Raw genomic sequence first — 128,754 nt, 5'->3', positions numbered from 1 at the left:
CTCTTGTACTCCCTCCTCCAGATATTGTTTCAATCACCAGGCCACACACACACACACACACACACACACACACACACACACACACACACACACACACACACACACACACACACACACACACACACACACACACACACACACACACACACACACTTATATTCCTGTGAGCCAATTAGGATGTTGTTTAGTGTTGGTGTTGATTAAAACCACACAAAAGCAGGAATCTGAAATGTCTCAGGAAGGCAAATTATTTGTGTGATAACAAACCCAGTGTTCCTGCTGCAGTAATTACAGGAAGAGGAGCACCTTTAGCTCTCATCACGCTGACAGTGTGGCACAGGTGCTGAGGACAGATCTGCCAGCCTTTGGTGTGGCTTCAGTCTCATTAAAGCTCGCTCTGGCTGACCTCCAGTCTGCTGTTGTTCAGTCTGTGCCAGGCTTGCTGCACCTCCACCCGGCCAGGTGAGACTACCTACAGCTCAGCGAGGCCGTGAACATCAAGTCTTGGCTAAAACATGCCTTGTGCTCTTGGCACGATGCCGCTTAAACCCACAGTAGTTTTTGCTTTCGGTGCACATATCTCCTTCAGTTTTCTGCTAAATGTCAGGGAGATGTCTTCACTGGACGGTTGCGTCTGCAGAGGTGCTGTTCAAACACACGGCTGACAGCGGCTGTGGTTCCCTGAGGGACACCGGAGGAGCTGTTTGGCCCCGGGTCAGACTCTTGGTTCAGGTGAGATAATACCTCACATGCCACACAAACACATCAAAACCACACAGACAGGAAGAGGGGAGGTGTCCAGAGAAGGACAGGAAGATGGAAACGGTTATTATGATCACAGAGCCTTGAATCTGTTCTCAGTGACAAAACGTGACGCTCGGAGCCGTGAATAATGCACACGCTGCCATGAATAATGCAGCCCAGAGAGCAAGGTGTGCTGATGTGACAGACCACATTTGAACTTGAGTTTCTCCAACAGAGGAAAGCAGCCCGACCCGGGGCAAATACTATTTGCAAACATTACACTTCACTGTTTGGGTTCGGCCTCCTGCAGAGCTGGAGGGTGGAGTCAATGGAAATCACAGGAGACTGATTAAACAGTGAATCAAGGTGTCTAAACACTTAAGTTCTGACTGGGACTCTTGATACTGTCCTTAAAAACTACACAGGATCATTTACCCTCCATATATGGACAATGTAGAGCTTGCACTTCAACTTTTAAAGACTAATTTGCCTAAAAAAGGTGTAAATATATCTAATTGAACCACCACACACACCAACTTCTTTGCATATGATGGTGACACAGCAAAACAGAGGCTGATTTTAAGAAATAATTCTGCAGGGATTGGGGGCATTACACAATTCATATTAAGCAGCCTATTGCATGTGATGGCTAATCCAGTGTGAGGCGTGAAAACGGCCAATGACTCATCAAGTTTTCCTGCTCCTTCTTTGTCACAAACCCGTACAGAAACACAACATGACCTTTCATCCAGTGGGAGAAGTGTTTTATCGGCACACAGCTCCCTCTTCAGCCCGAGCTGCTTGGAATCGGACTGAATCCACGCCCATGTTTGATTTCTCGTGCCACAGTTTCTGTCGAGCACGAGCGAGAAGTGGTTGAGTGGAGTTTTACCCGCGTAAGTCCCCCCAATTACTGCTTTAAAGCCTCCTCCTGTCTGAATGTTTTGTAACATTGTTAGACGGATTAGAACGACAGAATAATCACGCACAAACATATAAGTAGTGTCAGGCTCTCCGTGTTGTTGTTCCACAGAGTTTCCTGCCCCACAGAAAACCGACCGTACCACAACTCACTGTGGTTTCTCCCTGGCAGGTGGGCTCTGCATTCAGGCCTTTATGCCGGTCTGACAAACCCTTAATCTCATGGACACACTGCCTTCTGTCCCGTAGAACATGTGTACTCTTTTGTCAGTGTGATAAAGTTTGAATAATATTTCCTCTAAGTGGTTTATCTAAGCCGCACGCATCGAGCATTATGCAGTCAGCTGAACAGATTCAGGTGCCCCGAGGCTCCTCTGTGGAGCACAATGGGACATTTCACAATACAGTATCTGGAATCACAGCCCTCAGCGTGCCCCGGAGTCTGTAAAGGCATTTTATTTGCACTCTCCAGCCGCTCCCAATACTTAAACATTAAACGCCAAGGCTAGACAGGCTTTGAAACCACTTTGAACTGCAGTGCAGGGTGAACTCAGTGGGTGGGGAAAGGAGGTGAGTGAGTGGAGAGCGGGGGGCTGGTTTGTGTGCTATTTACTCCGCCAGGTGAGTCAGCGCCGGCCATCGCAATCTCTGCAAGCCGAGCAGGGAAGGGCTCAGACTCGCTGACACGTGGCTGTTTACTCTCAGACAGAACAGTACACACGGCTTCTGAAATACTCATCTGGTTAGCCTAGCTTAGCATAAAAACAGTTGGTCTGGCTCTGTGTATTCTCCTTATCGCCATTGTGAGATTACCAGGCAACCAATTCAGACACGAGGAAGGCAAAGAAATAGTCCTGCTTCTGGTTCCGTTTTCACTCTTTGTGCTAAGCTAAGCTAGGCTATGCTAAGCTAAGCTAATCATCTCATGGCTTCAGCTTGTCACCTTTAAAGCAGGGATATAAAAATGATTTAGATCCTCTCATCTTAAATCCTGCAAGAAAGTGAATAAGTGCTGAACTCTTCCTGGATAAACGGTAGAATATGCATCAGATTCTTCTCTTTTTTAAACCCTAAAATGTAGTTTTCCTGATGGGATATAAGTCAAAGTACTCGCAAGAGAAGGATAAAAGTAAGAACAATCAAAGTAAACGCAGCAGAAGCCAAGATATCCCAAGATTTAGCTTGATTCAGGCTCTAAAAACACTGGATATCTTTACTCTTTTGAGTCTTCGTTGCCTCAATGGTTTCCCATACCTAAACACCTCCCTGCAGAGCCTCGGAAAGCATTAGCATTTCCACATGCTGTGCACTGAACTACCCCTTTAAAACAAGCCAAAAGGCCGCATCTCTTTCATTGTAGTTCATTTTATTGGCTTCCAGGTTGTTGTTTCTAGATGTCGACACTCAAATGAAATAGCAGTCAGAAAGGTATGTTAACACGGCTGCTGATAACCGTTTCGATCACACAACAGCACTTGAGAATCAAAGACAAAGCCTTGTAAAACAGTCCGACGCACCGACTTGATCAGCTAAATATACTTCTTAGTGACAAGATATCTGCTCCAACATGATCTCTGCAGCTCTCTTTCTTTCATTAAAGTTAAGGACACTGATTGTATCTCCGTAATGAGTGCTTTGAGTCGGTGCCATTTCTCCCCCTGGCTGAAAAAAAAATGGAGGTAATAATTCCCCCTGTGAGTAAAATGAGGTGCAGGAACACAACAAACAGCAGGGGAGTTAATCACACCCAGAGAGCAGGCTATGCTAACCACACTAACCACCTGAGCGTCTCATGGGCCGCTTCTGATTGGCCGACACGCTGGGTAGGCATTCCTCTTTTCACTCATCTGCCTTTAATGATATCTGCACAACAGTGTGTCTGTCACCGAGCTGACATATGGCTGTTTGTGTTTGCCACGGTTGGTTTGTTTCATTGAGATGACGGGCGTATTTCTGAGCATTTTCCCTCACATTTTCCCCCTCCGATTTCACCCCAATCACCAGGTGGATTTGCCACCATGATATTACCAAAAAAGGAAGTGCTCAGTGAGGATGATAGCGATCGTTTCCACAGTCCATTCAAACTTCCCTAATCCAGGGAATCGATCAAAGTTATTGACTGGAAGGAACAAGGAAGCTCCACAAAAGGTTTTTTTTTTTTGGGGGGGGGGGGTTTAGTGCATGTAAATGGTCTGCAAAGGCTGAAATGCGTGTGTGAAGACCAGAGAAACTCATCCCTGATCTTCAACACAACATATAAGCCATAACTATGTCTTTAAACCAGTCCCTCCATGTATCCCTGTAACCTGTTACTGATTACACATAAAAACATTGTGCATTATTCAGATCCAGCTGATTTAAAGGGCCTTTTTGTACTTTTTAGGGGGGGGGTTAGTGCATGTAAATGGTCTGCAAAGGCTAAAATCTGTGTGTGAAGTCCCTGATCTTCAGCACAACATATCAGCCTTAATATCTTGAAACTCATCCCTCCATGTGTGTGTGTGGATTACTCAGATCCAGCTGATTAAAGGGGCCTTTTTGGTTTAAAAAAAATAGTTTTTAGTGCATGTAAATGGTCTGCAAAGGATCAAATGTGTGTGTGAAGACAAGCAATCCCTGATCTTCAACAACCATAACAATATCTTGAAACACTAGCAAACCCATCTCTCCCTGTGTGTGTGTGTGTGTGTGTGTGTGTGTGTGTGTGTGTGTGTGTGTGTGTGTGTGTGTGTGTGTGTGTGTGTGTGTGTGTGTGTGTGTGTGTGTGTGTGTGTGTGTGTGTGTGTGTGTCCCTTTAACCTGTTACTGATTACACATCAAAGGCATTTTTTAATGCAGGTCAATAGCCATTACCCACATTTTCTCCCAGGGATCACAAACAGAAGCACTCCACGCTAAACAAATCATAAAGACAGGTATGAGAGGAGAGAGCCCGGAGTTTTTATGAAGCTACCATAAAGGGGACTGGAAGCATTTGAAGTTTCTCGGGGAGTTTCTGCTTGTTAAAGAGACATGAAGGAAGACGTTTCGAGGAAGGGGTCATCGAGCCAGAGCTGCAGTGCACTCTGGGAGATAATCAGTGTCCCATCAACACGGTGGCTCAGCTCAGCTCCCCAACTAGACCGTCTTCCATTTGTGTTGACACAGGCCGCCAGTCGCCCGCCTCGTTAACTCCTGTTGTTCCCAGAGAGGTGACGTAGCTCTGGAAGACGACCCGGAAGTATATCTCCTGCTCATATCCGTATGTTCTGTCTCCATGCTTTAATGTTCTGTCCCAGTCTGCTTTAATTGGTTAGCTCTGTTGTGATTGGTCAACCTGCTCAGAGATGTCCCGCCCCCTTTTAGCCTTATCATGTGTTGGACTGCAGTGTTCCGTAGTGATGTCATCGTGTTCCGGAACTAAAGAAAGCAGACCCTCTACATGTGAGGTGTTGCTTGTTAATATGTTGATTTCTGCAGCTCTAAGTCCCCCCCCCCCCCCCCCCCCCTTCACGTGTGTTTTAAAGGAGGCCGGTCACATTCTTTCACGCTCCGCCAGGGTTCACGCGGTCCAAAAGACTCCTTCTGCTGCTGCTGCTCGACACGTCTGTGTGCAGCTCGGTAAGCCGGGGACTAATCCCGTCCTGCCACTGCAAATAAAACCCCCGAGAACTAATACATTTCTGCTCTGCAAACAGGGAGCGGGAACAGTGTTTAAGGCAGGACGTATGGAGGCACGTCAGAACACGTCCCACACGATACTCCGTGCTATCAGAGGAGGTCAGACGTTATGGTCGTCCTGTTTCCAAATGAGGATAAGAACAATCCTGCCTGTGTCTGGCTAGTGCAGTGAACTTGTCCCCACTTCCTGTCTGCAGGTGGGGAACTCCTCATCCTTTATCTTTACTGCCTGGGAGCACGGCTGCTCCGTTGGTGGAGGAGGTGGAGTTTACGGGTTGAAAGTTGTTCTGCCCGTGCTCCTGCAGAGGTTTATAAAAGGCTTAGATCACAGGTGAGGGGATCACAGGGCGTGCAGGTGTGTGAGGACTGATCGTAACGTCACATCGTACATTATCTTTGTGAAGATGTGCTCTGTGTGCAGATCAAAAGCACAGGAAACGGACTCACTCCTTACTACGCCTTGCAGTGCAGCCAATCTCACAGAGATTACCTCGCTCAGGGCTTTTATTATTTAATAGTAGCACGGATTGATTATTGTTTAGCGCTGCTCAAATTGATGTTTATGCTCGCTTCTTGCAGAGAGGTGTTTTCCCACCTCGGATCCTCTTTTGTTTCTTGAGTAACCTCGCCTCACGCCACTTCTCCTACATTCATATTTTAGGATATTTCTCAGTAGCTAGCTTCTTTAGACCCTCTTCTGTTCCTCTATAATCTCACCCAACTATCAGAGGCCGGCTTCCACCGCAGAGTTTTTTGGGGAAGGTCGGGGCCGGTGTGAGACTTCGCCACATCCTCCGCTTGCGTAGCTCCCTGAAAACTGACGGAGCGGTGTGTAAAAGCTCACCCACTCGCTACATAGTGGAGAGAGCTGCCGAAAAGACTGCAGCTCGGCGCTCAAAAATGTGTTGAATTTAAAGCCCTGGAAGCTTCTCTTCAAATACAGACGGTCCCAGACTGTCCAAACAACACTCTGAGTTCAAGGAGGTTTAAAATATGCACAGATAATAAAGTTTATACACATCTGTAGGAGGCAAAGGACATTCACAAGTCTGGAGGAGTCATTTGTTTCCCTGTCGGGCTGAATCAACGTGCGGTTTGACGCATAGCAGGCCGATGCATGAAGCAAGGCCACCGATACGCTAATCAGACATGGCCTCCTTCCATTGGTCTCAAATGTCCTTTGATGTGCATCAAGAAGCAAAATGAAATGCATTTCATTCAAATTAAAGAGCTTTTATTGTGAAATCGAAGGTAGATTATTGCTTTTTTGTACCTTGAAGAAGCCTTAAAACCTAAACTTAGTCATCTTTCATCCAATGTTCTGTATTTAAAAGATATAATCATGCAAGAAAAAGGACCATTTGTATAAAGTATACATGAATAATGCACAAAATGCTAACTAAGAGATCCATTTAGTCTCTGAGTGACTAAAATGCGTCTTTATTAAGTTGTCTTTCTACCTGAAGAGATGAAAGTAAAAGAAATTCAGCAAACGTTAAACGGTGCTGCTTTCACACGCCATCAGTGAGTAATAATAACGTGAGGTCAGCGCCGCTCTGATCCCTTAGCTATGTTAAGAGCCTTATTTTGCATTGAAAAGACATTTAAGGCACTCGTACAGTAGAAGCGGAGTGAATGAAACGGAGGTAATGGAGGCGGATCGATCCCCGTTGGAGAAGTTTGCATAAAATCATCCTGTGATTGTTGAAAAGGTGGTTGTTAACAGCTCAGACTTGCAGAGTGGCGACTGCCGCAGAGCTCAGAGCACTTAAAGAGCAGTGAGTGCATCGCTGAAGGAAAAAATAAGAGTGAAAAAGGAGAAAGTGAACAACTTTAATGAGGGTGTGATCAGTGTGCAGCCGCCATTTCTTGACGTGGAAGCTGGCAGCGATGGAGTATAGACGTCTCCCCTGCTGATAGCCATAATTTCCTCTTATAAGAGCACCTTACCTCGCTTCTGCACCTATACATCAGGGAGAAAAGTGAGAAAGCAAGCAGTAAAAAGAGGAAAAAGCTTTGTGTTTCCCTGCGCTTGTAATACCAAAAGGAGGTTGCTTCTTCTGCACCTGTATGTCTCTGAGAAAAGGGAGAAGCAGGCAGCAAATACACTAGAAAAAGACATTAAAGCGTCATGTTTTCTTCGTCTTTAATACTAAAGGAGGTTGCTTCTTCTGCACGTATATATCCCTGAGAAAAGAAGGGAAGCAAGCGGTAAAGACACCCCAAAAAAGACATGTTTTCTTAGATTTTCAACCCCAAACGAGGCTTCTGTTTAACTCGCACAGAGCAGTCTTGTTTGTTTCCTCATGATTGTAAAGGATCAGTGTGTGAGAGGATCAACAGATGATTTGGGGGCCAATAGGGGGCACTGGGGGCCTAATCCACAAGTCTGGGAGCAAATACACATGCCTTTCCCTTTCTCTACTTACTCTTTATTAGGAGCGGCACACACACAGTCAGACCTGCATGGAAGCAGCTCATCATGTCATGCAATTCCATTCAGATACACGTGTTTCTGTTTCATGTCTGATGCATCCACGTCGTGTTTGATAGCAAACGGGTAGAGATGCAAACTTGGTGACTCCTGTGTCATTTAGCCGAGATTAATCTGGGGCGAGGGCGGCCTTGTGCAATCAATCCCATCTGAACCGCCATCAACGAGCCGCTGATGTCTAATCAGAGCCTGATTGGCACCCTGGGGAGAAACGGCCTGTAAATCAATCAGATGTGAAGTGTTGTTTTCAAGGAGAACACATCTTCACAACTTTTTTCGAAGCTCATTATAACCGCTTCCCTTCGCCGTGCTGAATTATGATAACGCTCGTTGTTGTCACCAATTATCCCGCTCAGAGAGACTGACCTTCTCTACTGCGGTTACCAATGGAAACAGTGCAAGGCTAACATTTACCCTCACTCCTTTGTGTGGTGTATTGCAGTACGGGAGAAAAAAAAGGATGAACAAAGCACAGTCGAGTGTGTGTGTGTGTGTGTGTGTGTGTGTGTGTGTGTGTGTGTGTGTGTGTGTGTGTGTGTGTGTGTGTGTGTGTGTGTGTGTGTGTGTGTGTGTGTGTGTGTGTGTGTGTGTGTGTGTGTGTGTGTGTGTGTGTGTGTGTGTGACTCTGCAATGGACTGAACTTTCCCAACTAATGTACCTTGCAACGTCTGGCGGTGACAAAGATAAATTAGCCAAAGAAAGAGCGGGGCGACGCTTCAACAGCAACCGACCCTCCGACACCAATTAGCAGATTGATTACGCGCCTGAGAGGAGCGGACGCTTGTCAATCAGCGCCACAGGAAGGAGCTGCTGTGGATGTACCTGGAATGTTAAAGGAACAAGAGGCTGCTGCAGGGGATCCATACAGAGGCACTGATCCATGGGACGGTGCAGCGCTCAACACCGACACACTGAAACAGCAAAGGTGCAAACACCACTATGCGCCGTGGAAATACCTCCAGATACCTGTATGGCGCACATGCAGGGCCTGTTGTGGTGCACCCCGCTTCCTGCTAGATCTGAGTGTGCTAGCTGTGATAAAAGAAGGAGGGTGTTTTTGTGTGGATTATTTGCACACATGTATGTTCTTGTTCTGCACGTTATCCATCAACTCTCCGAGGGGCCGGGCCGTCCTCTGCCCGGTGACAGTCCCGTTCGCCTTCATTTAGCAAGGACACACCGGACAAGGACAGAAAGTAAATAAACGCCGGCTAGCTAAATTTAGTGCTGCCTGACACGTGCAAACAGCAAGAGAGAGTTAACTGGAGGAGAATGTTCATTTGAGGTTCAAACCAGGTTACCTCCAGCCCAATTACATATATAACACACACACAGGGCGGTTAAACTTCCAAGATAAGGGCACAATTAGATTCTGCAGGGAGAAAGGTCTCTGCCTCCCGCTCACAATATTCGGTCACTGTTAAGAGGATGAGACGATGACATCACCGCCATATTCAGAATACCTCCTGCGCGGAAAAAGAGAAGGAGAGGAAACAGAAACCAATTTGTTAGATTACACATTTCCCCGTTGCAGCCGCATGATTTAGAAGGTCTGCTGACCGCCGCCGCTCCGGGTTCTCCCTCCCCTAAAGACACGGCGTTCTGTCAATCTGGAACGGCACGAATTCTAATTATAGGCTGCAGACGCAAGAAGGTCAAAAGCTTATTAAAAGTCAAGATTAAAATTCCCAATGCATATTATAAGCTACCTCCTCCCCTGACTGGCAATTATTTGCCAACTCATGCCGGTGCCGTGATATTTCTCTGGAGGAACGGGGGGATAATGACAGTGTAGATAAGAGGAAATATTTACCTGTTTACCTGTTTACCTGTTTACCTGTCGTTGTGTGGTTTGTTTCTTTAAGAGCATTTCATCCAATCAGGGCCTTCCTTAAAAGACTGTTAAGATATCTTTAAAAAGACCCTTATCCTACTTTTAAGGATTTACCCTTCCCTGGTTTTTTTGGTGCATGTGAACGAGGGAGAGGGAGTACCACTTCAGAGCACAGTGACATCACTATGTAACACTCGCGCTCCTATTGGCTAGCGCTAAGGGGCGGGACATCCATTGAGTCTCAGTGTTTTAAGTTGTTGCTTTTATGGGGTTTTCCCTCTCCTGAGCAGGTTGACCAATCACAACAGAGCCAGCTAACCAATCAGACCAGACTGGGCTGTGGTTTCAGACAGAGGGTGAAAAGAGGAGCTGCAGCACAGGCAGACACTACATACTGATATACACCTGAACATCAGCAGGAGAGGACTCTTTAAAGTAGAGACACTACATACTGATATACACCTGAACATCAGCAGGAGAGGACTCTTTAAAGTAGAGACACTACATACTGATATACACCTGAACATCAGCAGGAGAGGACTCTTTAAAGTAGAGACACTACATACTGATATACACCTGAACATCAGCAGGAGAGGACTCTTTAAAGTAGAGACTCTACATACTGATATACACCTGAACATCAGCAGGAGAGGACTCTTTAAAGTAGAGACTACATACTGATATACACCTGAACATCAGCAGGAGAGGACTCTTTAAAGTAGAGACACTACATACTGATATACACCTGAACATCAGCAGGAGAGGACTCTTTAAAGTAGAGACACTACATACTGATATACACCTGAACATCAGCAGGAGAGGACTCTTTAAAGTAGAGACGCTACATACTGATATACACCTGAAGATCAGCAGAGAGGACTCTTTAAAGTAGAGACTCTACATACTGATATACACCTGAACATCAGCAGGAGAGGACTCTTTAAAGTAGAGACACTACATACTGATATACACCTGAACATCAGCAGGAGAGGACTCTTTAAAGTAGAGACACTACATACTGATATACACCTGAACATCAGCAGGAGAGGACTCTTTAAAGTAGAGACACTACATACTGATATACACCTGAACATCAGCAGGAGAGGACTCTTTAAAGTAGAGACTCTACATACTGATATACACCTGAACATCAGCAGGAGAGGACTCTTTAAAGTAGAGACACTACATACTGATATACACCTGAACATCAGCAGGAGAGGACTCTTTAAAGTAGAGACTCTACATACTGATATACACCTGAACATCAGCAGGAGAGGACTCTTTAAAGTAGAGACTCTACATACTGATACACACCTATATATATTTTATTTATAGCCAAGAAATCCCAGATGGAAACGTCCTGTGATGTATATTTTCCGAGGCCTCTGCTCATCTGAACGTCGTTGCATGTTTTTGCTGTGAGGAAGCCGCCCCACGGTGTCAAGCGGGGTCATCACAATAAACATCTTCCTCTGCTTCTTTCTGCGAGCGACTGCTTTAAAGAAACCCCCCCAAAAGAAGTGTGGATGGACGCCTCAGTGGACCGGCTAAGCTGTTGCTAGCAGACATGCTCTGTTATGAACCAAAGGCCATTTCAGTCAACAGGATCGATCTCACCCTCTGGAGAGAAAGAAAAGAAAGAAGTCTCTCTCTCTTTCATTCTCCCTTCTTCTGGAAAGCATCGTCCAATCACGGCGTATAGATCCGATCCACCTCGGCGCTGCGTAGCCTGGATCGTAATTGAAAAATTGATTAGAGAATAATGACATGACACTTGTCTAATCAGCTCACTTGGAGGCAGGAAAGTGTGTGTGTGTGTGTGTGTGTGTGTGTGTGTGTGTGTGTGTGTGTGTGTGTGTGTGTGTGTGTGTGTGTGTGTGTGTGTGTGTGTGTGTGTGTGTGTGTGTGTGTGTGTGTGTGTGTGTGTGTGTGTGTGTGTGTGTGTGTGTGTGTGTGTGTGTGTGTGTGTGTGTGTGATGAAAGCTGCAAGGTGAAAAGCACTTTATCAAATGAATGGCTGAGCGGCTGCTGCAGACCTTAGTCATTATGGGTCCAGGCTGGAGGCTCCTGTGAAGACCGGGAGAATCTCTAACTGGATTTAATTGCTAGGTGGGGATGATTCGGGGGGGGGGGGGGATTGCCATATTTATGAAAGTAAACGTGATACCTGGCGTCCATGCTGCCTCCTCACATGTGGTTTCTCCATCTCAGGTCATCTTCCCTGCATCTGCTGGGGGAATGGAGTATTAATTATGGCAGTGCGGTTGAACGGTGTGTCAGCGTGGCAGCACATCTCGCCCCTTCATAACTCCTCCATGTTGCTAAGCTCACACGCAGGACCGGGCATGTTTACAGTCTAGCGTTGATGCATTCAGGGTCTTAGGAGGAAAAAAAAAACCCTGTGTGTGATTTGTATTCATGTATTCAGGATGAACAACAATGACCCTCTCTGTGGCTCCGAGGAGGGGATAACACACTGATCAATTCACTGCTCCAGACAGACTGATATTCTGCGGTTGTCCACATCATGTACGGCACCTGCTGGGAAAAACAACCCATTCCCATTATTCTTGTTTCCGGGTAGAGCTTCTCATCTGCAGGCTCTCGGTTTCTGAGTTTTAATTTGAATCCTCTTTTGATGTGTTCCTCCACCTCTAATGCACAGGTATCAGTAGGAATTACAGGAGGCTGCTGCTCAGCGTCAGCCACACTTTCTTGTGGCGTACTAAGTAGAGCTGGCTGCTGCCGAAGATGAAGGGCCACTGTGAAGTTTTACATAGATGATCATGCCTGATTTTTTTTATGTTCTCTGCTCCAACCTTTGAACACAGGATGTGTTTCAGAGTCGAGTAATTAACTCGACTCTGAAGAAAAACAAAAACCAGCCTGGGAGGAAAGTTCCCAAATAACAAAGATCAATACTTTGCAATATCACCCGCCCCCCCCCCACCCTGGTGCATTATTCAAATGCATGAGCAGTGATTACTTAAATTGCGTAATGAGGTCATCGAGACTCAAACGGAGCCAAGATCTAAAACCGTTTGGCTCATAATTCAGAAATGCCTCGGTTGAACCCGTTGCTCCGCCTTAGCCAGAGAGGAAAGTATATTAGGGATTATAAATTGCAGAAAAAATAAATGACAGAGCAATTTTTGCAATGGAGTCTGTCTGAGAGTGCGTGTGTGTGACTGTGTGTGTGTGTGTTTCATGATGTGTCAGAATCCGCCCTGAGAATCAGCTTATGGTCGTCTTTTTAACGTCTCATCTGTCAGCTTTTTTATCCCCTGTCAAATTCTCATTGCTTCAAAGTCATCGGCTGTTATTAGAGCATCGATTCCTCTTGTTGACACGTCAAAGATGAGTTTTATATCTGCAGTAAGGGCTGGAAAGTTAGCAACAGTGCTCTGTGAAGCCATTGTTGGTCCTTCGTCTGGTTGCTGGTTGGAATGTAGTCACCATTCCCTTGGAGTTTTGCTAAAAAATGCACTTAAATGTGGCTTTATCTTCCCATATGAGCCTTTATTTGTATGCAGATTTATTCAATTCTGCTAACTCTGCACCTAAATGCACTGTTCAGTAAGATAGTAGCATCTAAACTCCTGGATAGATGAAAAAATAACAGCAATTCACTGCTCATAATGAGTGATGATTGTATGAATTCTCCATTTGTCCTCATATCTCAGATCCTTATGTGACACTCTGAAGCAGACTCATGCACTGCAGATGCAGATCCTACTCCTGTGAGCGCTTTTGGACGATCCATAACTCCAAGAGTCCTCTGAAATTACCTGTGATCTGTTAAAGCCTGCTGACATGATTCTGTGTTTTTCCCTCTCCTGTCGTGTGTTCTGGACGTGTTTAGTGCATGTAAATGGTCTACAGAGGCTCAAATCCCAAAGTTCCGGAACACAGTGACATCACTACGGAACACTCGCGCTCCGACACATTGTACGTGTGTGCCTCAGATCACACTCGAAGCGACACATTGTGATTTATATCGGACCACGGTGTTTAAAGAGGAAGCTACTTGGCCCAGTGTGTGTGTGTGTGTGTGTGTGTGTGTGTGTGTGTGTGTGTGTGTGTGTGTGTGTGTGTGTGTGTGTGTGTGTGTGTGTGTGTGTGTGTGTGTGTGTGTGTGTGTGTGTGTGTGTGTGTGTGGCTGCGTTTATGACCCGTGTCTTCAGTTGAAATACTACAACGAGTGTAAATGGAGTGCAGGTCTGATTCCAGTGAGCGTGATATCATGCATTCAGTCTGCCTGGATTTGGGTTCTTTTTTATTGGTGCCCATATAGTGCTCATAAAAATCCTGCATTAGCACAAATTAGTTCGGTAACTTTATGAGGAATACTTAAAAGAAATACACAGATGGATGGATGGAAGAAGCATCTCTTAAAGTTAACGACACTCAGAGGAGCTTTACAGCGATTTCTCTGACGTTAGCCAGTGTAATTGTATTTTAGCAACGCAAGGTAAATATTATCTCTCCAATATATGGAACCTCATCCTTATCTCTCGAGTAATTAAACTACATGCTTCATTTCCTCCTGCAGCTCTGCACCAGCACAGATAAGAGTGGGGAGAACGTAGGCGTCCATACGAGGAGGAACAACGTGCTACACTTTCATTTAAATTCATTTCATGACGCTTTACCTTTTAGGTACTGCTACTTTAGTATTTCCATTTTCTGCTACTGTGTACTTCTACTCCACTACATGTATTAAACACCTTTAGTTGCCGGGCAGATTAGGATTAATGATGTGAACCCTTAAATCAGACTTTAGTTAAAGTACATTTGGCTTACATACTTTGACTTGTAACATAGTATTCTTACACTCTGGTACTTCCACTTTTACTCAAGATCTGAGTGGGCATTGAACCGGTGCTATACATAATTGACAATAAAACAACAAATGACAGTAAAATAATGTAAACAAAGCAGTTTTTTGACTATTTTCTAGATTGTAAAGTGAATAAAAACCATTTCTCTTCCACATAAACTATCTCTATAGGTGTAAAAGTAATCCCGCGTTATTGATCTTGTCTTGTTTGTTGTCAGATGTTTAAATCTAATTATGAGAACACTTTGACAGCACTGAGAGCTTTTAAAATGATTTACACGTGTCATGAGTGGCGTTTTATCTTGTCAGCGCCTCATTTCCAACATGCGAGGACACGTGAGGAGCGTTTAATACCCTTAAGCTTGTTATGAAAATAGAGCCCTACACTCTCTTCAGAGCCCGAGTGGAAACAATGGCCCGACGTCTCTCCACCACATTCGGTGATTTTCCAAAGCACAACATTAATTATTGAGATGTGTTTTAGGGGAACTAATGGCACTCTTTTCCCCAGACAGATGTCGATATGGAGGATGAAGAAAATAGATGTTGCACTATAAAACTGTCAAACAACTCTTCAGGGGATATAATTGCTTCTTCCTGCACCCTGCTCTTGTCATTCCCACCCCGAGTGGAGACACATTGAAAGCTTCCTCATTCCCTCCCCCCAACCCCACCAACTAACCCAGAACTCCTCCAGACTCTCCTGAGATCCTCGGCGTTGCACATGATTGAAAAGCATCTGCTCAGCGATAGAAAGGCAGCGTCGACGCCAAATTAGCGCCACATTCAAAAGTTCTGAAAGGCTGCTGAGTGTCAACAATGGAGGCTGAGCAGCACAAGCTTAATTATGCTGTGTGTGTGTGTGTGTGTGTGTGTGTGTGTGTGTGTGTGTGTGTGTGTGTGTGTGTGTGTGTGTGTGTGTGTGTGTGTGTGTGTGTGTGTGTGTGTGTGTGTGTGTGTGTGTGTGTGTGTGTGTGTGTCTACCCACGATAGCGATGATGTAATATCATAGATCTGTGTTAGGCTCTGGAGGAGCATTACATCATCGATTCCCTGCAGAGACGCTCGGGCGACACTGAAGGCATCACTGCGGCTCAAACTGCAAAGGCTGCTGGGAAATCACAACTTACACAGAAACCCTGACTCGTGTGTATGTGTGTCTGTGTGTGTGTGTGCGTGTGTGTGTGTGTGTGTGTGTGTGTGTGTGTGTGTGTGTGTGTGTGTGTGTGTGTGTGTGTGTGTGTGTGTGTGTGTGTGTGTGTGAACCCAGTGACTGACTCTGCACATTAGTTCCTTTATAAAACTGTCAATTTTAACCTTTGCAGACCATTCACATGCACACAAACCCAGACTACAGGAGAGGGAAGCCCTCGTAGTTACTGATAGAGAAACTTATGGAAAATTGCTTATTTTAATGCAAAATAAGTGTGTGTGTGCATCATCACTCACACTTTACAAAAAGATAACAACAAGCCTCTCCTTATATTGTCATCAGAAACATCTTATATTTTGTTGTACTTGTCTTTTTAGCACCCTTAACTAAAAGTTTGTACCGTTTACATGCATTATTTACTGCTATTTTGCAGGATCTGGCTTGGAGCTGCTTAGATCAGATGGGACATTTAGATTGAATACACTTTATTAATCCCGATTTGGGACCTTTTTACATTTACAGGACGATTTAAACAAGGCATTGTACATCCATTAGCATGGACAGTGACAGCTGTGTATTTATAGAGCATCTGTGTGCAAAGTGATTGACTTTTTATATTACATTTAAATATACAAGCCTAAATAAACGTGACTTTAATTGAAATAGGGATTGAACCGTATCAGAACCGTATGCTCTGTGGTTTAGTTTGCTGTGTCACAGAAAGGCATGCATCAGACCAGCTTTGTCGTCCAGAAGTAAAGCTGCAGGAAATGCATGCAGCTGATGGATGCAAGGGGTCTTTAAAGTGACATTTCTGCAGCTTTTTGCATCAAAACACACTTAGTTGTGAGTCCAAAAACTGCTCACTCTGAAGTCACTGCTCTTCAAAATCCCACGGCTGCCGCAGCTGTCTGGCCTCAGCAATCATATCGTGTTCGAAGTTGCCTAAATCACACGTCTTGCCCATTCTCCAATTGGGTAAAATAGAAAGTGCTGAGTCACCGTCTGCAGGATCAGGTGTGTGTGTAAACAGGAAGACGTTCCTAATATAGTGGCCGCAGTTTGAGAGGAGAATCCTGACGTTTTCCCACAGAATTAAACTCCCATCGTCGTGACGCACAAACGTCGTGGTGCAGCGCAGGCGTCGATGCATCGCACCTCTCACAATTACCCGAGTGTCATCACTGTTTAGCAGAAAACCCTGTAATATTATTCCTGCTCACCGTGAATTAGGGACTCTGGAAATTACAGGCTGGAGGTCTGCCGCGCAGTTTTATGAACTTTAAGTGCTGATATTGATGGAAGGGTAATGGTAGTCCTCGGCCCGAGTGTAAATAGTATCTAAGGTGATTGCTCTTTTATCACGGGGGGGTGGGAAAGGTGGAGAAGCACTTAAAGGTGTAAAATACGAGGCAGGGCCGCAGACTGGGAGCGCTTATGCTGGGTTTGATGGTTTATCTTTATCTGTTTTGGATATTTTTATATGTATTTTAGACTCCCGCTACATAAACCTGACAGCTAATTGAGATCTTACAATGAAAACACAACATGAAGTACTTTTATGGCTAAACACTCCTGTAGGCTAATAGTGTCAAAAGTCATTACAAATAGCTCCACGTAGTAAATGACCAGTTTTAATCGAGTGATATAAAGATGGACACTTTTTGTATGTAGTGTCTGTCCTGGGACATGTCTCCATGCTTTAATGTTCAAAAAGCTCTATATTTGCACCTCTTTTCACCCTCTGTCTGAAACCAGAGCCCAGTGTGCTCTGATTGGTTAGCTGGCTCTGTTGTGATTGGTCCACCTGCTCAGAGATGTCCTTCACATGGATTTGAACCTCTACAGACCATTTACATGCACTAAAACCTGTACTACAGGAGAGGTAAACCCCCATAAAAGCCAAACAGGGCCTCTTAAACACTCGACTGGATTTAGATTTGTATTGCTGTTGTTTAAAGTGATTCTAAGACAACAAACCAAGTCCTTAAAGTAGTGAACTGTATCTCCTCTGAAGGCGGTCCATGTGATCTTCAGATCTGGCAGGGGTCCACGATCGGTTCAGCATGGCTCCCCCGGTTCCTCTCCTCTGCCTGATCTCAGATCCATCTGCCTGGCAGCTCCTCTGTTCGTGCTTAAGCAGCTGTTAAATTATTTTGGTTAATTTATACGCAGAATCCCCTCTCTTGACACCCATGTCGAGGGGTTAAGATTGTTCTGATGTGCAGTGAGTGGTGCCCCCCCTCTCCCTGAACATATAGCTGATATCTCTCAATCAAGACCCCTTCTGTCCTTGCAATCACAGTATCATTGTTCTTCTGATGTTGTGGAAAAGTCCTTTGACAGAGCGCCGTGATGAATCACCTGGCTGAGGCTCAGATCCCATCGCCCTCTTTCTCATAGGGAAAAAAACAACATTCAATTCATTTCTCCTGCTCTTTCATGTCCTTCATGTGTTTCTAAAAAGTTATTCACTCCTCTTTTCTTCTCGCGGGGCTCCGCAAAGCAAATATCTGCCGGGTTTAGCTCATAAAGGAATCGCTTTTACTTGCTCAAGGTGCTGACGGCAGGGCGCACCGTGTTATGTTGGAGGGTTAGAAAAACAACAGGGTGAATCCCAGCCGGCAAATTAAGTGTGTGGAAAAATCAATCCCCTCACTCTTTTGTCCGAATAATCTGTGGAGAAACTTCACCGTGTCATTCTGATGCTTCCACGCTCTTATATCAACTCTAAAAAGTGAAAAGAGGGACAAATATAAACTTGCAGGAGCAGCGTGTGAGCACATGATCCGGTCCGGGTGAATGTGTTTTTCAAAAGGCTTGAACACATCATAGGAGAAAACCGACTGTGGGAGAAGTGACACTCCCTCAAACCCGGCACAAGAGTGATTTAGAGCACCTGTGATTCCTCTACAATGTGCTTTCAGAGCCTGTCAATGATCACTCAGTCACTGCGGCGGGCCGATTAAAAAACGCCGTTACACACATGCAGCATGTCGGTGTTTAACGGGTGACAGGCGGGGGATTAGCAGGAGCATTTTGCTGCGATTAGAAAGCACCTTGTAGCTGCTCTATCAGAGGGGTTGGGTAAAGGTGAGGGATGTCATGCATGGCAGCCGAAGGGAATTTATAGATCCAGACGCATTGTACCTGCCAGCTGTGTAGCGATCACTCCGCCCAATCCTCCAAATGCAGACATAACAAGCTCCCTGAGTGATGGGATACAAACCTTTGGACTGGCCTCCAAAGAGCTTAACCTTAACCAAACACTGCAGTGACACACACTCATCAAGCCATAAAAATACTGATGTACGTCATGAGAATCCTGACCACACCAAACGCCCCGGGGAATCAAAACGCCTTACTGTGTTCAATGAGTGTGTTGTTAGAAATGTACGGTAGCCGACAGGTGCTAACGTGCTACAGCGGTCCGATGCATTTCCATCAGGAGCTTCAGAAAGGATGCAAAGATTAAAACACCAACACATGCAAGTGAGGAAACATGAGCAGCGTTTACTAAAAGCTGCAGAAACCAAACGCTGCAAGAAGCTCCAAACCCAACGGAGACCAGGGGACACTAAAGAGAGACGCACACAGCTGGAGACTAGGGGACACTAAAGAGAGACGCACACAGCTGGAGACCAGGGGACACTAAAGAGAGACGCACACAGCTGGAGACCAGGGGACACTAAAGAGAGACGCACACAGCTGGAGACCAGGGGACACTAAAGAGAGACGCACACAGCTGGGACCGGAGCGCTGGGTGACCTTCAGGATCATAAAGCTGGACAACTGTCTCTGTTGGCAGAGTGAGTGTCTCAGAGCTGGAAGTGTTTGTCCGTATATCTGAAGGTTAACTACGTTAGCGAGCTAGCTTTATAATCCTGAACGTCACCAAGCGCTCCGGTCCCAGCTGTGTGCGTCACTCTTTGGTGTCCCCTTGTCTCCGTTGTGTTTGGAGCTTCTTGCATCACTTTTAGTTTCTGAGGCTGCATAGCGTTCCTCCTAATGGAAATGTTTTGCACCTGTCGGCCTCCGTATCACAGCGGTTAAAAAGTCTCAAAACAAAAATTAAACAAACGTCGTTTCGTGAGAGTTTAACATCGGAAGTCGTCTTAAGACTTCTTTCAAAAGTGTTTTCTAAAAGAATATTCCGATTTCTTGCAGCCTCTTGAATGCAGGGCATGTTTGAACATTTCAACAAGGCGCGGAGGGGGGGCTCTGCTATTTTGTCACGATTATTTTTTAAAGGTTTTCTTTCATGGCCACATTGAATGAAGCCATGTGTACAATTAAGGCGCAGGAGCTTCAACAAATGTGAAGTCGGAGGACCTGGACAAGCCCTCTGCTGTGTGCAGCGGGAGGCCTGACACCTGGGCAAACACTGCAGCCCCGTGATCTGTCATCAGCTATGGAAACCCGCAGCACAAAAGAAAATGCCTCAAATTAATTTAGCACTCGGCATTCATCTTCTGTTGTGAGGCTTAAGACCTCATCTAAGCTTGCGAAACAGCGAGGGGCTCACGGGGCTTCATGTAAGAATTTTGGCTCATGGGTGAAGCCAAACACTGTTAAGACGTGACATGTTGACTGTTTAGTGAAGTATGTGTATCCTGTTAATTCAGACAGTCGGTAATACCCGGGATCTACCAGGCTGTACTTCTGTGTGTGTCCTCCTCCTCTGATCTCGGTTACTCAGCCTCTCCTCCACAATGCCAGACCTCTTAAAGGACGTGCAGGATAATTGTCTCTCAGCCCGCCCGCTCCCACACACAGCTTCAAACGGAGTGTATTCCACGTTATGTGGAGTGCTGCACCGACGACTTCTGAGGCCCTGAATGATGACATGACGAGGTGACGCATCGCTCAGACCTGCAGGGAACCTTCACAGGAATGCAAATGATTAATATGCCATGGATTTTGGACATGATCGTGGAAATGGTGCATTTGTTAATTTGCAAACTCTTTATGAGACAATGTGTCTTCCACATCATCCTACATCAACGTTTATGCCAATTATGACATGCATTTAGCTGAAAAAAGTAGCTTCCTTCGTTAAAAAACACTTCAAATAATCAAAACTTATTTTTGAATTGCAACAGAGGCTACTTTGCATAAACCCGTAGGACTAAAACACATAATTGTGCAATAAAAAAGCCTCAATGCAATATTTTAAGCAACATTTTCGTGCAAATGTGCTGGAAAGAGAAGATGCATTTCTTTAAATCTCATTCGTCATTCCATCGTGAAGCAGAATCCCTAATATGTCGAACGTTGGCTAAATATCTGCATGGCTTTGTGCCTTTTTACCATGCAAACCTTCCCGATGTCCCCCAGCAGCCGTGAAAAACTGTGCTGCAGGTATGGCTGCTATAGATTGCCACAAAGTGTTGCACAAAAGCAGTAACCTGAGTGCCATTTCCATGGTAACACCGTGTGGCTTGTCAGCAATCACTGCGGCTGTCACACAAAGCCATTCAGACAGTGAAACGGCGAGAGACCTTGAGAGTGAGACTGGGGAGAAACGGGGCCTTTCTCTTCTCGTCCTGCAGTATGTGACATGAAGTCTGCAGGGCTGCAAAGGAGGGCGAGCTTCTGCCGTCGCATCCAGGTCACCTAATTCCCTGTCAGAGGTATCCATCCCACAGCCAGGTTGTTATTCTTAACAACTGCTCAGATCAGGCACTTGAGAGGGAGTTAGTGCATCATCGGGGTTTACCTGACTGGCAGGAGACTAAGGCAAACATGCAACGCCAGGTAGACCTAAGAAAATATCCTCTGTCTTTTGATTCTGCCGTGCATTGCATCATATGCTGCTGGACTCAGAGCTGCAATACCAGTGATGCATGGACACACATCACTAATAGAAAGAGCTCTAAACCAGCATGCAGAAATGATCTGAAGTAAGAAAACGTGTTTATATATAAAGTTTAAAATTGTGTACACCTTACTGCTTTGAAATAAATTCAAATTAAAAAAAGAGAGTAGATGATGTAAAATTAACAAACCAAGTAAATAGATAGATAAATAAAATTAGATGAATACATTTTAAATAAATATAACAATAATCAATAATTAAAATCAATTGATAAAATAATACACATTATACATAAATAGATCAATAAATACAAACATAAATAAATACATAGCTCAATAATAAAAATATAAGTGAATTAATACATTAAAATAATGGCTTGATATTTAGAATGCATCCGAACATAATTATTAATTCCCATAAAACTGCCATCCTCCATTTGTCTCAATGAAACCCTCACCGAGGATTGATAGGAAACTAATTGAGTCATTTATAATTCAGTTTAGAAAACCCTCCCAGGTTTCCCTCGGAGGATGAACACATACTTTGTGCGACTCGCTGCTGCTTCCCCGCAGGTTTCCATTCAGCCTCAGGTTAGCCACCAGGGCAGATTAAGCCTGCCCCCCCACCCCTCCCCAAATCATGCAGTAACACCAGCATAAAGCCCATGTTGGGTTTTGCCTGTTGAATGGTGGCTTATGGCAGCTAAAGACCTCTAGAGGGGGAATCCTGAGGGGATTACTCTCACGTTCTCCATGAAGTGGGAAATCAAAACAGTCTCGAGCGTCTGGGGATGATCTCAAACATCCAGCACCCCCCCCCCCCCCCCCCACACACACAACACACACACACACACACACACACACACACACACACACACACACACACACACACACACACACACACACACACACATTCGCAAACATATTGGACACTCCCTTCCCTTTCACCCATTGGGTTTTTTGATACCCAAGTATCTACTCTGAGAGGATTAGTGGTAATGAAATCATGGGCTGAGTAGCTCTTGGGAGGATTTCTCTACAAAAGAGGCCTGAATTACTTTCCAAATTCCTTATTCTCTATGCTTAACAGTATGAATTCTGCAACGCATGTCCCCCCCCTGCTCGTCCCTCTGTGCGGGGAACCCCACACATTTGCAGCGTCCATAAAGAGGGTGCTTAGGCCGCTCTCACCGCAGCGTAACACATCGTCATGGCATTAATCTGCTGTAAAACCTGCATCCTCTTTCACGCAGCGACTCAGAGCGGGATTACACCGGCGTTCAGCGCGCCGTCGCATAAACAGATTATTGCTCAAACCGGAAAGAGGGCGGAGCTGCGGTGAATGCTCGAGTGTCATAATGCATTTCTTAATTATCGTAGAGATGCACCGATACACTCCCCGCTCAGATATTTTCACATATGAGTAGTTTTATGGCAATCCTCGAGTCACGAATGTTTTCTACAGATGAGTTTTTAGTCAGAATTATTATTTTCTCTATAAAGAAACTTGTGTTCTTTTTTCTCTATTTTTGGGAATTCTAAAATTCAAGTCAGAATTTTGGGAAAGTCAAACTATTTTTTCGTGAAATCTTAATTTGTTTAAGTTCTGAGAATCTTTTCTTTTAAGTTAATTAAAGTCAGAAGTTTTAGTCTGAATCTCAGGTCTCAAAAAATATCATTTGGCCCTAATCCTCTTCCGTAGTTATCAGATACTGTACTGTGGAAAAACAGTCAATCCTAAAATAAACATTAATCCTTTGCATACAGTTACTCTATATCGAGGAGATAGTCCTGATGTGAAAGCCTGCAGAAGAATGAGATTAAACCCAAACAGGAGAAATATTTCCAGTATTTCCCGCTCTGTTTTGGGTCTCGAGCGTTTATGCTATGCTATCTTCCGTGTCATTGCACTTGTAATGTTATATTTCTTACATTACGTTGTTATTTTACGCTTCCATTCTGTCTCTTCTCAGCGTTAGCAGTCACATAGTTGCTCAGATAAGTCATTAGCAGCCCGTCTTCACACAGCGGAGCCCCATTCACCGAGCTGTCCACCCACACCGTCACATCATCAAAGCAGGATTTCAGAGAGTAAGCAAGTTATCTTTTAGCATTTACTCTCGCCGTGAGTCATGCACAAACGCCCTCTCAATCCCGCTTTGTGGCAACACAAGCATAAACAGGTGTTACTGCTGAATGGATGGCTGGATTTGTGTTTGACAAACACCCAGGGACATTTCTCAACGACTTCTGGTCAGAGCGTTCCTTGAAGTCGCAACGCCTGTGAATCTGACCGTATGCACAACACGCTCGGGAGAAATGTAGGTCAAAAGCTAATTATGTGGTCTGGCAAGTGGGGCTTATATTAGGAAATTTCACAAGCAGATCTGCCTGCACACGCTCGCTCAAGACCTGTACCATGTGACCGCTGCTTCGTCTGCTGTTTGTTTGGGATACAGTCACACCTTCGCCTCGTGAACTTCAAAAAGCCAAAGTCCAAATGTCAGCTCGAGCTGTCAGGACGCTTTGGTTGGTTTACATCAGAGAACGTCGTGATTGTGGAATATCCCGTACGGAGGCGCAACAATTCAGGGATCAGACGGCAGAGCCACCTGATGAGAGGCGGAGGGTACACACCGGCCTTCCCACAATGCATCTGCAGCCAGGAAGTACAGTTTCAGGAGGTTGCGTTCCTGGAGTCGCCTGGACTGTGATCTGGCAGGAATGCTGTTTCAGATTAATATTTAACACGCTGCACACAGTCTGCAGGTTTGCACGGCCCTCTATCCGTTATCAGGTCTGAGTGTTTATGGGATGTTGTCTCAGGTGATTGATGCTCAGTTGGGTGTGTCGTTGTTTTTTAAGGCCACAGGGCGATGACAGTATTTAAATTAAGCAGCTGTGATACGATCAAAACAGACAGAACAATTAATAATTCAACAAAAAGCCCCAAAAATATGCAGAATTTTGAATTTCTAATGCATCCAATGCTTACTTTATCAATTAATCAATCAATCAATTAATCAACCAATCAACACACTTTATCATATCATGACCATATTAGGAATAAAATAATCTAATATTTATATAAAGATAATTAGATATTCTTAGCTCAATCAAGATGAAAGATGCTGAATAAAAAGGAAATATGCTTCAATATGTGATAACAACTCACTATTTTAGACTGTTTTATAAGCTGGTGATTTAAAAGAGCAGTCAATTGAATGCATGCTGTTAGAAACATTAAGAAACACGTCAAAAAAACACATTTTAGATGCATGTCTCTTTCTAAATGATGCAAATGTCTTCCTGAAACCCGTCGTTTGTTCTCCTGCATGCACAGGCGTCGTGTATCCTCCCCGAAACAGATCCTGCAGAGCCCGTTCACCACGAGGTAACCTTTCCTTACATCAGGAGCGAACCTGGACCCTGCACATATTGCTATAGCAACAACAGCCGGGGCCATTGAGATATGCACAATGTGACGGAGCGGGCGGAGGAGAGAGAGATGAGGAACTTCAGCCGTAATGAAGACGTATCGGGTGTCTGCTGCAGTCAGACTGAACATCAGTCACAGCGCCGTCTCTTCCTCCTCAAAGTTCTCAGAATCCAGAGGGAATTCAGTCTCAAAACCAGACCAAATGCATGTTTTAGTAAAGAGATATTCACCTGATGCATGGTGGCCTAATATCATGCAAACAGGAGGTACATTCCATCGTATAACCACACACACATAATCCCCCCTCACTCTGATCATGCACAATACTTCAGAAAACAAGTTTGCATGTTTGCATCCACCCCACTCATATTCCAGTGCTATAGTATTATTTAGTGCACATCCTCTGCTTTATTTCTACCTTATAAGTCACAAAAACACACTTGTAATAGACAATGCTGTCACCAAACTTCGGTGGATTTTACTTTAAAACGAAGGAAGGAAACCAGCCGTATTTCTACCTGAAATGTACCACCTTTGACGGAGAGAAAGGCACTGAAAACAGGCGGCAGACTTCCTGCAGTTGGAAGGAAACTGTCTTGTAGGTAAAGAATGTTTGAGAGTCTCAAGACGTTGGTCAAACATAACTCCCTCGCAGCGATCATTGCACTGATTGGGTGACAAAGATGAAAAAGGCCTTTTCAATAACTCAGACTAATGTTGTGCCTTTGCTCGGAGCGCCTGTTGCCCCGGGTGCGTGTGAAATGCTTGGCGTGGACAAAGTAAACCGCGGCCGGTGCCCATGCTCCATTGTCCCCAAAGCCTCCTAAAGAGGTCTCTTCACAGGTCCAGCAAACACACTCTCCAGACTCTTGGCATATCTCTGAAGATCCTCCCTTTGTGTGAGGAAACACATTACTCTCTCAAGGAGAGGAACAGGGGAAACAAGGCAGCGCTGGTGAAAAGGCTTAAGTATCTCACCCCCCACCGCAGACCGCCTCTTCTCCTCGCCAGATGATAATTGGGACCGAACACTTTTTTTTCTGCTCCGAGCTTAATTCAGTGAGTAAATTGCAACATGGGAAAAACATGAATGGGGCCCAAGCTGTGTGGTGACTCAGCCTCAGGGACGCTAAGAGTCGCTCTTTGTGGGCGCCCACAAAAGGAAATGTTCTGTTAATCAGCATTGTTATTTAAGTAAGTGTGCTTTCCTTCAAACTCTGGGACTGGTCGCTCCTCCTGAGGGGAAATATGGCTGCAGATATCGTTGGGAAAGTAAACTGTGTGTGTCAGTATAAGTCCTTGCAGCAACAACACACACACCAGCTTATACGGAATTATTTCCCTGTGCTCATACGGACAAAAAAATGCAAAGCAGATTACAATTCAACGAGGAATTCAAGAAATGCCTCTCTGCGAGGATCAGCCGCCGTCTGAAGTCTGAGTGTTTACTCCACTGTCATACAGAGGGGCCAGTAACCAATCACAAAGCAGCCTTATTAGCGTCTAATTGATTGTCCAACAGGTTGCATTATTAGAAGCATTGTTTGACTTAAAGTGAGGCACCTACCTGGTATTCAGAGAGGCGTAGATGTCACATAAGCTGTAAAATAGCTCAAATTAAAAGCCAAAAACATAATAAACTTGTGTATAAATGTTATGCAAATTATAAGGTTATAATTGATTTAAAACATGTCAAGATGAGTTGTTTAGCATTACAGCTAAATATGACCTAGGTGAAACTCATTTTTGACAGGTTTAGGAGTCTTTAAAGCAGCCCGATTCTGCGATTCGGCTAAAATCTCTCGTTGGTTGATCAATCAGAGCAAACTGGGTTCTGGTTTCAGACAGAGGGTGAAAAGAGGTGCTGCAGCACAGGCAGTCTGAGAAACATAAAGAGCCTGAGCAGAAAATGGACAATTTAAAACATTAGTAATGTACATTAATAGTCAGAATGAAGCCGGACTAAAGTAAGTAGGAGAAATTATGAATGAAAAAGCCTCCCTTGTGCTTTCACCAGGAAACAGGTTGGAAATAAGAACACAAAAGTATAGCTCCAGGCAATCTCAGGTGATAATTTTCCAAATTGCTAGTCTCCTCTTTCTTCTGTCTCACCGTACAAGTTCAAATCCCTCGCTCAGACAGACGACTCTCTCATTACCACTCGACGTGAAGCAGGTAAACAGGCAGAGAAATGAGCAGAAATCAAATCTGAGCTGAGAGAAAAAGCTCTGTTTTAGTTTGACACACACAGTTAGGATCACACACACTATTTTATGCACACATATGCTGATTACGCAATCCTGTCACCTCTTCCAAACCTAAAAAGCACATATCCACACACATTTTCCTTGCCTCTCAAGATCTAGAATCCCTGGGAATGTCTCCTGGTGTGTTTTCTGTATATTCACCCACACATAAAGGATGATAATCTCCTTGGAATTCCTCCGCATCTTCTTATAGAGGCGGAGGGCAGTGATGGACAGTGGGGTGGAAAGGTCAACGGGACCAGTTTGCAGAGGCCCATCTGTCGGCTCCTGCTTTATTTACGCACCATCTCAGGAGTGAAAGGCGAGCGTCTCGAGAGCTATCCTGTTCTCATAACACCACCACGCTTCATGTTGCTGGAGGAGACGCACTGGGAAGCTTGCGGTGCCCAGTTTGCAGCAGTGGGTAGTAGATTTGAGCGACTTATACTTTCCATTCCATGCTCCATAATTTGTGTACTTTTTATTTGTGAGCTCTGGTACTTCTACTTTTACTTCCCAACAAGATCTGAGTACTTCTCCCACCTCTTCCGCTGACTAGTCCTCGTCTGCTGGTCCGACAAGACCTGCAGGAACAGAAAAGGCGTGGACTCAAGAGAGCCTTCACTTTGATGCTTTCATGCTGCAGATTTGGAGACAGTAGAAACACATAAAAGCCGTGCATTCGTTCCCCTGTGGACGGATATTTATAGTCAAATCACGTCAAAACGGGGGTATTTATAGAGCGCTTTAAGTAGCAGATCTGACACGTCTATAGATATGCATGGTAGGGATAAAAATAAACACAACAGACAGAACGTTCATGCCAAGAAACAGGCTGTTTTCCAAATGCATAATTACAAATATCACCTGCAAATGGGATTCAAGTATAAAGTGGTGGTTGCAATTAGAGAGCAAGTTTGTAAAAAAGCTGCATCAATCTTTCAAAAGTGGATTCAAACAGCAAAATGTCCATGTTTATCCCATTTATTTGAAAAAAAGCCACTTGAAATTTTAAAATTGACCTGTTTTCCAAACTTTTAAACCTGCCTTTTACCTCAAAATGTTTAATTTTACCTCAATTTCCAGTTATTTTGGTATTGAGTTACATGTTTTTGACTCTAAAGAAGTCAAATGTACTATTTAGAAACTTCTTAAGGGCTTTTTTGTTTCATTTTAAAAGCATTTTGGACACTAAACCACACAATACAGTAGTCACTGAACACCATTCATTCCATCCATTACTACTGAACTCTTACACCCCATAATACCTCCAACACCATGCATGTTAGGCTACTCAGTTTCCCTACTTGGTCAAAAGTGGCAGGTGAAAGTGATTTTAAGCCAAAAAAAAGACATTTCCAAGCCATAATTGGTGGCTATCTTGGATTTCTGATTGGCTAAAGGAGTTAATAGTCCCTGTATCCACTTTTGAAAGCTCTCCCTGGTATATTTAATCATCCTCAGCACTACTTTAGCTTAATATCACCTTGTTTATTCCTGTTTGCTTTGCCACATATCAAAGTTAAGCCGTACTCGGAAAGAAAGAATGTCTTTTACTTTCACACCTGGAGGCTTGCCGGGTTTAAAATACTCCAAGTGCGTGCCTCATACCTGCTTTTATGACTCGACGGTGAGTCGTTTCATTCACAAAATCTATGATTATACACTTTAATAACACCGTGCCGCTCGATGAGAGAAAGTACGACTGACTGAATATCAAATATATACAAAATGAGATGGTTATCCCATCCATTTGAAACCATGATACTGTGTTTAGAGCACATTTTGCCTTAACTTGTAAAAATTACAGCCCTAGCTCTGTATTTAAGAGGAGCTGACTACAGTCGGAAAGCAATATGTGAAGAGCCCACGACCACATTAAACAGCACTTTAATATTCGGCTTCAAAGCGGCAGAGCGAGTGCAAAAACAATAATTTCAAACATCATTATAAATATTAGTTAAAATTCAAATCTGACTTTTGAGGGGATTTCATGTTTACTCGGTTTAATTAGAGGTTTGTATGTGTGAGAAAAAGCCCTGCTGTGTCTTAAAAGGGGAATCATTTCTAATGTTATCATGTACACTTTGCATCTGCCAGGCAATCAATTTCTTATTGATAAATAGATTAGACGATACATATCACTATCAAAGTGCAAGCAAGTAGCCGTTAGCTTAGATTAGCATGTAGGGGAAACAGTTGTTCGTGCACCGGCCAAAGTTTTAAAATCCACCTTTTTATTACTTTAATTAAGATGCTTTTAAGCCTTGTCCTGCAAAGAATGCATCCAATAATATGTTTATGTATGCCATTTCACAGACAGGGCTATCAGAAATGATCCTTTTGTCCTTTGCAAAGATTAGATTAAAAGAGGTTTGATTGAATTGAAGAAGCAAAAAGTGATTTCTTTGGTCTTTTTCACCAGTCAATAATCAGGTCTGAATGAACGTATGACACATTCACATCATTATCTTTTTATATAAAGAGGCTGTTCTGCAAAACAACCCTGTGAGCAGTGTTCCTTACATTAATCACAGCAGATTAGAGCTTTAGTTAATAGGTTTGTGTGTTACATCAGTCATGAACCCTCCGAATAGGAAACAATGAGGGCAAATCTCTGGAGATAACCTCCCTTGGTGTTGGAGTTGTGTAAACTGGGGAAATTCCTATTGTTGGCAGATGTAACATCAGGCCTGGAAAGACCTTTAGGCGTCTACTGTGCAAGTCCTGGCTGCACGAGACAGTGCCCGAGGACCTCAGACAAACCCAGGTAGCAGCACACAGGTGCATTAATTGTCTTGTCAACTCTTGAGAAAATGCACAATTATGTCACCTTTTGTAGTAAATAGCTACCATAAAATAATAATGCGACAAATAGGAACATCAAAGTTCTCCCAGACATGTTTTGTGTAGGGCGTGTGCAGACAAGCCCGCGTGAGCGTTTAATAAATCTTACACTGAAGGAGGGAAACCCTTAACAGATTGATTAACTGCTGACAGCTTTATGACTAAATTACTATTGTTGCACTCGGAGCGCTCATCATTAGTTAAATCAATGGTAAGGTATGATCATTTATACCACACCGCACTCCCAGTGTCAGCCCTTTCATTTGGTCCCAGTCCATCACCAGTCCCAGCAGTGCAACACACAGCCTCTGCTAATAGACGGTAGTTATGACAGGAGCTGTCATGTAGCCTTTACTATTTACTTTATATATTTTTTAAAAGGTTTTTTTGGTGTATTTTAATGTTTTTGTTTTGCTTTTCAATTTAGGTAAATGTATTTTCATCCTAGTGAAAGCCACATAAAGAGTTAAACAATTATTCTGCAACACAAATGAATATACGGTGCCAAAGTAACAGAACCGTAAGCAGCTATGATGATAAGTCGCTGGCCTATACTGCAGTAGAGCAGGTTTACTTGCTCTTTTTTCCAAATTTGTGGCATTTAAACACTAAAAATGGGTATAATTGTCTGTGAAATTAATTCTTACTTGCAATTATTATCACTTTTTCAATGTCATATGGATAAAATGTTAACAGTTGCTAACACTAGCTAGCTGGAAATGATTAGCATTCGTTTTCTAGTCTTGTTTTGGGCTGACAGGTTTGGGCAGGTTATTTAAATATCTGAATTAATTCCTTGTTGAAAAGTAATGACATTCCTTTATTAATTAGTCAACAGAAAAGGTAATTAGTGACATTTATTTCAACCATGAACAGCTAGCTTAGCCCCAATACTGTGCTGGCTCTTTAGCAGCTAAATGCTAACGGCTAAATTGTCTGTTGTATTTGTGCAAATAGGTTAGCTTAGTGGAGTTGTTTCCAACTAAAACATGTGCTGCCTGTATGAATTACTTGTTGAGAAAGTATTTACTTTACTCTAATACTTACTCAATAGAAAATGTTATAAATGCTAATTCAAAATAGCGGTTACATGCCCCCAGTCCGACATCCTGCCACTTCGACATGCTATTTGTCAGACATGCTGCTATTCCGACATGGAACATCCGATATCAGACATATTTTAGTACCGCCATTCCGACAGTCCTATTATTACTTTTATTTTTTTTATTCAATTTATCTTCACGGTTCCTGTATCAAATTCCAACATCCTGAGAACCACGGATGAGCCTAATGTCATCTGCACCCGCAGCTATCAATAATCCACCCGCCATCCACCCGAGGCAATGCTTTTTTTTTTCAACAATTGATATCCACACCCGCCCGCTACCCATCATCATTCATTAGGACTAAAAGGTGTGAACACATATCCTAGCAGCACTTCACTGGCTCCCAATCTGGAGAATTAATTTTAAAATTCTTCTTTTAACTTTTAAAGCTCTTCATGACCTTTCCCCCAATTACATTTCAGACTTGTTAGTGCCCTATCGTCCTACCCGTACATTGAGGTCTGCAGGCAGGCTTATTAACCATCCCTGAGTCCCGCCTTGCAAGTAAAGGAGACCGGTCTTTTTCCGTCTTAGCTCCAAAATTATGGAATGAATTGCCTGAGGAACTAAGGTTGGCAGATTCTGTCACACATTTTAAGTCTCTCCTTAAGACTCATTTATACCGCAAAGCTTTTGAAGGGTTTAAATAAGTTTAATTTTGTCATTGTTTATTTTGTATTAACCCTTTTTGTTGTTGTTGTTGTTGCTATTTTGTTTATTTTATCTGTAAAGCACTTTGTGATTCTGTTCAAGAAAAGCGCTGTATAAATAAAGTTTATTATTATTATTATTATTAGTAGTAGTATTATAGTAGCCTAGCCTATATGCCGACACGTCGCTACCAGTCGCTTGCCCTCAAAGTCCATCAGTTGTGTTTTACGTTGGTTATCTTGATTGTGTGATGCTTTCTCACCAGCAAAGTTAAACCGGCGCAACATAGCAAACTCTGTCTGGTCCAATTTGCTAACATAGGCCTATCTAATATATTTTTTTAAATCATTTGTTTTTGTTACTACAACTCAACAAAAGTTGTGTGGCATAATTTGTTGGGTGGCCCTCACTGGATCTCAAACCGAAAGCAATAGCGAACTGCCGCAAAGTATGAGCTACAGCAGCAGCAAAGTGAATTCCAGAATCATTAGGCACTGCTATACAATGGTCGTCTAGTTTGCACTAAAAAACTGTGTGCAGCCCATAGAGCTTCAGGCAAATGCACTGTGACCAAAACGAGCCGGCCTGTCCTAAATTGCGGCCTACATTTAATAGCCTACATTTTTTTTAAATTAAGAAGTGCTTCAGTAGAGCTCTAGAAGCCTAAGTTTGGTCTTTTTCGTTAGAAAACAATTTCATTTGAATTATGGACTTCCTTTGAATGAAGTTTGATTGGACTTTAAGTTGACAGAAGAAAGTTTCAAGACGCTACCTGTTAAGAAACACACGTATTTTTAAATGATACCCTGATACCTATAGGCCTACGTCATGAAGCCTATGGTTGTTTGTTAGCCTATTACTTGTCTTTTTTACCTATAATTCCGTTTATTTGTTGTGTTATATAATATAGGCTATTGTTGTAATGGATGCACTGACTGGTTAGCACTCAATTTTCGTTACCCAATTTCGATAACGGAGTCAAAAGACCAGTAATCGCAACACGCAACAATCTTTATCTCTTAGGCTGATCTCAACTTACGACGGATACAATACAAAACTCACCCACGTCCTGGCACGGCAGCTCTGGCGTGGAGCTCAATCGTATCTCCTTTCCCTGCCCTGCTGTCTCACCACAAACATACCCATTATATTCCCAGCACCCACCCATCCACCATTCCCAATCAACAGATGCAACACAGGTGTGTTGCAACGTCTAGGCCGGCAGGCGGGCGGGACCCCGCCCCCCATCGTCTTGCGCTCAAACCACCCGCTTACAACTACATACTTATGCAGTTTACTGGAGGAGAAAACATCCTTTGAATCAGTACACAGTTTTGGCCTAGTGATAATTCTATTTTCTACATACAGTAGGCTATTACGAGCTAAACTGCAACGCAGGTGCCAGGTGGCTATTTGTTCTGTAAAACAGGACTCGTGTATTAGGCCGACTGCTTGGCACGCACGCAATTGTGTGCAGGAGAGCAACGAGAGCACATCAAAACACGCTTTGCAGCTAGGACTTTTTTTTACTGTCTCCGAGTGTGTGTCAAGGTATCAAGGTATTGGAGCAGATTTATTTAAAACGTCAGCATTAGAGGAATTGACACCAAGCCAAGTTTCCCCCTAATTTCACTCACCCGAACCCTGGCTGCACGGATTGCATCACCCCATACATTAATAGTGTAGAATGCTTTCATAAGATTTCATGTTTTTTTTACACACGGACTACAGAAAGCACGCAAGCAAATAGGCTACTGCAAGATAGGACCCATTTCCCTTATTACATTAATGGCCCTAATGTCGGAATGACGGGACGTTTTTTTTGTCGGAGTGGTGGGAGCTTTGAAAACAATGGAACTGCTTCCACTTCGACAATTAGACGTCAATGTCGGAATGGGGGTATGTCGGAATTGATGGCGGCTACCCAAAATAGCTTAGCTTAGCCCCCGGACCATGTGCTTATCTGGGTCTTTAGCGGCTAAATGCTACACCAGCTAACTGCTAACTTTGTCTGTTGTTTGGTGCTGCTAGGTTAGCTTAGAGGTTTATTTTTCCTAAAACAACTGCTGCCTGTTGCAGCTGGAAACAAGGTTAGGAAAGACTGAACCATATCAGTAAAGAAGTCGGCTGTAAAACAAAAGATAATGTGCTAAAACACGCTAAAAAGTTCTGTAAAGCTGTGCTAAGTATGGTGGTAATTCTCCTGTTTGGTTTCTCTAACGCACAGGAAGTTATTTAATCTGTTCATGTACAAATGCATGATATATAATTATGTCATTAATTAATCCTTTTGTTTTTAAGCTGGATTCCTGTGAGTATTAATCGGCTATAACTGTCCAGGTGGTAACTCAGTGTGCTGTTTCCTGTCTCAGCACACAGCGAACAAAGTGGAAATTAAGTGGAAAAACACGGCAAACAATACCAACTTGTCTGAGTGAAATGATTAGGCTAAATCACATTTGTTTGGGTAAAGCAGCTTAGAGCAAGAAGCATGCATCGCCAGCAGTGAAATAACACCGAGTGTGAGGAGCTTAGGAAATACCAAAAGTCTGACAAAACAACAGAGTGTTGGGACTAATGGCCTCATTCTGTCAGAGTTTAAAGTCAATCAAAGTTTCATTTAGTCATAAGGTCAATGGGTTTGCACACCTCTGCATCTAGACATTTACAGTGGCATGTAGCAGGTAGAAAACACAACATAAATAACACAACCTCTGTAATGAAGGCTCAGGTGATTACTAATCATAGAGATAATTAGCAACAGGAAAGTCATTGCACAGCTCTACAAGAAGTCTCACTGCTGAGTTTTGACAGCTCACTGTGCCGGCGCTCACTCCACACGTACAACCCCCTTTCAAGAAGGGGCAATCTAATATGCCCTTAGCCCGGGGTCAGCCTCCTTCCCTCACAGCTCCAGCAGTTAGTAACTTCATCTCGTTCACGTCGTCTTTTACAAAAGGTGTGTCTGTTTACAAAACGCATGGCAAAACGCGACACTTACCACGTCGGCGGGTACAAAGCGCAGAGTCGAGTGATCCGGGCCTGGCAGGGAAAGATGAAAGACTGGGATTGCAAAATGTGTCTGAGGTGATGCTCTCATCGGGCTTTTGCAGACGGACAGGTGGAGGAGAAGCAGGCATGTAACTTTAAATCTTTTCATGGGATTTGTGTGTTTAAGGGATATTAAAATATGTATTTAAAACAAACCTAAGTGGGATGACAGTTCAAGAAGTGTACCACCTCCTCAGTAAAGGCATCGCTTTATGTGAGAAACTGTCGTTGATTTGTAAATAAAAAAAGCCCAGGTGCTTAAGCCCGCGTTTGAGGTCTACCTGTGCAAGGTGTGACGTCCAGGCGGTGAGGACAGGGGGGTTACACCCGGGCCAAGTGTGGGCTAACTTCACTCCTGTTTGATACACTTTGATATGCACACTCCACCTGAGCGCAGACTGAGAGTGTGAAGGGCGATGAGCAGGGACTTGTCAGGCGCTTTATGGGATGCGGCGTTTGTTTATTAATCACTAGGTTCTGTGATGTGTCTCTCATCGCTCCAACAGGTATAATTAAGCTTTAAAGGGCATGGGAGTCTTGATGTGTCTGCAATTCATTTTGTTTTATCTCCTTGTTCCTTTTGAAGTCCCTGCTGCGTGGGTATGAGTGTGTGTGTGTGTGTGTGTGCACAGTGTGTGTAGACCTCTGTACGGTCAGAATGCTTCTTAATAAAGAATAAGTCTGTGGTTCCCATGTTGCATGACCTTCAAAATGTCTGCTGACACGCCAGCTTGTGTAGCGTGACACGTCTTGATAGTGAGTGACAGTTCAAAGGTTGTCAGTGTCTGATGGCCAGGTTTTGTGCTGCTTGTATGACATCTTGGGTTCCCAGCATGCAGCTGTTTTCCAGCGCAAAGATGTGACAAACGTAGCGTGAAAATAAAATAAACATGTTGTCGTCTCGCCGTGACTGACGTGGGGCTGTTGACCCCATCGAGAGGTCAAGCGAATTGCAAAATACATCAGAGAATTGTTTGAATTTCACGAGTTCTTCCCCACTTCATCTCCCCTTTCTGAAATTGATTTGCGGTGTCAAATGAGACATGTTGAGTGCAGGAATGTAAACAAGGCAGTGCTGCACTCTACCCACCTTGATCTTTCCCTCTCTGCTGTCTGTTAGCGAGAAGGATCCCACCTTTTGCATATTCCAACACACAAGTTGTGTCTGTAAAGTTTCTGATAAGACTATCAAAACATCTGTAAGCGATTGTTTTTTTTTATGTGCTTCTGCTTGATTCTGTTCCATGTGATTCTCTGTCAGCAGCTGGCAGAGGTGTGAAGAGATGGGAAGCTCACCTGTTTACTTTGGCAGGGCAGAGCGAGCAGGCAAACAGCCAGTATCCTGTCACCTCTCCACACTGGATCCTCCCGTCGTGTCCCCTCACATGTGAGTGAATCCATGCAGAGATGTTACCTGGCGTTGCTCTTACACTGACGAGCACACGGGTCAGGGGAGCTTACATAAATTAAGGGCGGCATTTCTCTGATATAAATCACATCCGAGTGCAAGAACTGATTGTGTAACGGACTTAATTTTGGCTTATCTACAGTACAGTAGATTTATATGCATTATGAGGCGGAAAGACTCTATATTTATTGTTTTTCTTGTCTATAATTGTTTCAACGCCTCCTTCAATGACTCAAATCGTACGTTTTCACATATCCCACATTCCTAACGAGCTCTAGTTTACAAACTGTCTCTCAAAGTCTCACCTGAATGCACCATGGGAAATCCAATTAAGTGGTGACAGTCAGGACAATTCACCTACACTGTAGCTTCTGTTTTAATTAAAGGGGTTTATGTCATTAGTATGGATTGGTTCCATTTACACTGAGACTCGTAGATAAGCATTTAGGAGTCACAGGAGAAGCTCCGGTGAGACAGACGTTGGAAACAAAAACATCTGCGGCTGCACCTTTGGCACGTTGAGCAACAGGTAAATAAGTGTTGCTACTTTACCTTTCATCACGCACTAAAATTACAACAAGAAACCAAGAGACTGAGCTTGTTTGGCACAATCTCAACCGGCTTTGAAGTGTGCGAGCCACGCTGAATGACTTGCCCTCTGAACGGCGGAGCAACATGTGTCATTTAGACGGCTCAGATTTGATGTTTTTTTTTAATGATCGGCTTCGCTTTCCACGATCAAATAGTTTGGGGTTGTTTTACAAGAGGAGATGTTTGACAGCTTAATGCTAAACGACACGAGATATTGTCTGGTTGCCATTCATGTGTGATGAGGCGTTCAGGTACTTTTTATATTCTGGGTTGTTATTAAACCAAAGGAAAGGGGAGTAAATACGTCAAAATAAGTCAGCATTTTTCTGGCTTAGCTCCTGAATGACACCACTCACATTAGCCCCTCCCACTTCCTGTTTTCCTTAAACCAATCAGGGTGCAGTATTGTGATGGATCAGCCTCTCCAAAGTAAGTAAATAGTAAAATACAAACCATCACTAAGGAAAGTGCTATTATGTAGAATAAAAATACAGTCCCTTAATCCTCCTTAGTAACGGTCTGCTCTCCTTAGTAACGGTCTGCTCTCCTTAGTAACGGTCTGCTCTCCTTAGTAACGGTCTGCTCTCCTTAGTGACGGTCTGCTCTCCTTGGCAATGGTCTGCTCTCCTTAGTAACGGTCTGCTCTCCTTAGTAACGGTCTGCTCTCCTTAGTAACGGTCTGCTCTCCTTGGTAACGGTCTGCTCTCCTTAGTGACGGTCTGCTCTCCTTGGCAATGGTCTGCTCTCCTTAGTAACGGTCTGCTCTCCTTAGTAACGGTCTGCTCTCCTTAGTGACGGTCTGCTCTCCTTGGCAATGGTCTGCTCTCCTTAGTAACGGTCTGCTCTGCTCTCCTTAGTAACGGTCTGCTCTCCTTAGTAACGGTCTTCTCTCCTTAGTAACGGTCTGCTCTCCTTAGTAACGGTCTGCTCTCCTTAGTAACAGTCTGCTCTCCTTAGCAAAGGTCTGTTATCGGAAAAATAACAACCTCTGGAATGTCCAAATTCACAAATTGGCATAAGTATTCAACAAAGCCGTGTAATAATATACAAAAGCGGTTTCCAGATAATTATGTAGTTTGCTAAATAAATATAGAACCTACCTCCTGAAAATGAAGTTTGTTGTGGTTCTGGCCCCTTTTATCTTTACTGGTCCTCAACGTAGTCTTACATTTTGTGCTTTGAGGGGCTAAATATGGCTCTTCCCACCATGTTCCCACCCCCTCTTCACCTAAATATGGGCTCATCCGTTGTAGTACACATAGAGGAGGAGACAGCGGAGACCTGTGCAGACGCGGAAAGTCCCCAATTATGTGGTAATTCTAGAGAGTGGTTGTGATATTTATTCTTATTGCCCAAAGAACTTGGCATTTATGAGACTCACCACAAACACATTCCCCACAGCACAAGCAAACTTCATGCTCTTTGCACCCGTTCAATCAGAGGAAAGAGCAGCTGGGGCTGATTTATGGACTTTGAAAGGAAGTCTCCAGCAGCCCTGCTTATTTAATTCAGGTGAAAAATCAAATGAGGTTTACAGTAGCTCCTGTTTGATGGATGTGTGTGTGATCCTGCACCGCCTTATCTTAGAGACACATCCACAAAGTGTCCACAGAGCACTGATGGATGTGGAATGACATCAGGGAAATGTAATGTCAAGATGTCAATCAGGCATTTTTTATTTAGTAGAATCACAGCCATGCATTGTGGCTGTAACACCTCTCAAAGCTCCACCGACGGCGCCTAAACGGTATGATTTGACTCCGCTGGATGTGCATTGTATGTAATCAGCATGGAGTCAAAATGTAAGGCTGAAAGGCGGCGATGCAGACGCAGCGGGGGCGGCCGGGTTCTCAGAGCCTGGGCCTTCACAGGGCACAATTTATGGTCATTATGGGGGTCTATTTCCAGCTGTAGTGATGGATTGTGCTCAATTATTGTCCATTATGGAGAAAGATGGCCGCACAACCACGCCAGAAGTTCCCGCTGCAGTCATTTCAAGGTAATTTGTCTGAGCGACCATGAGAAAAAATAAAGACACTTTTAGGATGATTCTTGTATTTTTACTCTCAGTGGCTGCAGAAGGGTAAACTACTAGCCAAGTGCTCCACTCCCAGCTGTGTGCGTCACTTTTTAGTGTCCCCTGGTTCCTGTTGTGTTTTAGCTTCTTGCAGTGTTTCGTTTGTGCATCTCCTTTAGTAAACGTTGCACATGTTTCCTCTAAATAGTGAAGATGTTTCTCCATCTGCATGTGTTTTTTAAGCTCATGAAACTCCTTCACATATCTCCTAATGGACATGTTTTGGACCGTTAACGTGTGTTTGCACCCATAAAAATATTTCAATTAAAAACTCATCACTAAACTCATCTAATTCCACCAAACTCCAGTCCAGGATCCCTGAGAGTGTCTTTGGACCATCTGTTTGCTAATTATCTAACAATTTACCCAACCTGCTGCTGACCCATACATCATTTAAACCAATAAGCGCGCCCCTCATAGTCCCCCCCCCCTGCTTTTAATACATTTATGTTTGAATAATGGTGAAGAATTGGGAAATAGGAGGTGAGGCCTGTCTGTATTCCTGGCATGGTGACGCTGCAGTGGCTGTCGTCTCAGCACAAAGTGAAGGGAACAGTCCCGGCCAGCTTCACAGCAGACTCCCTTCTGAATGCCAGCATAGCCCCCCAGTGGGTATTAATCAAAACGCTCGATCAATAACTTCTCAAGTGCTAATAAGCACTGACACGTTTGGTGATATGTGAGCCCCTTCATCATTTCAACCAGCCGGAGATTTATAGGAAATCCATTGTTAGGTCCAAAGTATGAGGTAATGTAGCACTTAGTAAATGAAGTAAAACCAAAAGCCTGGGGTGATTTGTATTTCATTTACAGAGGACATGTCTAATCATTAGGAGCTCCATCTCTCTAAAAAGCAACCAAACGGCGGTAATGATGGCTGTGTTCTTTTATAGCTTAGTTACTCAGCAATGACGCAGGAGATAAGGGCGCATGGTGAAGCTCCTCCTCACTGGTTCACTTCCAGCATGCCTTTGGGGGGGACTCCTATCCGCCGCGCGGTGATTAAAGTCATGTTAAGGAAGCATTATGGGTCAGGCCATAAAATAATTAGATTTCTTTCCCCCTACACTGTCTATCCTATCAAAGTGATTGGTCTCCTGGTCATCTCACTGGCTGACATAATTGTTAATTAAGCATTATGGGCTGCCCTCTCTCATCTATATCTCACGGCAATTACTCATTTGACAACAATGCAGTATATCACGGTGCATGATGTATGGAAACACACCAGTTTTATGGGTATGAACTCATGAAAGTGTGGCGCGTTTACTCCCAGCGTTATTTACTCGGTTATTGATTCCCGTCGTGTCGGTCTGGCTCTGTGTTTCCTGCGGGATGAATCACAGTGGGATCTCAAACCCTGTTGCATTGCACACATCTTATTTTCTTAAGTCGTCAGCTCTTTGCACGTCAAGGTTTTCTTTCAGAAATACCACAGCTCAGGTAAAGAGGTCCGGGGGGGGGGGGCGGGGGTAGAAAGTTAAATAAAAAGCTCTTTAAAATGGTATTCAGAAAAAAGAAGACCAACAATGTAGCTGTTGAAAATTAAAGCGCACACACAGATCCAGTCTGATGACAGTTGGAAGAATGCCGGCTTTATGGAAGGACCGTCTCCGCCGTATCTTTTAAGCGTGATTATTTACTTAAAACAACAAACCAAAGCCCGGAGTCTGGCGTGGCGGACGACGGGGCCTTTGATTGAGCTGCGAGCTTGAATTCTTAACTAATAAATTGTTCCACACCTTTGTCTGGGGCATTAGCGGCAGTGGTCTGCGTTTTTCTTGCCCTAATCTCAAGAATGCAGCAGCCTCTTGAGAAGCTCAGGGGTTTCCTCCTCTTCCAGAGCCGGGTCTTCACTTTGCTTTCTTAGACGGCTCTCCAGATTGACAGGCCTCACCGTTAGCCTTCTCCTTGGCCATCTGCTTTTCACCGACTCTCCCTGAACACATCAAGGCTGCAAAGCATTTTAGAAGTCACATACACACACACACACACACACACACAGACACACACAGCAGACTTTTCATCACGTGTGTGTGTGTGTGTGTGTGTGTGTGTGTGTGTGTGTGTGTGTGTGTGTGTGTGTGTATGTGTGTGTATGTGTGTGTGTGTGTGTGTGTGTGTGTGTGTGTGTGTGTGTGTGTGTGTGTGTGTGTGTGTGTGTGTGTGTGTGGTTTTCCATGTGAGGCTGACCTGGGAGGGATCCCTGAGCTCACAGCACAGGTATGAGCAGCTTAGCTTTGTTCAGCGCTTCTCTGACGACAGCTCCGTGACTCACCTGCACCATCACCCCCTTTGGTCGGGTTCCAGCTCCTCTCTGACAACTGCATGACAATAAAATAATCATTAGGGAGATCGAGACGTGGATTTCAAAGAGCTCAATTGTCTCTGAAAGGGGACAGAGGGGTTGGACGTAACACATTTTGTAAATATTAAACTAGTCAGTGTGAATATGAAGAGAAAACTTCATTACAATTCAAACTCCTGCAAATTAAATGTCATATATAAATATCTAAAATGTAAAATATCTTCCCCTAATTGGAGTGGCGCAACAAGTATAAGGTAAATTAAGTTGGAAGTACTTAAAAATTATATTTAAGGATGAAGGAAGTGTGTTTTGGGGATGCTGGGTCAATTGTCTCACACTTTTTAAATTTGTCAACCATTAAAATGATGTTTAAACCATTGTGAAATATAAAAGATAACTTAATCCACAAGCCTTTAAAATTATGAATGGGAACTTTATAAATTCAAAGCACATAATTATTAAATAAATACATAAAACACATCAAAATTGATGGTGTCTTTTATTTTGAACGACAACCAATCAGCTGACACGGCTCGTCCAATCAGAGGCATCGATGAGGCTTCACGTTTGGTTGAGGAGGCGGGCCTTGACTGGTTACCTGGCAACCACTAACACTGCGTTGATAGGATGGCAATGCGGAAGGTTTGTATTTTAGCTGTCGTTCACCTCTTTTAGCTTAACTTGTATTCATAAAAGAAGACAAACATGTTGATATATGTTCAGGTGTTCTTACTTTCTTTACATTTAGTACTTTATTTACACATATCTAGGTTTATATGCTCGAAGTTATTTTCGTTTTAGTTCTCTTTACACTTCCATGACGTAATCACGTAGCGCTACGTCGATGCGACAGTGGGCGTGGTTAACACTCGGTTTGTTTTGTTTTGTACCTGTTGCTAATGAGCTAGCTATTAGCAAGCACCTGTGAGTTTACCTGCACACCACATTGAAAACAAGCAACGACCTTTCATATTTATTCATAAAACGAGGTGAGGCTTATTTTTAAGCACTAAGTAGTAAATATATTTGACATTTGGTTTCAGGTTATTTATCTGAGTAAACAGTCAATTTCAAGTCAGAGCACCGCAATGAGACCGAAATATTTGAAAGCAAAAGCAGAAAAATCTTCAAATTTTTGAGAAACTTGAACTGTGAACGATCTTTGTACAAAAACCTCTTAATTCATATTAATTTTGTGAACCTAGACATGGTTTTAGCTACTTAAATATAATGTTGGAGGGTTGAATCCACACCAAATGATCATATTTTGTGTGTCAAAATCTAAAGTGATATGGTAAATAAATCTGTAGAATAAATATAGTGGAGTTAAAACGTAGTAAGTAAGTAAAAGTAGTATTGACAAAAAAATAGTGTAGTAAAGTACAATAACCTCAAATTTGTACTGAAATACAGTACTTCCCACCTCTGAAACTCATTCATAATAAGCATTAATATCCTCTTTCCCAGGGTCTGCCATCCAAAGCGAGCAGGAAGCTGGTGATCACCTCGGCCGCACTCCAGGACCACATTACCCGCAGCCTTGTGCTTCCACACTTCTCCCCTGCAGACCCTTTGCTGAAGTCTAAACGGAGAGCAACTAGAAGAAGAAGGGAAGACAAGGGACTGCAGACCCCAGATCAGCAGGGAGAGACAGAGTATGTGCTGGATACTGCTCCACCTGCTTTAACACTAGGTAAAGATGAGGAAATACTTAGTAATCCAGTTACGTTTAATCCATTTCTTCAGTTTATAACCAATGTTTTTCCTTTGAAGCTCAGAAGTTGGGTTTGGTGGCCTCCCCTGCAGAGAGACTGACGGAGGACGATTGGACCCAGGTGAAGGCGAGGTCCGTTCAGCAGGGAGACTCGGCTCAGCCCTGTGCGATCTGCAGGGAGGAGTTCCACCTTCAGCCTCAGGTATTCATCCACAGCTTTTTCAGTAAAATACATTGAAAAGACATTAAAAAGACAATAAAATACCTTAAAATGTGGGACGAACACTGGGTAACCAGCTGTAAATATAGGCTTTATTAAAAAGGAAAGTCTTCAGGACACTTGCATGACTTCCCATCTCTCAACAAAGTAAAATACAAAATAAAATAACACTAATAACACCTATTGGATAAAAATCACAAGAACAAATCCAGAAAAAAATATATATAATAAAAATGATAATGGATGTTATTTACAGAGCACTTTTCAGGCCAAAATTCAAAGAAATAACACTTAAAATATATGAAACACAACATTAATGGCAGATTAAAAGCAGTTCTGAAGAGGTGAGATTTCAAAGACACACACACACACACACACACACCCCCGCCCCCTGCAGTTCCTGTACGTTCTAATCTGTGTAGACAACTGTACAAATTTACCCATACTGCCTCCCAACTCAACTGTGACGTGATGATGTAGCAATCAGTGTGTTACTGTGAGGGTCATTCAGGCTCTTACACCTTTTCCGACCCCCCCCCCCTTCCCCCCGCCCCCTTTTAAGATGCCAATCTCCCGAAGAATGCGGAGGACTAGAATAGGCCGCCTCACAAAGCAGTTGCCATAGATGCACGTGTAAATATTAGTTTGAGTCGAAAGAAAAAAAAAAGTTAATTAGAGCCTGCTAACAAGGGGAAAGTGACGGGGGGGGGCTGTGCTGAGTCTCCTTCTCTAAGCTCTAATAAGACAATTAAAAGCAGCAGATGTGTGCACTGAAACACTATTAATCAGGTATCTTCTGCAGGACTCAAATCTAAAATGTGGCCCTGCTCTCTGAGAGACCCGTAGCCTGCAGTCAGTGTGAGAAGAGGAATTTCACTGTGGTCTAATGGCTTGTCAAGCTCCTGGAAATTGTCCTCTGCAGGGGGCCCTTTCACTGGTGATAGAGTGTGTTGGTCAGGCCAAAAACAATGGGTAATCAATATGCCCCCCCGCCCTCTAGAGATCTGAGTAAACTGGTTTGTGTGCCGAGCTGTGGCCGCCTCCTTTCAGACCCTCTCTCAGGTGGACTGTAGTCCGGGTCCCAGCCGCCCTCCTGCTGAATCCTCTCAGCAAATAACACTTAAAAGGAGGATACACACATTCACATACGTGCATGAATACACACATTTAGCATGGCTTAAGGCTCCCACACACACTCAGCATGCACACACACTGTATACAGTATAAGAGCTTTTCCTCCTGAGCACTTTAAACCAACACGTCCTCCGGAGACGTCTCAGCCTGGGGAACTGAATTGTCGGGTGTTTATTGCATGCTCGATACGGTTTAGTAAATAATGATTGTTTGCTTCAGGTGTTGCTGTCCTGCTCGCATGTGTACCACCGAGCGTGTCTGCAGGCCTTCGAGAGGTTTTCCGGGAGGAAGTGCTGCCCGCTGTGCAGGAAGCAGCGGTATGAAACACGAGTGATTCACGACGCAGCGCGGCTGTGCAGACACCAGTGTGCCACCAGGTAAAATAAAAAGATACTTGCATGCTTTGAAAACTGTGTTTCCAATAAATGTGTAGAACATCTTTAATCTAATCCCCACTACAGACATTTTTATATCATTATTATAATATTTTATGAATAAAACCCATATTGTTGAGTTGGGATACATGGAGCCTCTGTAGGGTTTGATTGAGCTTTTAAATATTGAAAAATAATAGTTTTAATGTGCAATTAGCATGTACAAGAAGCTAATGACTCCACATAAACAATGACTAATAAAGCTTGACTTCTACTTCCTTTTCCTAACAGTTTTTGTATATATTTTTGCAGGATTCAAGCGTGCTGGCGGGGCTATGTTGCCCGAAAACGTTGCAGAGAGTTGAGGAAATCCTCGTGCCCAAAAGACAAACAGCTGCGACGACAATTCTTTGAAGCCAAGGTGAGTTTGGACTTCAAATCTGCAGCAAACAGCATCAAAAGGGTCTCTTTGGATCCCAATGAACCATCATACGGTCATATCGTGTTTTATTTCCTACATTTCATGCATTTCCAGAGCGTTTCGTTGGTCCTGAAACGAACACCATACATCCTCAGAGTTGAGATGTGGGTTTCAGGGACTCACTGACCCCACTGCTAACCCCCCCCCCCAACACACACACACACACACACACACACACACACACACACACACACACACACACACACACACACACACACACACACACACACACACCTTCACCTGCTCTCACCCTCTCCAGCTCCTTTGATGCTTTGTGAGACACGCGCTGTTTGTCCGCTAATGTGGAGAGAGTTTTGTGTTTGAGTCAACAGTGTGGACATTCCAGGGTCAATGCATGTCTGCTGGCCCTTCATCCATCTATACATGCTGTGTGTGTGTGTGTGTGTGTGTGTGTGTGTGTGTGTGTGTGTGTGTGTGTGTGTGTGTGTGTGTGTGTGTGTGTGTGTGTGTGTGTGTGTGTGTGTGTGTGTGTGTGTGTGTGTGTGTGTGTGTGTGTGTGTGTGTGTGTGTGTGTGTGTGTGTGTTACCAGGGTGAAGAGGTGACCAGGATGTTTGGAGACCTGATGCAGGTTGTCATTTTAGGCTTTGTTCCCCGGTCTCATTCGGAGGCTATAAATCATGCAGAGAGCCGGCCTGACGGGGGGATTATTCAGAGGTGGACTGGGGGGGGTCTCTGAGGCTGTGGTGCCTTCACTGGGCTCCCAGAAAAAGGGAACATTGCCACCTAGTGAACCTCCCCTAACTGGTTGACCGGAGACTAGATTGCTGATCAGCTGTTGAGATGCAGAGACCTCCTGCAGCCGGCTCTAAATCACCCTCACCGTATATCAGCTGTGAGCGGGACCGGTTCCTACGTGTAATCATGCTGAGTGCTTCAAACAGGCTGATCAAGCACAAGTGACAAATGTGTGAGGCACCTCACTCATAACGTGTTGCAAGGGTCAGAGTGTCCTACCCATCCCCTGTCACCCCCCCCTCCCCTGTAAACCAAGCATTAACATGTCACATTAACAAAGACACAGCCTTTACCGAGCCAATTAACTCTCACATCAGGCCGAGTGTGACTCAGCGGCGGTGGGTGGTCATGAGAGCGTCTCCTCTGTCACACCGGGGTTGATGATGTTCAGGCGGCGCTGACAGCTCTGACGGACTCCGTGTTCAGCAGGGAGACGTATTTGCTTAGCTGACTGTAAAGCAAACAGGCGTGTTAGCGCTGGGCCGGGACCTGTGAGAGACGGAGACACCTATTCTCTCAGCGCGGGATAGCAGGAGGCAGGGGTGTTCGGGGCCACATGGGGAGGGGGGGTTTATTGCCTCATATGTTAAGTTAGAAGTTTGCAAAATCAAAGGATGCTTCATACTTGAATATGCTTTAAGAAAACAACAAGTGTTGCAGCTCATTCCTTAAAACAGAGCCTCATAGCTTATAATAAGTGCCAGCCTCTTTGCTCCGGCGGTCCGGTGCGCCGGTGCTCCTGGAAAAAAACCACATCACTGACATGCTATCAGCTGATCCCGGTGCCCAGCTTTCAGTTTTCACTCCGACCCTGAGTCAACACATTAAGGGGGTCGGCGCTGACGTCTGGATGGATCGCCATGAGATAACCCCTCCTCTGTGTGTCCTCCCCTCCTGTAGAACAAGGCAAAGTTCACTGCTGTTTGTGGAGAAGTCCTCCAGAGCCATAAACCCTCCGCCTGCACGGCCAACAGCTGTTTAATTAGTGATAAAAGCCTCGCTGTAAAGCAGTCTGATGTCACTGTGACGGGACAGAGGAAGCAGGTGCTAAAGCTGCAGCATGTAGTGCATTACACAGGGATTTTAGCCTCTGCAGACCATTTACATGCACTCAAACACACTACAGAGTTAGTTTGGTTTTTGTTTAAATGTCACTTGCATCGTTCTCTTGGAACAGTCTCACTGGTCTGTGAACTGGGTATGGAAATATCCAAATCATTGAAGATGTTTTGGATATAAATATATATGCATATGCAGGCATTAAAGTTGCCTAGCAACAGCCGCTGCAAATGGGAGACGGCGGATGAGTTCCTTAAGGAAAGACAGCGAGAGAAGTTCTTAAAATTAATAAATGGGCATGTATGTAAGAAAGGGACCTGTAGAAAAACACGCGAGGCAAATATTGAATCCTTTATTTATTGCTCTAAAATCTGTTAAAGTCCAAATTCCTAAAAATAGATTCCCTAAAGGTAGCTACAGCCACACCTGTGTGTGTGTGTGTGTGTGTGTGTGTGTGTGTGTGTGTGTGTGTGTGTGTGTGTGTGTGTGTGTGTGTGTGTGTGTGTGTGTGTGTGTGTGTGTGTGTGTGTGTGTGTGTGTGTGTGTGTGTGTGTGTGTGTGTGTGTGTGTGTGTGTGTGTGTGTGTGTGTATAGCCTTTTACTGGTTTCCATTAATCCTAATGTGAGTGTGAGCCGTGGCTGTATTGATCTGGCTGTTTAACAGCGGCGCCCTGTCAGCCTGCCTCAGCCATCACAATACTCACAAACAATTAAAGCCTCCGCCGAAAACACGGCTCCATTGTGCGGAGTGTGAGCGCCGGCTTTGTGCCGCTAACGTGTTCCTCTCTCTCTCTCTCTCTCTGACTAGCTGGAGGAGCTGAATGACAGCTTTGTCCGATACTGTCACACCGACACGGAGGCTTTCCTGACTGATATCAACCGCTCGCTGTCAGCCAGCAGACGAGTGTTCGAGCAGCTGCAGAGAAAACACGTCTCCGAACCTCCGGAGAGCCACTGGGACCGGATCCAGAGCCAGGTCAGCACACAGTAGAGCTCATAGAGGCCTGTTTTGAACCAGGAGATGTTGAGACCCCATGTTTTATCATAGATGGGGAGTCCCCAGCTCATAGAAACTACCAGATCCTGGCATGTTGCACAATTTGCACAATTAGCATAAATTGCATAAAGAGTGTTTAATAAATTGCAGATTAGGACAGTTTTTAAGTGGTTTTGGGGGTTATGGAGTATGCTGAGTCCATTTCTGGATCATAAATAGCAGTTCTAACCAGAAAATGTCCATATTTGTAGTCCAGGTGGGCTGATTTTGATTCATTTTTGAAGTTGAAGTGGACTAAATGGTCCACAGTAGAGATAATAATGATCCTCTTCTGTATCCAGTGGTTGCAACACCCGTCACGGTAGTCACAGTCAGCCAAATCAGGAGTACAGATATGGCCTAAATTCTGGTTAAAACTGCTATTCTTTATCCTGAAAATGTCCGAAATTGACTCCTCAATAACCTCTGAAAGTATTTTAAAACCGTGGTATTTGTACCTAAGTAAAGGATCTTCTCCCAACACTGCCTGCCCTCCATGGCGTGTTAACGCTTGCATGTGGACGACAGCATCACAGCTGCTGGTATAGAAACACACACATCCAGAGGTGATCAGTCACGTTATCAAATGAAAGGCGAATAATCCTCCGTGTTTACCGAAAACAGGAGAGCGCACGGCAGGCCTTTCACCACCCTGACTGCTACGGAGGAATTGAAAAGACATTAAGATTTGCTCTTCCTTAAGGCTCCATTGTTGGCTTTTCATGCAGCCGTTTTCCATGGGGGGGCAGGGGGGTGGCAGGGGGTGTGTGCACAGAAGATGTGTGTTGTTCCTTTATCTGGTGTGAAAAGGTTGAGCAGGAGTGGAGCATCAGACGGTGAATGTGCTTTCAACACTTCCCCCGCACCCTTTCCCCCTTTCCCCAAACTCCAGAGTCCCATAGTGATGTCACTCTGGGATTTTTGCCTCTGCAGACCATTTACATGCACTAACACCTATAGAACACACTGCAGGAAACACAATAGATAGTAAACAGTTTTTTCTCCTCCAGGTCATCCAGCGAGGCGCGTGGGACTGCCCGATCTGCCTGACTGCACTGAGCCTCCCGGCAGGCACCGCCAGCCAATCAGAGCGCAGACACACGGTGCTGCTGTCCTGCTCGCACCTCTTCCATCGGATCTGTCTGGACGCCTTTGAGTCCTTCTCCACATACGGCAGACCTTCCTGTCCCCTGTGCAGATCCGTCTACTGGAGGAAGCTCGTCTGACCAGGTAGTGACGACACTTCCTCTCTGAAGCTGCAGCCCATTACTCCCACTAAGCATGCCGCTGGGAAGCAGGGAGAATGCTAGCTTGGCTCTTTGCAAAGGTTAGAAAACCAGCATCAGGGCATTATATTTAATTAGTTTAAAGTGTGCATGGAAAAGAAATGTAATCATGACAATGTTTGGTGTCAACTTGAGGTAAAAACTATGACTTTATCTTGGAAACAGCAGCTGAAGGAGTCAGTATTTACCCTGTGGGATGGACAGGAAGTCGCTGCGTCCTCCGTAACGAAGAAGAAAGCATGTTTCCACAAAGCATCTTTTACTTTTATTTGCAAACACACAAACATCAACAAAATAACTAAACGTACGGTTAGCAAACGGAGAAAATCGTAAAAAATACATTCACGAAACATGTACAAAAAATGACGTGCAGAGCCCCCCCGCTGAAGGACTGACCCCCACAGACAGAAGCTGCTTCACTTACAGTAAAGACTTTGAGTTAATGCTTCATGGTGATGTTTCATATCGAAAATGAGATTGTTCCATTTGAAATATCATCCCTTTTTTCTTGAGTTTTACACAGGATCGAATGATGCGTACAGTCATAAAAGAACACTCTATAAACATGTGAAATGACAATACTAAGAAATATGCAGAGTATTTTTGGTAAATCTCCCGTTTTAGATCCCGTATTTTGACTCAGAAACTTTGCAGATCTCCCGTACGTTCTGTGATTTAACTTCCTTTAAACCCAGTCTTTGTAATAAAGCATCAACCAATGGTTGACAGCCGTGAGGAGAGACTTCCCCGTCTCTCAGACCGGTACATAAATAAAAAAGTCCTTCCTTTAACACACGTTGAATCACTCGCAAGTGCCTCTGGGTAATGAGTCTCAAACTGGAGCCTCTCATTGGATAAGAGCTACTGTGACCACATTCATAGAGAGAAGCTGTGTGTGTGTGTGTGTGTGTGTGTGTGTGTGTGTGTGTGTGTGTGTGTGTGTGTGTGTGTGTGTGTGTGTGTGTGTGTGTGTGTGTGTGTGTGTGTGTGTGTGTGTGTGTGTGTGTGTGTGTGTGTGTGTGTGTGTGTGTGTGTGTGTGTGTGTGTGTGTGTGTGTGTGTGTGTGTGTGTTTCAGCTGGCTTTAAAGGGGATCACAGTGGAGCTGTCTAGAGACAACGTGCACATAAACAAACAAACAAACAAACAACAACGACCTAAACATGAAGCCTGCCAGATGCTTTTAAGGCATTTCCGGTGGTTCTGTCCCAGTTCAGATTCTGTAATAAACTACATGGACGGGGGGGGGGGGGACCTGTTGCACACCTTCCCTCTGTAGACGTGACAGGCTTGCATCAGACCCAGGTATTTGTAGAAAAAGGAATATGTACAACAAAGACTGCTCAGAGCCTCAGGAGCCCGGTGTGTACATCCCAGTGATGCAGAGGAGGTGTGTACAGGTAAATACAACGTTTACATCGTGTGTGTGTGTGAGGGTAAAGTATATTCAGGGGAGGGAAAGGACATTTCGTATGTGCATAATGACATTTTGGGGGAAATTCATCCAATAATGTTTCTCTGCTCGAGTTTAATCACGATGACATCATCCATAATGATGACCAATCAGACGTGCCAATGCATATCACGTAAAGTCTAGTGAACGGTGATGAATGAGTGACTCAATGCTTTGTATTTTTCACATTTTGAGCTTCAGACTAATGAAAAAGGACTCCTCATGATGCCTGTATCAGATTAACGGACGTACTGACACTTCATAATGAGTCTAATTGAAATGTGGGAGGAGTCGAGGCAGGAGGAAGTAGAAACCAGTTAGCAAACGATAGATGGTGGAGGTCACACTGCAGTGATGCCAGTCTTATTCCCCCTCCTCGTCTCATCCCTGGCTCTCGCCCAGCCTCCCATCGAGAGACGCAGGGGATGGAATGTCACGAAGCTAAATTGCTCTCCGCCTCCCGTGTTGCAGAATCCGTCAGACGGGTTTATTAAGTTCCTTCCAATCCCTTTTCCACCTCTCAGTGCTGTGTGTGTGTGTGTGTGTGTGTGTGTGTGTGTGTGTGTGTGTGTGTGTGTGTGTGTGTGTGTGTGTGTGTGTGTGTGTGTGTGTGTGTGTGTGTGTGTGTGTGTGTGTGTGTGTGTGTGTGTGTGTGTGTGTGTGTGTGTGTGTGTGTGTGTTGATCTATCGTCACTTTTCTCACAAAGTTTTCTGATGCCCGTTGGCCGAGAGCTTCCCAGACTCTGGGTCCGTCGGGCTGTTTGACAGTTGCAATTTATCCAGACCTGGGCAGGGGGAGATAAGGGAGAGAAATCTCATTAAAGAGCCTCAGACTTTTCACTGAGACAGGAGGTATTGATGTGCCTCTGTCTGACATTCTCTAACCCCATCCCACCCTGTCACCACGAGGCTCTGAGCCTCATCCTCTGTCACATGTCAGTCCCAGAGCACATTCGATCTCGCTGCAATCTCGAGGTTGCGCATGAGAGACGTGAACCCTATCTCCCTGCAGAGCCAGTTTTAGTGCATGCAAAGTTAGGAAGTAAACTGCTTTATATTCTGCACAACATCCAGCTTGTGTGACATGCAGCACAACAGACCATTTATATTTAGGAAGATGAATGTACCTAAGGCCTTCAGAAGCTCCTCCCGCACGGCTGAGGTGAATTTCCTCACGAGGCAGAGTGTCGTCACCACGGCGAACAGCACGTTGTATGAAAGCACGATGTAGAAGTTTCCCAGCCAGTTAAACCTCCCGAAGTCTCCCAGGAGATCGAACCTGGTGATACCTGCGGAGGACAGGGACACCGTCTCTGGGTTAGAAGGAAAGTTGATTTTAATGGGTTAAATGCTGTGATTTATTTGGGTTTATGGCGAGGAAAGGGTTGCAAATGACATTTTAGGACAGTTTCAAGTGCGTTGCATGACCATAATCGTCCATCATTTTCATTTATGTAAAACATTTTCCATTTGAGGCCAAAACAACATTGTAGAAAATATCTGCTCAAAATCTGTTGAGATTTCGTGCAAATGTATGAATTTGTGTATTCATGCTTGCAGAAAATCCACATACTACGCACTATATATACTCAGTTTTCCACCGGATGAATGGTGTGTTATTCAAAGACAGATTATGCATCTTCAGGGTTTTGTCTAAACTTGATGCTTAACTCTCTACTCTCTAGCAGGTAATGCTGGGTTGTACTTAAGCTTTCAATAACCCTACGTCTGTTTTGAGATGTTACCTTTCCTCACTGATGGAGGTGTTGTTGAGTTTATGCCCCAGCACCTCAGCTTTATTTAAGTAAAAAAGATTGAGATGTGAGAGTCCGTCTCCCTCTCCCGTCACATCCTCACAGCCTCTGTCGTCAATTAGATTGGCCGATCGATCCGGTGTCTGCAGAGACGTTTTTACAGCCGCAGTGAGCAGTTTGCGAGCGTCAGGGACCTTTAACAAAATTAGCCTGTGAGGAGACGGCAGAGAGAGGATGGAGACGCCACTGCTCTGATCTGCGTTTGAGGAAATCTAACGGGGGTTAAAAGATGCTACGGTAGGGGGGTTAGCATGTAGCTGTCTCTGGAAGATGCAGTGTGCATGTGTCACTACATTACTGAGACTTTTAGCAGCCTCTCTTGTTTCCTAACGTCTCACTCCCTCAGCTCCCCCTTCAGCCCCGTCTTATGCATTTATTCCCCTTTATCTATTCAGCGCCACAGAGCAGAACCTGTTGATATTTTTGTAAAGCTCCTAGTGAGTCACTGTGTGTGTGTGTGTGTGTGTGTGTGTGTGTGTGTGTGTGTGTGTGTGTGTGTGTGTGTGTGTGTGTGTGTGTGTGTGTGTGTGTGTGTGTGTGTGTGTGTGTGTGTGTGTGTGTGTGTGTGTGTGTGTGTGTGTGTGTGTGACCAACAGAGTAGTGCTATTTGAACAGCTGCGTGTTTATTAGAGCCATTGTGATGCTGCTGCTGCTGCTGTCATTTTTACCCCTTCACCCTGCAATCCTTTCTAATGTCACTATGGGAAACTATGGGAGAATGCTGCAGGGAGTGGGGGGGCGTTTACTCTGTCTGGGGGGGTTTGAAATTGCTGAAAATCCACTAGAAACTCTTAAAGAAATAGATATTTTGGGAAATTTGTGTGATTTTTCCTTTCGTTTTTTGAATTTTCCTCCTAAATATGGAGCAACAGAAAAGCAGATAGCCTGGGTCTTTCTTTGTGTGTGTGTGTGTGTGTGTGTGTGTGTGTGTGTGTGTGTGTGTGTGTGTGTGTGTGTGTGGGTGTGGGTGTGACTCACCCAGAGTTCTGGACATCACTGGCAGGGCTGAGCTCAGCACCAGGATGGACACACAGCAGCCGATGATCTACAAAAGAAAGAGGTTTTTAAACGATATTTCACAGAGCAACGAGACGTTTGACACACACACACACACACACACACACACACACACACACACACACACACACACACACACACACACACACACACACACACACACACACACACACACACACACACACACACACACACACACACACACACACCACTTGATGTTAAATTGGTTCCACATATTGTACAATTAGTACCTCTGAAGCCGCTCATTACCAGGTCCCCTCTGTTGTCCCGTGCAGCCCTTTCACCGGAGCGTCACGGCCGGTTAACGAGCCCCAACCCTCCCACACTCATTACCAAGTGAATGGGTGCCACTGTGGGCCAAACACAGCACGCATCCTCCACTAACCCCCCCTCCAACGTGAAAAACACCCCCCTCTGATGTACAAGAAAGGGTTGCCAGTGTTTGCACAACCCACAAACAAATATTGGACGGATCAACTGAGGGGAGCACAGCAGGGGGTCTGCGGCGAGAGGAAGGAAATGGATGGGTGTCCCAAAGGTGCAATGTAGCCACCCCACATCCTTACCGTTGTCATGGTGGTGTCATCGTTCCTGGGAGTGAGGCCCTGGAAGACCCGCAGGCTATAGAAGCCCACCACAGATGATACCATCAAGTAGCTGTGGAGGAATTCAGTCGAGGAGCAAAAACACTACAGGAGACTTTTTACAAACAAAATCTGACCAATTTATACTTTAGTCTATCATAAATATTCTGATTTAGTCAGGATATCCTCCACAAATAACCATGTTACTCCTGGAATACATGTTCAGTCTCTCATCTTTGACGACAGGAGGGGTTAAGCATCTCAAATCTACACCTTTCAGCTCTGAGAAAAGGTGACGACGCGTCCTCCGGAAGACGTCCGGCTAAAGTGTAAGAGTAAACAAAGCTGGCCGGACGGTGTTGCTCTTGGACGTGGACCATGCTACTTTGGCCACAGACAAAGGGGGCTGGGGGGGGGACAGGGGGTCGGTCAATGAAAGGATACAACATGAGGATGATCTCCAGCACCGCCTGAGCCAAGCCGAACGTGGAGAGGGACGTGTTCCCGATGCCCCGGTCCTGGAGGGTGGGGACGGAAAACTTGGTTATTATTTGAGAATCTGATTCCTTTATCTGTCCTGGAGACTTACAGCAGCAGAAGGACAGTGCAGGTCGATCAAAGAGGACAGACTTTTATATATTAGGAAATAACTGTGTGCACACGTCACAACAACGTAGAGGTAACAATAGTAGTGCCCGAGAAAATGGAAGAGCTGCTTCTGTTTGCAGGTTGTATATAAATAGAAAGCAAAATGATAGATCAGATCTCTGCAGGCACACACACACACACACACACACACACACACACACACACACACACACACACACACACACACACACACACACACACACACACAGTAGTGTGAATGATTGCTATACATCCCTCTTTGATCCCGTGTGGATTTTAATGTAGTGTTTGTTTGTGTAGCAGTGCAATCCAAACACAGAACCCTGCCAAACCAGTGTGACCATACACACTACTCACCACAAAACCTTTTTGCTCTGGTTTTTTGACCCCGAGAGAGAGAGAGAGAGAGAGAGACCGTACTGCAGAGCTGCTGCAGAGCTCCCCTCTCTACCTCCCCTCTCTCTGCCTCCCCTCTCTCTTGGGGAATTAGCAGACAGCATCTAATGTAATTTATTAATGGAGAGGGTGAGCATGCATTAAGACGGTGTGAGTGTGCAATGTTTAGGACAGCTACCTTTCCCAGCCTTTCAACTCTTTTCCATCCCAAAGCAGAGGGTGTGTGTGGTGTGTGTGTGTGTGTGTGTGTGTGTGTGTGTGTGTGTGTGTGTGTGTGTGTGTGTGGTGCAGACATTTGTTGCATGTGTGATAAACACCTACTTCCTGACCCTTTGACCTGGGTCACATTTGTACTTTTTGTAGATGTTGTATTTTTTAAACATTTCCTTGCATCAGAGATGGAGCGACTCCAAAGGCACATTTTAAACCGTACAGTCCGCTTGGATAAAATCCATATTGTGGCTGTATCTTTAATCATTTCAGTGATAAAGACCCGGTGCTGGCCATCTATTCTCCTGCCCACAGCAGTTAAAGGTACTTAAATCCCCGTCATGTTGCCATAAACCCCTCATTTATTCACTTTGTTTTAACTGGAGCGCCTGGTAGTTATTGCACAGAGAAAGCTCCACTAGGTGTCAATCTGTTCCTCATTTCAGGACAGTTCTGCATCCTAGGTGAACCTGTCCTGGGGGGTCTGAAGGCCCTATGGTTTGTGAGTGAGAGAACACACTCATCCTCCTCCTCCCCATCCTCCATCCTCTGCTAATATGCTAAAGCTCCACGGCGGAGGGATGCTTAGCAGGAAGGCAAGGCAAACATTGACAGGGCACTTCCATTGTGCATCACCCCCCCCCCCCCCCCACAAAAATCAGAGCATCGGGGCCTCATTGGACTTTCCCACAGTCCCGACAGCAAGACCCCGATCCTCTGCCTCACATCCCTCTCTCTCATGTCTGCAGAGAGCGAGCACTGCAGGGTGAGAGAGACGGATATCATACGAGTATCGATTTGTTTTGGAGGACGTGCATCTCCCCCCCCCCCCCCCAGAGGTGTGGCATCCATCCAGCTCCACAAACCATTTAGTGAGCCGCACTGTCAGGGAGGACAGCTCCGAGCCGCATGACATGAGGCGTAATTTGGGGGATTTTTTCTGCGACGCGTCGGGCCAAAAACAACACACACCTCTGCTCAATGAAATAAGTGGAATGTGGAGGGCATGGAGTGGGGGGAGAAATAGGATACATTATGTTGCCCTCTCTCTCAGACAAGAATGCAACCACACACACACACACACACACACACACACACACACACACACACACACACACACACACTCTGTCAGTGCAGATGAGATAAGGAGAGCTTGAAACGAGTTGCATGTCAGGCAGAGATGAGGATCTCTGAGAGCCGCTGCACACTCGGTGAGACGTCCTTCACCTGCAGGCTGGAGCAGCTTATTTACCCGCTGTGGACTCCAGAGAGACGCAGTGAGTCGGCACGCTGCTGTGAAATGACTTTCAATGAGCTCCCAAAACAAAACAAGGAGGCACAAGGTTCAGGCCTGATTCACATCTGCTGCTCAGCCCTTTCTTCCAGCGTCTGAGCGTATCCGGAATTTGATTTATGTCTCCGGCAGGAACATGGCAGGTCTGATAGGGAGCACTGCTCTGCAGTTTACACACTGGGTGTGTCTCGGGAGGGGTGTGTGTGTGTGTGTGTGTGTGTGTGTGTATGTGTGTGTGTACAGTAGACTTACCGTGGATCCTTTGGGCATGGCAGTCTCATCCACCAGGAGGTATAGGATGTTAAACACCACCATGAGGACTGAAATAGTCTAGAGGATAGAGATTTGTTTACACATGATTAGAAAAGCATTGATCAATATTACATAATCAGGATACTAAGAAAGTACCCCCCCCCACACACACACACTGTAATCTAACTCAGGGTTGTCCTAACCAGCCATTAAACAAAAGTAGTTTCCACACCCTGACTGGGAGCTGAGAGTATCCGCCATGAGTAAACACAGCGGGCGGCTGAGAGGCAGAGGTGGAAGAGAGGGACTAAATGTAGAGGAGTAGAAGTAGAAAGGACTGCAGGGGTTTGAGCAAAAGCTGCTGGGATGCCGGTCAATTTGAGAAGTCAATGGGAACCATAAAGAGCATGCACCAGTTCAATTTGGGCAAAACACACCTCTTTAAATGCAGGAAAAAGGAATATATGCTACACTTCAAGAGTCCCAGGTGAGTGTAGGTGTCTATGCAGTATTTAGTTCCTCAGAAATAATCAAAAAGAAGAATATATTCTCAAAAATCCGTCCCAGGTTTTCCTAATACAGTCCGCTCTTCAGGCCGCCTTCAAAGCACTACCCTGTACCCGAGTACCCGAGTAAACTACTCACAGTTCCTGCCAGCAGGATCAGCATCACTATGGGATATAACAAGTTCTTCTCCCAACCCGAGGCCTTCTTTCTTCTCTCTGAGGGGGGGGGAGAGCCAAAAATGCAGGGGGGTTATTAGTCTTAAGAAATATATAACCGACTCTTTAATTACCAGATGGAGAGATACAGCGTGGTTCATTAATAGAGTCATCAAAGTAAGCACTGATGCGTCCTGGGGCTTCACCTGCAGCTCGGTTTGGTAAAACATACCGTGAGTGTGTGTAGAAAACATTATCTCACCTCTCATCGCGACCCAGCCCCCCCCAGGTGATGTGCATTTCTTAACCTGCAGAAAATTGCGCTCTTCCTCTTTAATTAGTCACACTCATCATTGCCTTAATTAGTGGAAACAACAATAAATCTTGGATGAAAAGAAATGCTAAATTAATCCTGTGATTTATATGTTGGTCAGAGTGTGTGTGTGTGTGTGTGTGTGTGTGTGTGTGTGTGTGTGTGTGTGTGTGTGTGTGTGTGTGTGTGTGTGTGTGTGTGTGTGTGTGTGTGTGTGTGTGTGTGTGTGTGTGTGTGTGTGTGTGTGTGTGTGTGTGTGTGTGTGTGTGTGTGTGTGTGTGTGACTCTGCCCCACAGTCTTTGCCATATTGACTTTCTTTTCTCTATTTCCAACCTTGTTAGTCCTCCTTATTCTCAAAGTGCACCCACCCTGCGTGAAGTTTGCCAAGTGCACTTTATCTGCACCATCCTTCTAAATTAATGACATCACTAAAAGGCTCGCTACAATATAAAGTTTGCATCTTGTCCAATATCCTAAGTGCCTTTGTGCTGCTCCCCCCTCCCTCCCTCCCTCCTTCCATTCACCCCCCCCACAATGCTCCCCAAAAGCCCTCATTTATAATATCCTAAAATGGATGGAAAATGATCAGGCAGTTCTGGTCCAAGTCCAAATTCAGAAATGAAGGCGGAGCGTGGCCGCCTGTCAGCAATATGTAGAGAGCCTGGCCCGCAGCGCCGAGGCAGATCAAGGTCTGACCACACCGACCACCTACCCAGTTTGTTCTTCAGGGTCCTAATGGTTTCCAGTTCTCTGTTGAGCTGGTGAGAGGAGCTTCCTCGAGTGTAGGCGTGAGAGCAGGTTCCTGCAGAAACAAACCAATCGGATTAAAGAGTTCCTCTATATCAGTATGTAGCGTCTCTACTTTAAAGAGTCCTCTCCTGCTGATGTTCAGGTGTATATCAGTATGTAGAGTCTCTACTTTAAAGAGTCCTCTCCTGCTGATGTTCAGGTGTATATCAGTATGTAGAGTCTCTACTTTAAAGAGTCCTCTCCTGCTGATGTTCAGGTGTATATCAGTATGTAGCGTCTCTACTTTAAAGAGTCCTCTCCTGCTGATGTTCAGGTGTATATCAGTATGTAGAGTCTCTACTTTAAAGAGTCCTCTCCTGCTGATGTTCAGGTGTATATCAGTATGTAGTGTCTCTACTTTAAAGAGTCCTCTCCTGCTGATGTTCAGGTGTATATCAGTATGTAGCGTCTCTACTTTAAAGAGTCCTCTCCTGCTGATGTTCAGGTGTATATCAGTATGTAGTGTCTCTACTTTAAAGAGTCCTCTCCTGCTGATGTTCAGGTGTATATCAGTATGTAGAGTCTCTACTTTAAAGAGTCCTCTCCTGCTGATGTTCAGGTGTATATCAGTATGTAGAGTCTCTACTTTAAAGAGTCCTCTCCTGCTGATGTTCAGGTGTATATCAGTATGTAGTGTCTCTACTTTAAAAAGTCCTCTCCTGCTGATGTTCAGGTGTATATCAGTATGTAGAGTCTCTACTTTAAAGAGTCCTCTCCTGCTGATGTTCAGGTGTATATCAGTATGTAGAGTCTCTACTTTAAAGAGTCCTCTCCTGCTGATGTTCAGGTGTATATCAGTATGTAGCGTCTCTACTTTAAAGAGTTCCTCTCCTGCTGATGTTCAGGTGTATATCAGTATGTAGAGTCTCTACTTTAAAGAGTCCTCTCCTGCTGATGTGAACCTGAACAGGTAGAAATAATCTCCGGTGTCAGGATCCGTCTCTCACATGCTGCGACTGGTTTTCCTGCAGAAGACAGCAAGGGATTCTCCAGGAAAACCACAGGGCCGGCTCATTTGAGGCTAATTTATCTATCTGACTGTGTTTTCCTTCCAGCTCCACGCACTAGCGTAACCGCCCCCCCGAGGGCCCGGAGTGAAGGAGTATCCATTTGCAACCCCTGGGGTGATTGGCAGATCAAGACCAATTAGCTCAGTGTTACAACGTTACTAGCGTGCGATAAAAACACCATCTTTCATGTGAGCTGCAGGAGGGATGGACCGATCACTTTGATCAAACCCTCCGCGTGATTGCGACACGCCCTGTCTGGATGGCAGCTCTCAGTGAGCCGTCTGTCCCGGGATCTGAGCAAGGGGAAAGTTTGAACCCTCCGAGCTAATGCAGTCACAACACAACAGGAAATGTCACGGACAGTTCAGCAGCTCTTCTTCGAACGCCCTGGGGAAGCCAAACCTGCTCAGCCGCAAACGAACGAACACATCCAAACCTTACCCGTCAGAGATAAATCACCGATCAAATAATCAGTCGCTTCCTAATAAGCATCGACAGGAAGAACAATATCCCCGCTTGTTAAGAGGAGGGAGGTTTAACTGCAGTATCTTCAATGACATCACCCCCGACTGGAGTTAAATATATCCTGCTGGCAGCCGCACGTATAGACTGAGTTACAGCGCGGCAGAGATGCTGAGTGAGGCTTCTGGCAGCCAGGAAGGCCCCGGAGTAATTCACCGTATCCTCTCTCCAACCTTCAGCCTAACGGGCGAAGGGGATTACGTCATCCACACATATGCTAAACACCATGCGGAGACGAGCACCGGCACCGGCAAGGTCGTCGTGCCGCAGAGCATCTGGACTCTCCTCGGCTCTGATCAGCATCAGGGTCTGAGAGGGCAATGCAGTGTGTGTGTGTGTGTGTGTGTGTGTGTGTGTGTGTGTGTGTGTGTGTGTGTGTGTGTGTGTGTGTGTGTGTGTGTGTGTGTGTGTGTGTGTGTGTGTGTGTGTGTGTGTGTGTGTGTGTGTGTGTGTGTGTGTGTGTGTGTGTGTGTGTGTGTGTGTGTGTGTGTGTGTGTGTGTGTGTGTGTGTGTGGAATCAGAAGCATTTTTTCCTGCATTTGCACCTTTTTAAAATAAGTTATTTGAGGCACGGACAAGTTGTTTCAGCGTGCAGGATTCATCCAAAGGATGGTATGCACAGTATTTTGTGATTGAACAGAATAATTTTGCATTATTTTTAAGTCATTGCTGCTTATTTTGCATGTTTTTGCATTTAATATACCCTGCAAAATGACCTCTTTTGTCATTTGGAGTCTCAGTAATGTCTTCAAAGCGATGCAGAAGGTGTACTTGCTTCCCATAAATCACGTGACAGCAGTGCATCCCATAGTTATAGAGTCACTTCTCTACACACAGATGCATCTTACGCTTAACAAGAAAGCAACCCAAGCATTTTAAGCCTTTAACTTTCAGAAACACACAAACAAAAGCCCACTGGGATTTGAGAGGCTGATCTGTGACTCAGGTAAAGCATGAAGACACCATAGCTGTCCTCTGGAGTGTGTCCCGTGAACTGTTCCTGACCTGCCGTCTACTTAGTGTACATCAAAGGCAGCGCAGTGTGGCCTTCAGGTTCACCTCCATGCGAGCGTACAGTTTATTCACGTCCGTGTGTCGCAGCTTCCCAAATGAAGAGCTACAGAGACGTGTGAAGATCAAACGGTGAGGGACACGATAAGGAGCGCATTATTTGAACACTTCAAAGCCGGGTAGGGAACCGTACGCCTTGGTGGCAGTCTATGGTGGTGTCCGGCGTGGCGTATCGAAAACACGTCTTGCTTATCAGGCAGCGATCTCCTTTACCTCCCGGGTTTGAAAGGACGCTCGCTCTCTGGATTTACTCGCATCTGTACACTTGGTTGCGTGCTTCAGTTAATATTAAAGTAGCTTTGTGAGGAGGAAATGCAGGCTGGCAAAATAAGCATCACCTTGTTCTGAAACTCTTCTGAAACTCTTTCCCCTTTGTGCCACAGAGAAATCTCTTTAATGTCCGCGGGAACGAGCCAAAAAAGTTCTTGTAAATGATTTTAATTTCCATCCCATTACCCCGGCTACCACTCTGGGTTAAATGAGGCCATAGCAGTGACAGCGGAGCGTCTTCCTCAACATAAAATATGCTCTGAAGAAGGCCGCTGTCGAGTGTGTGTGGGTGTTTCCACGTCCATGTGGCTGAATGTTTCGATGCTAATTGATTCCAGTGTGGCTCCGTCACACCCAGTAGGGCCGTCAACCCTTCCCCTCCCCTCTAATGTGCCAACACGTCTCCCACAGACATACCGTTTAATCTCCTCTGAAGGGCTTCCTCCTGCAAATGGATGCAGTAAATCTGCTCATCCAGGTCCTCCAGGATCTGAGGAGGGGGGGGGAGCAGAGGGTTATAATTAGGCTCAAAGTGGGACTGGAGAGATGGCAGATGGGAGGATGAGTTGCTGATGTATTTGTAGTCCTGTGTCGCGCTGTGTTTGAAAGCTAGGAACGACTTACTGTGGGCTTCACCAGCAGCTGGCCCATGATGGTGAACATCCGGGACAGTCCCACTGGGGTGCACACTGCGCGGGAGACAAAAGGGAACCACGATTAGGAGACTGAATTAAGGAGCTCCACGTCAATGAGGATGTTTGTCTTACTGAGGAGAAGCAGGCCTCCCATCAGAGATATGCAGGAGTACAGGTACGGGAGGTAAAACTCCCACAGATCTATAACAGAAAGAGTCCTTTGATTAAACATAGCTCCAGCGACCACTCCTGGTTAACCTCAATATTTACAGTTAATGCACAGCCTCATTTCCCCGCAGAATCTTGCATCAACGCACCGTACAGAGACTCCATACTGGCTGCATCGTTGTCTATAAGCGCTGACGCCACCCACACGATGCCCAGGATGAGCAGAGCCAGCAGGAAGAGCATCACAAATGTCTCCAGGATGCGCGCCCTGATGCCCTGTCAGAAGCAAAAGAGAAATATGTTATGAGATCCTTCTCAATCTACAGGAATCAGCATCATAAAAACCCCAGTTATTGCACGGAGCGTTTAATAAAAGACATTTAACGAGACGGGTCCGTCCTGCCTCGCTCATATTAAACGCCATCATTTCCATTCACAGCACACAAACGTGACACAAACGCTCCCACGGACCCCGCGTAAAACAGCTCTTTTATACACAGCGGTCTGCTCTGACGGGGTTCAGCTTCTGTCTGCGATCCAGAGCAGGCCTCCCATCTGGGCCCGATTAAAGCGCGTCCCTCAGCGCCGTGCAGACCAGAGGGGTTTTGGGGTAATTTGGGTTTTCCGGGTCACAAACCGCTGAGTGGTTAATAAAGCCCTCTTCTACCTGTTCACACAGTTTCCTCTCCCCCCCTGCTGGAGTGAGATGGATGGGCGTTCGCTCCACATGTCACCGAGGCTACCAGGCGCGGGATAACCAGGCAGCGCCGCTTAAATTGGCCACAGATGAGCAATTTGTTCCCAGCTAACGGCCGAGCGGGTGCTGTTCAGTCTTTGCCAACAGGTACACGAAGGGTCTCTCTTTGAAAGTTAATCATGTCGCTTTATAGAATGGAAATGGTTTCAATTCTGCAGATTAAATCAGACAACTGGGGGTTGCTTTGGTTCCCCGACATGATTGCCCCACCTGTCCTCTAGCATTAGGGTCTGCCTAATTGGGATGGGAGGTAAAAGTCCCATTAAAACAACATTTTGATGAAGCTTTTTGGGACGAATCGAGGAAATAATAACTCCTGTTTAACCACGAGACTAATCTAGATGTAGTCTTTATGCTAAGCTAACTAACCTGCAGCTTAATATGTACAGTTGATGCACAGACTACCTTAAAAACTGCCTTCTTTCTTATAAAAACTGAATATTTAATGCCATTTTTGGTCAATTTAAAGCCTTATAACTGAGCCTGTACTCTAAAGGATCCAAACCTAGTCCCAGTCTTAATTCATAGTCATGTTTTAGGTGTTACTGAGCCATCCCTCGCCTCCTTTAAAGCGCTATGGTGAGGAAAAGCCTCAGTGAGTGAGTGCAGAATTTTCTAGCACAACAGGATGGACAGTGGGCAGAGTCTGGAGCGCCACAGTGTGGACGAGGGGGGAACTGCAGGACCTCATTATACATCTTTATGGCTCTTTAGTTAAACAAAGTTATATATAAATATCAGAAGCAGAACAGTAGGTAAACACATACGAGGAGTAGAGAGCCGTGCAGATATTAAAACAGCTGTTTGAGCTAAATATCTCTGGACACGTGAGTGAAAAGGGATCTATATGTACCGCTGACTTTACTTTATTGATCCAAAATTGTTAGTTTTTTGTTGCAGCAGCATGTTAAAGACATTATGCATGAGCTAAAAATATGAATAAATATACTGAATAAGCATTATAATAGACGTACTGCATGTCATATACATTTTAAAGCGTGCAAAATTGTCACAGACTTGGCAAAAATAAAGAAAATGGTCCTAGATTTTAAGACATACCTGAACATTTTGAAGTATAAATGAATGAAGTATGTACTTCTCAATTCATATACGGAGTGCATTGGTATAAAAATGACTCATTGTGTGTCTTTAGTTATGAATGTATATAATATGCTATATAGGTATGTCTATCTTTGTTTTCCGTATCCAGAGTCCAAACATGACACTACATTTCTAAATATAAATATATAAAATAAACAGAATGAGTCAAATGTGTGAGAAATAAAGCAATTATCTACAAAAAAGATCTACTTTCACCCCCGAGATGGAGAGGAATCAAGCGAGCGAGGAACTAGAGGGAGGCTGGAGGAGGAGAGGAATGAACGTCTGAGAGACTCTCGCTCCCCGGAGGTGCAGAGGTGAGAGAGGAAGCTTTCAGGGACTCGAACCACGTCCCACCAGCGCTCTCTTAAGGATGCATCGGGGCGGGGATGGGCTGCAGGCGGGACGAACGCTCCAGTCCTCCTTAACAAGCCGCCCGTGCCCTGCTGAAGGTGTATTCCCTTCAGATGGCTCCCTCAATCATTTATAAGAAATCATTACCCATTCAGATCATTTAGGGCAAAGGCAAAGCTCGTCACCTCCCTTACTATCATCCCCGAGTCAGACGAGAGGAGCAGGAGCCTCACATGCATGACGCTGCAGTGTCTTACGAGAGGAGGATAAAGCCCTCATCAGGAGAGGTCACTGTGAAAGGGATAAAAATAGGAAGCAGCGACGGCGCTATCATCCCTGATCAAAGATAGAACTGTCAACCGGTGAAGGAAGAGAGCGGATACAAAGACCTCGGCATGCAGAGCGCCCGCTGAAACGTTCTATTCTTGCCTTTCTAAAAGTGTAACTGCCTCTAAATATAGCCGCTCTGAAATATTCAGCATCCCCTGATCCTCACACCGACATGGAGCGAGGCGCTGCAGCTCCAACAGGACTTCCAAGAAACGTGTGTGTGTGTGTGTGTGTGTGTGTGGCCACAGAGATACCACTTCATGTGTAGCCAAACAAAAACATGCATGAAGTCACCGATCCAGACCTCTGAATCCTCCCCACGCCACACAGGGCCGGGATCTGTTTTGAATCGTGCTGCAGGAGAATAATCTGCCTCTTTTATGAAGTTTAAAGCCACTGTGCGATTATCACTTTTATGTGTCCTCTAAACTGCAGCTACACATTTTTAGCCTCCTGTGCTATTTGTCTTTATTTTATATTCTATTCCCCTTGGTGTTTAATAAGATAGCTTACTAAGAGATAGCTTGTATTTTTGCATGCCTTTTTAACCACTTTTCAGACTCAGAATCCCTTCATTAGTCCTGCAGCGAGGGCATGTACAGGTTAAAAAAGGCATGCAATAATACAGAATAAAGCTAAGCACATGTTAGTAATAATAGAATATAAATAAGTGCATAAGTTAGCTTTGCTGCAATGCCGTGCATTCCCAGCTGTAGGACTGGTTCTGGGATAATACCGGGGCAGTGTTGGATACTGGAGGGCAGAAAGGAGACAAAGAAAGCGAGTTTTGAGGCGCTGCAGCTTCCTAGTTGCAGCCATTAATCGCTCTGAGGTCAGCAGGTCGAGCAGAGATCATCCTGCAGACCATCTCTCTGCCCACTGTCAGGGGCGTGTGGAACAAGAGTGGAATAAATGAGGGAGGGGGGGCAGGTCAGGGCAGATTTTTTTGGTTTCTTTTTTTTGCTCCCTTGCTAAAAAGGACTGCCAGATGCCCAGAGACCTTATTAGTGAATCCTTCAACCGGCGGTGACCGTGTGAGAGACAGAAAGCAGAGGACAGGGACAGTCGCCCTGTAAAGCTGCACAATCAACTTCTAAAGACGCTTAATAAGACTTCTTAATAAAGCTCGGGGGCGGGGGACGCGATCGGGAACTTTCATACGCAGGAGTTCTGACAAAAAAAATACAATTATTACTGTGAAACTTCTTTAACGAGGTTTTTAGGATGTGAATTAAAACCAGTTCTTTCCCACACATGGAAGTCCCATTTCTTATTTCATTTCAATTCAATTTGATTACTTTTATTAATTTAATTTATTTAATTTATTTTTTATCTGCATTCATTTCTATTTTGGGATAGTTTTATTTATTTATTTTTGAATTGTTGTCATGTTTTCTTTCTATGTGCTGGCTCTGTAAATACAGCTAAATAGAAATGTGATTTTGTACGCTGAAAACTGCAATAAAACCCCAGAAAAAAGACTTCTTCCCGTCTGTTCCCCCGATGAGTCAGAAACAGACTCATTATTTTATCTGATTTCCTACAGTGACCACAGCTCGTTACAGAGAGGCGTCCCTTAAAGAATAACCAGCTCGTACCTAAAGCCGTGTGAATGCACCGCAGTGATTCAGGTAAACGATATTCCGGCTTTTAAAGCTAGAAAAACTGAGTCATGGCAGAAAAAAAAGGGTAAAAAAAACAGTCTTTTCTCTTTATAAATTCCCAGCTCGAACCAATATGTTGCCATGGGAACGTCGGTTGTAACGGGGGCAGCTTTAGGGAGACATCGTGACCTTAAGGGAAGGTATGTAAACACCACTTTATATTCCCCGGTCGCTGGCAAAGAAGGCCTGGGAAAAATGTCCCGCATGTGCAGAGGAGATTTGAAATAAATATCCCCCCCCCCCCCCCCCCATTGTGGAGCTCCAACAAAGACGAGTATCTTAGTAACACCGCTCGGCGAGACGCGTTCCCCCCCCCCCCTTACCCCTCCACAATAAACACACTTCTCATCATTGGCGGGTTGGGGCTCAGGATGAGATTGATGAGGAGTTTCTTTAACTACCAGATGAAACCTGTTGGCCCTCTGCTGGGTCAGTCGGGGGGTCAGACTCGCTGCAACTCGTTTCAGGATCAAACACATCTCTTCACTGCACACAGAAACAAACCATAATGTGAGAGTGGACGAGGCTAAATGCAGAAATACAGTTTGATGGAGATGTTTTACCCCATTAACTATATTTACTATTTAGTACCTTTAGTTGCCGGGCAGATTAGGATGAATAATCAGGCTGTAGTTCACCTGCAGTAAATCCAGCAGCTTCCCTGCAGTATACAAAGCATTCAAACTAGCTGCACCTTTACCAGCTCTGAGAACACTTTAATGATCAATCATTATAAAACATATCAGAGATATTATTCTGAAATGGACCAATCAGACAATGACTACTTTTACTGTCGCTACTTTAAGTATATTTAGAGGAGAGTACTTTCTACTTTCACTGGAGGAACATTTAGAATACTTTCACTGTGACAGAGTATTCCTACACTCTGGTACTTCTACTTTACTCAGGTACAAGACCTGAGTACTTCTACTTTACTCAAGTACAAGACCTGAGTACTTCTACTTTACTCAAGTACAAGATCTGAGTACTTCTACTTTACTCAAGAACAAGATCTGAGTACTTCTACTTTACTCAAGAACAAGATCTGAGTACTTCTACTTTACTCAAGTACAAGACCTGAGTACTTCTACTTTACTCAAGTACAAGACCTGAGTACTTCTACTTTACTCAAGAACAAGACCTGAGTACTTCTACTTTACTCAAGTACAAGACCTGAGTACTTCTACTTTACTCAAGTACAAGATCTGAGTACTTCTACTTTACTCAAGTACAAGATCTGAGTACTTCTACTTTACTCAAGTACAAGATCAGAGTACTTCTACTTTACTCAAGAACAAGACCTGAGTACTTCTACTTTACTCAAGTACAAGATCTGAGTACTTCTACTTTACTCAAGTACAAGATCAGAGTACTTCTACTTTACTCAAGTACAAGACCTGAGTACTTCTACTTTACTCAAGAACAAGACCTGAGTACTTCTACTTTACTCAAGAACAAGACCTGAGTACTTCTACTTTACTCAAGTACAAGACCTGAGTACTTCTACTTTACTCAAGTACAAGACCTGAGTACTTCTACTTTTACTCCCGTACAGACCTGAGTACTTCTACTCCCGTACAGACCTGAGTACTTCTACTTTTACTCCCGTACAGACCTGAGTACTTCTCCCTCAGAGGCTCCCTAACGACGGTCAGTGATGCGTCTCTCCTGCTCGGCTGTGATAGCAGCGCAGTACAGCGGGAGACTTTTTACAGCAGCAAATAAAGCCGGATCATAACGTCTGACATCCTAAGTCGCTCCGATTCATCCACAATTTGGACAATTTGGGAGACTATTAATCACTCTGAGAGCTTAGCAGTTCAGTAAAGAAGAAACCTCTCCGTCTTCATTCTGCGGGGTCTTTTAGTGCATCGTGAAACGTAAACACAGCCACATGACGAGGCCGACGCAGCGGCAGGAGCGAGGTTCATCATGGGCTTCATTTCCGAGCCACAGCGGGTTAAAAACGCCACTTAAAAAACTGGAGAGAGGGGATCATATCACGTTATAAAAACTCCGATCTGGCAGCTCTGTTTCTAGCGTCACCTCCACGGCAAACACACACTACAGACCCGGACGTGCAGCTCAACACTGAACAGTGCTTCCTTCTCCAGCACGTTTATGGAAGATCAGTAGCGAGGAGAGGCCCTCCACGTCTACTGGAGAAATCCAAGCCAAACAAATTAGTGGTCTGAGAAGCTCAGCTACAGTACAGACTAATGTTTATGTGCTTCAGCCCGGAGGGACATAAACCAGAGGGGCTTCAAACTGTGACACAGGATAGAGGTGTATTAGGAGTAAATCCCCCCCCCCCCCCCTGCTCTATTGTGCTGTCATGCTGCTGCCACTTTATGGACGTTTGCAACACGAGCCCCCAGCCTCCCTTTTTTCAGTAATCAATTAAACGAGGAAGTTCGCTGAGCCTTACAACTCGATTATTAGCCTGGTGCTTTTGAAGTTTTATTTTGGTGGGGGGGGGTGACGAAGAATCAGGCTCTAAATCAGTGGGGCCGATGCAGCGGTGTTGAAGCGTTTGCAGCCCGACGTTGGAAGGAGGTTTGTCAGGATGTGGCGCTGGGCGAAGTCCAGAGGCAGACTTTCATGGCTAATGAACTCTCTGTGGTTACAGCGGGCGAGTCAGAGAGAGGGCAACCACACCTGCTGCTGCACCCAGACCGAAGCACTCATACGGGACAGTCAACGGGGGTCCACGTCTCAGAGTTTGTCTCGTTTTCAAGCCAGTAATTAAACCTCTTCAGTCTGTGCAGCTTAGGGAGTCATTAATTACATATATTAGGTAATTAAGACTGAGAATGAGTGACTTTAAGAGGCATTTCCCCACGTTTGTGTGTGTGAGAGTGTGTTATTTGACCCTTTGTGCATGCACCAAAGATCTATTTCCATTATAAGTAAGTTTAATGTTTAAAGTATTCTTCCCTTACAGTTATTTAAGAAAAAGACGTACAAATTATGGGATTTCTCGCAGGATTGCAGTGCATTTTAAATTAGAGATCAATATCTAGGTAGGATTTAGATTTTGGTTTTCATTTATCATCTCTTATATATTAAATCAATTCTGTGTTTGCTTCTAATTGAACTCAACAGCATTTTTTTATTCCTAAAAGAGAAAGTAATCAGGTTAAATTTAATACTTAGATTACTGACTACAGGTAATTATTTATGATGTTGATTTTAAAGCTTATTTCATCCAAATTTCGTCCAAAAATGTCAAATTTATTTCCAATTTGTACTGTTTTACCTTTTGTGTCTCAAAAAAATAGCAAAACTAATGCGTATAAATTCCATGTCAGATTTGTGTCTACATACCTTTTTAGACCCCGCAAATCCCTCCGACTCCAGGAAGAAATAGGCAAAGGGCATGAGGACGAAGAGGCAGAGGTTGGAGAACAGGGACACCAGGTTCCACAGGCCTGAAGGGAAACAAATATAAATTGATTAATATAAAGTCTTGTTTTAATTTGACTTTTCCAGGCAGGTCTTTTCAATTTCAGAGATTCCCATTTATTTTTATCAGGTAGTAATTTATCTGCAGTGTCTTTGTGCTGTGTCTAAATCGTGGACTCTGACGCCCCCTGGGGGCTGTGGCAGCAACATGCATCCTTCACACATTTAAGATAAACATTTTAGGATTTCAGCCTCTGCAGACCATTTACATGCACTAAAACCTATAGAACACACCACAGGAGAGGGCCTCTTTAATATATAACAAACAGACGGGTGGTGTTGGGTTCTGACCATGGATGAGGGAGCCGTTGAGCCACTGGATGTAATAGTTCTTTGGGAAGGAGAGCAGGATCTCGTTACTGATGATTGAGAAAGGCAGCAGGAAGACGGCACCACCCGACACGGCCAGGGTGAAGGTGCACAGGTACAATCTGCAGGGGAAATCACACACACACACACACACACACACACACGTTTATATAACAAGAAAGACATTGCAGTAAGTAGAGAAGATGTGACTTAAGTTATATTAACTTTAATGATCTGTCTACTCGTCAGTTCTATCCCCCCAGGCTCACAAGGCCCCCCCCCCCGCGCTTTCAATTATTTAGACGGGCCCTTAGGTACTATTTTGCTCAGCTGCACCTAAACATGAAGGGTGTGTGTGTGTGTGTGTTTCAACTCTACTCTGACAGCCATGTGATCCTCTCCACAGCTCTCCCTCACACACCCAGTTATGGTCGCGGTCAGTGCTTTTTAGATATATGTAATTAGTTATAGGGTCAAATCAAATCTGTCTGGAGCCACAAAACACATTTGATAGCACAGCTTATTATATATAGTTATAATACATGTGCAAAAACTATAGTTTATATAGTAATAAAGAACAACAATCAAGAGGACTGTTGTAAATTCTTTGTATTTTCAGCCTTATTGATATATAGCTTAAAGACAAGTCAAAAACAGGCCAGTTTGTCGTGTCCTTACTCCAGAAGCCTAGTACTAATAAGTACTTCTTATCTGATTGATTGGTTAATTAATTGTTTCGTTTGATTAGTAACAACCATATATTTATTTCAAATACAGACTCACTATCTTGAGTTATATTTGTGTATGAATGTCTATTTTGTTACGTGAAGCGTGTATAACGGTTTCTGAACAGCAGATTAAATTGTAGTCTTCTTCACTCACGATATTCTGTTGACGACAGCATCTTCATCTTCCTGGTCATCTGGAGAGGAAACCAGAGAAGCTCAGTCAGAATGCATGGATGAAATACACGTGCACTTAACAAGCAATACCTTTTGAATGTTGTATTATTGACTCATGAACAACAGGAAAGAAAACTGTTGCTATTTTGGAAAATATTGATACGTTTAGTCCTTTGCAGCTGCCTCAGATCCGCTGACTCGTCAGTGTCTGCCTATCGACAGGTCGTGTCACCTTGTCAACAATTGTGTTATTTATTCCTTTCTGCCACAGCCCTAAAGCTACTCTGGGTAGGTCGCTCGAACACAGAGGTGAGTATCAGTGCACGGGAGTGGTGTCGCTCACACACCTAAATCCTTCTTAATGCAACACACACAATGCACCTGTGTGTGTGTGTGAGCAGACACACCGTGAACACACACAGAGGTGCTGAAATGCTTCCACCACACTGTGCAAGTGTTGCAGATGCTTTAAGACGAGCATGTAGTTCATGCTTCACACACACACACACACACACACACACACACACACACACACACACACACACACACACACACACACACACACACACACACACACACACACACACACACACACACACACACACACACACACACACACACCACTCTTCCTCTTGTATCTGGTGATGATGCAGTAGGACACGATGTAGAGGACTGCAAACAGGAGGAAGCAGATCTGAAACATAAGAAAACACGAGAGTCTAATTTAGGATTTCCTGTCACATTCACTAGCAGACATTTATTGACTCAGGCTTTCCTCTCTCTGTTCTGTAAATACTTTACTACAGGAGTGGAAGTGTGGTGTGGCTTTACAGAGCAATGTACTACCCTGATGGTATGATAGCACGTATAAAAAGATTATATATTAAAGTCTGCAGGAGGTCACACAGTACTGCTCCACATGTGCAGACAGGATGTCATATGGTAACCTGTTGATGTTTACCCATGACAGTCAGTCTGATATGCATGGTAACACATTAGAAGGTGGTGTAATGCATTTTCAGGTTGCTTTTACATCATGTAAAGGATCAGACCTTCAGTACCTTATATAATCAAGTGTCTACATTTTATTTGTAGGTTCAACAATGAATAATCACACATTTCCAGAGCCCAAGGTATTTCATTTGGTCCAAAATCAGAGAACACCAGGTGAACTGTGATAAGAGACTAAACAAATACAGAATTTGTTCACATTTAAGAGGAAGAAGCCAATAATTATAATCTTTCCTAAAAAAGTACCTTCAAATTGCCTCAGATTCTTTAATGCTCTATGATTATAATGGATGATTTGATTTATTAGTTATGTCTAATCCAAACAGTGCATAGTTTAGATCAGAGTGCATACAGACTTGCATAATATTTTGTTTATGCAGGGTGTAAAAGTGCATGTTTACTGTCCAAAAAGCGCTCTTCATTCGGTTTCAGCCTGTTCAAATGAGCAGAATGTGACAGCCTGCACCTGTAATAACACAAATAACTCCCTACTCAACTGGTATCTGATTAAAAGGAACATAAGTGATCGGTGCATCCTCTGAAAACACTAACCAGGCCATCAGCGCACGCAGAGCGCTCCAGAAATGACACATGCATGGAATTTATTAGGTAACCGGGGCCTCAACACAAGCGGGATGCTCTTACTGGGGGATCACATCTCACATTCCCCTCTTCTACGGTGACGCTGAGCGGGACCCGACTAATGATAGAAGCTCCCACCTCAGCACTTTGAACCGTGTCAACATTGTGTAACTCGGGCTGGGATTATGGGATGATGACTCAGACAGTTTGCACACGTCTCAAAGTGACGGAAAATAAAATAAACGTGGCGCTAGATCTTTAGGACGGCTTCTCATCATCCCTCTGCCGTCTGCTTCCCGATGAAGGACAGCTGATACCTTCACAAGCTGCACAACTATGTGGTGACTGTGACTCGTGTAAAAGCATGTCTGCTGGGGGGGAAACCCAGACAGAACCAGGTGCACGGAGCTGATTAACTGGCACAGACTCAATGAAACAGCACAGGAAGAGATAAGGACATGCAGAATGGACAACAAGTTATTAGAGTCACATGTAAAGCAATGCTTCCTGCAAACATTGCTTTATTATCCAAAGCAACAAACCATACAGATATAAACGCAGAACAAGAAGAAGAAAGCAGATATATTCACTTTAAATCAGCCAGACTTTAGTTTCAAATGAGCTCAAGGTGGGTTTACTTTGCAATGGAAGCTATGTAAATGTTCTGCAGTCCTGATATCAATGGGAAGGTTATTCAGTATTTTTAAGACAGGAAAAGCAAACAGGTGTGCTTTAATTAAAGGGTCTTTGGGTCCAGCTCGCAGTGAGGGAGTAGCGAGCCGATGCAGAGCGAAGTGCACCTCCTAATCTAATTTACAAAAGGTATGTTACACCTTTATGATATGTGGACTAAAGGCTGGAGGTCAGGGACGGTAGTGACATGTTCTATGAGAGGATTCAGGAATTCCTACGAATGTTTTTCTCCACTATTTTCAGGTTTGGGTGAAAGTACTTTTGTGCAACAGTGCATCGTTGTGCACACAAGCATGTGAGAGATGTTACACGCTTGTTAGGAGGTGGAATTACTGAGCAATGCAGAAACAAGTCACACGTTATTCAGTGTTAACCTGGTTAGCATGCATTCTTCAAAACTCTACAGTAGGACCCAGACAAACTGTGGCTGCAAAATAAGCACATGCAACTTGTTTTGTACCTGCAGTAACATGCTATACGCTGTCTCCCTATAGGTATTACGGTCACAGTGTCAGTACGACATTATGCAATGTACTGAGAGGCAGGTGTAAAGAGCTGCTCGGGACAAAATGTGCTAAAGCTGAGGTGTTGAGCTGGAGAGACATCTGATACATTCTGTATATTTCAGAAAGGAAGATGTACTGCAGAGGAAGAAATGCTATGCACAGAAGGATCCTCTCATTGCCTTTCAATGTGTGTGCAGACCACAAGGAAACGAGATGTAAATGTGCAAGATAACAACATCACTTTATAGCAATGCACTGGATCTGTTGTAGCTCTGGCACGCGCATTATTAGCACGAGTCTTATCTCAAATCGTACTTGAGTGAATGATCTTTCCATCACTGTGGAGGTTTAAGGTAGTAATAACAAGTCTATAGCATTATCCCACATCAATACACCAGCTTCACTGTTATCACTGACACAAGCTAACTTTTATATTGTTTAATATTCAAAACATATCAGACTTACATCGGACATAAAATAAGTCAATTCACCAGAAAACAAACCGATAATATGAACCTTATTATAATTAGTGTCCAGCTGACAGCTCATGCTAACGTTAGCTTAGCATCCCTGTTGCATTAGAGGACGTTGCTAGCATCGTTAGCTCGCTGAATTAGCCCGCGCTACGTTACTCACGATGTACTCGCGAACTTGGCTGTGGAAGTTCTGCTCTCTGATGGAAACGTCGTCTTCTTCCATTCTTCATATTGTCAAACACAGATGCTACATTACATGCTAGCAGTTTCCTCTCAACTGGCTCCAGACAGCTTCTTCGTCTCACTCTGAGAATAGACAGCTTTTACATCGGAGGAAAAAAACCGCTCAGAGATGAACGCCCCAAAATAAAACACGTCATCAACGGGCGACGCTCCCCCCGCACCAACGAAGAAGACAGGCAGTCGGCGTGTCCACATGGTTGTGTTTTCTACGGTATTTACCTGTTTCAAAATCCTTTTTAACGTGTCCTCTACACCTTTAAATCACCTGTAGTTCGTCGCAGGGCTGCTGAGTGAAACCACATCTGACAGAAGTGCAGAATGAAGACTAAATGGAAGCAAAACAGCAAGAAGAGGAAGAAGGGTAGTGAAGTGCTGGAGAAGTGCCTGGTGGCTGTGGATGAGTTCATTAAGAAAAATACTGCAGGAGAAGAAGAAGGAGAGAACGACCATGGGTTGAGATTTGTGAAGAAGAAGAGCAGGAAGGAGCTGCGGAAAGAGACGAGGAAACTGAAGAAAGCCAAGATGAAGAACTACTATGAGGGCAAAGGGACCCTCAGTGTTGTCCTGGATGAAGAGGAAGAGAAACAAGCCAAGAAGAAGAAGAAGAAGAAGAAGAAGAAACCTAAAGTAAACAAAGAAGAGTCAACAGGTGAAGCAACAGAACAACAAAACAAATCTAAAAAACCTTCAAAGAAAGTCAACAAGCTCCAGGAGTCCAGGAGGATGGCTCTGCTGGAGGCCAACGAACAAGAGGACCGAGAGATAAAGAGGCTGGAGAAATACCTGGGGTTGAACAAGAGGAAGAACAAGAAGAGTCTTCCTCAGTCCTTCGTCGCCGACGGACTGGATTACATCCTCGGCGCGCTGGACTCTGGGTCGTCCGCTGGGGGGTTGTACGACGAAGACGAGGACATGGAAATGGCGAAGGACAATTTTGAAAGGCTGGAAAGAAGTGACTCTGAGGAGGATGAGGAAGAGTCTGGAGAAGAGGAGGAAGAGTCTGGGGAGGAAGGGGATGAAGATATTGGATCAATGGATGATGACAGTGAGGAGGAGGAGGAGGAGGAGGAGAAGAGGAAGTGGTTGAGGAAGAGGAGGAAATGGAGGATGATCAGGACGAGACAGAAGCAGCTGACGATGAAGAGGAAGCAGAGGAAGAAGCAGTCACTCCTGATGCAAAGACAGCTGAAACCGTGAGATCATTTCCTCCTTCTCATCATAGTATTGACACGTTGCATGCTGCATTCTTTAACTGTCATCCTCCCGTGTGCAGGTGCCCTCTGCAGCAGGTAAATACGTCCCGCCTCACCTGAGGAACGCCGGGGACGACAAGCGCAGAGTGGAGCTGGAGAAACTGAAGAGGAGCGTGAAGGGTCTCGTGAACAGGTACCTGATTTCCTGCAGGATAGAAATGTACACTATAATGCTGGTTGAGCGTCTCATCCTCATCTTCTCCTACATTCAGGGTACAAAAGCCGCTTTCAGAATACCTTTTTGCATTTAATTTTACACCATGTCTGGGTTTTTCAGGTAAATTTACCAAGCTTTGATTCCAATCCTTAGAAATGATCCATGGGTTAACTCGCTGTAGTGGATGCACAGAGAAAATGAATTTAACCAGAACTTTAATCTGTACTATAAGCTGTTCTGGTGCATGCATATTGGGAAGCATGCATTCACAATTGTGCATATAAGGGAGTGTCTTCTAAACGTGTAAAACCTGCAGTGGCAGTGAACCGGTGAGAAATTGAAGATATTTGTCTATCTGTAATCCGGGTTCAAGCAGATCTAATATTCAGCTGTGGCTTTATTTAATTAGAGAAGTTTTAAGGTATTATGCATATATTAATGCATGGGGGTATGGATGTCACCATAACACCTGAGCTGGAGATTATTCGGTTATAATTGGATGTGGATTTCTTTAAAATGATCCTGTAATTGATCCGTTCTTTCTGACTCCTCCAGGCTGAGCGAGCCCAGCATGGCATCGATCAGCGGTCAGCTGGAGGAGCTGTACATGAGCTGCAGCAGGAAGGACATGACCGACACACTGACGGAGGTGCTGCTGTCCGCCTGCGTCTCCTCCGCCCTGATGCCCGACAGACTGCTGATGGAGCACGTTCTGCTGCTCAGCATCCTGCACCACTCCGTCGGGCTGGAGGTAGACTAACTAACTAGCCTCAGTTTAATGTGTCTGTTGTTTCCTTTATTACATTACATTTAGCTGATGCTTTTAGTGCAGAAACCAGAGAGATTCAAACCCGGAACAACAAGTCATCCTTACCTCACACATTCACCCAAGAAATACATTTAGAATAATCAATCACAAACTGAGATCATCTGTCTTACTCTCATGTTGCTCGGCGTATAATTTAACGGTTAAAAAGTGGGTCTTGACGGCATAGGTTGCCCATATCTGTCTCTTTAAAAGATTGCACCATGGGAATTGTAGTCTTTCATATCCCGTGGACTACAGACGTCGCCACCAGGTCAAAAATACTAATATGATTATTATTTTAGAAGGGACATCGTAGTCTGCAGTTGCTTCATTTTAGTGTCCTCTCTTTTTTACAGAAACTACTTCCTTTATGCTGGATTATTTCTTATATCTCTTAGATCTGGTGCTATCAGTCTGATAGAGGAATGGAAACCACATATCCTCCTGGATTATTCATTAGAGGCTTCTCTCAATGGGATTACACACATCCACCCTGTAACATGAAGCTCTGTAATGAAGTAGAAAGGGATATGCAACACTTTAGTATGCTCATGTCTTAATTGTATTGCCTCTACATCCTGTTGATAGCACTAAAACAGGACAATTAGTCAAATTATAATCAGTAAAGGAGGTCAAAACACACATTTTTGAGATTATTTCAGATTGAGATTATTTTTGACTTATTTCGGTAGTTTTCTATCACAGGACGTCAGCTATTGTTGTGTTTTGTATTGCTTTGAACCTGGGGAGTGAGTAAGGCCTCTGCTCTGTAAAGAAATAAATAGATGTATTGTCTTTACACCTAAAATAGGGCACAAAAGCCTGGTGTCCATCCCGCTTTATTTCATTTCCATTTAGTCGGAATCTCTGATGTTTTGTAATCTTCCCTCCTGATTACTCCCTAGGTGGGAGCCAGCTTCCTGGAGACGGTGGTGCGGCAGTTCGACGAGGTCTACAAGAACCCGTCGGACACCAAGGAGTGCGACAACCTGATCTCCATCATCTGCCACCTGTACAACTTCCAGGTGGTCCACTCCGTGCTGGTGTTCGACATCCTCAAACACCTGGTGGGGGCGTTCACGGAGAAGGACATCGAGCTGGTGCTGATGGTGCTGAGGAACGTCGGCTTCGGCCTGAGGAAGGACGACGCTCTGGCCCTCAAGGAGTTCATCTCCGAGGGCCAGCGCAAGGCCGGTGACGTGGGGACCAAGTTCCAGGATCAGACCAGGGTAAAGAGCGGGGTTCCCTGGGGTGTTAGTGCATGTAAATGGTCTGCAGAGGCTAAAGAGATGAGTAGGTCCTGAAAAGAAAATCATCCATCATGAAGGTTTATGCTTGTTTGTTTCAGGTGCGCTTCATGCTGGAGACCATGCTGGCTCTGAAGAACAACGACATGAGGAAGATCCCCGGATACGATCCCGAGCCCATGGAGAAACTGAGGAAGCTGCAGAGGACTCTGGTGGGTCATTTCTATCCATATTTCCTTACATACGTAGCGTTCTACCATTCAGCACAATTTTGAGGTACATGTTATGCTATTCTATACTTCTGTTCCTCTTCATTTTTCTCCTTTTTTTACTTTACTTATGGATTATCATCTCATATATTACAACATATAAATAAACATGTACATATAGTTATTGATTTGGATATCCATCAGCAGTTTGCAATGTATTTAAACCACCTTCACCTTTACCAGCTGGAATGAACACATTAAACATCAAAGATCCCAATCGGTGATTTACTTTTAGCACTTTAAGTATATTTTTATGCAAGTATGTTTGAATGCATGATTTTAATTTGTGATTTGAGTATTTTACAGTTTAGTATTGTACTTTTACTTGGATGTGAGTACTTTTTATGGTACTGATTGAGGCTATTTTAAAAAGATGATGTCATACTTGCTTCATACCACCAGGGGGCGCCATAGCACCACTTCAATTCTGAAAATGCTTAATGAAAGGCAGGTTTTCCTATAAATAAAACCCTTTTGATCCTAAATATCTTGGTTTCCTCTCCTCAGAGGTCACATTGTTCTGTTGTTTTGCATATTAAAGACCTCCTGAGTTCTCTTATGTGTAACTGTCTCTAACTATGCTCCTCAGGTGCAGCGGCGAGCAGGAGGCAGTGACATGAAGCTCAGGGTCTCTCTGGATAACCTCCTGGCTGCGGATCAGGTCGGGCGCTGGTGGATCGTGGGATCCTCGTGGAGCGGAGCGCCGATGATCGGAGAACAGAGCAGCAGTACCTCCAATGAGACGGAAGGAAAGGTAGAGCACAGGAAGCACACATCACACACACCTGCAGTGTGTTCTTCATTCTGCAGAAAGACCAATTAAAGGAGAATGCTGCTAATTGAAAGTTAATCAAAGTAGGATAAGAAAGGGTTGTATCTGACATTTATCATAGCAGGAGACCTCATACACGTCTTTATTTGTGATTCAGTTCAGCGCCAAAGTCCTGGAGCTGGCGAGGAAGCAGAGGATGAACACTGAGGTCAGGAGGAACATCTTCTGCGTGGTGATGACCAGCGAGGACTTCTTGGACGCTTTCGAGAAACTGCTCAGGTCTGCCATCACATCTCTACAGTGTGTTCAAATAATAAGTATGAGATGCTTATTTTAAAGCCTGTCTGTTTGTGTCAGGATGGGACTGAAGGACAAGCAGGAGCGGGAGATCGTTCACGTTCTGATGGACTGCTGTCTGCAGGAGAAGACCTTCAACGGTTACTACGCCGTGCTGGGAGAGAAATTCTGCACACATGACCGACGCTTTCAGGTTTTTAAGCTGCTGTAACTCAGATATTAAAAACTGGGAATGGAAGCAAGCACTACTTAAACCCTCTAGGACCCTATCAAACATCCTAACATCAGATTAGGGCGTGCAATCAGTCTGTTAGATGGGTTAATGCGTGACGTTTCTTCACATAAGGACAAGGAAAGCACCCAGTTTAGCAGCTAGAATTACAGGCTGTTGTGCCATTTGCTTCAAAAACTATCGCCTTAAAGGTTGCAAAATAATGCATCCAATCCATCTGAGCCAGATAGCTAGAGGCCTGATGGTTATGTTGAACAACAGGGGAGAAAGAGGCGTGTCATGCTTTGGCAAAGGAAAGGATTTCATTGCATATGTTCGACAGATTCATCTGCAGCTTCTACAACGAGTAGGGGGTTTAACTCGCTAGAACTGGGACTAATAAGGCAGAGTTTGCCTTGTAGTGTCAACCGATTGTGTGTGTGTGTGTGTGTGTGTGTGTGTGTGTGTGTGTGCGCGCGTTGTGTGTGTGTGTGTGGTGTGTGTGTGTGTGTGTGTGTGTGTGTGACCACCCACTCTGTTAAACTGCATGTGACCCGCTGTGGCCCTCACTTCACCTCCTCAGTGTGGGAGCCCCTCACACCTCCTCATATTATTTGACTCTGAGACTACAAACAATGGTAGGGGGCAGGGAGACCACACTTCCTGCTGCAGGTAAACCAGGTAGATATCAGAGACTGATGAGCATTGTCTTCATCAAAGAGCCGCTGGGAGCGTTTGCTTTTCACATGTAACCTGGATCAGGAGCAGAGGATCAGCTGGGTCTGTTTGTTAACGGCTCTTCACTCTGTAATTGAACCTTTATTCTCCCAGATGACGTTCCAGTTCAGCCTCTGGGACAAGTTCAGGGATCTGTCCAGCCTTCCCAGCAGCACCTTCAACAACCTGGTGCAGCTGGTGTCTCACTTCCTGCAGAAGAAGTGCCTCTCGCTCTCCATCCTCAAAGTAAGGGACTCGCCTGTAGGTGTTTCCACTGTACATTTATGTGTTATCGTGTGTAGATTGAGATGTGTTTCTGTGCAGGTGATAGAGTTTGGGGAGCTGGATAAGCCACGGTGCGATTCCTTCGTCAGCTGCTCACCAAACTGCTGAAAGAAATGGACCCTGAGGAGATCGCCGGCATCTTTGGAAGGTGAGCTTCAGCGTGCATATATACTGTTAATAAATAAAAGTCTGTTGCTTTGCTTATGGGTAGCTTGGATTTTTGCTCAATGCTAATACAAGCATGCTAACAGGCTCACTTGTTGTCGGTGAGGACATTAAAGCATGCAAGTCAATGCATGATAAGTTGTTATGAATCAAAGTATTGGATAGTTTTTGGCTTCATATTGGTTCTGAATGAAATATTAGAGACATGAACTCCAGATGTTTAAGTTATTGTGATACTTGTAGTCAGGACTGGATCTTGCAGAGACCTTAATTGTCTATTCATGCAGCACGGGCTGAAAGATAAAGGTCTATCTTACCTGTTGACCTCCATTAACCCCCGTGTGGTAAAACCGCTGCTTCCCACCCCTGAGAACATCTGACTTCAATGTCCCTCATTGTTTCCCGTCCTGCAGGATCTCAGGAATTCCCAAGCTAGGAATGCTGCGGGAGGGCTTGAAGCTCTTCATCAGTCACTTCCTGCTGAAGAGCTTCCGGACGCAGGGACCAGCTGAGCAAGCAGCCGAGCTGTCTGAGCGAGCTCAGGTCGCCACCAAGGCCATGGAGGCCAAGGAGGCCAAGCTCAAACTGTAACACACACACACACACACACACACACACACACACACACACACACACACACACACACACACACACACACACACACACACCGTGGAACAGAAGAAGGACTTGTCTCGTTTCCTTGTACATAATTATAACCTTTGGGCTGTTAGAGACGCACCAGTCCTCCCCATTTTATTTTACCATGTTGTATACTGGTTCAAATTTATCATCCTGCAATAAATCTCCAGATTTCAAGTTTTAATGAGAATTTGAAAGGAATTCTTTTGCATATTTTATATACTTGATTACCCAAACTCACTGTCCATAATGGAGAGACAGCTTCAATAAATGTCAGACATATTGCCTAAAGATTTGAGGATTAAAGGAAAGCAACTAATTCCTCTCTTCTTTTCCTTCGTCTTCATCCGTCTTCAACTAAATGTTACTGAGTCTAGTTGCACTCCTACTCTAAATAAAGCACATGATATTCCCGACTTCCTCAGCCTTTAACACAACTGGTTTGATAAGCCCACGGTGTCGTAGTTTATTCCAGTTTCCACTCCCTGATGAGGTGACCGTGTGAGTCCCTGCTGCTCTGTATCCGCCGGCATGGTTAGCATAGCAGAGTCGCTCTGTTACATTTGATACTTGGCCTTATTAATTAGCTCCATCGGTGCGGCACGGATCAATCTGAGGCTGGAGGTCAAGCATCGGCCACCAAGGTCAACTAGAGGAAATGTCCCCAGAAGCACCCTCGTGTTGAAGGTACATCTGTTGCATGAAACACTCAAGAACAAATCCCCTTTCAGGGTCTTATTGAGAAATGATGGAGACTGTTGGGAGGAAAACTGGTTGGATAAGGCCTCAGCTTTTTCACCAAGGTCAACCAGAGGAAATGTCCCAGAAGCACCCTCCTGTTAAAGGTAACTGTGCCACATGTAACTCAAGAGTAGTGTGAAGATTATCCACGATTTGCCGACGGTTTTATCCAGAAATCATGAAGATTATTCATTGGAAAACTTGAGGATTAGTCGTTAAAAGGTGGAGAATTCATAAGGAACATCCAAGTTTTCGCCTAAGGTTTTATTGGGAAGTGGTGGAGACTGCTACGAAAAAGACCCTGAGAATTAAGGCTGAGATACTGGGATCAATGGGCCCACTGTGCCGTCCGAACACTGCCCATTGTTGCCGTCAGTTTTACCTGCCTCTGTGTGTTTGTGTTTGACCCTCCGCTGAACCCGGTCTGCTGAAGCTAAAGCAAACAGCACAAGATAACCGACAGATTGCTCAGTAATCCTGTTACAAACGGCACATAATCACTCAACCCCGGCTATAGTGTAACGCTAATGACTGCGGGAAGAATGGAGGAGCATAACACGGACCATTTTCTGTAAAAATGCACCAAGTAAACCCTTGTTTGAGGTACTAAACCGGCCTTAAAGCTTGGTCACACAGACGCTGCCAAGAAATACTGAGGGATCATTGGATAGCATTAAATACATATCGTCATGTGTAGGTAGGAAAATGAGGCTGGCGGGATGTTTTGTTCACATTTGAGGAAGTGCACTGGTATTTCTCTAACTAAATTGACCTACAGTTCCTTTTATTTATCGCATTTTGATAAATAAAAGCCTCATAATGTTTAAGAACCATGCAAAATAGTCTATAAACAGTGGTAGATGTACTGTAGCTAAGTATGTTAGAGGTACATGTACTTCCATGTTATACCACTTTAAACTTCTACTTCACTTCATTTTTGCAGCAAATATTGTACTTTTTCCTGCAGCTACATAAAAGATCTGAGCACTTCTTCCACCTCTGGACACAAAACCTTAAGGCTTTGAGTTATAAGCAACACGTGTGGAATATTATCTCAATCTGCTTGAATGTGTTTATCAGAGTAATAAAGAGTTTCGAGTGGTTCCCCTGCAGCTGAGTTTCCCCACCGGCCGGTTCACAGCGTTATTAACGCCGGCAGCCCATTGCTAGTGTGGTGTGAAATGTTTCCTCTGTCTGCTGTTTGCTCTCTCTGCACGTTTGCACAGATCCGACAACGCTATCAACAGTAATTCCCATGACCCCACCTGTCAGAGCGAGGGGGGGAAACACGGGCCTCTGTGTGCATCCGCGCTGCAGCACACCGTAAATCAAAGGGACTACTTTCTTTTAAAAAATTGCGCTGAAATTGCATCTGAGTTTTTATATAAAACATTTTATTTCACATTGTTTCTGCACCATGAGAGACGCTAAACAATAATTTAGCATGCACTGGGATTTATAAATACAGTGTAGAAAAATAAACATAACATTTTTTCAGCTACGGGACACCACGAGGAGCAAAATAACATCACTTTCACTGAGTGATCTGTGAGGTGTTACTGGAAGCTGATGAAACCACAGCAGCTTGCATTAAAGCCATGCAACAGTTTACAGTGGAGTGATGCTGCTCAAATAAACCCTAAATCTGCTGCTTTATGACTAAAGCTCCACGGAGTGATCAGAGGTTGGATTGCATGCACTTTTTTTTATAGCGAAACCCCCCCACAGTCATTACAAATCTCCACTTTCTCCCAGCTTCAAGGCTGCGGACTGATATCACTGGTGTGGTTCGTCTCGTCGTCTGAGGAGCAGTCTGACGAGTTGTACAGGAAGGTGTCTCCCTCGTCGTCGTCACTGTCTCTAAAGTCTCTGATTCTGCCGTTTTTTGAGTCCGTCTTGCTCTTATATTCCGACTGATCCAGTCCGTCAGATTTCTCCTGGCCTCCCTTACCGCCTTTCTGCTTCTCGGCCTCCTGAGCCGCCTGCTCTTTGGCCTTCTTGCTCCGCTTCCACTTCATGCGTCTGTTCTGGAACCAGATTTTAACCTGAGGAGCAGAAAATAATTCAGTTTCAGTGGTTCAAAAAACGAGGCTAGCTGTGCGTAAAGATTGCGTAAAGTCCACCTGAGATGTCCCCGCAAAGAACCCCTTTTTTGTGGTTTATAGAAAGTCCCCTGTGCGTAACGGTGTTAAAAGAACTACTGAACATATTTATCAGTTATTTAATCTATTGATATATATTTGAAATCCATTCAATCAATAAATAGAATGACTTAAAGACATTTTGTTTTATTTTATGGAACATATCGCTTCTAAATTTTCTCCAAAAAATCGAGCTTAAGTGCTTTTTTTAAAAAGCAGGTTGGTCTGGAGAGATGTTTAAAATGAGGCAGGGTAGCAGTAAATATTACCTGGGTTTCTGTCAGCATGAGGGAGGTCGCCACTTCAAAGCGCTTCGGTCGTGACAGGTACTTATTCAGCTTGAATTGATGCTCCAGCTCCAGCAGCTGCTGACTGGTGAAAGCAGTCCTGGGTCTTCTGCACTTACCGAGCAAGTTAGACTGCGCCTGAGCTGCAAGAAGGGAAGAAAAGCATCAGTAACACACCCAAGAAATGCTTGTTTTTCATGCATTTATGGCGTAAAAGATATCTAAGGAAGGAGGTCCATGAGCACAACGAATATTCTGCTTCTGACTGGTAACCAAATCAATCACAGAGGTTTTGACTGCGCCTGAGCTGCAAGAAATAAAGGAAAACATAAATATAATACCTTTATTTTTCATGCATTTGTGGAATAAAATATATATAAAAAGGAGATTAATTTGCAAAACGGATACCCTGCTAATGTCTGAAAACGAAACCATTCAAAGACGTTTTGCAGGGGAGATAAATGGACATCCCTTTGTTGTTGTTGTTGTTGTGCACAAATCTGATCCTGTGTGCTGCAGCTAAAGCAACAAGGTCGTCCTCTTCTGAATCTCTGAGATATTTGCTTCTCTATTTGGAACAAATCTGTTAAAACGAGCAGAAACAAGCAGGCAGTCTCTGTGAGGGGATCGCAGGTCGCTGTGGGTTTCACACTCAGCTGACACTTTCCCACTGTCCATTATCTGTCCATTTTAGTTCCTCTCTGAAAAACCATCAACCTGACAGCCCCCTCCATTCAGACCAGCATCAGAAATAATGCTGTAAACATTTAAAAAACATCTAAATTATTAAGCAAAATAAGAAAGGTGTGCCTCTATGTAGACGCTAACAGAAGTTTAACAGCTCATTATTTCTTAGAGGGAAATGATGGCTCATAAATCTGACTCTTTTGGGGTATTATCACATATTGTTCCATCAGCTTTGATTACTTAAACAACCAAAGATGTTATTGTAATTAATATGTTTTAAGGGGGTTAAAAAGGCCAGAGCAACCTCTAATAAATCTGTCCATTTGAGTTCCTCCCAGACCATCATCCTTTATGTGCGGGATATAATGCACCTTAAATATAAAGAAACATCTACATTTTAAAGCAGCAAGAAAAGTATCTGCCTTTACATAAATGATTATAGAAACTGTCTTAACTCTCATTATTTAAAGAGCTGTATTAGCAAAATCATGACACATAAATCAGACTTTCTGGGTGCAATCATATCGTTTTAGGGCCTAAAAAAAAGGCCAGCTGGACATTTAGGTCAGAAATAAGAAATGATTGCCTTTTTCTAAACGATAACTGCAGCTGTTCTAACACCTCATTATTTTTAGAGCTATTTATTATAACATTATGACACATAAAGCAGATTAGTACCTATGTTTGGATCAGCCTGGGTCGCCAAACATCACCAAAGATGTATTTATTTTATGATTTAGTGGTTTTAAAAAGGACCAGAGCAGAAGCTGTCTTTATATCTCAATATCTTAAGAGCTATATGAAATACATCGGAGTGTTTTGGGATTTAAAAAAGGCCTCTAAAGAAACATCTACTCACAGTTAAAGTCGGACATTTTGGGCAGCATCATCCCGGCCGTGGAGACGCGCAGCCAGTGGTCCAGCTGGAAGGTGCTGGCGGTCAGTTTGATGGGATCATTATGGTGGTGATGGGACGGATAGGAGTAGGACAGGGCGGGGTGCTGGCCTGCTAGAGCCGCAGCAGAGTAGGTGTACATGGGGTGTCCGTACAGAGCCTGCGTGGGGATCCCTGCGGTGCTCTGCGGGTGTAATCCGAGCATGCTGTGCGGACTGTTCAGGAAACCGGGTTTGGGGATCAAGCCGCAGTTGGAAATCCTCGGTGGAGACGGTGTTTCTGTGCGTAAAGAGTCTGCGCGTAAAGAGTCCATGGAGCCAGACGTGGGGATGGAGATGGAGGAAGAGGAAGAGGAAGACAGGGAAGTTACCAGAGCCAGAGGAGAGGTCTGCACTTTGGGAGAATCGACTGCGAGCAGCGCGTCGATGCGGAAGTTTTTAGATTTCTCCATCTGGGCCCCGGGTGCGCGTGCTGCTGTACACTGAGGAGAAGTCACTGGTGTTTTCCCACCTCTCCAAAGTTATGATGTGATCTGGAGTGTGAGAGAGCAGTTCCATGTGACACTTAATGCCTGCAGGAGGGAGGTGATTGGTGCAGCCGTCTGCAGGGGGATGTCCCAGCAGCCACCGCGCCTGAATCGCTGTAAGGCACGCGGTGTTAATGCTTCTAAATAATATCGCTATTATTGCAGGAAAATGAATTCATTAACGGAGGATTTATGGATTAAAGAAACAGATCTAAGACCATGCAGAGAAAATAAAAACAGTATTTAGTAAAGTGATAAGCACACATGAATCAAAACTGAAATCAAATCATAAAGAGTTTAAAAAACATTATACAAATGAAGTAAATCCAGTGGAAAGCTGCAGGAAGACGCTGGCAATAGTAGTATATAAGTATATATGGCACAGTGTTGTATTACATTGTTGATACGGGGGATAGTGCAGTATTTCATATTGCATTGACTTTGTTAATTATCTTATAGTTTGCTGCACATTTTTGGGTGATTGCTTTAATGTGCACAAGTCATTTTACAGGTTCAGGTGTAACACTTGATTTAATACAGGCCTAAGAAAGAAAACAATGTGTATTTTGTTGATATAAACACATGCATTATAAGTGCAGATAATGTCCTCTTATTGTTTACACTTTTAATCCAGAATCCCCCTGAATTTACACCACATCAAAAAGAAACGTTTTAAACCTGAAAATCGAAAATAAACGACATGTTATTAACAAATAGGAAATGAAATAGGCCAAACCTTGTTGTATGAGTGTTAGTACTCAAATAAATGCGTAAAGCTCTCTGTGGTATCCTCCCTTTTTGGATTTAGATTGCAAATAAAATAAAGAGCCTTTGTTTTGTGCGTAAAAAGGACCATCTTGAGCCCAGAGAGGCCAACAGGGAAATTGAAGTGAAAGCTCCTTCTGTCGCTGTGCAGCTCAAGGTGACAGACTGGCCTGTTCTAATGGAGCCACATAACAGAATTGATTAACCCCACTGCCTCCGACAGCATGCATCAGAACACCACGTTTCATTTTTTTTGCAGATGCATGGATTAAAACAAAAAACTGGAGAATAGTTTCTTATTAAATCCACCCCATAGAGCATGCAACTGGATTTTCCTCCTCCTGGAAAAGCTGTCCTGTCAAAATGAGTTGTAATTGGAAAGTGTGGAAGACTGGCCTGTTATAATGGAGCCATGCACATTGGTTAACCTCACCGGCGTGCATCAGCACCCAGTTTTAGGTTTTTTTAGATGGATTTTCGTCTTTTACGCTAAAAAATGACAGAAAACTGGAGAATTTTTAGTTTTAGTTTAATTAAATCCACCCCTTAGAGCATCCAACTGGATTTTCCTTCTTCTAGAATAGCGTCATTGCAAGTCATATTCTCGCGGATGGGCCAACTGGAAATATTGAGGTTATTTATTAAATCAACCTCCTACGAGCATGCAACTGCATATTCCTCCTCCCGCAAAAACCTTGCTGTCAAAATAAGTCAAATTCTCGCGGATTGAGCCAACGAGCAGCAGAAAAAAAGCTAGTAATTGAAAGTGTGATGAGGAGATGAAGATAATAGGCCTGTGAGCTCCGGGTCTAATAAGCCACTTAAAGTTAATGGAAGAGGAGGTCAAAATGAGAATTATTGACACCCGTTTGCCCTTAACCTGTCTACCAATAAAGCTGATTAGTTTTTGTCAATTCATCAGAGAAGCGGGACGTTTATTTGCTCGGGGGAAATCAACAAGTCACCGGGTGGATTCAGAGTAACGGATCGCCATTTAATTGTGGACCTTGATGATCATGACCAATTACAGAATGATAACCGCGAGATGGATGTGGGCCTGCAAGGGATCATGGGAGGAAGACAACTAAAAGGAAGACAGGAAGAGACAGTGAGTTTTAACATATGTATGGATAAGCTGTGCTATTACTGATGTCTTACTCCCAAAATCAAGAGGCTCCATTCCTTTAAAGTCCTTTATTTCGGACCATTTTTACGCATGGAAGAGCCAATATGCCATTGCAAAATATTGTTCTACTCTGGAGGGCTAAATAAAGACCTTTTTAGCCAGAATAACCAACATTGTGGTGTTTTTACTCATTTTCCCGTCATTTAGACAGTTTTGGCCTGCAAGGAATGATGGGAGAAATTTTAAGAGGAAGAGACACTGGGTCAAATAGCTCGGGGTTTTTTTTTGCACTTATTAACCTATTTATGGAGAAACTGTGCAAATACTGATGACGTTTGGTCCCAAAATAGAGATGCTTATGCATGGACATAATCTTTTGATTACGTGGAAGGCTAAAAAACAAAAGCCAAATTGGAGTGTTTTTACGCATTTAGACAGTATTGGAAGAAGTACTCAACTATTTTACTCTAAGTAAAATGAAAGTGAAAGTACATGAGAATTGGCATCAAAATATTCTTAGTACCAAAACCTTTTACCAAAAGTCACTTGTTGTGCGTAAAAGCCCATTTAATATCTGGCCTATGACTAAAAGTGGATCTAATTGAATTGCTTTGTATACTAGCTGAGTATTTTAACCTCTCAGCTGATTTATTAAAGTACAAGTACCCCCAACCCGTGCTTAAGATGCTCCATTTCTTGCATTTTCTTTACACCTATTGACTTCTGACGTGTTTATTTAACCCAGTTATGATGTTTTTTTAGAGCAAACATGGCTCAAATCAAGACATTTGTTAACCCAAATGTGCAACCGAAGCGTCATTACGCATTTCTCCAAAGGTTTTCTCAGCTGCTGTGATTATTATAACAGCCTCTTGTCCCGTGGGTTTAATTTCATTAAAGGCCCCGCATGAATATTTCTATTAAAGCAGCGGTGAAATATGGAGCCATTTAGTATTGGCCTTCACCGATCAGCAGGATTTATGGCTCCTTTTCATCACATCCAGGGGAGAAGGAATTAATAAGGAACCCAAGATGGAAACGAACCCCCTTAAAAAAACCTCTGTAATTACTTTCACAATTAACTAAAATACAAATCAAAGTGACAAATCGGGAGGGTTTATATATTAATTACCCCGGGTAAATGTGGTCATTATGAAAAGGCAATTTAAAGGGACCTGCGCTGTGTCAGATGGATTCCTCCAGGAAACTGCTTTTAAAAACATTTGTGGATCATAATCATTTTTCTGTCTTAATTTCAGAGTGAGATAATTACAGAGACAGGAGGACATCTGAATATCAGTCTCTTTGGGAAACTCAATAACGCTGCTTAATTGGTCTGAGGCGTGTTATCAATACGCTGTGACTGGAGAGTATTCCAGGTCCCCTGCAGTATTATATACCGTATTTTATTCTGTATGTTATATATAGAGAGCTAAAGGCGCAATCATGTGTTCTTTTAAAGCCTTTATTCGTTCAGCCGATAAAAAGTATGAGGATATAAGACAACAGTTTGTTGACAAAAACAGTAAGAAGTTCAACAATGATAATAAAATACAACAATTATACAAATAAATGAATAAAATATAATAATAATAATAACATAAACTGTAAAAGAACATCTAGTAATAAAAGGAGAATAAGCAAAATAAATCATAATTAAGATAATAATTAGCTACAGGGTTAATCCATAAAAACGTAAATCTGCTGTGATCATGAGCAATATCAAACATAATGACCAGTTAGTAATAACAGCCACAATAATAATCATCTCCTTCTTACACTTATTTGTGTAAAATATCATAAAATAATAAAACCATCCACTTTCTGATTGGCAGAACAGCTCACTTCCTCTGGTTCATTTTCACTAATTGGTCCATTAATGATCATTGTGGTCAGTGGTGGAATTTCACCAAATATCCTACTCTGATATAGCATCACAGGCAGTGCAGCAGGGATGAACAGGTGCTCTCAGTAGAGGTCCTGGGAGGTCGGCTGCAGAGGCTGTAGCCACATCAACCCCCAGGCTTTTGGGGGGTCCGAGGGCAAGCAGTGGGACAGACCATCAAGTCACTGGGAGAAGCTGCTGAAGTGGCTGTGAAAAAAAGGAGGGTTAGAAAGTAGGATAGGTAAAAGCAACGGGGTGTTAACGAACCACTGAGCAAGGAACCTGATGACCCCAGGATTTTATTACCCCTTCATCCACTCAAGAAATCAACTCAGCTCAGCACATATAATACGTAGTTAAAAGTAAATAGTTATTAAGGTTTATCTTTGTTCACATATGCAATGAATGTGGAGGATTTCTAATATTTGTATTTAATTATTAAACCAATGATTTATCATACAATAACAGTGCAGGGTCTCAGAACCTTCTCAATGCATCTAGACGGGAGGCGGGCTTTAGCTGCTTAGATGTGATTGACTCAATTTCTGTCCAATCACATCTCCGATATGGCAGGAACCGGAAGCAGCTCCGTCGGCTGTTCCCCTGTGTTGTGTTGATTTCTGAAGGAAAGGAATACTTTGGATTAACTGTCTTTTACACACGTATTCTGCCCGTTTAACTCCTGTATCCAACACTCAAAGGTAATAAACGCTTCTAATTGATCAGAATGTGACGGAAAAAAGACAGAAAAAGGATGTAAATTAGCCAAAGTTAGCCGGTTTTAGCTGCTATGCTAACTAGCTTCACTGCTAACGTCAACACGCATGTCGTTTCTAATAAATGTGAGAATAAATACAGCAATATTTTATCAATAAATGTGTGTTTTAGTGGTGTCTCCGGTGATACTTTGAGTGAGATGAGGTTAAAAAGCAGGTTTTAGATTCTGACAGCTGCTGAGTCATTAGCTAAGATACCGGCTAGCTAACTATTGTACCATCATTTAGAACAAATGTCAGAATCAGACATACTTTATTAATCCCGCAGAGGGAACAGCACAAGCAAAGAGCCAAAAATGGCATAATAAGAGGCATGCATAAAATATTAAAGATAAAGGTAGTAATTACAGAAATTACAACTGACAAAAGTAGACAACAGAAAGCCTTTAGAGTAGTGACAGCAGTAAAATGAAAGGATATATTGCACAGATGTATTACAGTTAAATTGTCTAACTTCGTCTCTACTTTCACTGTCTGCTGTACAAATAGGTATTTAATCAGGACTTGTGTTTCATTTTCTCTTTCAGAAGGCGACCTCTGAATCAGTCCATGGTAAACATCTAACAATGTTTAGCTTTGAGGGAGATTTCAAGACAAGACCCAATGTTTCACTTGGAGGAGCGAGTAAAAAGGTGAGTGTCATTTGACTCCTGTCAGGGGAGATAAAGGGGAAATTACTTGGTAGAAAGTAGCGGCCACTTACAAACAGTCATATTCCTTACATGTGCTTAGTCATAATCACATGTTATTGTTTGAAGTGGTTTCAAGTTCTCTTTTGTTTTGTAGGAGGAGAAATCATCTCTGCTGCACCGCACGCAAGAAGAAAGAAGGAAAAGAGAGGTAAACAAGAATTCCCTTTTACCTATACTAATGTGCAGTATAGAGTTAATTGAACATGCATGCAGCCCACACATGTCATATATTAGTTTTAAGATCCTATCGTACGCTTTAAATGTTTAACAGGATGTGTTCTTTTAACTGTTAGGACGAAAGAAAGCGACTGAAGAATGCTATTATTATCCAGTCCTACATACGAGGCTACCATGACTTGAAACGACAGGTGAGTCTGTAGGCACTTTACACAATTATATAAGATAATATTACATTGTAAGTAACTAACTTAGGAGGGTAGGATGTTAAATATTAAGAGGTGTGCTTGTCAGATATCCTCCAATGACGTTGTGTGTCAGCAGAGGGAAAACAGAAAGCAATTCATGCTGTGTCTTTGATTATTTGTGCATCCAATGTGGTCTTACTTCATTCAAAAGATGATAATATTGTTGAAAAGTGCTATGGGATATGAATTTGTGGGAGTGACAGCTTGGAAAATTATATTTGTCATCACTCTAAAATACATTTTAAGTCTTTAAGCTCCGAAAGTTTCCAAAAACACTCACTTGACTCTATAAAAAAGCTCTAGTAACTACAACCTGTGTTTTATTATATGTATTACTGCTTTGGCTTTATGGATACAATCCCCACCTTTTCATGTTTCATAGTCTTTGTTTCTTCCTATTCATAAAACATTTGAGTGTGGGTTATCTGTAAAGATAAGCCCGTCTATAAAAGTTGATAAAACCCCACCTTTGTCTTCCAGTATGCCATCCAGAGGGCCCGGTTTGACGAGTGTGTGAGCCAGACGCACGGGGGGGGACCTCAGCAAGCCCTGGACGGTCCGACTCTCTGCCTCTTATCCAGACAAATCATATTTTTCTACAGACAGAGCGTGGATGCACATCGACTGGTGAGAATCTGACATATCGTTGATGCACGGTTCAACACAGACGTCTGATGTACAGCTCCCACATTCTGTTTGTCTGGCTGTTTCCTACAGATATGGTTGTGCCAGAACCTGGTAAAGCACAGCGGTCAGTTTGTGAAGCTGCTGGTGGGCCCACAGCGACAGACATGTATGTTCCAGATCAAGAGGATCTTAGGCTTCTGCTGCAGGTATGAAAAGGAATAATGGATGCTGCCTGATGCATGTGATTCTTAGTAAAACTGCATATCCCTCTTTCTGTTTCCCCAGACTCCTTCAGAACTGCAGGGATGACAGTTTAAATGTGACCGTCCCCATGCGGATGCTAGACATTTTTTCTTCAGAGAAAACCTATCTTCCCGTTATTCCAGATGCTAACTATGTAGCTTCGTTACTCGAGCAGATTTTGCACTATATGGTACAAACAGGTGAGTGGAATCAACCTAATCTCAGCATAGACACAGTAAACTTTCCTACACCTATCATCAAGCAGTAAGGGTTGTACAGAGTTTGTGAATGTGTGCCCATACCAATTAGTCTGAAGTGTGTTTGACTTATTTTATCTGCACATGGGTACGTCCTGTTCTGACTGGAGACTGAGTATATACAGTATATCAAGTACATCTATGAGTGTTTACGTTTTTCCACAAGTATGACTCCTTTCTAGAGGAATGTTTGGAACTCTTTCATACACGTTAGCACCAAGCGTCTTGTTTATATTCATGCAAAGTGAGTTGAAACATGAGTTAACATGCTTTTTAAAATCTTAATCCCCCCTTCAGGATACTACAGGTCGCTGTACATCCTGGTGAATCACAGACTCCCCTCCAGTCTGGAGTACAGTGACGCTCCATCGATCCCAATGGCAACCACGCTGTTGGAGCACATCCTGAAACCTCTGCACTTTACATACTCCTCCTGCACAACAGGCGCAAGGTACAGCACCACGAACAACTTACTCTCATATATTCACAGTGTGCATGCGTTCACGAGCAACAGACCTTTATTAAGTTACTTCACTAGGTTAGGGTATGAGAGGGAATGACACTTTTTTGAACAACACAATTGAAAGTGCTCTAAAAATGAAGAGAATGAAGATATAGTGCAACAAAAACCCATGAAATGACATTTAAAAACATCTTAAAACAGGCACTAAAGAGCAAAGGACTGTGTAAAAGGTATACAATGAAGAATAAAGGTAACAGTGCTGTGTAAGATATGAATAGTGATTTGATTTAATAAAAATCAGCAGCAAAAAGTACCTGGATTTAAGAGTTTTCAGCAGACCTGCAGCTTTCTGGGAGTTTGTTCCAGATATATGGAGCATAATCACTGAAGAAAAGCAGAAAAGAGAACCAAACAAGGATTTGTTATCAAGTTTATAAGGTATCACTTGTATGCCAGGACTCCACAATGCCTCATATTTAGCCTATCATTGAACATCTTCTGTGACGTTCGTCTGGAGCAGGCCGACATCAATTTAGTCTTCCGTTATTTACAATAAAAGGAGTTTGACAAATAAGTTTGCACGTTAAAGGATGATGAGGATTCTTGAGCAATTTTGAGGGAGAGGAGAGTCTTTGTCCCGGGTGCATTCTCTAAAATATCACCCATTAAACCGATCAGACAAACCTCAGCAGGTCTGTTGTCTCCTCTAGTCAATGCTGGAGCCGTAATTGCTCCAGAGACCAATTTACAACGAGCCATAAAGGGCCACCAGACTAGCTTGCTCGCCCCGGTGCAAAACACCCGAGTGTTTGCCCTCAGTTTAGGACATTCTTAATAACAAACGACAAGCACCTCTTTTGTTCTTTGAAGAAAAGCGAGGCAGGAGTGAGAGGGACTTGTGTACACACCGACTCCCACGGCTAATTATCTGACTCGAGCCTCCAGATGTGTGTCACAAAGCAGCTCTGTTTGCAGACTCAATATTGGAGCTCTGAGGCTGCAGAGGGATGTTAGGAAACACCTCTCGGCTCAGTTCTGTGTGAACTGACCGTGTTCTGGCTCTGGTTTTCTATTTATATCATGCCAAGTGGTGCAGAATCTTATTGAAATTGCATTAATTAGTGCAGTATATATATATTCTTATGTCCTATGCATTGCGTTAACTGGTCCAGTGTGTGCGTGTGTGTCGTCCTGCAGGCAGTTTGTATTCGCAGCCTTCACCGAGGAGTTCATCTCGTCGCCATTCACCGAGCAGATCTTTCATTTCTTCATCCCGGCTCTCTCCGACGTGCGTCTCTCCTTTCCCTTCGAGGCCTTCCTGAGCTCCCTGCAGACCATCAGCTCGCCCTCCGCCGCACAGAGCCGAGCACCCTGGGTGTTCTACTTCGTCCTCTCTGCAGGGGAGAACCGCTTAGGTGTGTTTTATTCTTTATGCTTTAGAGAGATGAAGTTGGTGTGAAGAGTGACGGAGATATGTGTGCGTGTGTGTTGCAGGCTCTCTCTCAGAGGAGGGTCTCCTGCTGTACCTCCGCGCTCTGCAGTCCCTGCTGCCCCTGCTGCCGGTGTCAGAGAGCAGCAGCCGGCCGGAAGTCACCAGCGACTCGGAGGATGACGACGACACCGGCATCCATCATCAACCCAAGCAGGTGTGACACACACACACACACACACACACACACACACACACACACACACACACACACACACACACACACACACACACACACACACTGAATCAGCATTGCACATTTTCCGTTGTTTTCACCGAATTCTATCCCCCCTTCTCTGTCAGGATGACAGCCGGATCTCTGTGCAGCTGATCACGGAGGAGTGTGTTCACAAGCTGGACACAAAGCACCAGACCAACGCCCTGCTGAACCTGGTGTGGAGGGACTCGGCCAGCGAGGAGGTCTTCACCATGATGGCGTCCATCTGTCACACACTCATGGTGCAGCACCGCCTCATGGTTCCCAAAGTCAGGTAAAAATACGCTCATAGGATTAAGAGTTATCATTAAGAGGCCCTGAAGTGTGCTCTATAGGTTTTAGTGCATGTAAATGGTCTGCAGAGGCTAAAATCCCTCTCTTAAATGGGTGGAATAAATTTAAGAAAGCAGGTTTTTTTTAAATCAACACACAACTTATATTACAGCGTTTTTCATTTTTATCTCCCATCATAACGTTTTACTCGTCCTGTCAGGGTCCGCTCGGCTTTTAGAGGGGGCTTGTTTACACCCCCTGCCTGATGGAGGGGGGGGGGCCGTGTGTTTATGTGTTTCTGCGCTGTAAGCAGGAATGTAAATAACGGCGCAGCGAGGCAGCCGGTTATCAGTGCTGCGCGCCCGCTGGCATTTACAACCGGCGGAGGAAGCGGGGATGTCAGGGAAGCTGTCACTCCTGGATGGGGGCAATTACCCCTCCACCCCCCACCCCCCCATTCTCAGGTTGATTACATTAGGGCCAGGATGTCAGAGGTGGTTTGGGGGAGTGAGGAGGGGGAGGATAGTGCATTGAGTGACGGGAGGTTATCCAGACTGAGCTGCGTGCATGGTCAACCTGCTCTAGTTAATTATTAGAGCTGCAGGTTGATTTAACTCAGAGGGAGGGGGGGAAGTACTCAGAGTGTGTACTGGAGTAAAAGTAGAAGTACTCAGATCTTGTACTTGAGTAAAGTAGAAGTACTCAGATCTTGTACTTGAGTAAAAGTAGAAGTACTCAGGTCTTGTACTTGAGTAAAGTAGAAGTACTCAGATCTTGTACTTGAGTAAAGTAGAAGTACTCAGGTCTTGTACTTGAGTAAAGTAGAAGTACTCAGGTCTTGTACTTGAGTAAAGTAGAAGTACTCAGATCTTGTACTTGAGTAAAGTAGAAGTACTCAGGTCTTGTACTTGAGTAAAGTAGAAGTACTCAGGTCTTGTACTTGAGTAAAGTAGAAGTACTCAGATCTTGTACTTGAGTAAAGTAGAAGTACTCAGATCTTGTACTTGAGTAAAGTAGAAGTACTCAGGTCTTGTACTTGAGTAAAGTAGAAGTACCAGAGTGTAGGAATACTCTGTCACAGTAAAAGTATTCTAAATGTTCCTCCAGTGAAAGTAGAAAGTACTCTCCTCTAAATGTACTTAAAGTAGCGACAGTAAAAGTACTCATTGTCTGATTGGTCCATTTCAGAATAATATCTCTGATATGTTTTATAATGATTGATCATTGAAGTGTTCTCAGAGCTGGTAAAGGTGCAGCTAGTTTGAATGGCTTTGTATACTGCAGGGTAGCTGCTGGATTTACTGCAGGTGAACTAAAGTCTGATTTAAGGGCTGATTAAATGTACCATCATTAATCCTAATCTGCCTAGCAACTAAAGGGATTAAACGTGGGACCCTGTATCTATGTTTATTTTGAAGCCTGAAAAAGAATGCATGAAATCCAAATGATCTCTCTCTGTGATAAAACTCCAGAGGAATCTCCCGTCTCTGCCTCGTTCCCCTTAATTTTTTACGGCTTCCTCCTTCCCTTCGCTTTTACCATAAATCCTGCCCTTCGTCTTCCATCATTATTGGATATCTGTACAAAATAATTAGCTCACTGAGAAAGATTAATCACTGCAGGAGTGGACGGGATAGCTTTACAAGAGGCTAAGGGGAGCAAATTGCATCCCTGCCTTGATTTACTGCTCGCACAGCAGAAAAAAAAAAGGTAGAGAGGAGAGAGGCTGGCCGGCACGCTTCCTTTTTAATAAATATTAGGATTTGGAAAATGGATTTCTGATTGGTTTGCTAAGTGTCCTTATCCCTAAATGTGTTGAAGTAGCTACGGTGTAATTTCCCCTTAATTGTTTAGCTCTTAGCACTCTTAGCCGATGTAGCACCCGGTTGCTAACGGGCCCTGCTCCGATGAAAGCCCTTCATTTGCTTTTGAACGCCGGCTGTGACTCTCGTGTTGTCGTGACATAAGGAGCACGCTGCTGCTAAACAAACGGGTTGATCGCTCGTTTTCGCTTCATGAAATGAACTTGTTATTCACAGATCCTTTCAATGCTGCGAAATGAAATGATCCAGGCTTCATTCATCGAGCTGATTTCCACACACACACACACACACACACACACACACACACACACACACACACACACACACACACACACACACACACACACACACACACACACACACACACACACACACACACACATGATGCCTTGACTTTGTTTATTAGCGGTTCATTCCTTGATTGAAATGGGGGGGTTTGAGTTTTATCTCTCGAGGCCGTGAATCAGCATGTCAGCTGGCATTTTAGTGCTTTGTTTCCCATTTCAATCAAACACCCGCACCACTTGTTCTGAGCCTCTCTCTGACAGATGGGGCACGCACCATTCCTCAGGGCGCTCCCCAGGCCTGTCTGACACTCGGCTCCTAATGCTCAATCCCACTTTTGGTCTCAGCAGATTGAATGGGATTTTGAGCATTGAGATGACACACACACACACACACACACACACACACACACACACACACACACACACACACACACACACACACACACACACACACACACACACACACACACACACTCACATTACTGCCATTGAGATCCACCTGGAGAGGGATGCTCCTGTGGTTCTCTTCCCCAGGTTTCCCCCTTAATCTGTGAGGTTTCTTTGGGAGTTTTTCCCCCTGAGACCAGAGGAGAATTTCTGATATACACTCCTCCTCCTGACCTTTGCTCCTCTGCTCTCCTGAGAATACACGATGCCTCCCCCCCATTAAAGGCAAGCATCCCTATAGGTGTCCCTCTCAAGCTTACTTAGCCACATTATTGTCACCCTCTGTGTGAAAAGCTGTGCACTTTAGGACACACACACACACACACACACACACACACACACACACACACACACACACACACACACACACACACACACACACACACACACACACACACTTGAACAAAGAGCAGCTTCACACCTTGGTGCCACAGTGGGGTTTGTGAGCCCTCCTCTGTGTTATCATGTAATTCACTGCGAGTGTCGAAGCATTTCTGGAGCTCCGGGGTCACGACGAGGGCCAGGCATCCCCTTCTCCTCCCCTTGCGATCCTCCATTGTCTCCCCCCCCCCCCCCCCCCCCCGGCCATTAAGTTAAATGGGGCTCCAGCAGGAAGCCTGTTTATGACCCTCGCCAGCAACTAGTTTACTAATGGAAGGTGCCTCGCCTAAATAAAGCTTAATGGCTCGTTTAATCTCCTCTTCGGACCTCGCGAGGTTCTAAAAGACGGGAGAAAGGGCAAGAAAATTCTACGAGGGAAATGTTGGCCTGGTTTATTCCCCTTCCTTCTCTTTAACTCGTGTCCTTCTGTTAACGGGGCGATGTTTACAGTCTGACAGATGCAGACAGATTGACGGAGAGTCGTTTTACTGTGATCACGCTGATTGTGTCATGTCTTTCCCCTCCTTCTCTGCAGACTTCTGTACAGTTTAGCTTTCAACGCACGCTTCCTGAGGCATCTGTGGCACCTGATCATTACCATGACGACAAAAATGATCACAGGGTGAGTCAACGAATAGCTGATTATTGGCACAGGTATCTACTCCAGGTACAGAATGTAACGAAATGTTCAGAAAAGGGTGCCAAAGTAGTTGGAAATCCCTGTGTGGATAAAAGTGAGGAAGAGGAGGCGGCATTGCACCTGTCCCATTGTTTATGAATCCTCTGTAATCCAGACAAATCTGATAACTTTAGGGGGTAATTGGTTTGTTTTGAAAGCCACTGTACCTCATACTTCTTCCTCCCCCTCTCAGCTCCATGGTGCCGCTGCTGCAGCTGATCTCTCGAGGGTCTCCGATGTCGTTCGAGGACTCGAACCGCATCATCCCCCTCTTCTATCTGTTCAGCTCGCTCTTCAGCCACTCGCTCATCTCTGTGCACGACAGCGAGTTCTTCGGTCACGAAATGGAAGGTAGGGAGATGGATTTCTGGATCTGGAGTCATCGCAAGGCCTTTAGTTTTGAAGCTTTTTTTCTGTACTTGCAAATATGTACAATGTAAGGGACGCCGTGCAGGTAAGATTGCAGCCAGAGGTAGAAGAAGAACAAGTTCAAAATCCTACGGTGGATTAGCACAGTGGAGCTAATTAATGGGCCACATGAAGGAGTTAGAATAATGAGAGAATAGTCTGACATTTTTAAAAGTCGATATTTGGAACAAATTTCAGAAATTAGAAGAAAAAAAAGTAATAATTGTGAAGAAATAGTCGGAAATTCTAATTTGGAAAAATGGAGAAAACTGGAGATCTGAACCTATAATTAAAGTCAATATGTTGAGAGATTGATCAACATCAGAGACTGCACCGACCCCCTTAATAAACTGGAGTAAAACGTTCAATATTGGCTTCTAAAATGTAGAAAAGTGCCTCAGAATTGTACCTAATTAGACCACTTCACTAAATGTAATGCATTATATTCCACCAAGTATTGAGACACACAGACCCACACACAGCCGCCACGTGCCGTCGTGTAAATGTGAAAATCAATAACAAGATAATGAGCCTCTCCCTCTCCACAGGTCAGACTCAGTCCTCCATGATGCCCTTCACGCTGCTGGAGCTGGTGTCCCTGTCCCGCTGTCTGAGGGACGCCTGCCTGGGGATCATCAAGCTGGCCTACCCCGAAACCAAGACGGAGCACCGGGAGGAGTACATGGCCGCCTTCCGCAGCGTCGGGGTGAAGACCAACACAGCAGTGCAGCAGAGGATCCAGGCCGAGCAGAAGCGCTGGGTGCAGCTGTTCAAGGTGAGAGGTGTTCAGCTACACACACTACAGCTGAACGAGCATCACAAGAAGAGTTACTCCTTAAAGTGTCACGTTTCCAGGCCATGCTTTAAGGTTTCTGCCTGCTTCGACCGCTGTTGCTATGCCTATTTGCTTGCATATAACCTCATGCATGTCATTGTGGAGCATTCGTTAAAGGAGCTGTTAAATCTGTCATAACAGTTACAGCCAGGCCCATTTCCATATAATACCCAGGCTAGATTATTTCAATCGAAACACTCCTTTCTCAAGCACGTCATTTTCCTCGAGCGCCGATCAATCTCCAACGCCGAGGCAACCGGAGTCGGCAATAACGGCGAGTGCAAAATGTTGTAAGAGGCGCTTGGCGATGGGTTTGGAGCGGGCCTACCCCCTGACTCGGGGAATGAATAAGCATTCCTTAATCAGCCCATCGGGTTAAGTGCAAGCCTTAATGTGCCTTTCCCAAACTCCGGCGTGACACCGTTCTCCAAACATGGCCAAGAAGAAAGTTCCATTAGCAATATTAATACAAGCTTAGTTGATCATTTTCATTCAATTAACTTCTTTCAATTAAATAGATAGCTCGACAATGGAGGTGATAAAAGATGGGGAGGGACGGCTGATGACACGAGGCAAACATTAGCGTGTTAGGGGTCAGCGGCGTTAAACCGACTGTAAATCCCACCGTTCAATTTGGAAAATGCATTCCCCCTGCGCCCCACTTCTTTAATGGGTCGTTCCCGCTGACAGGAGGCCTTTGAGCAGATCTTTTATAAAAAACACACCCACTTGCTCTTCACGTGTTTGCCACCTTGTTCAATTTGAAATCCTTCTGTCAAAGACTAACGGCCAAGAACAAAGCCGCCTAATTACCGCTAGGAGAGAGGAGAAAGGGAGGTGTGGGATGAGAAGCAGAGCCAAGGAGGATGAAGTTAATGCTGTTTTCTGCCTCATTTCCTCTGGATAAACAACCAATGGATGACCTCAACCTTGTCTCTGCCTGCTCATGCATACATGCTCGATTTCCACGAACACAGCCGGGTCACCATGCTTCAACGCACAGAGAGGACACACACCGTGGCACACACCATGATTGATCGTCTGAGGTACCAACGGATAATAAAGATACAAATCCTGGATGATCAACACTTTGAAATACAGTAGCTTTAGTTTTTAAGAGGCCCTATTCTGCTTTAGTAGTGTGTCGGTTGGTTTTAGTGCATGTAAAGGGTCTGCAGCAATCAGCCGATGCACAGAATTATAATCAACTAGTTTTATAACTGATGTAATTTATTCTTGCAAAAATGTCAGAAAATGCATTTCTTTATCTAAAATGTGGAGATGAAATGCTTTTCTCTCATTTATATCAAATAAAAGAGGATATTTTGGGGGTTGCACTGACAAAACAAGACATTGAAAGGATTTTTGAGACACTGTAAAGAGGAAATGAACGGTAAAATGTACATAAATTAAATGGAACATCCGCGCTCCTATTGGCTAGCACTGTAACGCATAGTACGTGATAGGCTAAGGGGGCGGGACATCTCTAAACTGATTGAGCAATCACAACAGAGCCAGCTTAGCAATCAGAGCAGACTGGGCTCTGGTTTCAGACAGAGGGTGAAAAGAGGCGCTGCAGCACAGGCAGGAGGAGAAACATAAAGAGCTTTCTGAACATTAAAGCATGGAGACATGTAAATACTAATATGAACCAATTAGCAGAATAGGACCCCTTTAAAGTGAATGCACGTTGACCAATCATAACAATGTATGTCAACGGCTCTGTGAGCGCCACAACACAACACATATCTCTTGAGTTTAGAGCCCTGCTTGTTCCTGCAGTGCAGTGTGAACCCCGCCGTCTCTTCTCCTCTGTTTTCCTTTGGCTGATGTCAGCAGAGCTCGCCAGTAATTAACAGGGCTGGACGTTGAGGAACGGCACGGGTCGTTTTTCTTTTATACTCCCCATAAATGGCGCACTAATGGCTGATTTCTCAAATTGCTTTTATTTCCGTCTCTCTCTGAGCGGAGGCACCTCATCCTGTTGGACTGAGAAGCCTCTCCATTCAAATTCCCTTATCTCACAATGAAGTGGATGATGTAGGGATTTAATTGTGTGTGTGTGTGTGTGTGTGTGTGTGTGTGTGTGTGTGTGTGTGTGTGTGTGTGTGTGTGTGTGTGTGTGTGTGTGTGTGTGTGTGTGTGTGTGTGTGTGTGTGTGTGTGTGTGTGTGTGTGTGTGTGTGTGTGTGTGTGTGTGTGTGTGTGTGTGTGTGTGTGTGTGTGTGTGTGTGTGTGTGTCGCCAGGTCATCACTAACTTGGTAAAGATGGTGAAAGCTCGCGACATCAGACGACCCTTCTGTCCCGCAGGTCACTGGCTCTCGGAGGAGGTCAACATCCGTGCAGATAAGGTATTTCCCTCTCACCTCAGCTGATTACAGTCTCTATAAACACACTGTTGGACCTCTGATGCTCCACAGACTTGGATACCTCTAATCTAGACCCTATCACTTGCCTCTTGTCTCTCAAGGTCACCCAGTTGTACGTGCCGTCTGCGAGACATGTGTGGAGGACGCGGAGGATGGGCCGCATCGGTCCACTGCAGTCCACACTTGATGGTACTGTGATCTCACAAAACAAAAAGCACCATAGCTGTAATAATAAGAGTAGTTTGTTGTCTTTTCCTGGTTTTAGAGGCTGCATGACAGTCAACTCATTTGCTGTACCGTTATAGCTGTGCAAAACTAATTAGATCTTAATGAGCTTAATGTGGGTCTTTGAGCACTATTTGAGAGAAAATGTGGGTAGGATTTGGGGTAAATTGTGCAAAAATGAGGCGTGCAAACACCCTGAAACTCCTTGTGAATGTAGAGGGAAATGATCCATGTCTAAAATAGATCATGCAGTATTTCTGTCGCATGATATTATATAGCTGATGGAGGTGCAAATTGGACAGTCGTGAGGACTAGAAAATGTCCCTAAAAGTGATCGCCTAATATCTTTTTCCCTGAACCTCACAAGGAAAAACCCTCAGAAAAGTCATTAGCTTTCCTTGTTTGAGCACATTTTAGACGCTCCAATTAGACTCTGACGCAGGCCGGGCTTCACCATCCTCACTGAGCTTCTGTGTGTGGTGTGAAAACAAGCTGATAACAATGTGTGTATGATCTGCCCGATCCCACTCACACGCTGTATGGGATAAATCCAATTAGAGTGAAAGTACCTGATGAACCCAGCCACATTGTGTGTGTGTGTGTGTGTGTGTGTGTGTGTGTCCCCGGCCTTTTCTCATTTCCTTAAATGGACAGGCCCCCGGCTGATGAATGAGCAACGTATTGACCACTCCGGGGCCATATTTCTCCCCAAAGATGGAAACCTGATGGGGAAAATACAGATCAGATTGACTAATTGAGCAGAATAATTGAGCTGCAGTGGGTGCAAAGTGAAGAGCGGTTTAGCCATTGGGGCATTTTCTTTTTAATACTGGACAAACATCAGCTTAATGGATGAAGCCTGGCAGGTGGGAGGGCCGCTCTCAGTGGGTCAATTAAAGGATCTTACTTAGAGAGCAGGGAGAGAGGTAATGATGCTGTCACACCGTACCCTACTACCAGGCTGTGTGGAGGAGACATGTCCCAGCAGCGTCTCTACTGGTCTCCATGCTTTAATGTTCAGAGAGCTCTTTATGTTTCTCCTACTGCCTGTTTTCACCCTCTGTCTGAAACCAGAGCCCAGCCTGCTCTGATTGGCCAGTCTTTAGGCAGTGATAAGGACCAGAAGTTTGCCTTGTGACCCTTTTTCTATATATAAAAAAATAATTGGTGTCGGAGAGAGAAATGTATTGACTTGTGTCTCTCCCTGCAGTTGGTTTGGAGCCTCCTCAGCTGTCTGTGTCTGAAGAGAGACATCTGGCCATCCTCACAGAGCTGCCGTTCGTGGTTCCCTTTGAGGAGCGAGTCAAGGTAACGCACCTCTGTAACTCAAACACACAAATGTGATTATGCTGCAGCGTAATATACAGCATTATACACCACCAATCCCATTTTGCAAGTGGATCAGTGCTACTTTTATCCATCATGGTGCTGCTTTCAAGCCGTGTGACATCCATCTGTGTAGTATATTAGTCCACAGTTCAATTATGGTATGTTAGTTCGTTTTTAAAGTATTAAAAGGTGTCATCAGGTGTGCTAATGGGCAAATAATGATTGCTTTTGTCAAAATAAACCCAAATGATGGTGGGGAAAATCAGGATTATGGTGTCATAAGTCGAATATTTTAATGAAGGTTAAAGGTTTTCTGTCTGACAGCTGCGTTTGATTACATTCTTTACTGCTTTTTAGTGCTTGTATTGATCGCCAGTCTGATTTTTTGCTTTTAAAAACCTATTTTCCCAACTTCCTTTTGCTCTAATCTTCCAAAAAAAGACATAAAATATGAAGCTCAGATGATAGAATTTATACTAGAGGATGTGTCACTGACCCTGCCTCGGGGCTCACATGTGTCCTGTAGATCTTCCAGAGGTTAATCTATGCCGACAAGCGGGACGTGCAGGGGGACGGCCCGTTCCCCGACGGCATCAGCGTCACCATCCGACGAAACTACATCTACGAAGACGCCTACGATAAGCTTTCTCCGGAAAACGGTACAAACATTAGAGGAGTCCGGATGGTGCAGGGTGGGATTAAAGATGAAGGTCTCCTCGTGTGCGGTATTGACTTTCGGGAAAACCATAATCGTGCTTTGCGATTATTATAATGGACCACATAAAAGCAGAATCAATTATTTTAAGTCACCTCTTTTGTGTTTTAAATTTGAAAGGGCACTCCGGTGTGGGGCAATCTGATTAAAAAGAGTAGTGGGAGACCCCCGGGCCGAAGACATGATCTATATCATTTATGTGTCTGTAAGTTATGGCCGCTCTGATTTATCGCCGCACATTAATTATTCTGAAAGATGACCTTTTATAGGATTTGATTTGAATATTCTGCGGGTCAGGAGGAAGTGCTTTCTTGCAAAATGTTTGTTGGGATAAAAACGGCGGTAAATGTAAATGGTATTGGTTTTATATATTTACATTAGATTTCCAGGAATAATCAGGTGATTCATCAAAAGTTCAGATATTTTTTTGCAGCTGTTGCAGCTTGCCTAAATTGTGAATAATATGCATAACTCTCTGAAATTGAAATATTAACGGTTTTTTGTGCCTAAAGGACTAAAATAAAATATAAGAAATAATAATAAAATGTATCAAATGGTTTTAGATGATGCTAAATATTCAAGGTATCGGGCTAATGTTGGGCTATAGAGGAACTACAGCACGGTCACATGACTTCACGTCACCACCGCTAAGCTAAAGGAGGCTAATGTTGGGCTATAAAGGAACTACAGCACGGTCACATGACTTCACGTCACCACCGCTAAGCTAAAGGAGGCTAACGTTGGGCTATAAAGGAACTACAGCACGGTCACATGACTTCACGTCTCCACCGCTAAGCTAAAGGAGGCTAATGTTGGGCTATAGAGGAACTACAGCACGGTCACATGACTTCACTTCACCACCGCTAAGCTAAAGGAGGCTAATGTTGGGCTATAGAGGAACTACAGCACGGTCACATGACTTCACGTCACCACCGCTAAGCCAAAGGCGGCTAACGTTAATGCTCCTTGTGTGTCTTCTTCCTTAGAACCCGACCTGAAGAAGAGGATCAGAGTCCACCTGCTGAACGCTCACGGTCTGGACGAGGCCGGCATCGATGGGGGTGGCATCTTCCGGGAGTTCCTCAACGAGCTCCTCAAATCCGGCTTCAACCCCAACCAGGGCTTCTTCAAGACCACCAACGAGGGCCTGCTGTACTCCAACCCCGCTGCGGAGATGCTGATCGGAGAGTACTTCACCAGACACTACTACTTCCTGGGCCGGATCCTCGGAAAGGTGAGCCTTGTCACAGACTGGTCAATGCAGATCAATAGCAGTCAATGTCACGGCTGCACACTGAGAGGTTGTTGTGTTCCAGCAGCTGACGATGTTCGGAGGGATTGCCGTCATTTGTTTCCCCCGGGGTCCGAGCTTTAACCCGCCTCTGATGCAAGCTTTGGTTTCCTTTAATTAGCCCTTAGCATAATCTGTTGACGGCATTGTTTTCCTGTCGCCTCACTTCTTCTAAGGCACTATTTATTAGAGCCTAATGTTTCTAAATCATCCTTAATGCATGTGCTAGCGATTGTTTATCAAGATGCCTTTTTTTTTTCCACCGCCGCGGCTATCATCTCAACTCGGAGAAGAATTACCTCATGACAAGCGGTCGCCTCTCAATTAGGGCTTCCATTAGCCGATGATTCCTACCTCTTGTTTGTGTGGTGATTGCATTTGGCCGGCACTAAATCAGCGGGGCCGCACAGACGGGACATAAATAAGCGGTCAGAGCATGTGGTAATAGCATTTTGATCTGTTTTACAGTCCAGGTTCTCCTCAAGACGGTCCGGTCCACTTATCAGAGCTCCTCCTCTTCTTCTTCTCTGTATTCTTCACAAGTGAGAAGCGATCAATCAGACGCCCTCCCCACTCTCTCTCTCAATAGCTAATGGTTCAGGCAATTAGGCGAGGGGAAATTAATTTGAATTTGACTTTCAATTAACCCTTCCTTAAGTTCCCCTTTCTCCATAAAAATGGACGTTTGAGTGGCCACTTGAGCGGCGTATTGATATTTGTTTAGTGCGGGGATAAAAGGCAGCCCCCTTTTTATATGGATTGGGATTGCATCACTGCGGGTGCACACTGCGGCTCAAAGGACACGGGAGATTAATATAGTTAATTAATGTCCGAGGCGTGCCATTGTTGTGGGGGTGATGTATTACAGGCGGGAGCGGCTTGTCTGGGGTACTCACTGAAATGGGATTGGACATCAGGCCGGCCGTCATCCTTCTTCCTCAGCCGTCCGAGCCGCTGACAGGCTGCGAGATTTAAGCCTCAGATGGTGTTTCTGGCTTTAGCATGAAAGGATCATTTATCTGTGTGATTCCTGACATGTGTTTTTTTTTTAACCAAATCACGCGTATCGTTGTGTAATATGAGCGTTCATGCCTCGTTAGCAATGGCCTCTAAACTCCGTCAACTGTGAAAGTTTTTCCTCCCCCTCCTCCTCCTCCTCCTCCTCCTCCTCCTCCTTATTAATAGAGGTGCGTCTTAAAGGCATTATAATTTTATTGATTCTTAATGCTGTAAATTAAGCCGTGCGTTTGGCAGCTAGCAGAACGCACCTGCAGCGGAGCCGGCGGTTCTTCCACCTGACGGTGCCGGGATCCGCTTTAATTGCTTTGCCACTGCACTCACTTATATTAAAAAAGGCCCGGGCCATAATAATTAATTCTCTCCAGCCCCCCTCGAGTCATTTTGGCACAATTTCTGGCAATAAACACCCATAAATAAAGCAAGTGGCGTGGAAAAAATAAGGCCACAGGTTTCTCCCATATACTTATCGCTGCCTCTTCCCGGCATAAGTGTTATTGATAGGCTTCAAGGGGCCAGGCGGAGCATATGGTCTGCGGCCGCGGGAGAAATACTAAGTGGATTATTCTGCATAAAAAATAGACAATGTTTGAAGTTGCGCAATTAACCTGTGTTTAGAAAAACAGCGGTGATTTATGCGCCCTGCGTGTGTGTTTAAGATGCATGCATTATGGAAATCCTCTAGATTTATAATCCATTTCGCTGATGCGGTCAGGGTTTTTAGCACTATCATTTATACGGACCTGTATATTTTAATGCCTGCAGCCTGGCTCTTTTTTTTCCTGACTATTCCAGTACATTAGCTTTGGGTTTTTATGAGTCACCTGCCCGGCTCTGGTGCTTAATGGCATCGGAGGTCAAGGTGAGACTTGACATTATAAAGTTTCAACGCGCAGCCGGTGGGTTTGAGATGGATTGTGTTTTGCATTCAGTCACTCGGATGGGACTAGATGTACCCTTTCATCACTTGATTCCTCTTATAATGCAAGTAATCTAGACTAAAATAGGTATCAGTGTCACAGGTGTTGAGCAATGCTACACTCAACAGTAAGAGCGTAAGAGGATCATGTCACTGTGATTGCAATAGACACCATATTAAGAAATATGACAGGATTTAAAGCTGATCTGAGGCTCTAAAAGAAGCCCAAAAGAGGGAGGATTTCTATAGTTTACCTGTAATAAGTATTGGATAAATCCTAATGAGCGGCACCTGAATCCACCTGGTGTTTTTCCTCCACAACATTCAGTTATCTCGGCTATCTAATCATCATGTTTTCTTCAGCTAACAGCCATGCTTCCTCCCCTGCAGGCGCTGTACGAGAACATGCTGGTGGAGCTGCCTTTCGCCGGCTTCTTCCTCTCCAAACTCCTGGGGACGAGCGCCGAGGTGGACATCCACCACCTGGCCTCGCTGGACCCGGAGATGTACCGCAACCTGCTCTTCCTCAAGAGCTACGAGGGCGACGTGGAGGAGCTGGGCCTCAACTTCACCATCGTCAACAACGACTTGGGAGAAGCTCAGGTAACCCGAGACGTGGTTTGATAAGCAGCACTTCTTAATGTGGCTGAAATAGGTGTTGAGGTTGCCTTTATTTCCCCATCTCTGTTCCTGCCGCCCGTTAATAATTCATTTCCCGCTCGACGTGCCACTCGGAGAGATAAAGCACGCTCCCTCTGCCGCCGTGAGCTCTGTTGACAATCTCAAACACGCCTGACAGAAGCAGCGAGTCGCTCCTGAGCACGTCCTCTCTAAAGCTCAAGGCTGCGGAGTGGCAATCCGCCCGGCAACCCGTCGAGTCACCTGTTCTCAGACCCCGCATTATCCCCGGAGCCGCTGTTTGCTCCAACACGTCTTATTAGCTCTTCTCAAACAACGCTCCGGGTTCGATGCAGCCCTCCCTGTCCTCCGCAAACACGAGAGGGAAAACAATTTGCGAGAGATTAGGCACACAGGCGGGAGCAGACTGCCCCACATTCGCCCTCTGAGATAACCAGAGCAAGCGAGATAAGGACAGTAATTCTCTTACATTAGCACACTGTGGAGGGGGGGGGATTACCTGTCCGTGCATCAAACACCTTACTTATAATGCATTTACATCAGAAGCCTTCTTGAAACCATGCTTTGAGGGTGTGTTATGATCATTGACACACACCAAACAAGTGTTTGATAAGAGCTAAAGACGTCATTTGAGCCTAATGATACATTTGACTTTAAAATGCAATATTTTGGTTTAATTTCTCTTTATTTATGCCTGTGTATTCTTTATTTTGCATTACATATTGTATTTTGCTTAATTTATGCTATTTAAAAAATATTTTGCAACCTTAACTTGTGCATTAGCATTACTGTAGCATAGCACGAATTAAAAATATGCATTATTTAAGTAATTATAGCCGTAATTGTGCAGGATAAAAAGAGTGGGTAATGGAAATGAATAATAACTATAATTATAACAGTAAGCATCAGTATTTTCTTACTAGCATACCTGGAAGCTCTATCATGTTGCTTTGCAATGAAATAAATACCAGAAATTTGGGGATTTATAGTAGAAAATAGGAATGAAAGAGATCAAAAGCAGATTTGCGCCTACATTTAGTCGTAGAAGTGATTATTAAATATTTAAAACACACACAATAGATCATATTTAATGCACCAGTTAGTATTTAGTCCTCCTGTTGCTGCTCTGACGGCGTCCTGCACGTAGCTTTATGAATGCTAACTGCTCTAAAGCTAATGAAAAGAGAAGTAGAGGCCAAATGAAATTGGACCAGATGTTCACACTATATTTAGGAACAGTGACACACACACACACACACACACACACACACACACACACACACACACACACACACACACACACACACACACACACACACACACACACACACACACACACACACACACACACACACACACACACACATACGAGCTGTACCTTTTTAATCAGAGTGCATTTTAATGACCTTCCTTTGATTGGATTAAATCCACCTGGCACAATCAACTGTCTCTCTTTCAATGAATTGCGTGACATGAACTGCATAATGAAGAGGTTGTGTGAGCTGAGTACAAAGAACAGCAGGTTCAGGTGCACTTTTAGACAGATGGGGAAACTTCTAAATGCATGGCGTCTTCTGTCCCAGGTAGTGGAGCTGAAGATGGGCGGCAAAGACATCCCGGTGACCACGGCGAACCGGATCGCCTACATCCACCTGGTGGCCGACTACCGGCTCAACAAGCAGATCCGGCCCCACTGCCTGGCCTTCAGGCAGGGCCTCGCCAACGTGGTCAACCTGGAGTGGCTGCGCATGTTCGATCAGCAGGAGATCCAGGTACGCTGTCCACAAAGAATAAGAAACTGTCCCGTGCATCTGAGACATCAACTCAGGAGTCTTTTGTTTCCACAGGTGCTGATATCTGGAGCTCATGTGCCAATCTGTCTCGACGACCTGAAGAACTTCACAAACTACTCAGGTAACAGCTTCACTCAATTCTGTAATAATTGAAAATATTCATTTATACCTGTGTAAATTCTTACCTGGGCTACCCAGTGTTTTACTCCTGTTCCTGGTGCTGGTTGACACCTGAATTTCCCTTTTTTATTACCTTATTTTAGTAGCTGAAGTATTTCAACTTACTGTGATGCCAATAGACCATTATAGGTTTATCCAAGCAATACAATATTGAACTTCCATAAAGATGTGGAATAAAGAGCCAAAAGTTGTCAAAATAAAAGCAAAAGAGGCAACTTTTTCTGACTTGTATACCCTAATATGCTCCAAAAACCTACCACACTAGATCTTAAAGTATTATAACTTAATCTTACATTTCCCATAATGCAACTTCCTCTCCGTCAGGCGGGTACACGGCGACCCACCCCGTGATCACGACTTTCTGGGAGGTGGTGGAGGGATTCACAGACGAGGAGAAGCGCAAGCTGCTGAGGTTCGTCACCAGCTGCTCCAGACCCCCGCTGCTGGGCTTCAAGGTGAGGATGGATGTGTGTTATATTGGTGCAGGTAAATGGTCTGCAACAAACATCCCACTGTGAACTCGGTCGCAGGCTGAACTTTTAAACCCCTGCCTCCTGTGTGACACGGCAGGAAGCAGCTGTTACATGAGCTCTATCTTCAGAACATTATTTCCTATCAGCGCTGAATCATTGCCACTCCTCTCCATGAAATGATTTCCTAATTGGACGCCGTTTCTACCTGCTCCCTGACTTGATTTGTGGGACACTTAGACAGTTTGAGATCTGGGGAAAAAGAAGCAGCAAGTGTTGCTCGGGGCCATTAGGGAGTATTTTATGTGTCCTAACCAGAAGCTGTAATCATCGTATGATTGGTTTTAGTACTCTTTATGACTGTCATTAGTTAGGACAAGCTAATTGCAGTTCTGCCGCAGAGAGAAGGAACAAAACTCTCCTTAAAAAGCGTCTCAGTTCCTCTTCTCTCATATTTAATCAATTTGACTTTGGCCAGTGTGTGGACGTCCACCCCGCCTCCCTCGTGTCTCCTCTTCAGGCCGGAGAGGGCGGTAATTCGTGGGGGAGTCGGCCTCCTGACCCGGCCTTCCGCCTGAGCCAGCGAAGCCTTAATTAGCTGTCGTGGAAACAGCCCAGGATTCATTAGAGGAGGAATGGCTCTGTCAGGAGAAGCCATTTAAAAAAGATGATGAAAACTCTGCATTTCCCCAGAATGATGGCCGAGCTAATGGCACTTTCTCAAGAAGCAATGATAGTTTAATACGGTAATTGTCAGAAAAATAGGGGTCGTTACGGCCGAGCCCCCGAAGAGCCATTTAATCGGATGCTAACTTTAAAACAGAGAATGAGCGCTGATGGAACCGTGGCCTGATGTTTGATTTAAACAATCCCAGATGGACAACATGAAATGATCATTCCCATCCAAGGGTCGGCCTCCCACTCAGTGCCTTTCAAACACCAACCTGCATTTATACTTCCACCTATCAGCTTAATGTCTGTCTTTTAGCATTCATCCCCCACAGTCATTGCTCTGGACACCCCGTCTCATTGCTGGTCCAATCTGTCTCTGTGCCTCTGTTCGTTAATGATCCAGTTTAGCAGGGTTAGGGTTGGGGTATAAGCTTCCCGATATTAACACCTAACGTCCCCCCCCCCCCCACACAGGAGCTGTACCCGGCTTTCTGCATCCACAACGGAGGCAACGACCTGGAGCGCCTGCCCACCGCCAGCACCTGCATGAACCTGCTGAAGCTGCCCGAGTTCTGCGACCAGAACCTGATGAGGAACAAGCTGCTGTACGCCATCGAGTCCTCCGCCGGGTTCGAGCTGAGCTGAGAAAAACAGACACTTCAGACGGGAGTTAAAAAAAAAAAGCGAGCGTAGGGGAAGCAAACGTGATGCACTGACCTGCCTGATTTACTCTGTGTGTGTGTGAGTGTGTGTGCGTGCCAAGCGGAGGACGTGATCACCTGCACACTGAAGCAGAAGAACAGGAGGGAAGCCTTTTTTTTATCCTTTTAAGTAATTTAAATGTTTAATCACGCCTCGGAAACGATGAAGTTAAAACGGAAACAGGCGCCGCCGCTCTCTGGCAGTTATCGCTCACCAAAGATCCAGTGGCGTCTTATTGAAAAGAGGAGGGGCTTCTTCAGGTTTATCCACGATTCATATTGCGATAAACGTACCGAACGCGTGCAGTGGCTCATCCTGCTGGACTAAATTTGGGGGGGAAATGGTTCTATGATTATGGATTTGTGAATATGTATATGTTTACTCTTGTATTATTCATTTATTCAGTATTTGTACAGTTTTTCTTTTGAGCGGGGGCCTCGGTGGTGATCCGTGGGGTAAGGCTTACGACAGGGTGCAGAGAAAAAGAGTGTATGGAAACGAATAAATCCACTTTTCTTTTTTGCATTTAAGTCTCTTTCTTGTAATTTACAGTAATGAGAAGGGACGTAAAACAAGTGCTTTGTGGGGGAAATCTCCTCCCTGGAGTTTTATGGCCTCTGACATATAATTATAGAAACATCCAGTTAAGAAACACTGAGCAGATCCTGCAGATGCATTATCGGGCCGAGCACAAATTAAGATTCTCCGTCGTAAATCCACCTGCCCTCTGATGCAGCCCGGGGACAAATCCATCCCTCTTTGGACTGAATCCATGTTTGCATCCTCCTCTTCCTCTTCCTCTTCCTCCTCCTCCTCCTCCTCCTCCTCCTCCTCCTCCTCCTCCTCTTTGCTGAAACAGCCAACTTCACTGCCTCAAACCCCCCTCGCTCTCACTGGGCCAGGGAACTCAAAGTGATAATTGGGTCTTAAAAAGCGGACTTGTCATTGAAATGAGGGATTCATCTCAATTACTGAGAGATTTATTAAAAAATATTACGGCGTGATGGATTGTAACTGACACAGTTAATGCAGGCCGTTATGAATCATCCTCAGTGCCCGGCATACTTTGAGCCGGGCGGTTTTAAGAGCTAATCAAAGCTTTTAGGCTTGTTGGTCTTTGCTGCAGGATTGTGGAGATAATTCCAAAAGTGCTATCCTGTGTGAGCCTGAGCCTTAAACCAGTGTGTGTGCAACATGGGAGCAGGTTAATCATACCTGGTTCTGTCAGGATCACATTCAGAGCTGCATCCAAATGTCTCTCAGGATTGTGGGGCCATCTGGTGGCCACTCAGTGGTACTGCAGGACGCAGATTTTGCATTTTGTAGGTGTGTGATTTTGCATTTTGGAGACACTATGCAAAATCTGTCTCTTATTCTTCTTTTAATAATTGCTGAACTGCAGCTTATCACTGGGGACCCCTGGAAACCTATAAAATATGAGGTATTGATTCAGTATGCAGGCTGCAAAGTAACACAAATGTGACTTTTCGTCCCGTTAGAGGCAAAGAATACAAATATCAACCTGAAAATGAGCAGAATATCCTCTTCAAGATTTCAGACTGATTGTAGGTGCATTATTTTGGTGTACAGCAGCACGTTGCAGCAGTTTGTGTAACAGTGCTGTGCTTTGAGTGCACTCTGCCTGTCCAGACATGAACAGGGAGTGGGCCAACCTTATTCCTGGGTAACACACATCTGCCTGTCCTCATCCTGCAGTCATAGCAATCAAAGAAAAGCGTATAAAAGTCTGCGTGGTTTAGAGAAAGCTATCGACTGCATGATAAAAAATGACCTGATATCTAGTGCTGTGATTCCTCCCGCTCAATGAGTCTAATTAGATACTGACTGGCCATAATGTCCGGGATAATTAATAGCCATCTGTCATTTTCATTGGGTATCCTTTGCTGGCAAGAGCCTCGGAACGGCTTTAACGGCACCAACGACCTTCATTTTCAATTTAAAATCAATGCCAGTCTGTAATTTCAGCCTCGATTCGGTTCAAAACTGCAATAACCTGCCCTGCCTCGTTCTGCTCCTCTGGGTTATGATGAGTTCAGCATGCATACTTTATCTTTTTGCCCTGATCCTCTGTGTCCTTCCCTGCCTTTTGAGCTGAAAACATGGGAGCACATTCCTGCCATGCATTCATTTGGACACATATGTTTCTGCCTGGTTAAACCTCTAATGTTTGGACACTGTTAAAAGTTATATTAATACAAGAATAAAATGTATTGTATAGCACTTAAGATCAGCAGCCAAACGTGCTCAGAAAAGTGGGCATTTAAAAGTGCATCCTCTGCAAAGGGCAGCCTGTGAACTGGGTTGTTATGGTTTTGATGGTGCATTAATGGTGGTTCTCCTTTATTTGAGTGTCCCAGTAAAATAAAAAGAATACAGCATTAGGGCCATGGAGCTTTAGATGGTTAATATTAGTAATACCTGGGCCCTTTACAGTCACACAATCACTAAAAGACATGCTCATGACTCATCTTTTCAAAATGGATAATCCCTAGCTATTCCTAATGTATGCCAGGATGGTAATTAAAACAGTCATAGGTCACCTGTTTCCCACGCTGCACGACAGGTGGCGCAGAAAGACATTCATCTGGTTTCCTAAACAGACAGAAACTCCAATAAATAAACTATGTTTTAAAGAATACCAAAGGCCCTATGTCTCAGTTAATGCACACTATATAATTATAAACATAAATCAAGTCAGCTTTTTGTACTTCTGAGTTTTAACATGGATTTGTGAGCAGCTCAGTGAAACGCTCACAGGCATGGTGCGTTCAAGGGCACTTCGTGAAAAGCTCGATTGGTTTCAGAAAAGCCCCTTTCATGCTGGAATTGACTCTGACAACCAATTGCTTTCAGTCAGTAGTTCACACACCTGCAAGTAATATCTTACATTTTAATAACCAGATGGATCCTTGTCTGCAATTCTAGAATACATATTACTGAAATGTTATGAGCAGATATTCCTTTTTTTGTTTGATATCCATTATCACGTGTGCAGAAAATACTATTCTTTCTTTAGAAATGTATTCCAGTATATGATCTTTATTGAAATAGTGCTAGTAATCCCCATTGTTCTATATATCTATATCTATAATTTTGTAACTGTAATGGAATACAAACTCAGGAAGAACAGTAAAAGCCAATCAAATGAAATAAAATAGAAAAATCAATTTAGACAGATTAACGAAAAGTCGGACTTGCTTTACTACGTCTATACTTATGTAACGGCAAGGGAATACAGGTCATTTATCATGTAATCTGGTTCTCCCCAAATTCTCTCACCAGTTATTGTAGGGGGGTTTAAAACCAGAGCACTAAAAACCAGATTATTCTTAAATACTCTGAATGCATCATTAAAGTTCTGGAACATTCTGGAAGCTCTGTCTTCACTGGTGACGCCATAGTGCTAGTTATGGTCCCAGCAAAACCAATTAACCTTTAACATGTTCGTTTTAGTGTCAGTTTGTCAGTAAAAATGATAAATAACACATTGGTTTGAAGGGTCTCCTCTCTACCCACCCAAGTGGTCACTCCGACTGCACGTGAACGCAGCATGGTTATTTTAATGAGCTGGTTGGCATCGGGTTGCCAGGTCCGCTTTTTTAACGCAGCAATGGGATTGTTTGCTGTACAATCGATTATAAATTATTGTTATTCGTGAGTTTAGGCTTGCATTTAAACTCTAGTTGTATGTTTGGGATTTCATGTCTTATTTTTCTTATATTTTTAGTCTAAGAAGGTTACAAAATAACACAGGTGCACAGTGTGAGCCAAAACTTTCACCATATAACAATAAAATAAATAATAAAAGCTCGATATTTGTTTGATTAATTATGTTGGTCAATTGGTTTTGTTCACAATGTTGAAATGGATTAATTATGATATTAATATTACAAAAAAAAATGAGGTATAAAAACAAAAGTAAAGTGAATGAGGAAAATAATAAACAATTCAGAAAAATTCAGAAAAACGAAATAAAAGAAAAGAAAATGAATAAGTAAAAGAAAATCACGAAACAAATAAAAGACAACAGAAAAAAATGATAGATAAGAGAATCATAAAGTAAGTGTTTATTCAACTTCTCTAAAAAATTAAATAACTACTAATTTATTCATTATTTCTGACTTGGTTCCCGCTTCCTCACACCTGGTTGGTTGAACTCTCCCACCAGATCTGGCTGTTTCTCTCGCGAGATCTGGCAACCCCACCAGCGGCCACCAGCGGGAACAGATTCTCACTCAGGCGAAGAGACAGAGGGAGAAAGGGTCGAGAGAGAGGCGCTTTGAGCGGACATTTCTCTAAAACAGGTGAGCATTTCTTATCCAAACTTCACGGTGTGTGTGTGAGTACATGTCATTAGAGATGTAATTCATTAAAACACCGTGGGAGGTGTTTGTTTACCGTGTTACGCTCGATTACTTTTGGGGATGCTGTGTGTCGCAACCTGACGTCCTCGGAAATCATCGGCTATCTTCGGCTAACATCGGCTATAATCGGTTTTTATTAATTAAAATGTATATATATTTTTAACAAATATGTAGATTTTTATTTTGCTGACAGACCAGATTTAAATCCCCGCCAACGTTGATTTACTTATTATTTTTAAAACGGCATCCACAAGCTACATGGCTTCCCAGAAAAAACATCGTTTGCATTTAATGTTTCATTAATTTAACGGCTTAACAATTCGGTAAATCAACCATTTTTGAGAAAAGCCAATCATTTACATCCAGTCCTAAAGCCTCAGAATGCATACAATCAAAAAAAGATGAACAAAAAACAAAATTACGAGTTTAAAATAATATTTTAGTGCTTATATTTTGTCGCTTTAGCTAGCTTTCATAACCTAAAATGTGGTAACGTAGCAACAGTTAGCTCTAATGCTAGCTTTAGGAACCCCTTCCTTAGCTGTTGGTTTTATGGTAATTTAAGGAACATATGTCAACCATAAAATGGAAAATATAAGATCTAAAGATAGTTTTATGTTTCCTCTCCCTAGCCAACATGAGTACGAGACTACCAGAGCAATATTCAAGTATTGTTGGAGATGTTTTCTCTTGTGATGTAACTTTTCTGGCTGTTATAATTATTAATGTCCTCATACTAACTGTCAAAACCTTGAGTCTGTCTGTGGTGTTTCCCACACTTTGTGGATGGAAGCTTCTAGAAAGTGCAGTTTCTGTTTGCATCTTCCTCACTGTAGGCTAGTTTACACTTATGGTTTCCAGAAGCAGGTCAAGACAACACAAATAAACAAACATGGCGTCGTCCACTGTCAACTCAAAAACACAGTCTTAATTTCCTGGTGTATAAATGACCCACATCTTATAAATGAATCACATCCATTTAAACATTTTTGTTCACATTTATAAATGGTTCCCTGTATAAAATCCCAGTTTGGATATGGCTATAAATCAATGTGCACACCTTGTTAGTGTGTTAACTGCCTCCTGTGCCTTGGTTGGGTCAGCTGTGTTAGGCTTTGGTTTCCGTTCCTCTTGTCTTGTTAACGTCAGATTTGTAGTGATTTTGGAGAGGTTTTTAAACATTGAGAGACCTACTGGCTTTTGTTGAAAGCTTGTTAAATCTCAGATATATTGAGGCTGGGCTTGCAAAAATCAAAGCTCTGTAGGAAAAGATTGGGCAGGACAAGAGATCTAATTAAAACCAAGAGTTAAACTGGAGCTGCTTTGTCTGTTGCCGGGCAGATGGTAATCTCTTAAAACACAGCTTTACCTTTTTATGAGCCAATTTCCTGATGTCCTACAGATAATGACACGCTGTTGCTTGCATATAAAGTAAAGTAAGACTTCAGAGATTATAAATGGTCATGTTGGGGAAATTCCAGTCACTTTATTGGCCTCCAGTACTAATCTATATCCTATTACATTGATTCAGACTGGGACTAGTCAGAAATTAATTATCATTATGCATCTGTTTATTATCTCCTAATTAATATAACCACAAGCACCCTACAATAGAACCACATTCAAAATTAATTAACCAATTTAGATAGCGTGCTGGTGCTCTGCAAAATAAAACCTCACAATTGAAGTAGAATGGGAGGATGAGACCCTCTTTATTAGTCACACAGCAGAGCACACACAGTGAAATGTGTCCTCTGCATTTAACCCATCCTAGTACTAGGAGCAGTGGGCAGCTATTGTGCAGCGCCCGGGGAGCAATGGGGAGGGGGGATTGGAGGTGTCCGGTGCCTTGCTCAAGGGCACCACAGCAGAGCCCAGAAGGTGAACTGGGACCTCTCCAAGTAGCAGTCCACTTTCTATATTTCAGGTCTGTTCGGGGACTTGAACCGGCGCCCCTACGATTCCGAGTCCAAGCCCCTACTGACTGAGCCACTGCTGGTATTCTCCTCTAGTGGTGTATTCATAATAATATTTAGCATAAAGAATAGTGTTAAACTAACAGAAGTCTGTCCAAACAGGGCTGAATAAAAATACATTCAAATAAAATAAGAAAAATAATACAATTTTAATAAATTCAATTCAATTAAAAGCCACATTAAAAAGCTGGGTCGTGGGCTGCGGGGGTGTGATAATAAAAAGACACCATCTGGTCTTCTTTAAAACTCAGAATTAAATGAACCGAAACCACTAAAGCAGACACTGGAAAAGCGGGACGAATCTGCCCTGTTTCATTTTCACTGTCCTTTCCGTGATTCCTCTGACCTTTTTACTTTGAAATCCGTGAGATGTTTTGAGCTTTTATTTCAACCAGCTGTTAAATTACAGGGTTAACAGCAAACGGTCCTCGCTGTTATGGCACCTTTCACACACAAAGGAAATTCAAAGGGCCTTACATAAGCATTTACACACAAAAAAATGAGGCAATTCATCCGAGACATTGAAGCTAGTTTAAAAAAGCAGTGTTATTTATAAGTACTATAGTAAAATGACCTCTGGAAAAGCAGTGGTAAAGAGACAGGTTTTATCCTCGATTTACCACCGTAATCCCTCTTTATAAATATACTTCGATGGGGAAACTCCCTATATGTTATGAAGATCTTTTAACTCGTTCAGTTTAATAAAAGTATTGTGAAAATAAAGTTAAACAGAATGCTTTTCAGTCTGTTTCCCTTCCATGGTGCCATAATCCAGAAGCACTATGTCTTTGTAAACTATATTACCCCCTTGACTCCCACTAGAGCTCGTTTCTGGAGGATTTAAAACTGAATAATGGTTTGCCTTTTATTAGCACCACCTCTGGTTCACTGAAGCATGATGGGACTGACTGACCCACATCTGTTGCTCACACTGAGGCACAGTTTATTTACGCTGCAGGAGCTCAAATCTATCAGATCTGGGTTAACTGCGTTAAGCCACCACATCGCTTACATGTGCACGTGATGTTTGTGAGAAAAGATGTCTGTAAAAGAACATATGTGTGGCTTCAGGCCTCCACAGAGAATGTAAACATAGGGACTCTTCAGTGGGAAACTCTTCAGCAAAGCTAGCGATGCTAAAGAGGCTAACGTCAAAAAGGGGCACGACCATAACGTAGCGGGATGGGTTTCTATCACAGACTAGTTCTAGCAGTTACCATTAACTCTCAGCTGCTGCAGGGGACTGGTGGCAGGTGAGTGGGTCAGTGAGAAACATGAACACTGGTTTTCACTTTTAGACAAAACCCAGAGGAAACTGTGGGTTACATCTGCTTCCTGTGTGCTGTGTGCCTCTGATGATTACAGACTCAGAATGACACCTCTTGCCCCAGCTCACTGCAAGAACTTCCATCCTTTTCTGGGTCTTTTATGCATTTAGATTATGGTCTATATTTGGAGTAGCAGAAAAGAGGACCTTCTTACTGATAAGAAAGGGATCAGCTAAAGGGGAATTCAACGGAAAAGAGGCAGAGATTTGGAGTTACTGTGACACTCAAGCCTCCGAAGAGGGCGTTTAGTGCCAATGTTTTAACCAGGAGGCTCTCACTGGCACTGCCTTATGCCAACCCCCCCCCCCCCCCCCCCCCCCACACACACACACACACACACACACACAATCTAACTGCAAAGGCCACAGGGTATTAATAGCAAACAAACAGGACACAGTGGACTCCCTGTGTAAGTAGATCTCACTGGTTTGTTTATCATTTTTGTCTCGCTAGCTGGTGATTAATGGTGGGTTTTCTTGGCATTTGCTCTTAGTTTTCGTGTTGCTGCTCCTTTATGTTCCTGCTGGTCCTAGAAAGATAAATATAGGTCTAATTCCTGGGTTTTTTGTTAGCGTTGAGGTGCGGAAAGTGACCTAGAAATTGGGGCAACTTTGGGTGTGATTCACCAGCGTTTGGTTGTCATTTTGTGCCAGATGTTTTTCGTCCATACAGAGAGAGGGTGTGTTTATATCCTCTCATATCTTTTAGAGAAGTGCAGATTTGATGATTATGTTCCAACCATTGTTTTACGTGCAATAATAGTATTATCTATTATTAAAAACGTGCCCTCTGAGGTCAGCATAACCTACAAGAAACCACAATTTCCCCTTTTCGGTCCTGTTTAATAAGATCTTGCACACAGATATGAACAGTTAAACTATGTCACTTTAACCCAGGAGGAGAAACAGATCCTCTGTTGAGTTCCTGAATGTGAAACCCAGAGGCTGATCTGCTTGTGAAGGCGTTGAAAGAAATCTTGTGACATGCTGTGCTTTTAAATCCCACCCACTGCAGAAAGTATGGCGCTGGGGGTCCTCTTATTAAAGAAAGAAAAACAATATGAGAAAGGTTGTGTCTTCTGCAGGAGTGTGTGACACCATACCCCATGAATACTTCTCTCTCTGTCCCTCTGGATCAGGTCTCTGTGGCACTATAGCTAACTTGGTAAAAAGTGCACGATGTGTTCATGCAGTATTGATAAAAATCCCATCTTCTGATCCTTTTTCATCGGACCTGTTCCGTCTTGTTTTTGAGAGGCTAAGCTCCATAACTTTGACATTAGCTCATGAAAAAAGAACTCCAGGGTCTTTCATTACTATATCCAAATTTCCAAACACATTTTCCTTGTAAGCGCCTCGAGCTGAGGGATGATCACCTGCTTATTATGTAATTTTGCTGCTATTAGCTTAGCCCCCCCCCCCCCCCCCCCCCTGCATCTCTATTTTAGTGCAGTTGATTACATTGCAACCCTTTACACTAATGCACCCCCCGGGCCTGGAGAGGAGGTATCTCTTGGTCTCACACGGCCACGCTCAGCGACAGTTTGTGGGGCTTTATCTGGTCCAACGTGTCCTAACAGAACGCCTCTTTATCTCCTCACACAGAACCATGCTGGAGTACTACCAGACGTTAGGAGTCCAGAAAAATGCATCGCAAGACGACATCAAAAAAGCGTAAGTGTCTCTTGTCCCCCCCAGTGTTGTGGTTGAATGTCACCCACTCAGAGGGGTGTAATAGGTTAATTATATCCCCCTGGAGCTGGATAAACTGACAGGAGGAGAGGCAGAGCAGAGAGACTGCAGTGCAGAAAGTTTCCACTCTTCTTCCTGTAACCTCGCTTTGAAATACCTTCCTCTCTACGCACCCACCGCTGCAGTCTGAACAGATGACCACATTCACTCACAGGTGTGGGTTTCAGGACATATTCTGCTCATGTTCAGGTCCAGAGCCGAGGGGATTTTAGCCTCTGCAGACCCTTTACATGCACAGAAAGCTATAGAACACAGTGCAGGAAAGGGAAAAGCAGAATAAGGCCTCTCCAATTACTCACTCAAAACTGAACTTTGAAGCAGAAAGAGGCACTAGTGTCATTTTTGTTTGAGGAAACTGTCCTATTTCTACCGTTGACCAAACCGTGGTGGGCTTGTGGCTTTCATTGAGTCCTCTTTCTGTTTCTCTTCAGTTTCCTGGTTTGGTTACCTGTCTTTAAAGAGCAGAAACTCTCTGTCAGACTGTTGAGGGGTTGTAGCCGACTGATTAGTTCCAGGTATTATCATCTCCATGCTGTGTGACGACTCCCTCCCTCTTCAGGAGTCGTCTGTTGTCTGTGTGTGTCACAGTGGACACCTTGTCTTTTAACCAGTGGATCCAGCCTGCCACGAAAGGAAGCAGACCCTGAGCGCCGGTTATCTCTGTGCCCTCGATTGCTGGCTGTCAATGTTATCTGGACTGAACCAATCAATAAGTCTTATCTCGAGCCTCTGACCCCGACGCGCTCTTCTCTGATTGAATTATGTGCAGCACCAGCATCGTGTTTCCAGGGACAGTCCGTCCACTGAACATATCCATAGAACTATTGGATGCATTGCTAAGAAATGTGCTTTTCATTTCGCCTCAGAGGACCACATCTGTCATCCTTTGAGGTTTCCTTTTGACTTCAGTGGATGGATTATAAATAGAGGTTCTATCAGCTGTCTGTGCGGTTCCCTCTCCTGTGTGTTGTATAGTTTTTAGTGCACGTAAACGGTCTGCAGAACAGGGCCCCTTTAAAGAGAGGACGTGTAATACTGTCCTGAGAAAGAGGAATGCTTCTGCTGCTCATACAGACCACAAAGACACCATTGTTTGACCCCAGTCTGACCTTTGACCGGGCTTTAGACGGCCCCATGACGTCACAGGTAACAACAAAGAGGAGCTCCACAAAGAGCATTCACTGCTGTGTGTGTGTGTGTGTGTGTGTGTGTGTGTGTGTGTGTGTGTGTGTGTGTGTGTGTGTGTGTGTGTGTGTGTGTGTGTGTGTGTGTGTGTGTGTGTGTGTGTGTGTGTGTGTGTGTGTGTGTGTGTGTGTGTGTGTGTGTGTGTGTGTTGCTTAGAGGCAAACACAGCTGATGCAGTGTAAGCAAGTTCAGGCTGTCTTTGTTATTTCTGCTTGGATGAGGGAAAGGACTGTGTGTGTGTGTGTGTGTGTGTGTGTGTGTGTGTGTGTGTGTGTGTGTGTGTGTGTGTGTGTGTGTGTGTGTGTGTGTGTGTGTGTGTGTGTGTGTGTGTGTGTGTGTGTGTGTGTGTGTGTGTGTGTGTGTGTGTGTGTGTGTGTGTGTGTGTGTGTGTGTGTGTGTGTGAATGGTTGCCATCCTAAAATAAGACTGTGTTTGTAAAGACAGGATGTCTAATCATTTTCCAAACTAGTACTTGAATTTAATCTGATCTACATGACACACACACACACACACACACACACACACACACACACACACACACACACACACACACACACACACACACTCATTATATTTTTCTATATCTGAATGTTTTTTGGTCTCAGTTACAGAAAATTGGCGTTGAAGTGGCATCCAGACAAGAACCCCGACAACAAGGACGAAGCGGAGAAAAGGTTCAAAGAGATTTCCGAGGCGTATGAAGTTCTCTCCGATGGTGAGGCTCTCTGGAGAGGAGCAGAATATGTTGCTCAAGCTTTTGGGTTTTTTCAATGTTCTGCCTAATCTTGAGGGGCTGGAAGACAACAGAGGACACACGGGACACCTCTTCCCTTTTACAGTTCTTATTCTAAGTCCTTCAGACAGTTCACGGGTGTAGACAGATCTTCTTCAGGTTGAAATGCTTTGAAAGAAGACAGAATGCCAACAGCATTTAGTCCTACCTGCATTTCAATCCTTTAGTGCCTGTTGCTTAAAAGCCAATTAAAGTACATTTTAGGTAAATGAATCCCCATTTCTTCAAGAAACTGCACTGCTGACCCACGTAAGCATCCAGAAAGTGTTGTTCAAATCAATGATTCAACATTTACAGCTAATGCTAAGAATCTGAAGTGGAAATCAAACCTAAATAATTCATGTATTTATTCATTAATGTTATTGATCAATTCTTTGTATAGGTATCTTTTTACTTCTGAATGAACATTATGGGATGCATTGTGTTTAGAACATACTGTCTTAAATCCCAAGTTATAATTTAAATGAAGGATTCTCAGAACTGGATGTCATTTCAAGATTAAATATGTGAGCGTCAGGAACTCTAAAGCAGGTTTGAGATGGAACAGAAAGCTGTGGGTTTATTGAAATGATGATTGCAGTTATAAAACACACGCCGGTGACAGAGGCAGGCTTTGTTGTTTGGGTTTAATGAGAGGTGGGTTTAGTTTGACTTTCTCTCTGACGTCTGATGAACTGTTATCAGCTCGTCTTCAGACACTGACGCCTTTAATGGCTTTGATTTAGTCTACTCAGAGTTTTGACTTTTTGTCAGAACTCCATTTTTTTATCTTAAAATCGTGACTTTTTTCCTCAATTCTTCGTTGACCTTTTTCTAAAAAATCCTGACGTTTTCTTCTCAGATTTCTGGCTTTAATCACAGATCCCTCCAAAAAAACATCACACATGGCCTCAAACCTGAACATCTAGATAGCAACCTGAGCAAATAACCAGAAAAGCTGGAAGAGTTTTCTTTCTTTTCATTTGTCTTTGTGTTTCATCCTCAACAGAAGACAAGAAGAACACTTACGACAGATACGGCAAAGAAGGCCTCTCAGGAGGAGGAAGAGGAGAACGAGGAGGAGGTGAAGACACTTTCAGAACGACAACCCGTTCACACAGTTCTTCAGTAAACCCTAATATTAAAATGTGGTTTATTGTGTGTTATCTTCCTGCAGGGGGTCACTATAATCACTTTGGCGGCAGCGGCTTCACATTCCGTAATCCTGACGACGTTTTCAGGGAATTCTTCGGCGGCAGAGATCCGTTTGCAGACTTCTTTGGTGAGGCCTTATTTTGAATCGTGGCGAGGCGCTGATGGAACTTCATGTTTCTTTAAGAGCAGGAAGAGTCCTGAGAGAGAGTCAGAAATATACACAGCAGAGTATATACTTCTTATCCACTACAGTTTGGAAGAAAATATGAACCATAATGGAATATTGTTATGGATTCAGATACCTTGCACACTGATGTATGTCCTCTTTAAAGAGCAGAAGTCTAATACTGTCGATCTGTTGGAGTATACTGAGAAAGATAATGGCTTCTCACTACCAAGACAGCCTGACCATGGACAGGGCTACGAAATCAGAAATTGTTCCCAAAATTCTGACTTTTTTCACACATTTTGGGACTTTGTTTCAGAATTCTGAACTTTGTTCTTACAGTTTCAGTTTATTTTAAGAATAATTCCAACCCTTATCTACAGTAACCTGGGGGGGGGGGTGATCGTGTGTGTGTTCGTGTGTGTGTTCGTGTGTTGCCTTGGCTGTACAGCTGATTGGAGGCATGTGCAGTAGCTCTAAATATGGAGTTCAGACGCAGGCGGAGGATGGATTTGAACGTCTACATCACTCAACTGGAATGCTTTCAAAAATAGCTTCCGTATTAAAACAAAAGCAGATGTAATAACGCTGTGTGTGTGTGTGTGTGTGTGTGTGTGTGTGTGTGTGTGTGTGTGTGTGTGTGTGTGTGTGTGTGTGTGTGTGTGTGTGTGTGTGTGTGTGTGTGTGTGTGTGTGTGTGTGTGTGTGCGCGTGCGTGTGTGTGTGCTTAGAAACTGGAGTTGAATCGGAGGTCTTTTAAATCAGGTTGTTGTCATGTCTTTGTTACCATGGATACCAATGAAGATCAGCTGTTGCTGTTTACTTTCTTCAGTAAACAAGGCCTGCTTTAGCCCAATGACGAGGCTGTCTGCGCCCCGAGTTCAGGATCTGTTTCGACCGGGGGACATCCTTTTTATGACGCTTGATGTGCACGACACAGGACCCGTCTGGGTTTATTCCAGCTCTATTTTTAGGGGCTTTTCCTCGGATCGGATCTAAATAAAGAAGCGTTTTGCTTTGACCTTTCTTAGGACGGCCGCCGCGGAAAAGAGAAAGTTCAGATGTGTTTTTGAATTCCCCTCCAGTCTCAGTGAGCAGCAGCTGGTGTCGTGGATCTGTCACTCACACACTCAGGGGGGGGGGGGTTTATCTGCCAAGAACAGCACTCGCTCATTCAGAAACCAGGGAGTGGACGAGAAGGGTTATACACACTGCTTAATAATGAATAGATATCGAGGAAGCTCCTATTCCTATAGCTCTCTTACACAAACAGTCATTAATAACATAAGAATAAACCAGTTAATGAATCAGTAACGTGAGGGTCAAATACCCTGCTGAATGAAATGAGAATACAATAAAGGAATATTGGAAACCTGCAGGCAGCTGTAGTATGCCTTCACACCCTGTGTAGGGTCAGGTGTGGCACATTCCTCACTGATCTAATCTTCAGTCTCTGTGTCCAACAGGTCTTTTGAGATTCTGTCAGAGCCTCCACGTTTCTCACAGAAACCTCTCTCTGTTGACACCCGTCATTTACACAAGCATTACACCTGAGCCTGTCTCTCAGAGGACTTCCTCCCTGACTGTCTGCCCTGCAGGGAAACGGACAGGAATGCAGGGACAGCAGTGGTTTTATTTCAGGCTTTCTCTCTGAGGGAACAGGCTGAGCTTTCTGGAACTTTCAAGGTTGAAGGAGGAGTGTTTTTGCAGGAAGTGGTGCCAGTGATCCAGATCTGCGGCGTGCAATTAGCAGCAGGTCCACTGGGTTTCATCAGGACAGATTAGGGTTAGGATGCAGACCGTTTACATGCACTGAAACCCCTAGGGGAGGGAACACCCCAGAAAGCATTAAAGGGCCTCTTTAGAAACTCTGTTATCCCTATCCAGGTGACGACCCCTTCGACGACCACTTCGGAGAGAGTCGCAGTCGCCACAGAGGGCAGAGCCGGGGCAGGACGGGGGGGTCGCTCTTCGGCTTTGGGAGCTTTCCAGCTTTTGGGCCGGGCATCTCAGGGTTCGATTCAGGTGCGTTCACACAACCAAATACCTCCGCCTGGTTCTGGATTTGACGTGCTTTTCTGCTTTAATCGACTTCTGATTATGTGCAGGTTTTGGCTCATTTGGAAACATGGGCGGAGGATTCGCCTCCTTCTCTTCTTCATCTTTTGGAGGCAGTGGTATAGGAGGAATAGGAGGAGGAGGAGGAGGAGGAGGAGGAGGAGGAATGGGTAACTTCAAATCTGTGTCGACCTCCACCAAGTTCATCAACGGCAGGAAAATTACTACGAAGCGGTACGGAAATATTGTGATTTTACTTCAGGCCCGGTTCCTTTTCTGAAGTGCTAACCCATTCCCAGCTCCAGGACTCATTCCTGCACCACTCACTCATGTCATCTTTTTTTTTCTTCCTCTTCTGTTGTTGTGTGTTCCAGGATTGTGGAGAACGGCCAGGAGCGGGTGGAGGTGGAGGAGGACGGTCAGTTAAAGTCCCTCACAGTAAATGGTAAGGAGCAGCTCCTAAGACTGGATAACAAGTAGAAAAATGTGACCAACTCCTGGAGGAGAAACTCTCCCAGTGACTCTGTTTTGGTCTCTCCTCTCCTGCTTTTTATTCCAGAAGAACAATTTTAGTTTATCTTTAAAGGAGGCGACGGACGTGTTTGTATCTTTGTATTTATTCCATTCTGACGGGGGACCATGTGGATTTATGTTTACTACAATCATTGAATTGTACTTGTTATTTCTGCCGTAAGCACAAAGCTCTTAGAAAGCG

At 44.1% G+C, this 128,754-nt stretch overlaps 6 protein-coding genes across 7 annotated transcripts in view; 4 read left to right on the top strand and 2 right to left on the bottom strand.

Annotated features, from left to right (window-relative positions):
* Positions 1-41,814: 41,814 nt before the first annotated feature.
* Positions 41,815-64,171, top strand: rnf32 (ring finger protein 32). Its single transcript, XM_063874024.1, has 8 exons — positions 41,815-41,829; positions 42,655-42,880; positions 42,961-43,103; positions 44,475-44,632; positions 44,942-45,050; positions 47,735-47,902; positions 48,973-49,192; positions 63,035-64,171. The coding sequence occupies exons 1-7, from the start codon at positions 41,815-41,817 to the stop codon at positions 49,186-49,188; spliced, it is 1,035 nt and encodes a 344-aa protein (XP_063730094.1). The 3' UTR covers positions 49,189-49,192; positions 63,035-64,171.
* lmbr1 (limb development membrane protein 1) lies at positions 49,491-74,876 on the bottom strand. Its single transcript, XM_063912863.1, has 17 exons — positions 74,666-74,876; positions 71,859-71,931; positions 71,218-71,257; positions 70,318-70,457; positions 69,889-69,992; positions 62,505-62,631; positions 62,320-62,388; positions 62,177-62,241; positions 61,970-62,042; positions 58,603-58,692; positions 57,560-57,636; positions 56,915-56,992; positions 54,580-54,653; positions 54,118-54,208; positions 53,492-53,558; positions 51,827-51,988; positions 49,491-51,484 (listed from the first exon to the last, which is right to left on the bottom strand). The coding sequence occupies exons 1-17, from the start codon at positions 74,726-74,728 to the stop codon at positions 51,399-51,401; spliced, it is 1,479 nt and encodes a 492-aa protein (XP_063768933.1). The 5' UTR covers positions 74,729-74,876; the 3' UTR covers positions 49,491-51,398.
* A 31-nt stretch (positions 74,877-74,907) lies between these two features.
* nom1 (nucleolar protein with MIF4G domain 1) lies at positions 74,908-81,752 on the top strand. Its single transcript, XM_063912209.1, is given in 13 exon segments — positions 74,908-75,816; positions 75,819-75,941; positions 76,022-76,134; positions 76,714-76,909; positions 77,872-78,195; positions 78,315-78,425; positions 79,072-79,236; positions 79,412-79,533; positions 79,612-79,744; positions 80,594-80,725; positions 80,804-80,828; positions 80,831-80,912; positions 81,343-81,752. Coding segments are annotated over 13 exon segments (2,454 nt in total). The 5' UTR covers positions 74,908-75,066; the 3' UTR covers positions 81,521-81,752.
* Positions 81,753-83,770: 2,018 nt separating this feature from the next.
* Positions 83,771-86,837, bottom strand: mnx1 (motor neuron and pancreas homeobox 1). The gene is made up of 3 exons (XM_063873790.1): positions 86,284-86,837; positions 84,720-84,880; positions 83,771-84,354 (listed from the first exon to the last, which is right to left on the bottom strand). The coding sequence occupies exons 1-3, from the start codon at positions 86,768-86,770 to the stop codon at positions 84,067-84,069; spliced, it is 936 nt and encodes a 311-aa protein (XP_063729860.1). The 5' UTR covers positions 86,771-86,837; the 3' UTR covers positions 83,771-84,066.
* A 4,354-nt stretch (positions 86,838-91,191) lies between these two features.
* ube3c (ubiquitin protein ligase E3C) lies at positions 91,192-113,789 on the top strand. Its single transcript, XM_063912309.1, has 24 exons — positions 91,192-91,322; positions 91,925-92,029; positions 92,184-92,237; positions 92,383-92,457; positions 92,995-93,141; positions 93,232-93,347; positions 93,427-93,584; positions 93,939-94,092; positions 95,302-95,519; positions 95,599-95,750; positions 95,897-96,084; positions 99,557-99,643; positions 99,894-100,051; positions 100,657-100,883; positions 103,190-103,294; positions 103,414-103,501; positions 104,748-104,845; positions 105,393-105,525; positions 106,568-106,815; positions 109,199-109,411; positions 111,031-111,219; positions 111,295-111,361; positions 111,745-111,875; positions 113,037-113,789. Exons 2-24 carry the CDS (start codon positions 91,964-91,966, stop codon positions 113,205-113,207), a joined length of 3,243 nt encoding a protein of 1,080 aa, XP_063768379.1. The 5' UTR covers positions 91,192-91,322; positions 91,925-91,963; the 3' UTR covers positions 113,208-113,789.
* Positions 113,790-117,451: 3,662 nt separating this feature from the next.
* dnajb6b (DnaJ heat shock protein family (Hsp40) member B6b) overlaps positions 117,452-128,754 on the top strand; it is a 19,187-nt gene continuing 7,884 nt past the window's right edge. The window contains exons 1-8 of one of the 2 annotated variants that reach the window (XM_063912310.1): positions 117,452-117,589; positions 122,558-122,626; positions 124,495-124,604; positions 125,671-125,745; positions 125,839-125,943; positions 127,869-128,006; positions 128,090-128,273; positions 128,414-128,484. In XM_063912310.1, the coding sequence (XP_063768380.1) occupies positions 122,562-122,626; positions 124,495-124,604; positions 125,671-125,745; positions 125,839-125,943; positions 127,869-128,006; positions 128,090-128,273; positions 128,414-128,484 (748 nt within the window). In that variant the 5' untranslated portion in view covers positions 117,452-117,589; positions 122,558-122,561. Of the gene's footprint in view, positions 117,590-121,339; positions 121,363-122,557; positions 122,627-124,494; positions 124,605-125,670; positions 125,746-125,838; positions 125,944-127,868; positions 128,007-128,089; positions 128,274-128,413; positions 128,485-128,754 lie in introns of those variants that run through there. The other variant, XM_063912311.1, reaches the window with a different exon arrangement.

This window comes from Eleginops maclovinus, chromosome 21, assembly GCF_036324505.1.
Source record: "Eleginops maclovinus isolate JMC-PN-2008 ecotype Puerto Natales chromosome 21, JC_Emac_rtc_rv5, whole genome shotgun sequence".
In the NCBI taxonomy this organism is placed as follows: domain Eukaryota; kingdom Metazoa; phylum Chordata; class Actinopteri; order Perciformes; family Eleginopidae; genus Eleginops; species Eleginops maclovinus.
This window is presented reverse-complemented; position numbering and strand designations above follow the sequence as displayed.

Excerpts from the sequence above, each read along its gene's own strand:
- lmbr1 (XM_063912863.1), bottom strand. The coding sequence starts at position 74,728 with ATGGAAGAAGACGACGTTTCCATCAGAGAGCAGAACTTCCACAGCCAA. Across the intron at positions 54,654-56,914 it reads CCATGCCCAAAGGATCCACG|GACCGGGGCATCGGGAACAC; the intron begins GTAAGTCTACTG and ends CCCACCCTCCAG. Across the intron at positions 51,989-53,491 it reads AGTGATGTCCAGAACTCTGG|GTATCACCAGGTTCGATCTC; the intron begins GTGAGTCACACC and ends TGTCCTCCGCAG.
- rnf32 (XM_063874024.1), top strand. Across the intron at positions 44,633-44,941 it reads AGACACCAGTGTGCCACCAG|GATTCAAGCGTGCTGGCGGG; the intron begins GTAAAATAAAAA and ends ATATTTTTGCAG. Across the intron at positions 47,903-48,972 it reads GGGACCGGATCCAGAGCCAG|GTCATCCAGCGAGGCGCGTG; the intron begins GTCAGCACACAG and ends TTTCTCCTCCAG.
- mnx1 (XM_063873790.1), bottom strand. The coding sequence starts at position 86,770 with ATGGAGAAATCTAAAAACTTCCGCATCGACGCGCTGCTCGCAGTCGAT. Across the intron at positions 84,881-86,283 it reads CAAAATGTCCGACTTTAACT|CTCAGGCGCAGTCTAACTTG; the intron begins GTGAGTAGATGT and ends CCCTTCTTGCAG. Across the intron at positions 84,355-84,719 it reads TCATGCTGACAGAAACCCAG|GTTAAAATCTGGTTCCAGAA; the intron begins GTAATATTTACT and ends TCTGCTCCTCAG.
- ube3c (XM_063912309.1), top strand. The coding sequence starts at position 91,964 with ATGTTTAGCTTTGAGGGAGATTTCAAGACAAGACCCAATGTTTCACTT. Across the intron at positions 92,238-92,382 it reads AAGAAAGAAGGAAAAGAGAG|GACGAAAGAAAGCGACTGAA; the intron begins GTAAACAAGAAT and ends TTTAACTGTTAG. Across the intron at positions 100,052-100,656 it reads CTTCGGTCACGAAATGGAAG|GTCAGACTCAGTCCTCCATG; the intron begins GTAGGGAGATGG and ends CCCTCTCCACAG.